The sequence below is a fragment of the Micropterus salmoides genome, unplaced genomic scaffold, assembly GCF_014851395.1.
Source record: "Micropterus salmoides isolate LMB-PRFRI ecotype aquatic unplaced genomic scaffold, ASM1485139v1 Ms_hic_scaffold_14, whole genome shotgun sequence".
NCBI lineage: Eukaryota > Metazoa > Chordata > Actinopteri > Centrarchiformes > Centrarchidae > Micropterus > Micropterus salmoides.
In genome coordinates, this window is record NW_024040485.1 from 13,270,200 (window position 1) to 13,414,378 (window position 144,179).

General features: G+C 39.8%; 6 protein-coding genes and 1 pseudogene across 11 annotated transcripts; 2 read left to right on the top strand and 5 right to left on the bottom strand.

The window, feature by feature from the left end:
- Positions 1-3,034: 3,034 nt before the first annotated feature.
- Positions 3,035-46,671, bottom strand: greb1l (GREB1 like retinoic acid receptor coactivator). 5 transcript variants are annotated; one of them, XM_038717777.1, is made up of 34 exons: positions 31,987-32,193; positions 28,903-29,015; positions 24,845-25,004; positions 24,224-24,397; positions 23,807-23,983; positions 23,429-23,605; positions 23,181-23,303; positions 21,877-21,999; positions 20,664-20,801; positions 20,420-20,545; positions 19,878-20,015; positions 19,314-19,499; positions 18,761-19,060; positions 18,525-18,653; positions 17,747-17,881; positions 17,232-17,432; positions 16,884-17,064; positions 16,059-16,248; positions 14,991-15,127; positions 14,508-14,850; positions 13,915-14,030; positions 13,282-13,514; positions 12,331-12,896; positions 11,968-12,076; positions 11,692-11,838; positions 11,395-11,534; positions 11,023-11,184; positions 10,644-10,848; positions 9,949-10,111; positions 8,730-8,951; positions 8,493-8,634; positions 8,173-8,373; positions 7,405-7,543; positions 3,035-5,533 (listed from the first exon to the last, which is right to left on the bottom strand). In XM_038717777.1, exons 3-34 carry the CDS (start codon positions 24,999-25,001, stop codon positions 5,370-5,372), a joined length of 5,844 nt encoding a protein of 1,947 aa, XP_038573705.1. In that variant the 5' UTR covers positions 25,002-25,004; positions 28,903-29,015; positions 31,987-32,193; the 3' UTR covers positions 3,035-5,369. The 5 variants fall into 5 exon arrangements, with proteins under 5 accessions (XP_038573705.1, XP_038573704.1, XP_038573709.1 ...); XM_038717776.1 differs by lacking the exon at positions 31,987-32,193 and adding an exon at positions 46,520-46,671 and having other exon boundaries at positions 5,370-5,533; XM_038717781.1 differs by having other exon boundaries at positions 5,370-5,533; positions 14,991-15,124; positions 17,232-17,429; positions 31,987-32,194.
- Positions 46,672-48,606: 1,935 nt separating this feature from the next.
- Positions 48,607-78,121, top strand: rock1 (Rho-associated, coiled-coil containing protein kinase 1). Of its 2 annotated transcripts, none has more exons than XM_038717782.1 (33): positions 48,607-49,460; positions 57,908-57,989; positions 60,407-60,507; positions 60,634-60,771; positions 60,974-61,149; positions 62,183-62,267; positions 62,418-62,562; positions 62,730-62,868; positions 63,117-63,208; positions 64,057-64,216; positions 64,563-64,638; positions 64,773-64,861; positions 65,254-65,302; positions 65,583-65,718; positions 66,315-66,406; positions 66,521-66,767; positions 67,234-67,340; positions 67,463-67,613; positions 68,432-68,592; positions 68,716-68,900; positions 69,410-69,479; positions 69,571-69,674; positions 69,889-70,054; positions 70,184-70,277; positions 70,373-70,461; positions 70,559-70,750; positions 70,845-71,010; positions 73,006-73,076; positions 73,201-73,289; positions 73,438-73,516; positions 73,677-73,938; positions 75,671-75,878; positions 76,084-78,121. In XM_038717782.1, the coding sequence occupies exons 1-33, from the start codon at positions 49,368-49,370 to the stop codon at positions 76,133-76,135; spliced, it is 4,146 nt and encodes a 1,381-aa protein (XP_038573710.1). In that variant the 5' UTR covers positions 48,607-49,367; the 3' UTR covers positions 76,136-78,121. The 2 variants fall into 2 exon arrangements, with proteins under 2 accessions (XP_038573710.1, XP_038573711.1); XM_038717783.1 differs by having other exon boundaries at positions 76,565-78,121.
- Positions 78,122-79,014: 893 nt separating this feature from the next.
- Positions 79,015-86,910, top strand: usp14 (ubiquitin specific peptidase 14 (tRNA-guanine transglycosylase)). Its single transcript, XM_038717790.1, has 16 exons — positions 79,015-79,030; positions 79,953-80,098; positions 80,669-80,701; positions 80,813-80,917; positions 82,333-82,436; positions 82,634-82,692; positions 82,797-82,927; positions 83,075-83,155; positions 83,271-83,353; positions 83,541-83,655; positions 83,942-84,007; positions 84,136-84,228; positions 84,330-84,458; positions 84,545-84,605; positions 85,602-85,709; positions 85,854-86,910. The coding sequence occupies exons 1-16, from the start codon at positions 79,015-79,017 to the stop codon at positions 85,997-85,999; spliced, it is 1,476 nt and encodes a 491-aa protein (XP_038573718.1). The 3' UTR covers positions 86,000-86,910.
- A 43-nt stretch (positions 86,911-86,953) lies between these two features.
- On the bottom strand, positions 86,954-93,252 carry thoc1 (THO complex 1). The gene is made up of 21 exons (XM_038717784.1): positions 93,152-93,252; positions 92,861-92,934; positions 92,698-92,758; positions 92,524-92,593; positions 91,335-91,453; positions 91,193-91,241; positions 91,013-91,108; positions 90,789-90,871; positions 90,623-90,696; positions 90,395-90,503; positions 90,128-90,262; positions 89,893-89,993; positions 89,734-89,800; positions 88,983-89,033; positions 88,785-88,855; positions 88,542-88,637; positions 88,278-88,343; positions 88,093-88,176; positions 87,815-87,962; positions 87,632-87,716; positions 86,954-87,394 (listed from the first exon to the last, which is right to left on the bottom strand). Exons 1-21 carry the CDS (start codon positions 93,197-93,199, stop codon positions 87,117-87,119), a joined length of 1,965 nt encoding a protein of 654 aa, XP_038573712.1. The 5' UTR covers positions 93,200-93,252; the 3' UTR covers positions 86,954-87,116.
- A 3,322-nt stretch (positions 93,253-96,574) lies between these two features.
- Positions 96,575-98,826, bottom strand: LOC119901982 (aquaporin-1-like). Its single transcript, XM_038717802.1, has 4 exons — positions 98,378-98,826; positions 98,061-98,222; positions 97,135-97,215; positions 96,575-96,964 (listed from the first exon to the last, which is right to left on the bottom strand). The coding sequence occupies exons 1-4, from the start codon at positions 98,798-98,800 to the stop codon at positions 96,770-96,772; spliced, it is 861 nt and encodes a 286-aa protein (XP_038573730.1). The 5' UTR covers positions 98,801-98,826; the 3' UTR covers positions 96,575-96,769.
- An 87-nt stretch (positions 98,827-98,913) lies between these two features.
- LOC119902972 lies at positions 98,914-100,402 on the bottom strand (annotated as a pseudogene).
- A 7,949-nt stretch (positions 100,403-108,351) lies between these two features.
- On the bottom strand, positions 108,352-110,797 carry LOC119901983 (aquaporin FA-CHIP-like). Its single transcript, XM_038717803.1, has 4 exons — positions 110,382-110,797; positions 109,527-109,688; positions 109,216-109,296; positions 108,352-108,920 (listed from the first exon to the last, which is right to left on the bottom strand). The coding sequence occupies exons 1-4, from the start codon at positions 110,733-110,735 to the stop codon at positions 108,741-108,743; spliced, it is 777 nt and encodes a 258-aa protein (XP_038573731.1). The 5' UTR covers positions 110,736-110,797; the 3' UTR covers positions 108,352-108,740.
- Between the last annotated feature and the right edge of the window lie 33,382 nt (positions 110,798-144,179).

Here is a 144,179-nt window from a genome sequence, read left to right on the forward strand (position 1 = left end):
TTATTTAACCTTTATTTCACCAGGGGAAAAGATCCATTGAGATAAAATCTCTTTTTCAAGGACATTCTGGCCAAGAAAGGGAGCAGGACAGAAAGTCAGACAATACAAACATAAAACAATACAAAATACAATCAAAACATGTAACCTTTTACCTATATACAAATGCAACAGTCGCAACCCAATATCTCACCAGTATATTAGCACTTCATTGAGCAGTTAAAATACATCAATATAATGCCAGCTTATTCAAAAACAGTTACATTCATCTTTAAAAACCTCTGTAATGAAGGATTTGAACTTCCCAAGAGGTACCAGTACCTCAAGCCATAGGGTCCTTTGCAAGGAGTTCCAAGTTAATGGTGCATAGCATGAGAAGGCAGTCTTTCCCAACACCAAGGTCACCCTGAGAACTTTTAAAAGCAGCAGCCTTCTGGATCGGGTATGATGACTACTGACCGTAAAGCTGAGCAGGCTAAATGTAATGTGGTAATTTGCAAACAAGTGCTTTATGAATAAAAATACACAAATGTAGTTGTCTCCGCATAGCTAAAGATGGCCAATCCACCATATCATATAATCTGCAGTGAGGTGTGCGCGATTTAGCAAGTGTAATAAAACGCAACGTGGTATGCAGAACCAAGTTTCTTTAACAATATACAGTAGGTCCCCGTAGTCAAGTACCAACAAAAAGGTAGACTGGACAAGTTTCTTGCTCGTTTCACAGGGGAAACAACACTTCGAAAACAGTGGCGGTTCTAGACCAATTTTATTGATGGGGCCAGGCTGGGACCAGTTTGTTTTGTTGAGGGGCACATTCAATCTGGGACAAAAGAGACAAAGGCAATGTTCAAGCTTTCAAAATGTCTTGTTTAGTATATAATGTAATGTTTTAGTAATTTACAGTTATTTGTTTCAGTAACAGGATCTTTTCAGTAACTTAGTTATAGTTTTATTAAATTACATTATACAAAAAAATGCTCGTTACAGTAGTCTTTGATGCAACACTTCTTTGTAAGGCTTAATGAACAGTATAAGCTCTGGTGTACTAGACATTCTCTGGATCCCAGTTTATATTTTCTATCCAACTATAACTTTTGCTAGGAAACAACAAACTTCTCCACATTCGTCGAGACGTGTTCTCACAAGTTGGGATCATTAGCTAAAATGTGCAGCTAAAACGCTAGTGCTGACGGAAATCGTATTTGTTTTAATTCTCCGTTTTTAAACTAAAACGGAGTAGTGTGGATGGGGCCTTAGTGTGCAAAGGCTAAGGTTCTCCTGAGAGTAAATGTAGTAAATGTCATGAACTTGTTTTTTGGGGTATTTTGAGGTTGTGCAATGAGAACTGCAATGCAGAGAACGCAACCTGAAGCTCTGTGAAAGCCTGAGCCTGGGTGGGAGCACATGTATATATAACTGTGTCATCTGCATAGATGCCAAATTTTGTCCCTCCCTTTATAAAAATAAAGACATTCCCACCATAAATTGATGCAGAAAATGTCTCCAATATTCAGGAAATTAAGTGTTTAATGCTCAAAATCATCTGGGGGAGGACCCTCACCTCCCCCACTGAATATTTTGTCAATTAATAATTCTTAATTGAATTCACATTAGTTAAGCTAAATTATCATTGAGGTGAAAAGGTGCCATATGCACATTTAAAAAGACTTTAGGCTACTTCAGGCATGCCTGCATGTATGTAGACTCAGCCGGGATTAAATTTAATGAGAAAAGTTGATCTACAGGAGAAACATATCTGACAGCAATAAAGAATGCCTGACAGCCTTACTGCATTATATTACACTATATTCTTCTTACTTTTAATTGTCACCTGAGACATTTCCTCAATAAATTGGTGCAAATAAATTCACCAGAATGCAGAAAATTAAGTGTTTAAAGCCCAAATTTTTCAGGGGGAGGACCCCCAGACTCCTCCAATTTAACATTATCAGTGTTAATTATTATTAGTAGTAATTTTAAAATTCATAATAAATGTAGTCTACATATATAATTTACTGTTGCTTTATAGACATACTTTGGGTAGGTGGCAATGGGTGGGTGGGGGGTTAAAACATGAAAGATTTCTGTGCTGGGCTAAGCCCCCAATGTTTCAAGAGCCTAGAAACGCTCCTGGCCTGCCTTACAAAGTGGAGGCGTTGAGTTTTATAGAACTGGGCAGCAGGGAGTTCTGACAAAAGACACAGTCAAGTTGCATTATGGGAAATGTAGGATCATCAGCAATTTTTTAAGCTTGAGTTATGCTAGAGACCAAAATTGAGGCTATTCTCTGCGTCTGCCACTTCGATTTTGACCATTTATTTTTGATGGCCTTTAACCCATTTTGAGGCTCTGGGGCAACCTGGGGCAAACCATACTCATGTTTTCTGGAGTTGCACTCAACTACAACTTTTCAGGTGACTGTCAATGCATCCATAAAATACGTATGGTAGATGCCATTCCAAACTCTGTGCTGTGATATACATGGGAAACAAAAATACTATAATTACAAATATGTATAATGTTGATACTCACATTGTCATGTTCAAGAAATTTCAGGAAAAGATATTAATGGTTCAGTAAATGTATTTAATGGAAAAGTTGATCTTTTAAAAATCAGAGGAAATAATCTTGACTAAATTGACTATTTTCCTTTAAGCTGCTTCAAAGTTGTTAAAATCCCCTTATTCCACTATATTTTATATCATTCTGTATCGGCTTGTTCCAAGTCTTTATTTAAGCTATACAATGTTTATGCAGAGGGAAATATTCAAACCCAAGATGGATTTTTCTGACTGCACTATTTAATCAAATGGATTCCAGTCTTGTGCATCATTTTAAGCACATTTCCCCAAAATGTATACATTTTAGCGTCGCATTTTAATCATATTTGGTATCGGGAAACACAAGAATCTTGTTAAATAATCTTTATCCTCCTATCCTATACCTTATACTGTGCTACTGTCATGTTTTGTTTTCCAAAGATCCAGAAGAAAACCATATAAAAGATTTAAACATAATTTAAAATACACGCAAATGATTTTAGAAGTCATTTTATTACATTCAAAAATTTTCAACAACAATAGCATGGCTCTATGTCATACGGTCACAGCCCACAACCACAATGGTAAACAAGAGGTAGATCACCCAGACACCTAAGCTACCATTGGGCTGCACATAATTATCAAACACATTCAGTGAAGATTGTGAGAGCAAGTTGCATATTAAGTGTTAAATTATTAAAAAGAAAGACACATTCTATGGACCATTGGAGTTTAAGTTAAAGTTCTGATCACCAGTCTTATATTTGGACACATTTTTGGGTTCATTTAATAGTGGGAAATATTTTTTTTCTGCTGGCAACTTGTATAGTGCAAGTTCACATTTCCTACCCCAATGACATTCAGTAGATCTAAGAATCATTCGTTTGGGTCTTGTGCAAAGCCTTCGTGGATGGTTTTGAGGAGGACACACTCCCTTAGTTTAAGCGAGCTTAGCATGCAAGCAAATATTACATTTCAATATGATTATCAGTCCAAAATGCTTTTCAAATAAATAAGAATACCTCATGGACCTGATTTTCATTTTCAATAAAAATCCAACACAATAACAGGAAGGGATACAGACATTATGGTTAAGGACACATCTAGGTAGATTCTTCTTGTCTTTGTAACATAATATAAAATGCGGAAAGACATTATGACCAAAATATAATGGAAAAAGGTACACAAGACTAAAAAACATCAGGAACCCTCAGTGGTTAAGGGGGTGATATAATATATTAATAATGTAAACAAAGCTTTAAACAGTACAGTAGTCCAAAATCCAATTATTTAATCTTGCTTTACTCAGACTAACAACACTTCTTCGTCTCACAGTTAAATGATCATTCTCATTGGTCTGAAAAATGAGGGACTTGAGCAGTGACTGTATGAAACGTCAATTAAGGCATATTATTTGGACAACCCTGTGCAGAAACATATAAAAAACATTCAACTTTCAAGTATATGAAATGTACTCTGGTGAGCTGCTTTGGACAGTGTGGAACCTGTTCTTTGAATACTCTTTGTTTTGGGGGCAAAAGATGACAGACTGTGAGTTTGATGTGTGGATGGTAGCCGAGACCATCGATGTACAATCAGCCTCCGAACATTACAGCAGGAAGTGAAAATCCTAGGCACAATCAGTTGCAGGATATTTGGCAGTGAAGAGGCTTGCTTATTATATCACATTTACTGACGTAATGTGATTATGCTTAAAATACCCAGCATTTAAGTCAGTAAATGCCAAAACATATGTGATTTAGAACAACCTAGTAAACTAGTCTTACTTCTATGCTGCTCCGTCTGATTGGCATTACACACTAACAGATGAGTTGTGAAAGTAAAACCCTGTGGAAATTCAGATATGTTGCTTCATGGTTGTATATTCAAGCCATAATAGAATCCTACATTCTTGAAAGAACACAACGTGCACTTCTTTAGTTGTGATTTAAGTCTTTGGATAAATGAATGCGTAATTCATATGGAAATTAAAACCACACTCACACAGCTCCTCGTCAGAGGGATTATCAATGACACATAAATATTTAGAGGCAGAAGAGAAAAGGATTCTCCACTTGCAGTTTCAATGTGCTTGCTCAATTAGTTGCTTTTTGTTTGAAACCCAATTGCGTCACAGTAGAATTTGATACTCTTCATTATAGAAATGTAGTGAGCTGACTTTTTGTAGCCAATGACCGTTGTGGAGTTCGAGAGGCCGAGCAGGCAAGAAGGAAAAGTGAAGGGAAAAAGGCAAGGGGCAGATAAGGATGTCTTTGGTGCCAACATAAATTAATGCCAAAAATCCATGGTGAATTTGGAGGAAAGCTTTACCCCTTTAAGCGGGCTCCCTTCGATCTCCCTTTAAAACCCTGAGAAAAACACGTATGTACAGAATGGGACATACTGTAGTCAACGTCCATGTACACATACAATCTTCAAATAGTCACATCGTTGATCGGAGAGTGTCTATTTCAATACAACAACAAAACAAATACAGTTCAGTTTCAGCTGTGCTTTTTTTCCACAGTAAAAGTATTTTTCAGTAGAACGCAAGCTCAAGTAGAGACAATCCCAGCTATAAGCAAGAGTTAAAACATGCGCTGACCCTCTTCAGAGCCAGGCATAGTGCACTGTGGTAGTACAGATGTAGGGAAAGCCATATTAGGTATCCACTTGTGGGGCACTTCAGATCTTGTGCTCCCGCATATCCCTTCTGACCTTCCATTGGAATTGCAAGAAATTGTGATTGCTGGCTGGTTTGGAATCAAATCTCTCCTCATTTCTGATTGTGTTAATGCAGTGGCGCATTAGACCCAGGATGTTTCATGTTCAAACATGGCGGCCTGTCAAAAAGTAGAGGGGCCGGTCCTCACTGCAGTTGGCTGTCTGAAACTCATCCCGCAGACGGAACTGCCACTCATCCTCCAGCTCCAGGCGGACGATGGTCTGACGCAGGGAACTTCGGTCCTGGCAGATCACACAGAGAGTGGCACCTATGGACACGATAATGGGAAAATAAAATCAGAACTTAAGGACTAGTCCACTAGTGTCCACAAACACGCATAATTACAGCCCAAGTATTTAATTGTACTTACCACATCCATGTAGACCACATATAGATTTTTATGAGATTGCTTTTCTCCAATAGAGAAACATGTCTTTGATTTGTTTGTCATTACGGGGTTAACAGTCTTCCTCCTCTAGTGAAAAAACCTAATCTGATAATCTACTCTATGCAGAATGTGTAATACATATTGGTGGTCTATGCACAATGTTTCTACCATTTACCAGTTTAATCCCACCAGTCACATTTGTGACCGTGTTTTTTTATGCTATTTCTGAAGCTAAAACTGATATCATGTGACTAGTGTGAAAGGTCACATGACCAGATTAGTTTACTTCCTGCTTGCACACCTGGAAGAAGATGTCTTCCTGCAAAAAGTAGTAAGTAAAACAACTTAATTAACAGATAGAATTGTCATATTTTGTACATATATTCTTTTAAGGGTCTACTACTGATATGTTTTGAGAATTATACTCCTGCATATATATTTTGCTCGTAAGAGGTGTAAATCTGTTAGCGGTCACAATTGTGACCAGTAGTATAACACAGTGCTTCAATTGAAAACAGGTTTTGGCTGTGATCCTAGTTATCATCTGTTTATTTTCACACATTTTGAAACTATCAGATGTGTTGGACCTCCTAGACATACGAGAACCCCCAAGTGCTGTGTGCAGCATCATGGTCATTTCTACATTTGAAAAAGTAGGATTTGAAAGTGACAGTGATGGCTCAGATAGGTAGACTATTGAATGGCAATATCTGGAGGATGTTCATGAGAACCAATTGGTTTGAGATGTCAATAGAGGGGTGGTGACGGAGCAGTGGCTAAGGCACATGCCTGTGGTGTGAGATATTTACGCTATGATACATCCACCAATGTGTCGCTGAGCAAGACACTTAACCACTGTCCAGTTGCTCCAGAGGTGTGTGACCGCTGACATATATAGCAATTGAAAGTAGTTTTGGATAAAAGTGTCAGCTAATTAAATAATAATTATTAATAATGTCAAATACCTATATAGTTCAAACCAATCTGAACATAGAGAAGTTGCTGAGTTTCTATAGGGTTCTTCTCACATCTTCTCACATCACTTGTCTTGGTCATATAACTGTGATATCTACAATGCAGCAAGGCCTACAGGTCTTTGAGGGGTGAAAGACTGATTGGTATGTTAGATTGGTAGATGTTTTATTACAGAAAGCGTATGAAACCCATGACCTAAATAGTAATTATGTTACATATGGATGGAATTATAGTGAAAAAAAAAACTATTCCCCTTTTTGCTGAGGACCCCTGGACTTTAAGAACCACTGTTCTAAGGCACAGTTTATGTCTGCCTGCTCTGACCTGCTGAATGTTTCTGAAATGAAAATGTGTTTTTTAATGTTTATTTTTTATTGCTTTAACTTGCTTGGTCTAATTGAAGAATTTGGGTGAATTTTGACTATGCCGTTTCTCACCGGTCACTATTGTGTATAAAACCTAATATTTCACTAACTTAACCAACATAAAATCAAAAAGGGCATAAAGTTTGTGTGTTAGGGAGGTCTAAGGAGTAAAATGCATCTACTCAAATTGCTAGGATTAATTGTTCTTGACCTATGGATTTAACAAGAATGTGTTAACACGCACAGAAAGACACAGGAGTGTATGCATAGGTATGCCCCCAATGGCAAAACACAATAGTATCACATGCCATGTGTACCCCCGTGGAGTAAATAACTTCAAGTAGGTGATATAGCAACAGAGACGATAACAACAGAAGCGGTAACAATAGCTTTGACTACACTGATGATCACCTTTGAGGAAGTGGAATTTCTTGAGGAACCCAGAGACGACGAAGGAGTCACAGAGGTAAAGCAGCAGGCCACTGAACAGCAAGCCCTGATGGTTCAGGTTGGTGGAGTGTGGACGAGAGTTGATGTAGCACACAGAAATCTGCAACAAAACATATGAAAAGATACAGCAAACTAGAGGAGACATGAAGTTCACATCTTGTAGGCTAAATCATTATGAATAATCCCTGCGGGAAAACAGGAATCTTTACAAGCAAATTTATTTCTCATAGTCTGTCATCTTTGCAAGATTTATTTCCAGTAGAAGAGAAAACAGAAACAAAAGAAATGTGTCTAGGTATGCATAAAATAAGTTGTGCAGAATCAGTGGACAGTTATAACCTCATATGCAAGTGGGCAGTACAAATATGCATTGATATGCATTGTTATCATTCGCTGATTGTGCACGTCCGTAGATGCAGGTCAGGATGTTCCAAGCAAAACAGATGGTGAAATCGTGCAACATGTTTGTGTGTGGGTTAAGACAATTCTACAAAACTTAGACTAAAAAATTTGAAATAAACTCGGTCAGCAGGTTTTGTCTTATTTTTGTAACAGTTAACACCTTAGAGATTCCCCTGAAACAGTAGAACATTATGTTCAGCATGTGTGGGGCACAACAGCACTTGACTCCCATCCCAAACAGGTTTTCAAACCTGTTGGTTTAAGTTGAAGGGATGATGCTATGGTCTCCTCTACTGCTTTCGACTGCAACCTCCTGGTAGCTCTTACCTCCGGGCTGATGTTGAGGTAGCTGTCGATGGACAGAACTGGGTTGTTTCTGTTCTGAACAGCCTTGGGAAACAGTCTGTGGCTGCAGCTTTGCAGGAACTTTTCAAGCAAGAACTGGGCCGGGGCATCCAGGAGCGTCTGCTCGCTGTCTGGGGCGCAAACATACTGTGACGGGCTGATTGGGGCGGGGTTTTCGATTTCCTGGAGAGAGAAGGAAGCAGTTTAGTGTTAGATGGGGTTTCATACTGAAAGATGACAAAATACATTCACTAGAAAACTGACTTACAAATGGGCATACATTGTATGAACATGACACCCACCATGAGTTTAGGTTTGACCAGGAAGTCTTTGTTTCCCCCAACTGGAATATGTTTCTTCATGAAGCTGAAGTAGTTGAAGCGACACAGCAGCAGCCCACTGCTGTTCACCCTTAGATTAAAGTCCACCTCCTCACAGCTATACCTGCACATAGGAACACAACAGCAATGCAATAACGTTAAAACACTGAACAAATCACCAAATGTGTGACTGATTGAATCCATCCTCTGCTAACGTACCGATAAAGGTCATATTGAACATTCTGTGTCAGGTCCACATTAAGCATGACAAAGTCGTGGAGGTGACACCGACTGAAGGGGCGGCTGGGAGACTTGCGAGCCAGTTTGCTGCTCCACTTGCGTGTACCGCACATTGAGTACAGGGAGATTTTCGGAGTGGTTTCCATATGCTGCAGCACCGTCTTCAGAGACACATTGGTTAAGCTTCCATCTGATGTCTCACTGAGAGACAGAGAAAAAGGAAGACAGGGTCCAAAAATTAAATTGTAAATTGTTACATGTTTTATGTTCATGTTATATTATGTATATTATGTACATGTACATTCTGGTTAAATAAAAGGTAAAAAAAAAAAAAAAAACGTATTTAAAATTAATTTATGAAATGATGGGGGAATACAAACCATAATTTTGCTTTAACGGGGGTCTTTAAATATTGTAATATACACATTTTCAGCATAGTAATAGGGGTAACTGAAGCTAGAAGTTAGCTAAAAGTGAAAAATACTCTATGTAGATAATTATATCGTTAAAAAGTCAGCAACTCCCCCTCTCTTTTTTATTTTTTTATTTAACCTTCATATAACCAGGAAGTCCCTTGAGATTGAAATCTCTTTTCCGAGGGATACCTGGCCAAGACGGCACACCGGTTACAATTTAAATAGAAATACAGCGTAGTCAAAACAAACAAACAAGCGTCACACATAAAGGAAAGGAACAGGTCACATGTGACAGTTAAATTTTTGAGTTACATGGCATTTTAACATGGCCTTAAATTCATTTAATGGGACTAGATCATTTAGATGTAGCAAGTTTTGTAAGTTATTCCAAGACCAGGGAGCAAAGTAAGAGAAGGCTTTTTTTCCCCAGCTCAGTAAAAACCCTTGGAACCTGGTAAGAGAGCCACCTGGTGGAACGGAGATGAAAACTGTTGGAATAGTGACGGCCAGGCTACCAGTTCATAAAGCATACAATGATGAGTGTGGGAATCAGTGTTAGTTAAAAAGGCGCAGAGCACTATGGTACACAGAATCTTAAAGGTGGAGAGTACTAGAGGCATGTACACAACATCACCATAGTTTTCTGGCTATCATGTTAAAACAAGGCTTATTTCTAAAGTAAAACCCCAGCCTTAGTTTCAGCTTTTTTACAAGCTTTTCAACATGTTCTTTGAAAGAAAGTTTATCGTCCACAAATTTTACAAATCAGAAACAATTACTACCTGCTGTCTGCTGGCTGGTGGATGTTCCACAGCACGCAGGAGTCATCCATCATGACAATGAAAGGCCATACATCTTGCCTCTTAACACCTTGCTCCTCCAGTCGGTTTCTCTCCAGTTCCAGGTTATGGTATGACAGCTCTTTGATCATGAAGCGGGCTGCACCTTCAATAGACAGGAGCAGCATGTGTCAGTTTTCTATTTATACTTTCTCCAAACTCTTACACCTACAATGCCCTCCTCCTTCAACCAAACCACAGCGCTGCAGGATGTAATAAGCAGTGCAAAAATTACATCCTGAACAGAAATATTAGCAGACTGCTATGTTGACACTCAAAGGGTCACAATGTGACAAAATCGGTAAAAGCGTAAATGGTTTTTGCCGTCTATTTGAGAGCAATTTAGTTTAGTTACAACCATTTCAGTCAGGCCAAACACCTGTTTGATTTACTTACAAATCCGACTACTGTGTTATTTTATTAATAATGGCTCTCTCAAATTGGTTAAGACAACCTTTTACCTGCTCTACATAAATGTGACTGACTGTAATAAATATATGACCAGGGTGGCTCACTGACTGTAATAAATCCCTAATTGTCAGCAGAGAGATAAGTTGATTAGTAGATTAGTATTCCAAAAATCCACTTTGCAAGACATCTAAGACGTCTCAGTTTAATTAAGCCAATAAACTGCTCACCAACTCCCGCGTTGTTAAACATCGCCGGCAGGACGAGCAGGATGTGGTTGGGCCAGTACTTCCTGTAGTGGGGCATCTCAAATTGCTTGACCACCAGAATGTGCAGATGAGGGACGCCCTCCATGGCGTGGAAAATGTTGAGCAGGCCGTGCTCTTGGCGTCCTGTAGTCGGGGTGAAGATTGGACTCTTTATCAGATCAGGGCCCTAGAGACAGATACGGAGAGAGGAAACAGATGAGTAAAGTTGTGACATGTTGATTTGTGATGCCTCAGTTTTCAACTTTAGCAGGCGAGTTGGGCAAGCCCACCCTATACAGATATATACTGTACATACCTACACACAAACACAAATACTCTGACATGTACACAGTAAACTAACCTTGGTGGAGACCAGAGGCAGGCGCATGCTCTCCAAGTGGCTGCCCTGCTGACTGAAAACAAAGTGCTGCTCCTTGGTTTTAGGAATGACAAACTGGAGCTGGACCTCCTCCCCCAGCATGGACGAGCAGAAGCTGAAAGCGTGGAAGGTGCACTCCGACAGCTACAACACGCACATGCACACACACATGCATCATTAACACAGGGAGATCAGCCTTAACCATCACTACAGTGAGTAAGTAAGTGTTAGGCGACAGGTTGGGATACATGTCTGTGCACCAGTAAGTGAGCAATGTTTGAAGTTAGACAAGCCCAGACAAGGCAGCAGATTAGAGTCATAGATGTTTTATGTTTGCCTGTATACTGCACTCACCTGTGTGGCAGGGCCTGCTTCACAGTAGTGGTGACACTGTTCACAGTGATGAAAGGCATTGTGGGCGGCAAACCTGCTCAGACGTATGGACTTGGTCACTCGTTCGGCTGGTGTTTGGCTGTCTCCTTTTTGCTTCACATCTGCAGATGGCAGAAATCAAACATGTTCATGCTCCTACTTTATAATAAGCTTGTTTAAGCTGATATTAAATTAACATCCATGTTGTTTGTACAATGGCAGATTAAAATGTTGAACTCAAACACCGCCTCTGTTGTGTGTTTGCATATTTCTGCTGACCTTTTAAGCACTTTGGCATCCTGTCAGAATAAACAGGGCTGACCCTCCTGAACTTAGGGTCCCGGGGGTAGGTGTCAAAGGGCAGCTTTCGAACATCCTCAATGTCAGGCCACTGGGTATTTACTGGAGTTGTAACCTCTGATGTTTCTGGAGATGAAAAGAGCATGACAAGGTGAGAACAAAAACTGACCACCAGGAAAAAGACATTCAGTTCTTCATTCTATGGTGTATTTTTTTAAAAAGAGGTCAGAATAAATGAGTGAGTATGATCTTCACCTTCTTCCTCCTCCTCTTCATCGTCATCATACACATCTACCTCCAACAGTCTGATGAGCATTCGAAACAGGATACGAAGAAACTGCAGATAGGCACCGGTTTTTCCCACCTAGCAAAGGACAAATCTTACAATGACACTTAAATCCAGATGAAAAATTTTCCTTTCACAGTTTAAAACAGAAAATGTGTGAGCAATAATACTCTGGCATTTGTTTCATTTACAAAGTCAGCTACAGTTAAAAATAATCAGGATTTAAATATAAAACCTGCAAAAACAGAATATCAGGTTTGCTGTTTTGAAATAAAACCCTTACTTATCTCAGTTCGTCATTCATTTCTATTTGTAAATATGTTGATTGATACCTGTGGGGGTCCACTGAGTAGCAAGCGTCGTGGGTGTGTCACAGGTGGAGATTCATAATCAGCATGATGCTGCCTGGCGATGGTCCACTGGCGGTAGTGCATGCTCTGCTCTGCCCCCTGCAGGTTGGGACTGATAAGGGGCCTCAGCGGGCTGCTCCAGGCAACATCTGCATGAGGCAGCAGGGAGAAGGAGCTCAGCTGACTCCCAGACTCCACCGCCAGCAGGTTGTACGCCGCCCGTGACATGATGACTGTCCGCGGTGACACCCGAGCGGGCTTGGAGTCTCGACCGAACTGTGTGGACTGGCTGGGCCTCTGGGTGGAGGAAGAAGATGGGGAGAGGGAGGAAGAGGAGGAACTGGAGTAAAGGGAGGGAGAGGCCTTGGAAGGTTTGGAGGGGTTGGAGGAGAACTGGCTTCCCAGGGAGTCGCACTCCTGCTTGAACACTTGTGGCACTGTGCCCACGTCTGAGGTGACTGGACCTTCAGGTGGGCACGTGGAGGTGGAGGGCTTCTGTAATGAGTCTGCGACGTCAGATGAACTGACACCGTTTTCTGCCAAAGAGCCTGAGTGGAGACATGAGGGGTAAAATGTGAGATAAATACATTGTCACAGTACTTAGAACAGCCTCTAATTTAGCCAATAACAAAATGATACCTTGGTATAACTACTTTAAACAACAGCTGAGACTCCACAAGCTGCTTTTTACTACTATTACTGCTAAAAGGATGACATTCATAACAGCTCTTAAAGGCAAATTTTATTTGCGATTAAGCAAGGTAAAGGGAACAGTTGTAACATTTCAAATTAAATTAAGTTGTGACTCATTTTAAATGAGTTTATCTTCCATTGTTTTGCTGTCTAAACACTCCAGTATATTTCCTAGTTGCATATGATGTAAAATGCTAACTTCTTGACAGTTAAGGTGTCCCAGTGAGGTCAGGGACTCACCAGAGGCTCTAGTTGCAGCACTGCCGTTGCTCTGAGGTCTTTCCAGCTCATCTCCATCATTCAAGATGGTGGCGGCCTTCTCTCCGTCTGATTCCCGTGGGGCCATGGTCTTCTTGGGCTCGTGGACCACACCCACGGACACATAAGTGCAGGCCAGACCCACCTCCTGTTCCAGGGCTGTACGAGTCAGGTAGCTGGAGTCTATCAGACGCAGGTCACTGTATTTCAGAGACCTAGAGGGGTAAAAGTGTGAAGAAGATTGTTGCTTAAAAAAGGTCATACATTTCTATATACATTACACAATCAGATTGCCCAAATTGTTTTGCATATTGTATTAAGTCACTAAGTTTAATACTTGTGCTACAAACCTAACATAGTTTACTGATGCTGACACAACACGGATACACAACCCAGGACTGACGAAAACGTAACTGGACCGCTCTTGTAAAGAAGACAACACACACTGTGTGAATGTAGACGTGTAAAACAACACTTGGAGGATGAATAAAAGACTAAGAAATGGCACACCAAGAAGAATCACGGATGAGCTAAAAGGAAGCATATTATACTTTTCCATGAAGAATTCTGATAGACTATGAAGTTTTATGAGCGATGTGTGACGTATGAACTCACCTGGGAAAGGTTTCTCCAAGAGGGTCCTTCCCTGTAAGGATGACAATGCAGGGAAGCCCCTCCAAATCCTCATAAGTGTGCGGCACCCAGTCTTCATTCTCACAGCCTCTCCACGCCTACAGCAAAACACGAAACATAATAATTACATAATCTTTTACTGTTTAGTTATGTTTATATGATTTAGAACTGGATCAATAATGCATGTTGGACTGAAACTGGACTTAGATATCAAACATCTAAAGAAGAGGTTTTCTTTTCCTTTATTGCAGATATTAGCTACAAATTTCATTAAATACAAAAGTTAAGCTAGAGCTCTAAACCAGAGTGTCAATACTCCAATACTCTATACTCTAGAGTCAATACTCTAAGCCTGAGAAATAAGTGAATACTGAAAACAAAGTCAATTCCTTCTCTGTAAAACCCAGTTGAACTCAAACCCGGATATCTATTCAAACATTGATGAACTGAGTGTTTCACGTGTGGGTCTGATTTCAGTAACACAGTACTGAAACAGTAACTTTGTACAAATATTTAACATGTTCCATAGAAAACACACTAAAACTAATGGGACACTGGTTTCACGTCAATCTCACCCTGAGCCGGCTGCTGAAGTTTCTGTGCAGGTTGAGTTCGGAGGCAGGGCTTGCCAGCAGCACAGCGAAGCACAACTGGAGCCCCAATTTGTCCCTCACGTCCTCTAGTCTCTCCCGGGCCAGCATTGCCAGCTGTAGTGAGGGGACTCGAACTAGAAGCATGTGGCCCCGGCCCTGGGAGCCTTCTCTGCTTGGGGCATTGATAAGGTCCTCCACCATGGCCAGGGTCTCTGGGGTTATGTGGTCTCTCAGGGACGGGGAAGAGGTCAGGGCCATCATGGCCTCAGTGTACTGCTGAATCAGCAGGTAGCTGCGGATCACCATGCTGTGAAGGTGTGGATGTCTGGGATCCAAATACATAATATATATCTAATTATGATGTCTCTTATCAACGCAGACAGAAAACACACATGTATAAGATTTGACATTGAATGACAACAGCCCTCTGTGTTAATGATTTCTCAGCAATGACGCCATACTGACCTCTCCAGCAGTGTGTGGACCATCTTCTCAAATGCATCATCACAGCGCAGAATGGGGCTGGCCACGCCCCACTGCAGAGAGCTGCTGTAGTCCCTCAGACCAAAGTAGACCAACTCATGAGGAGATTGCTCCCCCTGCTGGACGAAAATTATACCTGACTGAGTGTTGACGGGGAATTGTTGCACTGGGTAAGAACATCACATACTCTCTTAAATGTCAATCATTTTGAGCCATCATTGCATGAGGCTTGATCTGAAAATTGAGTGAATGCTTTCACTTCATTATTATTTGTCATTTAAAATTAAGCAAGTAAAACAAACAAATTATTTTAGTAATCTTTCATAGGCCTGAATTTAATGCAGTAATTCACAAGGAAAAAATATTAACAGAATCTGTGAAAAATGTATTTAACCACTGCCATCAGCTCAATCTTATGATGAGAATAACTTTACAGTATGGCCATAACACCCCGCTCTGCTCCTGGACAAATCAAATGTTCTGCGTACGATTAAGCATTTAAATAATAACAGTACAATCTATTAGGACTAAACTAAACCAAACCAAACACAAAATGACCTGAAATCAGAGTAAATATCTTTTTGAGGACCCAGTAGAACCATGGTTATAATGTAACAGATGTGTTACAAGCAGAAATGTGTTTTAAAGGAAGATTTATTTTCCCTTTTCTCTCTTACCATCAAATTAAGTGCAAAAGTGCCAAACAATAAGATATCTCATTTAATATCCCAAAAGTATAAAAAGATCAAGTTTCCTCTCCTCTTAGTGTAAGTGCAGATTCCAGTCCACCAGGTGGAGTAGCTAAACCACGACTGGGACAAACTGGCCTCTGCATGCTGCCATAAAGCTGAAATTTAACAAAATTTCAAAATGAATTCGCTCAGATGTCAAAATATCTCCCTATGACTTTCACAAAACTATTCCTCTTTACAGTTGTGTGTTGATTGATTTTCAATATCACGGTATTATATGACCTTTAATAATGACTGGCAGGGCTTTTCTCATACATGCAGAATACTTTGGGGCTTTGAGTGTCAAATTAATACTCACCAGACTTTCGTTAGAGGGCCAGTGAACTTCGTTGTGGATGCTGATGCGGGACTGGCGGGTCTGCAGTGTGTACGGGAAGCAACTGACCTGTAGGACCAGGAGGTTCATGGCATCTAGGACTTCCGGGCAGTTCACCACGCGGTCAGCCAAACCCTGCAGCTCCCCGTGGCACACAGAGCCTGACAGAGCACTGGAGAGGGAGTAGGGCAAAGTGTTTGAAACCTGTGATAGATATTCTAGACTGCTGCACAAATCATACCATAGCTGTTAGTAACATTTAACATGGACTCAAATAACAACTCGATTAGGGACATGGTTCATGAAGGCTTTTACATTTGTTGGGCTAATTGCCCAGTGTCTTGTAGGTCATTCCCAAGAAAAATCCTCTGGAAAACAGGAAGTGATCTTTATGTTTCTGGCAGTCAAGACAGCAGTTGGCAGCAGCAGTAACCAACTCTGAACAGAACCAGGAAATGCCTAAAAACTGCATCAACACAAAATCCAGCAAAAAATGTTTATCAAATATCACTTAGAACCAAATATGTCTAAAGATAATAAAGACCTAAACAGGGATCTCAAATTATCTGACCTACATTATCTAAAATTCAAGGTTATAGATACTGTGAGCTGTATTTGTTTTCACTTGCTTGCAGCTGTTCTCCTCTCTCCACTTTAATCAGTGTAAGCTATATAAAAAGGACACGGCTAGATTTGCAGCCATAACAACTCATCTTTTCATTCAGCATTAGATTACCAACAGTGTGAAATAATGTCAGTTCTCACAATGGTCAACTGGACCTTCCTGTGTTTCTGGAGTCCTCTTACCTTGTGAGGTCAACATGCGAGTTGTCGTGAATGAGGACAAACAGGGTGTAGGGGTTCTGTTTGACTTTCCTCATGAAGGCTTCCATCTTGGTGTGAACGTCACCGTCCAGGCGCACCACGTACTTGTCCGATTTCTGGTGGGCTGAGGGGGCGTCCTCGATTCCCAGGTCAACGAGCACTCCTTAGCAAAACAAACAAGAAATGTTTAATATTAGCTTGTAGTCACAGTTTAGTGATAACAAAACTGCTTGAACATTAAGTCTCTGGCATGGAAAGTTCTTAAAAGTTTAAGCAAGTGGGAAAGTTATGCTAGAGTCTTAATTAGTGACATTGCCGTTTTATGCAAACCTGATTGTCGGATGCGCTGTGCCGTCTGGTGTACCAGAATGTGAGATGGAGGGACCAGAACAAGAAAGTCCACTTTACAAAAACGCCCTAAGTCGAGGTTCTGGGTTCCTGAGTCAGCAATAGAGCAGACTTGAGAGAGTAGGCTCCGAGCCACACTCAGCTGGGTTGGATGGATCTGAAAGACCTTGTTGATCAGCTCTGCTACAGGAAAATAAAAAGACAGCCAAGAATATATTAATATAATAATTAATTTTATTAATATACAGACATTTCAATGTACAACAAAATAATCTGGTAATTTGCTGCTTAACGTTACTTACAGTCTCACTCACACTCACATGTGACTGGGATTCCAGTAAAATTAGGAGAACAGGTAAATCACCACAGGGCTAAGCCACATCTGGATTTACAGTATATGTAGAAGATATTTTGTTTGCTTTGGTTGGTTAATAACTGCCCCTAGCAGGCGAGCCAAGCAGTTAGGTTTAGATAGTGAGCACAAAGAGCAGTCTAACCTCTGTCTGAGGGTGGTGACATGCTGGCAGCCTCCTGGGAGTGGATATAGTCAATGACATCGCCCTGAAAGGGCTGGATGACCTGTCCCTTCCGTCTGCGCTGGTATCGCACCAGCTGCTTGTCCAGATTGTCCCCTAAAAAACAACCAGTTACCATAATCACACCAAGACACAGAGCCAGGCAAACAAGCTGCTACAACACAAATAGTTTATTTGATATACAGTACATTCACTGTAAAATATAGACACAAAGATTTGAGGTTATAAGTCATCTGAAACTGATGTGTGACACAGTATTTACATCGTAAATTACTGTTTTGCAGCCAGTACAAACGAAAACGTCTACAATGTCAATTAAATGACATGAAAACATACAAAATAATTCAGGAAACAGGAAGTCACACAATTATCAAATTATCACACTTAAAATGTTAGGTGGATGGTAGAAACAGATATGCCAACCATTATGCCATTACATAACTATTCACCCGAACTAAATGTTGAAATAATTTGATTGGTAGATGACAGCCTGAAACTATCCATAATCATGAAATATATAACATTGGCTGAGAGAAAAAGCCTCAGCTTGTTTTCCTTGAAGTGTAATATTTTATTCCATATAAATATAATGGAGATGGCCGACCATCATAAAACACCGTGGGAAACATTCAGCTAATCTCGCTTCTTCCAAATTAAGATTTCTTAAAATTCTCTTGGAATGCCTCCTTCAGATCTCACCTAAAACAATAATCACATATTGTGTGGACGCAGCACTCACCCAGTGACGTGGTTTTAAAGTGAGAAGCCAAAATGCTGACTTTGCCTGTGATGAGTTCATAACTGATTTCCTTCAGAAACTCATTGGTTGTAAGCATGCCCTCAGCTAAGGCCCGGGCTTGGTACTTTCCTGTGTCCAACACATTAAGTTAAGATTAGATTATTATAATTTTAACATAGGCACAGATTGGTCAAGGTAATAAGGTGACAACCAGGTTAAATAATTTTAACACTCACCCAAAACAAGCACACAGAACTCGTTGCCGCTCATTTTCGAGGCACATATAATAACTACGTAGGTGGGCAGGCACTGCTGGTGGGGAGGACCCTCAGTAAGAGAACGAAGTGACTCAGAGATGCCCTCTCCCAAAGAGTTATGGGTAACCATGACTTGGACGCTTCCCCCAGAGACACTGGCTTCCAGCCGAGCCAGCCAGGGCAGCTGGGACGGGGAAATGGCAGGAACCCCGGGACAGCACAGCATGGCCTTCAAAACAATCTGCTCCAGCTCCTCCCTCATAGGAATCTGCTCCGAGCCTGCAAGAACAATTTCAATATGAAAAATCAAAACCACTGATGAGTCATTTCCTAGGAAGGTGCACCATGTAACAAAAAAGTTAGATATTTATTTAACCAGGAACGTTTCTATTTAAATAAGACACCAGCACCTCCCGCTCATCCACCCCACTACCCCTGTGTGTTTTGTTAATAGCAAACATGCTACATGTCAGTAAAAAGTGAGCAACAGTGAGGGTTTTTTGTGATGTGTGAGGTCATGTTTGCTTCTTACCTAAACGTGCAAGATACTGTAAAGTGAGCAGAATCATTGCCTCCACGCAGAGAAGCTGGCTGCTGTTGAGGCCCAAAGTTTCCAGGTGTTCCTCTGTCAGCTGGCTGCCCTTATAGCAGCTGACCAGGAGGGGACTCACCACTATATCCCCAACATTCCCGTAGAAATAAGGCAAGGTGCCATGCCCTGAAAAGAAAGGTTATCATTAGATAAAACTGAAATATATAGTAAGCTAGAAATATGAGACAACAACAAGTAAAAACAACTTCATATTTTTTCAAAACTTATACACAGTAAAACAGTTATTATGAATATTAGCTTGCTTTTTAGACACTTACTATTCCACTACAGGCACTAAAGAAATGAACTTGATTTAAACCTTTTACAGTTGAAACATTAAAATCATACTTTTGGTGGTTGGTTTCCTGCTAATCACTACCCAAATAATTGAACATTTTCTACCAACTTTGTTCCACTTAGTGGTAAAACAGGCTCTGGTTCTATTTTTCTGACAGTGAAAGGTTTTGATATTAATTTTCAGTATAACTGAAATAAAGCTTGTACCGATGAGTATGACAGGGCGGACTCCTGAACAGTTGAGCAGGTTGTCTGGGACAATGACCGTCTCTCCAGCTGTGACAGGTTGGGGCTGAATCACTCCTGCTACTGGTGGCTGAGGAGAGGGCACTCCTAACAGAGAACCTGGAGGGAAATTAAGAAATTACTGAACATGTCAATACTAGGAATAGTCATGTCCTGCTAAGTTGCGGAATAGGTTAACATATTGGTGTTTTACATGAGCCTGAAAACACTGCTGTAATATTTCGGGCTGTTGTACTGTGATCACAGAAATGTTAGTAAGGAAAAATCAGTGGAGACAATTTATTTGAAATGATGGTAGTATATATAACCACAATTGTGGCTGAAATCTTCCTCAATCATGTAATTTAAAAAAAATCATTTCTGCAACGAACACTCCAGCTCTATCTCCATGGAGATGCTTAGTGAATCATCCCTAACAACCAGATAACGTCAGGGATGTGGCATACTCATCCCCAAACCAAAGGGAGGGGAGGTGGTTTTCTTGAATGGGTTCAGAAACTGACCTGGAGAAGAAACTATTGGGCGGATGGCTGGCACAGGGATGGCTGTCGGCGGGACGGGTACCAACGCGTTCGGATGCCAGCTCCGGTGGCGCTTCTTTGGAGGACCCGAGTTCATGACAGAGGATACTGAACATCAAAAGGAGATGCAACAAAATAGAGGAAAAACAAATTAATTATGAATGTAAAACATATTGTGCTTCTAAAAATATGTGACTTTATTTTCTCTTCAGAGAGAAAGACCTACCTGGACTGTCTCCTAAGTCAGCAGTGCGATACCCCTGACCTTGAGGCCCTAAAGAGACCTGGGAGGGGCTCAGTAAAGGAGGACGTCCATCAGCACCCAGACCATTAGTCTGCCCGTTCACCCTCAGAGCTGTGGGTACTGAAGACAGACACGCATGCAAATAAATATAAACATACATGATGTTTAGCAGGTATTATGTTAACCATGTTCACCATCTAAGTGTAGAGTGTTAAAATGCTAACATTAACTATTTAGAGAATGGAATTACTTTTGCAGGTATTTGGACTTGAACCAAACTGAAAATTTGACCTGATGATGGCGCTAGAGGCAAAGTCAATTAGATCACCACATAAATAGGATTCATCCGCTGGGCATTACTAACGTCTCTAAAAAATGCCAAATGCCAGCAATCTATCCAGTAGTTGTTATATATTTATGATATGTAAAGTATATACTTCAGACTGGACCAAAGTGATGGACCGACTGCATCATTGTCCCTCTCCCCATCCCTGCAGCAATGGCACTAGCATGGTTCAAAAATAATTTGCGGCTAAGAAATAAATAAATGTAAACATAAAAATAGTTTCATAACTGTAGCTATCTACAGAGGCTGAGTAATACATGAAAATGAGTCAGTACTTCCAGTGGCTTATTGATTTCCTATACATCTTCCTATACAACATCTATTGCCAATGACCGGATTGGACATTTTCCAATCTCAGATTCACTGTGTTTGCAATATGCTAAAACATTGATTGGTATTTGTAGCATTTACTTGTCAATAGCATAGCCTTGTAAAGGGGCTAATGGATAGCAAGGCCTTAAAAAGTCATTACAGCATTCCTTCCTTCAGTATTGATCAGTGTGGGCATACAAGTGCACACACATGCATGTGTTTGTGTGTACATGTTATGTGTGTTTGTTTGTATGAGTGTATTTGTATAGCCTGTCATAGAAGATTAACATCTACCATGACATGCCGCCATGGCCCCATCTGCCTTATGCTGAACCACTTATAAAAAAAACGTAGCTAAGCAATCATTTTGTTTGTGTCAAAGTCTGAATACAACAGGGAATGTTTTATGTTATTGTGTGTGTCTTGTATCATATTTCTGGGATGATTAATAATCCAGCCAAAGTAAAGCATAATACAGAGGAGGAATAAATTGATTAAACAACAAAAAATTACAGGTGTACTGGTAAAGAGCTTCACCTATTGGTAGAGTCTTGTTTCCAGGTGTGGATGCCAGAGGCTTGAGGAAACTGCAGTCTCTGCCGAGGTCCTGACTCCCAAAAAAGAGAGAGGTTGCTTGCGTCGTTCTGGTGGGTGGAGAATCTGGAGGGATAAACAAAAGATAACCATTCAGGAATGTATCATTAAAATACATATAACACTGACTAACTCATTGTCATGCTGGTGACTGATGTTCTCTTGGCCACCGACTGGCTACAAATCTATGGGATAGCACAAAACTCAAACTGCAGCCTTAAACGCCCACTGCTCCCCTGATTAGCCATTTGGTTGACTTTGGCCTTCATGTGTCAAACAAATGCTAACAGACTTCTTTGTATGTATCCAATGTCTGTTGCACAATACAAACAAACCATAACTCTTTTTCATTAATCATTTCATTAGTCATCTGGAGCATGTTACGGTGTCTAACCTCTTGACTTTCTAAACAAGTGTCAGCGACCTCTTTGGGAGCAGGGTGTACCTGGAGGTTGCAGTCAGGAGATTATGGCAAGAGTTATGACAACAACGCGCCCTACAGCTCAGCTGTCCAACACATTAATGTGTGAGATCTCTGCTGACAGGCAGCTTCAAGGTTCAGAACAAATCAATACCATAAGCCCAGGAGCTTTTTCAATCCAAGAGGGAGCAGGCGCTCTTATTGTGAGAGGTCAGAGAAGGACAACATCTCCTTAAAGAGAAGCAAAATCTGTCTCACAATAATATGGCAGTTAGCTATTGGTTTACCTGAAGAAATTATTCTTAGGCTACAGTACATAAAATTATTATTTTTTTAATTTAATAAAAATTTTACTTGGCATGACCTCATATGACAAAACGTGACAGAATTATATGCCCCTCAAATGTAGAAAATGTATTTTTTACCTGGTGGCAACTGATATCAGATACTGCAACAACCACTGCTAATAACTATAATACCTATAAATCAAAAAATATACTGGAAAGGGTATTTGCGAGAAAAAGGACCAACAATGCCTCTTCTTTGTCACCATCTGACTTATAAATATCTGAATGCAGTTTAGTGGTTCAAGCATCAGACTATGCTCACCTAACCCACTTCAGGGCTTAGCCACCACCATCTGTCTCTATGGCAACATAAACCTACATCTACATAGCTTTAGACACCTTTCAGTTTTTATTCAAACAACTGTTTAATCAGTATAATCAGTGTAGTATAATCATCTTGCATAGGAGTTAATCCATGTCAGCCTGAAGCGAATTGCTAAATCTAGCAATGCATGCATCTGTGCTGCATGCGGTCTCACCGGAGAGGGAAAAGGGAGAGGAGCTGTGTCCACTGGTGCCTCCGTTTTCTTTACTGCTGAGAGAGGAGGCTGAGCTGGGTTTGGACGTTGATGCACTGTTGGAGAACTGACGGGTTTTACAGTCTGAAAAAGGTGCAGAGAGGAATGGCAAAAACTGGGACATACGGTACGTAACAGCACAGCATCACAGAATACATTGGTACACTACGAGACAATGACTGAATAGCTGCATTAAGAGTGTTTTTTACCTTTCCAGCAGATGAGGGGTCCTTTGCACAGAGCACCCTGAGAATTCTTCACCAGGTAGTATTTTAAGTGCTTCTGCTTTTTGGGCTGGGTGGATAACTTCAGGTTGATGTGGTTCGAAAACTCAGTGAAGTATCTGAAACCCTTTTCCCCACAGCCCACACAGTTTCCTGAAAAACCTGGAGACAATGTAACAGAAATGTAATTATTGTATTGCATTATTTTACAAACCCTTTAAAATTACAATCCATTCAAGTGTATGACACTGAAACACAGGCTAACAACAGTGCTTATTCATTCTTATTCTATCGGTAATAAAATCCTACTGATAGCTATCTGTCTCCTTCATTCCTATCTCAAGACCATGGGAACAGACTGACCTAAAAGTGCATTTTTCCCATTCTCGTCAGGCAAAAAGCGGCGGTCCACGGCACACACAAGGATGTGCTCAGGGGCGCCGGGGGACTTGGCGCCGACCAGCTCGAAGCCTGCTGGGACTTCGAGGGACTCTGTTGCTAGGGAGACCACTCGGAGGTCCTTGCCGGCCTGACAGAATCCTGAGGGGGAAGGATTTTTTCAGTCAGAGGATGTGATAGATGACAGATGTGATATTTGAGGAAAGAAAGAAGGACTTAGATTTTATTTATATATTGAGTGATTAAAACAAAAACACCAAACTCATATCTACTATAATTCTCATCATCTTTAACAACAAGATTGATGTAGGAAGTTTTTGTACTTCAATATCAATATGAACAGTCAGTCGAAATAAAGGCTTTTTGAGGTATGAGACTTACCGTCCAGTGTGCAGCAGCCGTCGGGTGCAGGGGCTTGTAGGTAGGGAAGTGGAGGGCTGCTGCTGTCTGAGTCATCATCATCCTCCAGCTCCTCCAGATCGTTGGAAGAGTGGCCATTCATAAGCTCGTGGCCTGGCGGCTCCCCACCATGGAGGTCAGCTTTTGTTTTTATGTCTGATGGACATTTCAAATCAAATTATTTTCACTAGAGCTGGATTAGAATTTTAGGTAACACTGTTTTTCACAGGTCCACAAATTCTTAATTTAATTTAATTTTTTTATGTAGTTTAGTGGAACAAACTATGTAATCTGACACTAACTGCAGGGAATTATAGTGAATGGTTATCTCTATTTTAGTCTGTGTAAAAAAATTACTGTCCAAAGGTAAGAATCCAATTGCACATAAATAAAACATAAATTAATATTTATCTGGGTTTCAAAAGAGCTGTTCTTTCTCTCACTTAATTTTCCTACAGCCTTTAACTACAGGAAAGACAATATTTAAAGATTTAGTGAACCTGAAAATTCGGGTATTTGTGTAAAGACTAGGGAAATCTTTCCTACAATCCTAATTCAGTTTAAAACCACATCCTGTTTTGCTGTTTCCTGTGAGGTTCCTACCTTCCATGTTACCAGGATAAGGCTCTGGCTCAAGGTAGAGCTGTGTGAAGATGGGCTGTGGATCTCCACTGCTAGAGCGCAGTGATGCCTCTATAGAGTTATGGAGAGCCTCTTCAAATTGAGCAGACTTCAGCTGCCCGGCGTATGAATTCCCCATTATCTGTGGAAGCAACGAGAAATGAGCTGGATGCTGAACAAAGATGCATAGCCATCATAAGGTTTATTTCATCAATTCATTGATTAGTTTCTTACGTAAAACTAGCAAAACAGCCGACCAGCAACAGGTGTCTCACACAAATGCATTCATGTTTTCAAATAAACACAGCTGCATCATTCTGAGGGTTAGGTCGGTGTAGGTCAATTGGCTTTTTAGTTAAAATTAGACATTAATCAGTGTATGATAAAAAATTGTTCGATTACTGTTAAACAATCAGTTTAGTAAGGCTTGTCTATTAGAAGTCCTTCAGCCATATATGCTGAGAGCATTATGCTTTATGCATCAAGCTGTAGATGCCTCCAGCCTTTAGTTCAGTATCAGGTTTAACTAATTGTCGTAGCTCCAGCGCAGCACTAGATTAATGTGTTTTGCATTAGCAGGCTGAGCCGTACATTTAAACCTGAGTTAATTGTGTTTTATGCCTTTTAAGAGAGTGGCAGGCACAGCGAGGACAGATTTTACAATGATAATGGCTTTGATAGATCACAAAATGCAATGCATTAGCCCAAGCTTACCAATGACACTAATTGTGGTCTGTAATAAACAGCAAAGTTCTATTATATAGTAAGTGTGCATCAGCTATGTCGACAACGATGTATTCAATGTATAATTGTATGTATCTTAAGTGTGCAGACCTGGAAGAATTGGTCATTAATCACTCTATTTATCAATGTAAAATTTTCAAGAAAAATGCTAAAACTTGAGATTCTCAAACATTTCTTTAAATGGAACACCTTAAGGTTCTGGACTGCTGATCGGACAAAACAAACAATAAATTAAATTAATTGAAGATGTCACATTGTGCTCTGGGTAATTGTGGTTGTGAATATTCTTTTTGACCAAACTACTGACCAATCTTTTTAACAGGTTAACAAAGAAAATATTTGTTGGTCTCTATTGCTGCCCTGTACATGTTTAAATGTGTCTGGTTTACCAGAAGTGCTTGCAAATAATAACAGAAGCTACTGTTATAATAGCACACATGCAGTCAGCATGTTTGTATGCTTGCACACACACACACACAGTTTCTCTATGTCAGCCCAAACATAATGGCCAGGGCCAATGGCTTTTTCCTCTGTTTTTTTTGGCTCTTTCGCCTTCTGTCTTTGGTGTCACTCTGCCTGCGCTGCCCCCTTGCCCCCTCCACCCCAGTGTCCACTCTAAGACATCTGCCGGAGTCGGCTTTGTGGACCTGAGGTTGGCTGCCTCTCTGGTGGCAGGTGGCAGCTGGACAGAGGGCTAAGCTCAAAGAAGAGAGAACAAGAAAGAGACAGAAGGGGGACATAAAAGAGAGAAAGAAAGAAAGTCCAAATGTGGTGAAAAGGCAGCACTGACCAGTGGCTGTGCTACACCACTGTGTCCAATCATAACACAATGGAGCTTCCTACTCAAACTCCCATTTTTCCGTTTGTCATAACATTTCACTAGATCTGCTTTTAATGCGAAGCCAGTAATGAAGGGTGTCCAATCTGTGTGGGAAGGAAAGTTGTAAAACAAAATAAAGGGAGTTTTGGCTGCTTTCCTGATGCTAGGGGTTTGGCCTAACATGCCTTCCATGTTTGTCCTTGGACTACATTTGACTGGTGCAGACCAGTGTTGTGGTTCATCAACACTACAGCAGCCAAGTGGGGGCCCAGATTGAAGACTTCAGCTATTTGGCATAAGCTCAAACTTCATGTCTAACAAAAATCCTGCACAGCTGTTGAAGCACTTACAGGGTTGTGTGTTGCATGAAGCAGGCAAAGGCAAAGAATTACAAATTAGTAGCCACAGCACTTTTGCAAAATGAAAACATAAGTCACCATAAGGCGTGACCATTTTTTTAATGAATAATCAATCATGTTAGATTTGTAGATTAGTTAATGACAACCACTTTTTACTATATTTAAATGTATTGTTTAGTAGGACCAATAGTCGAAAATATTCTATCCTATATGACAAAGACCAGCAGCAAAGCTTTACATTTTTGAAGCTAGAACCAGTGAATATTTGGCATTTTTGCTCAGAAAATGGCTGCAATTCTTGTCAATATAGCTGTCCATTGACTAATCAATCTACAGACTTCTCATTTCATCTCTACAATTCATGAACATATTTTAAAATCTGAGTCTATTAGTAATGTGAAAGTAATCAAGAAAACATTTCATGCACTTTGCAGCAATCAGATCATTGATTTCTAGGTTAGTTGCACTGTTTGTCTGTACCATACAGCGAATATGTCGGTGAATCAATATCTACTATATATACAGTGCCTTTTGGCCACACAGACACCCTGGACCTTTTTTTATTTTGTCAGTAATGGGCAGGGAGGGAATCAAGTTGGAGCTGCTTTTCTCCATCAAGGTCTCATTTTGCCCACGCCTGGACAGGTTCCAGACCCTGTGTTTACCTAACAACATTCCAGGGGAGGAATCTGACCAACCCAGACAAAAGACAAGATTAAAAGTGCCTGTCCATGCTGTCAGAGAGATAAGAAGCTTAACAGAATAAAGCTACAGTATTTCTTGCTTAACTGATGGAGGAAGGTGGCTGCACAGAGAAGCAAAGACAGAGGGGGTTAAAAAAAAAAGACAGAAGAAAAGAAAATGAGCGCCTGAGGGTGTTTTTAAGAAGCCGCTGCCTGTTCAATTGTAAAGTCAAAAGAGGCTCCGGAAGTCTCTATGGCCGGCTGACCCTCAAGCCTCAGTGGACATTTGTCATTAACCTTGTGCAGGCCGGAGGTGAACACAGAATGACCTTTTATCACCTGTGCAACTTCACAGTCAAAGCATTACTGTGGCAGAGGTTGCTTAACAATTGTTAGGGAGTGACTCTGGTAGTTGCTGAGGTCACTTGTGGTGGCAGGGCGGTATTTCAGGTGAGTCAGGCCCCATCAACACTACTGCGTTTTCGTTTTAAAACGGAGACCTTTTGCTATGTTTGCCTTGTTTCCCGTCCAGATTAAAGTGGCGAAAACGAAGAACGGAGAGGTTTGAAAATGCTGCAAACCCCGTTTTTCATTTTGAAACTCCGGAGAGTGTTTTAGTGAAGACGGGCAAAAACAGAGGACTTTAGAAACGATGACGCAGACGGTTACGTTTGGCTCTCTGATTGAGTCTCATAAGTCATGCAAAGCAGAAACACGATGCTGCTGACAGAGTTTTTGATTTGGTATTTTTATTAAAATATTTTGTACCGCGCAAATAACACTTAGGCTATAGCCTACACTTGTAGGCTACTACTGTGTATGCCACCGCAATTACTTTGTGACGACTTCCAGTCTGTTTTCCACCGCCACAGTCGCTTTTAACTCCTGTGTTACATTCAGTAACCGTCCCAGCTTTCGCCAAATCTTCTATAACTATGGAAGAGAGAGACCGTCTGCTTCATGTTTACACCGGCACGCGTATTCCCAGTGTACGTGAACGGCCACTAGATGTGCGTTTTCAGTTGTTTTAATGACGGAGATCAACTCTAAAATGCAGCTAATACGCAGGTGTGAACGGAGATCATATTTGTTTCAAAAGTAGTGTGGATGGGGCCTCTGTGGCTGCAGTCTGCTTGATGGATGGTCAGACATAATGAGTGGACTCTACGGGGGAGATGCAGTTTAATGTTCAGAGGCTAATGGCTGGTTAGTGGTGACTCTAAAACTGCCTCTCAGCCAGTCAGATGGTCAGTCAAGGCCATTCCTCAGCTCCTGGGTGGCATCAACAGATTGCATGAATGTGACCCCAGGTCAAAATAAGCTAGTCTAATCTTCAGTCAGTGGGTTTGAGAGGACAGAGAAACTATGAGGACACAGAAGCTAAATATCTTACAGATATCACCTGAGCAGTGCATTAAAAACAAGGTTACTTACGTTGTTGGATTGTTCCCAGGCGTGAAGGGACTTGTTCACCTCTGCTACATGCTGGATCACTAGCACTAAGTGGAAAGTTTCAGCAAAGACATTTCACTCAGTGCTTTGAAGACCTGGGGTAGAGCAAGGAGATCTCATATTAGCTAGTGTCACTGTCAACGATACAATGAAACACAAATGAAACATTTATCCATTCTGAAAAATATGCTGTAGTTTTCTCTAAGTAGCCAGTATAATACATTCTATGATTATGTTAATCTAAGCTCATTCAAAACACAACAAAACGCAACAAACAAGGTCCATGGAACCAATTTGAGCAATTTTTATGACTTATTTTTCCTAAAACTTATTAGCCGAATTCTATGTGCCCCCACCGCATGAATGCACTGAATTGTCTTGACGGCCCTCTCAAAACATGATTGATGAACAGATTAAGGCGGATTGCTGCAGAATATCTCAAGAAAATTGAAATTTATTCTGAAATATCATCATCAAAAGTTTGACAAACAGCTGAAATAATCATGTTTAATTTTTCACTTGTATCAAGAAAATAAGATTGTAGGATTCCAAGATAAAAAAGCAATGTTGATGTCTGCTACAGATAGACAGGTCACCACAGTCCAGAGAACATGCCCATTCATGAAATGAATGGGCAAAGAGTGGGCATTTCACTCTTGCCACCCAAACCTTAAGAAGTGTCTTTTGAAGTGTCTCAAAACATGACATTGTGTACTCACTATTCCAAGGCTAAGAAGAGTGTTATGTGAGACAGAGGGCCTGGGGCTATTTTCACAAAACACAATTGGGTGTTTTAGTTTGTAGCTACACTCACTACACACAGTCACTCTACTCTGAATGGATTTGCCAGTTACTTTGACCCTTTGACAAAGTATTGTTTAGCCACTCAGTGTCTGATATAGCATAAGCAAAGTTCCCTTCAAAACACACTGACAATCTACCCTATCAACACTTCTGACTATGTGGTGCTATTCTGTAAGCTGGTCTGGGGTCCAAGTCCTTCAAATAGCAAGTGTACACAAGCTGGTTCAACTTGCATTTACTAACCACAATGGAACTTATTTTGTAAATGATTAACCAGCTTGATACAGCTATTCAAAGTAAAGAGTTACAAATGTCAATATGTCATACGCCTTTACCTTCTGGACAACTGAATTGCTTACTGAAATGTTTGTTTAAGATAGAGTTTCAGAATTCAATGTAGCATTGATCCTGTGATATGTACTATTCTGGCTAAAGTATCATAACACAAGTTCATGCTTTACCCTCCACTGGGTGTTCTCACAAAGGATATGAATATCAACCAAAGTCTTACTCATTACCCAGGCAGCAGAGTATTGAAATATGTTGATGCTTCATGAAGCGACACAGAAGGAGATGCAGATGGCTGCTAAGATGAAGCCACCAACTAAAACTAGATACCAAAACAACCCCAGCCCGAGGTGCTTAACAAGCTCCTGTTTTACCAGTAATGACATTTGAGGGAATGTTTACACTGACACACTGGTTCAGTTTCTTACCGGGCTGGATTCTGTGGAGTCAGATCAGTCCCAATATTAATGACGGATTAACAAATGTATTTGTACATAAATGACTCTCTCCACAAACATATTTGTCAATGCATTTAAAATGCATTTAAAATATGTATTGTTGTATATAAATGTAAAACAAATCCACAAATAAAAAAATCTGAATATATAAAAAAAAATTATATACAAACTGCTGAACCTACATTTACAAACTGCTTGTGATGTACGACATGTCACTTATGTCACACATTTCCCACACACCACTTTGAAATGCAAGTGCAACTACATGTGCATGCATACATACACATACATACAGAAATACACACACACACACACACACGTACACACACATACACTCAACAGTAAGTCATACATTCATATGACTCCCACTAATTTATATACTACAAAATGTAGAAAGATATTTTGAATTGCAGAAAATAGACTGCGCTACTGGGATTGTGATAATATCACAGTTAAACAATATCTCATTTGATTAGATTTAAAATGTTCCATTAACTTTGTTTTTAACAAATGCAACCATAAAATTGCATAAACCATTAATCTCCATCTGTGCTGGTGTTATTGCTTAGATTTTACATTAAAGACTGTAAAAATTGTGTTTTCTCTGTATATCATCCCTTTGTTGCAAAAAATACTTGGAATGGAAAGAAAAAAATACTTAGGAGTGTTGTAGGTAAGAATACATTTTGATCGCTCCTACTGTTAAATAAATATCCTAAAATAAATCTCATAACAGGCATTTATCCTGAACATTTTTTACATCATTTAACTCTTACTTACTTTTAACCCTGCCTTTTCTTTCTCTCCAGTCCTTCTTTTGTTTATCCCTCAACCGCATGATTACATTACAGTGTTTACAATAGAGGGAGAGAGGCAAGATTAAACATACTCCCCATCTTAACTTGGTTTGATCAAATTCTGACTCAGCAAATCCTTCAAGTCACAGCCAACATATTTCTACATAAATGTGAAGAAATACTTCTACTGTTTTTACATTTTATATAAATTTCTGAGAAAGAGATAGGTGATGTTGATACTATCCATCCGGTAAGCTTTGCACAGATTACTGTTTAAAATATACTAATTAAACAACTACAGGCAACTAAAAAAGTGTTAATCCAGCATTTAAAGATTAGAGAATTAAAACTACCAATTGACTAAATTAGTTTTTTTTTTTTCATCTCAGTTGTGAAAAATAGCTGTAGATAAAATGTTGATGAAAATCTGATAAATATCTAAACTGTTTGTACCTCATTGTTATGCTTTAACATTTTGAGATCCATACCAATAGCTGAAATGTGGGAAAGAGCTCAGCACACTCTTAGCATGAGAAAAGCTGTGGTGAAAAGACACTGCCCATCAGAGAGAAAGGGGGGTGGGGTAAGAAATGAGGAGGGAAAAAAAGACAAACATCTCTCTATGTTCTCTAAATTAGGTGCTAAAAGCCCATCTCATTAATGCTACATCAGGGCCACATGTGACACACAGCAAGTGGTTTAGAAAGCTTCTCCTGTACCTTCCATGACTACACGGCCGGATGAACCCTTCAAATCCAAATCAAATGCAGTAAATCCCAAATGTGAAGGCAGTTTTCAGTTATAGTCCATTTTAGATATAAAATCCTCGCTGAAAGAATTTGTCGATATCCAGGCAGCATATGGAGTTTCACTCTTCCCTTGTGTGTCTCAGGCCACCTTTGTCATGATACTCTATAGACAGAAATGGGAATCCCACTCTTTCCCTCAGTACAGCAGAAACCCTCCCTCTTTCTCTCTCTCTCTCACGCCCTCTCTCTCACTCACATGCAAACAAACACATACACACAAACCCCTCCCCCTAGTCCCCTATGCCCTGCTCTGTCCTGTGCCATTTGCCAAGGAGGGAAGGAATCCACTGGGGGCTCATTCATCTTGGCCCTGCTGACCTCCTGTGGTGACAGATGCTCTTGGAGGCCTGCAGAGCTGTAGGGGGAAACAAAGAAGAGGGCCCAAATTTCCCTGCAGCCACACAGCCACAGCACCCTGCCACGTGTGACCCCCAGCACGCCAAGACATCCGCTGTGGGTACTGTGTCGGGTGGAAGTGTTCATTTTCTGGAAAGATGAGGGGCGTGGATTGATCTTCAGAGTGAAATCTAACTTCCACTCTCAAGCTCAGCTCAGTCTCTTGCTGCCACACTCAACTTTTTTTTATTGGGGGGCCAATTCAGAGACAGGAGAATCCATCCTCAGCAAAATGGGGACAAGAATGTCAGGTCAGCTTGAGCATTTTGTCTCCATAGCCTTGCCCAGGATTGACCCCACACTGGGCTTTTACTCCCGTAATAAATACCAGGGGCTCATCTGGTCAAAATAAATAAACAGAAAAGCACCACAAATCAACAGATGTCAGATGTCATTATAACCTAGTGATCAGTGTCAGTACCTATCATACGTATAATGATATTACTAAATGGAGAGGTTACTCATTTCCAGGAAATCACCAAGGGGCTCGAGCGTGATCACACTGTATTTAAGTGAAGTTAGGTATGTGTCACATCATTGCTAAAACATGCACATGTAAGAAATCGGAGCAAAATGGCAAACTTACTTCAAAATATAAGACTAATTAAATCACTCCTCCCTTTAGTCCAGTTTCCTCATAGTGTGCGCAATATGCTAACATTATTTTATGGATTTACAATCCAGTATCAACAATTACATTTTAATTCTTCAGTCTTTTTCCATCCAGGGTGCGTTGATTAACACACTCAACTATCTCCTGACTTCAAATGGTAAACACAACCTGTTGTCAGATTGCCAAGTCTAAATGCACTTCCAGGACATTGTTTAGACTGCCATACAGTTTTATATGAATCAATTACTGTGGCCTTACACTTTTTTACAATTTATCGGCACCCCAAGGCTTCTGTGCCTGTTTTCCTGCCGACTAATTAATGTCAAGTAAAGTCTGCAAGAATTTGTCAGGTAAACAGAAGGTCTGAGTAAACTCACATCTACTTGGTGGCAGGGAAGATGCACTCACTGTTTACCATGACACACAGTATTTTGGTCTCTCTTTAATACCAATATTTCCCCACAGATTAATTAATTAGATTCATTAATAGTTAAAATTGCTTTCATTGAGATGAAAGAACAAAGACTGCTAATGTATATATTGGAGATTTACCTTAAAACACAAAATAATAACAGCAATGTTTGCAATAAACTCTTGCATCAGATGTTAAGTTTCTATTTTCATAAATTCTCCCATTATCTCCCCTTACTGGCCCAGGTGTCTTGCTTCACTGAGCCATGTCACTGATCTTCCAGTTCATTACCGCAGACACAGTCAACAGTTGTTTTAATCAAGTTGTGTGCAGCTCTTCTCACCTCCTCTCCAATGGTTATATTAGGGCACATTCAGTGTGAGGGCTGCTGTAAACATCCACACGAGCCAATCGGGGCCTCTATTAGACCTTACGGGGCTTTCATGCACTCATTTTTCTCAATCACCCACCTTTGCCTAAACATTGGGCTTGAGTTTGACTGTGAAATTTGTCCAGCTATTGCTGATTTAGACCACACATCATGTGTAACAAAAGTGAAATTGCTACGATGATCCATCTGACACCAGCATAGCCAGCAAGTTCAACTGGGGGAAAAGAGCTGTCAGCGTGATTTATCTCTAAGCCCCTGACTTTGACATGGCCTGCCTTAAATAGCCCATTTGGAATGGAGATAATGAGTAAACCCAGCATTTTCTTTGGCCTCAAAAGACACTGCGCAAAAAAACAAAAGAGTGTGGATTGAAAGCTTGCCCGCCCCCAAGCCCATCCTTCACCGCTGCACTGAGCTCCTGCTAAAGTCCCCGACAAAGGGGAAGTATAATTGCCACAGCCACCTGAGGAAAGACGAGTCACATTATCAGCTCTGGTGGGTTCTGTGAGATCTTGGGCTTCGGCTTAAATGTGGAGGGGGCAGGGGAGAGGGGTTCTTCCAATTCCCAGAGGAGCTCCACAGCTTTGCTTATCTTACTCAGCACTTGCCAAACACATGATGGTTGTTTGGAGTAGGTAACATACCTAACCTAGCACATTAGGATGGCTTTTATTGAGTACATGGCAGGTTGAGGCTCTCATACTGTAGGGAAAATAAAATGTCCTCTGCAGATGATTCAACCGACAAATCAAGAGAAGAGGGATAAGTATCAGGTGGGCAGGAAGTACAGCAACCAAGGTGCTAATTAGCACGTCTGACTCTTATAACAAGAAAACAATCCCGCAGCTCAACTGTCAAAAAACAAAACAAGAAAATGAAACTGCCACCCTGTGAAAATTCCCGCAAGAGAATTCCCTTTCCTACCTGCTTCACGTGGGCTACCTGACGCCAAGTGTGTGCGAAGTCGCACCATTATTTACTATCTGGGTGGCAGTCCACAGCTCTAATTTCCTTATAAAAGCCCCACAATCTTCTTCGAAACCCCCTCCCCCGGCTCCTTGGGACTACCTGCTGGGCCCTGAAGTGCAAATCGCTGCTAGTGAGGATAGCAGATGAGCTAAGGTCATTCATTGCTTTCCAGTGGGCCACACAAACAAAGGCAAACATTCCAGCTGAATGCCATTGCTGAAGTCGGCAGCAACAGAGAGAAAGAGAGATAGAAGGAGACAGAGCAGGGCTCAGTGGAGATAATAGCCAGAGGGTGTGAGTGTGTGTGTGTGTGTGTGTGTGTGTGTGTGTGTTCTAGGGGATTATCTGTGGAACTATAAAGTGGGGTGAAACAGGGTTTAAGGCCTGGTGTGACCAGAGGGAACGGGGGCAGGGACCAGGGTCTGAGGATGGGTGGACAAAAGGAGCATTTGGGCAGATGAAGAAGTCATCATCATTAAGCCACTGGAAGTTTACTGTCCAGTTATAAAACTCATTTCAAAATTAGGGCCTAGGGGTCCGTGTGAAAGGACATAGAGGCTGGGAAGGCCTGCAAGGGGCTGGAGGGTGCTGAAGTGACTCGCTGAGGAACTGTAGTGCTAATTCATTAGGAGACAAGCAGGCTTTGTGTTAACACTAGGTTGATTGGAGTGGTGACCTTGCCACACACTCTGGCCCAGTGGATGAGTTTAAGGGCAAGGCATTTAACCTTAAACTAAATCTCAGCCATGGACAAAGGCCAGCATCAGTTAATGGCAGAGGCCCATGAAACACACACCTGATGCAGTGCAAATGGAACAAAGCCTTATTAAAAGTAGCCAATTCATGGACAACAATGTAGACTATACTTGTTTAAAGAAAAATGATATTATATATTATAACTTATATTAAAATATATGACTTTTTACTGAATATATAGCAATCATCTAATTGTGTGTATTTATTCATGGAGTTTCAATGATAAAAAACATAAATATATACTTTTTTAATGTCTAACCAACTGTTCAAAACCCAGTTCAGTTTACTAACATATATGATGACATAAAAAAGCAGAAAATATTCATCTTTGAAAAGCCAGAACCAGATAATATTTGGCATTTTCGCTTACTGGAATGATTAATCAGTTAGCAAATTAGTCAACCGACTAATCAATCAATCAACTAGTTGTTTCAGCTCCACTCAAAATAACATCCTCCCAAAAGTTTTTGATATGGCTGACCAAAACAACGCAATCGGACAATGGCTAGTTACACAGTTTTGTGTTTTCACTGTGATTCTTAATCTACATGTTCTCCCTATTTTACTCTTTGCAAAGGTAAACATATATTATTAAATGCCAAATCTAAACTGGGCAAACCCCATCATTTCTCCTTCTATCTATGTTACAGAATGTAAGAAATTGTAAAAAGGTCATATTTGACCGTGTCTTGCCAGAAATGTTCTTTGATAATGTGATCGGGAGGCAGAGAGATCGGTTCTCATGGCTGTTATCCCTGATAGAAGAAGTGAATGAAAGTGAAGGACGAGTGACAATTTACAATGCTGTTCGTGACTGTGTAATAAAATGGAAGGCCTGTCAGTGAACCCAATCTGCATTTTACAACGCTGCCGGGTTGAACGCCAGTTCACCTAGTCAGAACAAGAGGGAGAGACATAGGACCCTAATGCATTTATGGACTTATTCAGGCAAGCCATATTGAATAAGACAACAATGAGTTCTATTTCATACTGTAAAGCTGTCACTAGCAGTGGTCAAACGCTGGTCAATGGTAAAGGGCAAGTGGAGGGAAGAAAAAAAACTTGATAAAAATGAGCAGTTGCAAGATTTTAATAGATCAAAGTACCTTCTCTAAAGATTTACATTTTTATTTTAAGACTGGAAAAATCATCCCTTTGTATGAGGTAAAATTAAGTTTACATAATTTAACTTATTCCAGTTCCTTGATTCTAGCCTGTATTTTATAATATTCTGAGATAGAAACTGATTTTCCACCATCACCACAGCTTTTTCCTAACATCTGGTCCACTCCTAATGGCTCATCTCAGAGCAGATCTTTGATGATGGTTGGCCAGGCCTTGTCCTGGCCATAAACTGTTGTTTAGACAGCCCTATTTGTTATGGGGCGTAAAAGGAGAGCCATGGATCACGTTGAGAGGGCCAACACTATCAAAACATTGGCTCTTATCAGATGACAGAGCTACCAAAGGGGTCAGGTTCCGTTTTCATGAGCTGCACTTCGCCCTGCCTCTACATCAAACTAAGGTGCTAAGGATGCGTTAATAATGGGGGATTTTGGAGATTTCCCCATGTCTGCTATCCTTTCAAATACATTAGAAGGGCATGGTATTGTTTGACATTTTTCAAGATCGGTGTCAATAGGAGTTGACCGGTTTTGGTACCAATAGAAAAACATCTCAATTTGAGACCCCTTATTAGCTTTCTCTGAGCTTTCAATCGCATTTGCCTTCATCAGCAATTGGAACTGACTCAGGCATCCTCACGTGACATACAGTAAGTGTGGAATGCTGTTCACATAATAACAAGCAACATGTTTTTTGGAAACTGTAATTTCTGAATATTTTCCTGATATTTTACAAGAAATTTGTAATTTAGTAACTAACTACAGGGAAAATGGAATTTCCTTGAAAGAAAACCTCATTGATCATTGATTATTGAGAACTTTGTTCTCTATATTTGTTAAATTGTATGCTTGCCTGTAAACAAAACAGTTAGATTTCCTTAATGAAGAAAGAAAATTATTCTCTAAATGAGGAAATATCTTGTAAATTCAGTGCCTGTCCCATCGGGCTTTAGAAAACTAACATGGAAACTGTTCACTTTTTTAGACTTTGACTTTAATTGAGGGGGGAAAAAGCAGATTAATTAATTATGAATATAGCCATTAGTTGCAGCCCTGTCCTGCTCTACTCACTAGAAATGTTGAATAATCTGCTAAGAATAAAGACATTTGTGTCAAAAGATCTTCACTAAACATTTTGGATACTTTAACCCCCCCCCCCCATCTCACCCCCCTCCAAATAACAGAATCTACATAAAAGGCACAGATTCAAAAGACAGGCAATCCACTCAAAGTTCAGTCAAAGCATTTCCCTGAAAAGTTCCCACAACTGACACACTAACTCAATTTAGCCATGCAGGAGTACTGAGTACTCATAGAGAGACATAAGAATGAGGTCTGTTGTGTTTATCAGGCATCCAGAGAGAGACCCACCTCTCACAATAGGACCTCTCCTTTCTTTTCCTCCCTAAAAAAAGTCTTAGCCACCTTGAATCCATTTGATTGACACCGTGACAAAGAGGTTTCTTAATGTCCCGGCGAAGGAGCCTCCTCCTTTTTCCCCTTAAAACTTCCTCACTGGGCGATCAGCTGTATCCATCATGTCTCTCTTCCTGACCCCAGGCAGCACTGCTGTATCAGCAGCACCCCGCCCCCATCACCCTCCTCACTCTCCAGCCACATTTCCTCCGTTACCCCTCACCCTCCCGATTAATAAACACCAGGTTGCCATCGGTGACAGGGCCCACGCTTCAGTCCCATCAGTCCTTCTTACTGCAGATAGCACGGCATCAGCGGGACTCTTTTTTGTCTTAATGGGACAATGGAAGCAGAGCAGTCCTTTGTTGAGGGTTTGACCCCCAACACAAACCTTGCTGATGAGAAAAACTGACAGTAAACCTATTCAGGCTACCCTGCACTGATTCCTCTGAGAAATGGGATACCTCGGCCAATGTGGTGTGCAGAAATAACAGTTAATACGGCATTCAGGTGCAAAGTGAATAATTTGTTCCTTCTTTCTTTCCAGCCATGTTTCTTTAAAACATCCAGGGTGCTGATGTAAATGGTGGGCCGTTTGAAAGTTAAGTTCAAAATGTTCCTGATTATCAGTTTGGGGTTATTTTGATTTAATAGTATCATTTTCATACCTAAACACAGAGCACGTTCATCCAAACCAAGTTATTTTTGTAAGCCTGATCATCAGAGGTTGCATTCTCGGCTGCGAGTAATACATGGGCTTCAGTTTCCCAACTTCACTCTCTCATCTTCATCAGCAACATAATCATACAATTGTGAAATTATTCCAACTAAAATATATATAATGCAACACAGGTATTATGGTGCAACATAAAGGAGTATGTAAACTTAAAGGAATAGTTTGATATTTTGGAAAGTATGCTTATTCACACAAGATCAATACCACTCCCATATATGGCCACGAAATATAAGACTACAGCCGATTAACTTAGTTTCGCACAAAGACCGGAAACAGGGTGAAACAGCTAGCCTGGCTCTGTCCAAAGGTAACAAAAATTCACCTACGAGCACCTCCAAAGCTATCCAATTCACATGTTACACCTTGTTTTTTTTTATCTGTATTTGTAATTGTAAAAATAAGTGTAATTTAAGCATTCTGCCATGCTGCTCTCATAATAGCGGAAAAAGTAAGAGAGATAGATAGATAGAGAGAGAGAGAGACTCTTTGCAGGTAAATATCTACTCAAGTATTTTAAATTTTCCTTTCCTTATAAAAGCATGAAGTTGCAGTGAGGAAAACTGATAATATATAGTATGACATTGTAAGGAACTGACTGACTGTAAATAAAAGACTGTTACAGACATGTCATGTTTTTTCTGGTTGTGCTTGAGTTGCAAATGTGCACACAGAGATAATGACAAGAGAGAGGGAGGGAGAGAGAGAGAGAGAGAGAGAAAGAGAGAGAGAGAGAGAGAGAGAGAGAGAGAAAGAGAGAGAGAGAGAGAGAGAAAATGACCTCCCCTGCCACAGAGGAACGCTGAGTTCTCGCAGCAGAGGGCTGGGTCTTGGTCACCGTAGCCTTGGACAATCTATGACAGCCTATGGAAAAGCCGTCTGCTACAGAGCCCTCTCCCCCACAAACCCTGGCAGCATCAACATGACCTTGTGTTTCAATAAGAGAAGAGGGAGTTAGAGGGAGAGAGAGAGTGAATGTGCTCTTTGGGATTGTGTTTGTGCATCTGTGTGTTCATCCATGTGTATGTTCGTCCGTGTGTGTGTGTGTGTGTGTTTAGGCACAGATATTTTTGGGACAATGTGAATGATGTGAATAAATGAGTGTGAACTAATGAGTGTGAACTAATAAATGAGTGTGAACTAATTTAATCATCACCAATATGTGACATGTGTAAAATCTACTATGGATGATGCTATAGGTTGCTCATAAAACAGTTTAAAACAGAAGACATTACAAACCTACAACACCACACAGCTTAAAAAGAGCAGGAAAGAAAGGCAGGGGCATTATATAAAGAACTATCCCAGTATACCACAAGATGACCGGCACAAGTTCAGGTATTTAATCAGTGACAGAGGATTTCTGTGTTGCAACTGGCACAGATTAAAAGCACCATGAAAGCAAAATGATAAATACAGAGGATGTTTACCAGTGTGGCTAACTGCCATGTCAGTAGATGGAAACCCCATTCCGTGATGAATCATTCAAACGTTGTTCATCGTTGCAAAGAAATCTGACCCAAAACAATGTAATTCAACTAGAAAAAAACCCATTAACTTTACTCCAGACTACTGCACTATGATGTAGCCTGTTGCACAGCACACACTGTACTCTTTAAAAAGAACATGTACACTGCGAGTAGTAATTTCTGCCCGCAGGTACTGTTCTGCTGGGGTTGGCATCTGTGCACGTGGTGGGGAAATATAGCAGTACACCCTGTTAGAACACACTGTTCCACAACAGTACTGTGCGGGAAGGGATTCTCAGCACGGTGCTTTCCAGGTTTCAATGGCAAGAATGAGGATATAGTATTACTAAGTGCTCTCCATGCACACTTTGCTCTTCGTGAGCTCACATTGATGTAATGGAGCCCAGAAAAAAAATCAAGAGATTGATCTAAAAAAACAAACAACAAAAACGAAAAAAGGAGGAACACTGTAGACATGAGATAAGTGCTTCATTCCACAGCCCTGCTGTGATGCAATGCAAGATGCAAGGACTCGGGTGTCAGGGTTATTAACCTCATTTGTTTATTACGGCTGCAAATGAAAGAGTTCAACTCAAGGAACAAAAGACTGAAATTCCTCCTTCACCTTGACTTGCCATCACTCCCCTGCGAACACACAAATGCACTCGCGCTTGATGGCGACCCTTTGACTTTGCTCCCGACAAGCTTCCTGACAAACGACTTAGGGCCACGTCCAGATAAGTTCCATTCATTTTGGTCAGGGACCCATTTCAACTTTGATCTGTGCGTGGGAGAACAGAGAAAAGGAAATACAAATTTGGAGCTTTTAACTTCTTACAACTAAATTAGCTTTGTATTTAGATGCCTTTACAAAATACTTTGTAACAGTGCCATGAAACAGTTTTATGAATTGGAATATGTATTATTACTGTTGCAGAGACAGAGGGCTTAAAGAAACTAAGGTTGGGTTTACTGAGTCATTCGGTTATTTAACCAGGAGATCCAGCAGTGACAGATAAGAACCTGGGATGCATGTCAGAATCAGAGATAACTAGCAGGACAACAGGAAGTGCCATCTAGCGGGGTCGTGTTCCACTCATGCATAAATGTACACACAATTAGCATCCAAACCTCCCTTGCAACAAAAAGCAGGATGTTCTGGCCAGTCTTTTTGGCTGTACTCTTACATACTGCACGTCCTACCTTCTTGACTGTAAGTTCCTTTCATATGCCACTAAAAGAAAGAAAGGCATTTTTTTTAGCTGAGAGGAATTCATCCTCCCAACCATTCCCTTTCCCCTTCACTCCTGAGCAGGCCATAAACACTGAGGCGTGAAGTAGACTCACACCCAACAGCACAAATTCATGGTCAGACATTTAGGGAAGAAAAGTTTGTTCTAAGAATTAAGCTTAGCAGTTAATGAATTGCTACAGAGTCTTAGAGACAGTATGTTACAGTAATGTACCTCAGCAGAGCTATCAAGATGGCAAGTATGGGTTAAATGCAACGTCTGAGCTACTATAAAAAGGACAAAGAGCAGTGGGACTTAAATGTTAAATGTGTAGATTTTGTGATTTTTCTTTTGGCGTTTTAGCTTAGAAAATTACTTGAATGATTAATCTGTTCGTTGCTATCCAATAAATTTCCTTGATTGACTAACTGATTTGTTGACTTGTTAAACTGTTTCACCTCCAAACAGCAGCCCACATTAAAAAAAATCAAGTGAATTTAGACAGTATACTGACTAATTTTTGTTTACTTCTGACTTTTCCAGTGTGAAGGCACTAAAGCCTCAATAGTTAGTATGCCGTATGGCATTAGAACACAGCTGCACAGCTAGATTTAAACATTACATCATAATAAAGTAAATAGAATAAAACAAAAAAACTATAGAGGTTAATTAATTAATAGTTCCGCTTCCAGCAGGTGAAACTAAGATATAACAGCTGATAGTGGAGGGCTTTGAGGAGGAAGCCCCACCCCCACAAGAAGGATCAATGCACATAAATGGAAGAGGTCACAGACCTTTGACATCTCCTTTCAGCCGGGGGAAGGGCACAGGTCTTTGTGAGATTGGCTTTAATGATCCAATTGTCAGCTATGTCACGCACCTTCATACAGTACATACAGTTTGTCTCACATTTTGCTCCAACCTGTGCACAAACCACCCTTACTCTGTGTCCTTTCGCTAAACCGCCCAGCCGTAAGTGTGAGGTCTGGATAAAAAGTATTGCCCTGTATCTCACTTGCTGTCTGCATCCAGCTGCCTTGTTTTGCTCTTCATCACTCCCACATCTGTTTTAACCTCCTCTCCCATCTCTCCCCCTGCTCAGACTCCCCAGCTCCTCTCCAGACCTTATCTGTGCTTTTCCTCCCTCCTCTTTCATGCTGTATTTTTAGAGGGATTTGGTCACTTAAAAGACTTTCTAAGATACTTTGATACATTTCACTCCTTGTAAATCACTGGTTTTTTTTGCAAGACGCAAAACATTACATCAATCTAATATTCAGATTCTGGATGAATGAGTTCAAGATACACACTCAGTCACAGAAAACTATTGAAATGACTGATTTAGAGCGAATCTAATTTATCCATGTGTAAATCTGACTTCCTGCTACAGAATGACACTGGCTTTACAGTCTGTGAATATTTTTCTTTCTGTTATTGAGACTCAGACACGACTAGTGAGCACGGTGTTCCTGGCATTCTTGACCCTCAATAAAAAGGACAGGTTAAAACTTTACAAGCATCCATGCGGAACACATCTGGCTCTGCAGATCAGCAGCGAGATGCTGGTTTAATTTTCAGCTTTCTCGAAAATGGCCATTGAACAGTTCAGCTCATATCTGATCTACAACGACCTTGCTGTGGTCATTAGCTAAATCTATCTATTCTCTTCAGATTCTAAGCAGCCTTATATTAGAAACTGTTACTGCTAAAGCAATAAAAATATCTTACTAAGAATCATTAAATATCTTGCTAGGTAGTGAAAAGAATACACATAAACATATGACACAATGAGATGGATTTCTATTATTGATTTTTCTATTGCTGATAATATGTCGTTTTGGTTAAGATAGTAAGTAACTAGTTTTAAAACAGGACTGTAACACTGTTGCATTGCTACTTTTTAAAATATCCAAACACTTCTTCCCCCACTGGTGTTTAATTATCTATTTCCAGATCATGGAGTGCGTTTTACCGATGATCATCTGTCCATGTCACCACAAGCATGTGGCACAAGGAAACATTTGGAAAAGATGGCCCTGAGTCCTGCCTCGGCAGTTTGATGAATGCTGTTTTGAGGACCACCTGTTTTCTGGGTCCTCTCACAACGTGCTCAAAAAAGTGTCAAACAAAAGCCGTGATCTCTCTAGCAGAGATTTCATCCCTTGGACCATCTGTACTCAGGATCAGAGAGGCCCACAATGACTAAGAAGCACCTCTGAAAGGATCAAGAGAAGCTAATGCATTTCTGTCCTGGTGATGTTTTTGTGATGTAAGATGGCAATGCGAATGATCTGTGAGGGTGTTTCATGTGAAATATTTTGCCTCATTGATGAATATTTAAAATGTTTTTGGAGTTAGCTGAAACCAAAGCAGAAACTGAAACCTCTTCATTATTGACTGGATTGATTATCAGTGGTTATGAATGCCGTTTTGTTATGACACCGAACGCGAACCTGAGTTATCTATCACAAACTAGTTTGACAGACACAAATATTAAAAAACGTGTGAATGAAAAACACTGTGTTTCAAATGAACATGCATTCCTTCTATTTCCCCCCCAGAAAAAAATAGAAACACTGAGGGCCATCTGAGCAAACACACAGCATAAACAGCAAAAGGCGAATCGTGATGTGCTCAAAATGATTGTGAGGGAATAATGAGAGGAAATAAATCAATCTGTTACCCTGGTGACAACTGCCCTATGTGCAAATGGACGTGAAATAGTCATTTATCCGCAGCTTGGTCAAGCTTTTTCACATGTGAAATGACATGTTGCATTTTTAGAAAACCTCTTTCCCTCACAGCAGGTCTTCTTCACCATAAAACAACTTTGACCGAGAGCTCGGGATAAAAACAGAGAGGGAACCATTATCATAACAAGATGAAAGGATGACAAAGGTATTTTGAATTATTGTTTAAAATGGTTTACTATTTAAAAGAGGGCGCCTCTTAATTCATTTTTAATTATGTATATTTCATTTTGGTTCAATGGTTTTCCTAAAAGTGTACTTTTATGTGCCCCACGAGTTCATTATTTATCAAAAACATGCAGATGGAATTTATCCAGCTCACTTGACGTAAACCCTGAGCCACTTTACTAATCATGTTTGAGAAATAAAAGGTTAAGGTGCCACAATCACACAAAGAGAATGCCCACTGCCAAACCCCAACAACTCAAGGCCTTCACAAGGCAACATGAGAAGGAGATGTCTCATTCAAGGCTAAAGAGGGAAACCTGTCCGAGCGCAGGAGTGGTGTCACGGGGGCCTTACTTATCTCCTCCCAGATTAAGTCCCAATTGTTCACCGGGAACAAAGGCAGCCAGTGAGGAAACCAGCCCCCCAAGGGCCAGATGGTCAGCGTTCAGAGCCCCCTGACCCCTCCAGCCCTTGCCCTCTCTGACAGGGCTGCACGTGCTCTAGGCAAGACGGGCCACCCAGCAAATTCCCAATCCACACTGCTCGTATAGAACATGTACTCACATGATACTGTGCTACCTACCTGACTTAAAGTGATGTTTCTCTTTAGTAGATAGTTATCTTTCCATAGAATGTGTAGTTGCAGAAGACAACCACGAATGTCAAATATTGCAAATCTGTGCTTAATGGCAACAATCAGGCTTCTAGGTAATATTTCTCATCATGTATTCAAATATTTTAAAGCTCATAAATGTAAATTTCTACAGGTCTGGGCTAGAAATTGCTAGATAAGACAAGAAAATGCTGCATTAATAAAAAAAGTGTATGTTGGGCATTTGACATTACAGTTGCTGCATCGTCAGTGCCCCTCTGCGTCTGGTAAAAAACATATCTACTTTGCTTTAGGACCTTGTAATGTGCATGTTGTTCTCATTAGCTCTAATGACATTTTGAAAGTACAAGAAGAGGGGGTAGTGGAGACATGAGGAATGTAACCTTTGGGACATGAAACATGACAAATGGCAGATTAGATGTGGTCAAGACAGACTGGTTTGCCTGTAATTACAATGACAAACCACCAAATACATCTCCTGGTCGCTCTTATCTGATATGACTATCTAAGCTGCTGAAGCCTGTTTCCAGACAGAGCCTTAGGCAACTGTAACAGTCTCCAACAGACAAACATGTAAATTAGTGGCTTGGTTCCAGATATAGCCTACTTGACATAACTTTGTCAACTGTTATTGATTTGCAGGAGTGACATTTATAAAAATTTAATAAAATGTATTATCTGCATTTTGAGGCGAAACAGATGGATTTACAACTAGATAGCCTATGTTATTTGACAGCTGATCTAAATTATGTGTTCATTGGCAATTTCTTTTCTGCCACAGGTTAAACAAAAGTTCCACAATGACACTCATATCACATTGCCACATAGAACTAATTAGGTGCGCCAACACTGTAGCCGAGCATCACTGACAGCCATGACATGACCTTCGGCATGGCTTCATTTGTGCAAATATAAAGGAGCAAATAAAAGAAGACAATGAAAAAACTTTTTTTTAAAAGTGTTATTCATGCAGTATTTCCGAGCATTCAAACGGGCTTACAGAGCTGACAGATTACACCTTATTGCCTCTCTTCATACTTTGTCATACTAATTAGGCTACCCCTTCCTATAAAACAGCCCAGAGGTAGTTTCAATGCCATATGAAATTCACCGGTGAAACAAACTTCAAACATCTGTTTCAGCCTCGTTGACGCACCGACGCCACCAGACTGCAGGGAGACCGTCCTCCGGAGAGCGTTCCCAGCCAAATCATTTTTATAAACGGTTACATGCTTTTTTATACGACATGTGTTTTTTAAGCAAGTGTGAGGATGCAGAAAAAAGGCAACAGCGTGCACTCCTTCTGTGCAAAAGCGGCTCTGAACTGATCATGCTCATAATAGAGTTGTCCAGCCCAAACCACTGCGTACTAGAGTTCCCTATCCTCACACCCAGGCCTACCTTTATCCACACGGAAACGGGTCTGTGGGTAAATTCGCGTCCGGCTGGCTCCAACAGCACCAACACCGCTGCTGCTGCTGCTGCTTCGACCTGCTCTGCTCTGCAACAGCTGATCTATGCGCAGCGAGGGAGCCGCCAAGTGACGTCAGGAACTTACTGTACGTACCGTTTGGTTCAGTGCAGCGAGGCAAAGTTCAGTGCAGCTTGTTGGAGGATAAAAACAGGACATCACAAACATTTTTATCCATCCGTCTATCCGTGACATTGTCATGTGGCTAGTTTGTTGTTCTTATGAAACCGCTAACGATAATTAACCGGTTAAATGAACCAAAAGTAACTTTTTGAAAGTAGGCTACAGTAAAGAGGAGAACCCAGAGAGAGACGGTGTTATAGACAGGCTATAGACAGCAAAAATGACTGAATCAAACAGGATAATAAAGTAATTAACAAAATGAATGAAACAAACGTGCAAACAAAGCTAAGGGAACATATTAATCATCCATTCACTGACACATCTAGGCATACCTAGCCTACATATCTACATACATTCTACATGTAAGATAGCCTACTGTAGCCTAGCCTAGATATATCAAAAAGTTATAATTCGCTTACCTGTAGGCAATATTTTATTTTCAAACGGCAGGACACAACTCATATGTACAGAACGGGTTGGGTTTCTAAAGTTTAATTTAAACATCTCCCTCTGCTGGTAGACATACAGAACTGATGCATTTATTTAGGCTGCACTGTAAATGACTTCGTATTGCATGTGTTGTACAGAAATCATCTTAAAATGAAGGCAACATCTTCAGCCTATAGCGTTGAATATAAATATAAAGTGAGCACGTGGCAGTATGTGCCACAAAAGTCAAGATCATGGACTTCAAGCTTCTGAACACAAGGGCTCGTAATCAATTGTAAAACACCGCCCCCTGTTGACATGACAAATCTGCCCTGGTTACAGTTATCAATGGTATGTTAATATTACTATTAAAGGATTACATTAAATGTTGTTAAACAACTGGTATTAAGTAACAAACGTGTTTATTCTGTATTAGAAAGGGCAAACATTTATTTTAAATAAGTGCAGCATTTGCATCAAACAAATAAATTAATAAAGACCAGCTGCCATTCTCCAGGGAGCAATATTGACAGCAGGTCCTAGAAGCATTTCCTATACACGCGCGCGCACACACACACACACACACACACACACACACACACATATATATATATATATATATATGTGTGTGTGTATATATGAGGAGCTTTTGAAGCTAACTGATCCTGTAATCTGATGGTCATGGTTGCTAACTTTGAACTCAGCTAAGGATATTAAAGCATTACAGCATGACCTTTCAAACGAAAACGCAGGTATGCTGGTGCTTTCTAGATATCAGTGAGAGCCATCTGACCTTTTATAACTCACAGGGGCGAGAGGGACATTTATCAATGAACTGAATGGTGCTGGGAAAAATACAATAGCATAGAAAAGAGTAGAGTAGAATAGATTAGAATAGACTATTTACTATAAGGTATGGTTCTGAACCAAAATCATCTCTAACCCATTTGGAAAGTTTGCATTACTCAATAGAACAGAATAAGTAATTCATTCATGTAACCTCTATGCATACTTTACATCACTGAACTTAACAGAATGAAATAGAAAAGGCAATTTATTTAAGGCTCCCGCCCAAACCAGTAATTCACATGAAAAACTTTGATTACTCAATAGTAAGCGATTTGATTATAATCCAGAAACAAGTACACCTGTAGTCTTTGTGACAGTTTTCATTGCTGAATAGAATAGAATAGAACCGAATAGAGCAGAATATTATGGTACAGAACCAAAAGCAGCTGTTAGTAACCCATGTGGATAATTTCAGTAACTGAATAAAACAGAACAGAAATAGAATAGAAATGAACATTTAAACTTTTTGACAGCAAAACAATACATATAGGTAGCTTTTCAGTAGCATCCTTTACATTTCATCCAGCGGAAACAGCAACATGTTGCCATTATCAGACTGAACGTTTTGAATGCGCCTCGAGAGGGTGCATGCGCAGTACATGACGTTTTGAAGTTGCTTCTCCGGGGTGTTTGAACAGGAAGGCGGACATGTTGGTCAGGCTCAGAAAATCGGGCATCGTCTGCTGTTTTTCTGCGAAAACGAACACACGTCTAAACCCGATTTCTAAGTCTTCGATCTGAGAGATAAGACAGTTTGGACTCGGAACAGACGACGGTCAAAGACAGTGCACGGGATGCGGCGGAAGGACTGCCGTTAAACGTTGTAACGACGCGTTTAAACCTGATCGAAATTTGGAAGAAGCAGAAGTTTTTCCCCCACCACTTCTACTTTTGAGCTGTCAGATTCTATTGTCGTTTTCTGCAAGGGCCTGGCACAGATACGGGAACGGGCCTGGACTAACCTTCCCACGAACTGTGCATTCCAAAAAGACATTACATTTACGTTTTAATTGCCTTTTGTTTGGATGCACCAACGTTTTAAGCCCTTATCCTGGTGTCCTGCGGAGGCTGACTAATCTGTCGCCGCATTTATCTTTGCCACTGAAGTTGTTTGCCACTCATACTGGGAAAACATCTTTCCGCTCTGAAAATGTGGCTTTTGTATATTCAATATAAATATAAACTTTTCATCGTCTGTGAAAGCTCGAGGAGAACGATGTATTTTCTTTGAAGTGAGGTGTAAAGTTCACACGAAGAAAGGGACATTTGGCTAGCTAGCTACCGCTGGCTGCTAAAGCTAGCTAGCCAGCCTTCTGCCTCGCCAGTGAGCTGTTTTTGTTCATAACCCAACCAACATCGGGGAGTTCAACAGCAAAAATGTCTGCTCAGGAAAGTTTGGAGGCTCGATTTGAAAAAATCGACGCCATGTTGAAGGACCCAAAGTCAGAAGTAAACACGGATTGTCTTCTGGTAAGTTTGTAGCTTGTTAGCTGGCTAGGCAGCTAAGCAAAGAAAGCCAACCATCCGGGGTCAGTCTACTGCTTGGAGCAGAAATTCTTTCCGAGTCCAACAAGTAGCCTCAATTGTCACTTAAGGATTGTGCTGCTATTGACGCCGACTGGCCAGTTTGACTGGCACACTTCATCTAACAGTAACCTACGTGCGATCGTACGTTATGTGTATTAAGGATTTGCAAAACGAAAAATCCGCAGTTTGAGCGTCTGGTATCCTACAATCAAATACTGGATAAACTCGCCGCCGAAAACTATTAAGCTAATTGCCAGGAGTAGCATTGAAGTTGTCAGATTATTTTATATTAACGTTAGTTAAGCCAGTTCAAACAAATCGTACTATTAATTGTTTAGATTTAATTATCTAAGCTTTATTTGAAGTGAGGCTGCCTGTTGAAACCTGCAGGCCTCCAGCTGCATCAGTACACCTGTTGGCTGGAGTTTGCCCTGGCTGCTTCCTGTCTATGGGCGATAAACTTATGAAGTGACACTCCTCACGTCTGAGGAAAGCAGGCTGCTGCTGCCACGTGCTATACCCCAAAGCAACACCTTCATAGGTTTTTAATACATGCGGCAATCCCAGGAACTGACTCACCATGGAGTGGGTGCCAATGGGATGTTGTTGTGTCAAGTGTTTGTTGATATGAGGAGCCATTCAGTTTGGTTGGCAGTGGCACTCAGTGTTTTCACAAGGATTTGGCTCTTAGTGACTCATGGGAGCGCCCAATGTAGTGGGATGAAACCAAAATTCACATGGCTAACTGGACGGAACATTTTGGCATGAGTTAGCAGGGACTCACATTGGCACCTATGTTTTGTGGTTGCAGGTATAACCTAAGTTTTGAGCAAGGAATGGCTGTTCTGGTTCCCAGTATACAGTAGTTTCATTGTCACTCATTCAGGTGTTGGGCACATAAAGTCATACTCTGTGATTAATGATGCCTTCATGTTGATTGCGTGATATAGGACGTATTAGCAGACAAACTGACTTATCAAGCAAAAGAACATCATAGAAGCAGCCTGTTTTGGGACGGGGGCTTGTCCTAAAAACCCTACCCACACACGCAACTTGGAGTGTTTGTGTATAGGCTGCTGTAGATAGCTGTCTTTTGAAAAGAAAACATGCTTAGTCTGTATGATCTCCCATCCTGTTGCAGAAAGAGGCAATTAAACTCACCTAAAAGTGCACACAGTCTGCATTTTTAATGGCAAAAAGCTGTGGGGACTGTTCCTGCTGGCAGCCACACACACAAGGGTGTTGTTCCTCCTTTTTCCCCTTTTCTGCAATCTCGCCTGATCAGTGAATGGAGGCCTTTTGCTGGGACTCTCTCTGCCACCATGCAACTCCACCCACAGCTTAATAAAATTCCATGCTAATCAAATAACCTCTTGTCTTTGACTGGCCTGGTGTTCCCTGTGTGTCCCAAAGCCATTCTGCACGTCTGGAGAGAGTTGAGAGCAGGCAGGGAGCTCTGAGGTAGCTGGGTGTGGGCTCTGCTCTCTACCCATAAACCAAAATTATGTGGACTGAAGACTCATGTTTCTGAACGCCGTGAATCAGGACATTTAACTCATAAAGCAGCCAGCATGCTTGGCTATGAGTAATAGGTTCCATCAGATTGTACAATGCAAGCCTTTTACTGGCCATGTTTCTATACCTGGGTCTTGAGCTGGCATTGCTTTCTGCCTGAAGTATAGCACTGTTGGGATTATACATTTTTCCCATAGAAGCCTGGTCTGTGTTACATGATGGTGACATTTGTCTTGCACCTTACCACTCAGCCCTGGCCTGGCCAATTGAGCAACATATTTGAACCCTGTTGCCCTTATCTTCACCCCCTAAATAAATCCTGCTTGGAGAGAAGAGCGCAGTTATCTGGATGGGCTGCCCCCTCCTCAATCACTGTGCTGTAGGCAGGCCTCTAAGCACCAATCTGAACAGACAGAATTCCTGACATTGTGATGTGAACTGATATTAACGGTCGGAGCATTGCCCATATGTTTTTCTGTCTGCAACAATTAATGTCTTGCATCACATAATTTTATCAAAAGATATATATTAGGATTGGACATCCTCACCTTAGTTGAAATTAAGCGGTAGGATCTGTTCATCATTTGGTAAATTAGAATGGTTAGAACTTGTTTTGCACAGGCCTTTCCTCTATTTCTGACTAAGGCCTCCTCCCGACACAGTCTTTGTTCTTATTTTGACACTTGGCGTGCATTAGTTTCTCTGTGTTTTGATCCCTCCTTCATCTGTTATTTGGACTCTAAATCTGTAATAAGAGTAATTACAGGAAACTTCCAGGCGAGTAAACCAGACTCGCCGACATGACTTGATTGACTGTGTGAATGCTGCATGTACATGTTGGGGTGGATGCTCTTATTTCTAAGTCATTAAGCATAGAAATAGCTAAATCAACAACACTCTACATTGTATAGTTCATGTGGTAGGTCGCTGTGATACAAACAGGCATATTGAGCTTTGTGGTAATTCATATATGCTTTTAAATTTTAACTTATCAAAGCATAGTTATGAGCTAATTTACAGATGAACAGACACCTACTTTACATGAATTAGATAAATAACTTGTCAAAATCATATTTGCAGGTTAACGCCTGCCAGGGTTTGCCACTCAAATTAGATTTTGTACCACAGCAATTTCTGTGTTGACTAATTGAAGGAGGTGCTTATGTCATTGTTAATGATGCTGTGTGGTAAAGAAGCTATGGAATAAAAATCACTATAGCAATACCTGCAAAACCAGTGTCTAACAATGCTGGTCATGGAGAGCTTCATACACACAGAAGGACAGTTTTCAGTCAGCCAAGTCAAGACTATTGTTGTGTTGCCTATGTAGAGTTCCTGCCCTTGTTCTGGCGACCTTTGCCTTCAATGGCCAAACCTTACCTGCAAGGTGTTGCCGGCACTGATAATGCAGCAGTTCTGTATTTGGTTCCACACTTAGCGAAAGAGCAGCATAGTTTCGACACAAGGTGATGATGGTCAGTCAAGAGTATGTCCAGTAAGATTTAGTAAAATTGAATTATTCAACCTCCTTTTCTTTAAGCTATTGATTTGAAGCAATGCATGAGATCCATTATCATTCTTTGAAGCACCATACTAAAGGTTTTTAGTGTTTAAACCTTTTTGCGTACAATTTGCTTGTACATTAGTTGTTTCCATTTTATAAAGCATGCCATAAGATTTTAGGTTGATCTACTGTCCAGTCAGCCATTGTTGTCAGATTATGCCAGTGCAGTTCAATCACTGCTCCTACTTAGTTCTGTCATTGTTCTACATATTTATTCATAATAGCGTGTACAGCATGATGACCTTTAATGCTAAATTAAGGTTTAGTATATGTAGCGTTTATTAATAGACTCCTTTATAATAATTGAGGGCATATGTAATTGTGATATTGCCATTGCCAGGAGACACTAAATAATTGGAAACTCATACTGGGATCTTGGATCTTGACTGTCCTGCCATTTTTTGCAAAATGGTTGCTGCTCACAGATACTTCGTCAAAAAGTCAAAGTGACAACATTTTCATTGTGGTTAATTACCCACTTCAAGTGCGTTTCAATTCCCTGCAAGTTGATTTTCATTTTGTGCAGCCTGTAAGCAACAAAAGCACTTTAATAACCTGTGGTATAAACAGTAATTATATGTGAACTATAACTAATTTGTAGTTAATTGGCTAAAATATGGAAGACTACTATTTTGGCCCTTTTTTATGATAAATTACACATCCTTGAGTTGAAAAACATGTATATGTGTTAACGGTTATAGTCAGCATTTGATCCATCCCTATTGTCAGAAAGGTTCAGGGTTGCCAGTGGCAAACTGCTCTCCTCAGCTATTCAGCTATGGGAACAACAACTGCCTGAGCTATTTGTAGTTCTGCATTCCCTTGACTGACTGATTATGTGCAGGAATGCATCCTAAAATGATCCAGTCTTTTAATAATGGAATGCTCTTACCTTTCATTCACCCATTGAATTTTACAGCCTCCTGCTTTCCTTTGATCTTATTTCTTACAGGCTACAGTCCCAGTTAGTTTGTCCCACTTACAAAGGACTCTGTGGCCCCTGTCCAGTGAAGATGGTCGAGGTGAACTGGGTTGATGTTTAGTAAGATGGTTATTTGCTGGGGTGAGGTCAGAAATCTTGGGCAGCGCAGGCAGAACAGCAGAGCCTTGCTTGAGAATCCAGAGCCCGGTCAGTGGAAACTCGTGAGTGCTCTCCACTGTCGGAATAACTCAATTATATTTTGACATGAAAGCATTTGTGACAGTGATTCTCGCTCACTGGGACCTCATAAGGAAATGGAATGCCCTTGTTTTGCCACCCCTGGGTTCAGTGTCATTGCCGTTTATCCAGTGGAGTTGTTAGATATGCAGTCTTTCTAGGTAAGTGGGATTTCCTGTCAGTAGATGTTATGTACTGCAGCAGGGCACAAAAGGAGTTTGGGCCAAGTGCTTAGTTAAAACAACTTCAGTTACTCTCTTGGTGGTGGATTTACCTCATTGATAAATCCCAAAGCAGAGGGATATATATTCCCTTTAGCTTACTGCCTGTACCTGAAAGTTATATGGTATTTCATGCTTTGAATGGCATCACTGGATTGTATGATCACACATTTGTGTTTATACAGGCAACAGCCCACGATGGAACTGCCTTTTATTTGCATGGCAAACTGAATGGCTGTCTGCGCAATTGCTCACATGTGGAAAGCATATTGTCTCGAAGAGGTGGCAGAAAAGGAAGTGAGAAGCAGGGCTCGATTCAGGCCAGTCCACATGCCTTGTGCTGGCATGCAGAAAGGGATGATGTGGCTGAGTCTCCCATGGAAATTTTAACTCAGACTTTAATGTCTGGAAAAGAACTTGTGTGTGTGTGTGTGTGGATTTCTCGCCACTAAAGCTTAAAGAAATAATTGCCATATGTAATGTCAACCACTGGCTTCTTCATTTTGTCTAACTATACATTTTTTAAAAGAGAATTACCACATTTCATTAATAGGGTGATGACTTGGGTTTTCATATTATTATTTAGTAATCCCAGGCATGTGTCACCCTCTGGCTGAAGCAGCATCAGCAGAAATAGGATAACATGGAGTCCTGCAAGCTCTGGTTGGTTTTCCCACTGATTTGCCACAAAATTAAACCTGTGCAGTTAAATTTCAATGCATGGTTTTGGATTAATATTGGCATATGCTCTTGCCTTGTTGATTGAGAGCTATCCCTACAGCGGATGAGGATGTCTCAGAAGCGGAAGGCTACACACATTCAGACATTCAGAAATTAGACCTTTTTAATCATTGATGCCTTGTTCCTTTTGCTTGCCTGAAAAGCAGACAGACTCCTGAGATCTTGGATATTTCAGAGCCTCTGGAAGAGCAGTTGGCGTGCTATCTAGGAACAGTTTCAACTCTGGAAATTACTCTGAATTACTTGCTAAGAAAGAGCTTTGTCGGTTATCCTGGACCATCAGCCTCATATTTGTTAGCGTAGCCTGGAGCTGATTTTGGGCTGAGCCATGTTTGGTGCTACTGGCTGCTCCATCTGGTCCGGTGGTCTGATAGCTAAAGACAGATAGTGACAGATGATGTTTGGTTACTAACCCTCAACCTTGATGGTTACAAACCAGTCAGCAGAGGTTACATATGTTTTATCTTTATATATTGAACTTGATTAACCCTGCCCTGTGTGTGTGTGTGTGTGTGTGTGTGTGTGTGTGTGTGTGTGTCCGCACGTGTGTGTAGTGTTTTTAAAAAAAAATACACGTGTGTTAAGAAACAGAGGCTGCTTGGTACTGCAGATAAAAATATGGTAATAAATTAATGGTTTTTATATGATTTTCACATCAGTGTCAGGTCTAAAATATGCTGCAGTAAGCCTACAATTTCTTTAGAGTTTCCGGAAAATATACTGTATCACTGTATATTGATATCGGCAGAGACGCAGATTCAAACCTGGAACAGTTGTTGCTCACACACCCAGCACTATGCACTCACACTGCTTCAAAGTGCTAATATAATATTGCACAGTTTGTTTCTTAAATCCACTTTGTTCTCAGCAATTCAGTTCTTGGTTCATCATCTTCTTCACTCCCTAAACCTTGCTCTTTTGTCACACTGGTGTTTCAGTAGAAGACTCTTAGGCATGGCCGATTTGTCGTTGTTTTTTCCTTCATTTGTTCTTCTATTGGACTAGCCAGGCCCACATGCGCCAGCCCTCCACTCCCTCCTCCTTTCCGTCATAGTGTAAAGCATGATTGAAAATAAAGCTCACTATGTGACTCTGTACTTGGGATGAATTTTTTCCCTCCCTTCCTTCACTTTTTGTTGAGAACTTGTTTGGCCACATACCTAAAATAGCTCTCTGACGTGTACAGTCCCGTTAAGGAATGTTACTGTGGCTGTCCGGAGTTCTCTGCGGCAGGAAGTTATGCAAACGTGCATTGCTGAGCACAGAGCCTTGTGATTAGGGTCCTGAAGGACTCAGTTCTTCAGCCTTTTTTCCAGTGCAGGCTAGATGGATACTGTATGGCCAACAAGGCCCCCTTTCTCTCCCACCCTATGGCCTGTCTTGTGTAAATTCTCCTTCCTGAAAGTTTTCTTTAAAGCTGAGCAGATGATAGCTCTCAGTGCAGCCATGTGTGCTGAATACAACCTACCCTCTCATTAATTTCCCACATTATGTCCCTGTGGATGTCTATGTTGCTTTTGTTCTTCCCACCAGCCATTCTTCACCTCCCATTTTTCCTTTCCCCCTCCCATTCTGCCTTTTCCCTGCTTCCACCCATCCCGCAGGGAGCTTGATTGTTTTATGTCTCATAGAAGGGGGGTATGGCCCTGACCTCCACTGCTGAGCAGAAGCAGCAGAGTTACTTAAGAGGATTCCTCGCCTTGTCTGAGCTGCTGATTCACCATGTGTCATCATTGTTTTGCTCAGAGGTGCAAAAAAATATATGTCACTCTTTAACATAAGATCATTATACAGGAATGTCAAGATTCTTGCATTAAGCGAGTTCAGAGATGATGTATGTCAGCAAGTGATATTACGTTTATTTTATAGTTTATAAACAGATTGGCTCTGACTTTTCTAAGAAAGATCATATAGGGTAGTTGACCAGTGACAAAGTGTCAGAAGATACTCAGTTTCAACATCTGGCTAACACCCGCTAGAGGTATAACATTATGTCATGTTGAAGTGCTTTGTGTGACTGTCTTCTTTCAGGCATTCTGGATTATGGAAGATTAGATTAAATCCCGCCAGTAGCACTTATGCTCCTGTCTAGCCTGAGACAATCAAGCTAGTACTGTTTGTTTTGAGCTCTTTCAAGTATTCCAATATTGTAGCTGTCACATCATAATTTGAAATGGGTATTTATGCACGGTCCTTTTCAATTTTATTTATTGACACCATCATTCTTTACCCTGTTACAGCTAACAGGAACAATGCTTTTCAAATTATCATAATAGGGCTTCTTACTAGGGTCCGAAGCTGTTGAGGTGGGAGCAAATCAAAATGCATCTCCACAAACCTCGTGAAAATGGTCACTCCGATTATTGGAATGGGGTGGGAGTAGGGCTGTGCAATAAAACAATAATGATAATTATTGCAATATAATTTTCCTCAATAACAATATAACAAATGTTCAGTATATCGTCAATAAATGTTTGATTAATTTGTATGAATCACGAATGAATTAACACTTCTATTATCTTCTATTAAGATTTATTTTGTTGAGGGAAAAAGGATTTATCAGAATTGTTTTGAATGTTCTACCTCGGATTTGTTAAGTGATCCACTGTTTGGATCTGTAATTAACTATCTGGTTTCTTCAACTTTCACTAAGGAGCGAAAATCAGCCTTTAAACTTAGGACCATCAGTAGCATAACTGACATAAATAAAACCAGACAAGTTTCCTTAGTTCTTTTGGCATTTGGCTTTGTTACAGTAGCTAATGCTGCATCCTCTTATTGAAAGACCCATAACTTTGAGCTATTCAAACAAAGCAGAAATGCTTTGTAAAGATTTTTGGCAAGGGGTTAATAACAATGATGTTCTGAGGTACCATTTATTAAACAACTTTCCTTTGAGTTCCTTCAGTGGATCTGTTATCAATCACTTGATTAAACTGTGACTGTTTACAGTAGCACTGAAATCCGGATATTTGTAATAGGCTAAAACCCTCCTAGACATTATTAATGTAATCCATGCTGGAGTCCCACTGCTAGCTTTATGCAGAAGTCTGTTCAGAGCTGTTCTACAGAGACAGACAGCTTGATGAGACACTGTGTTTGCTTTTTACTTGTTGTCTGTGATGTTTCTGGAGTAGTAGACACTGTAGCTTTGTCTGTCTGCTTAATAACCCTTCTCCTCTCTCCTCAGGATGGCTTGGACGCACTGGTGTATGACCTTGACTTTCCTGCCCTGAGGAAAAACAAGAGCATTGACAACTTTTTGAATAGATGTAAGTAGCTCACATCATGCATTTCACTTATGTCCTCCTTTAACGTTGATTTGTCCATGTCTTTCACTTGAACCACTGGTGTTTGCAGACCCTGTTACAAATGGGTATAAGCCTGGGCTCGGAAAAGAAAGGTGTTTTTGGGTCACCGCCTCCTATGTAGGCTTGGACACAATAGGTGTCTGCTGCTGAGTGTCCCCAACAAAGGGGCTTTCATAAATGGCTGGTGACCCACATGATGCCCATCGTGTTGGCTTCTCGTTTTTACAGTGCCCTCAGACCAGGGAACATCCATAGCTATGTTTAGAGAAAATAAAAAATTCCAATCCAAGGCTGATTGTGAGGCTAAATATATCTTTCCTTCAAGTTAGGTTGGGTAACATTTGAAACAATAGTAAGAGGCAGATAGACTTTGAAACTGAAAAAATCGCAACCCCTCCCTTCTGGCCTCCCACCAAAGCCACTCCCCCAAAACAAAATTTCATGCCCAATGAGTGCACGGGCAGGTAGGTAGACTATGCAGCTAGGTCAGTCAATCATTTCATTTGTTTAATCCAGTCCTGCAACAGCCACAGATACTGGATTGATTTCATTCTTGTGTCTGAGCATTTGATTGATTGCTGTCGGGATGTAAAGAGAGTTTCAACAAATATAAAATACATTGCCTTCCCTAGCTTTAACAGATCTAGTATATTCCTGTTCTTGGCATTTTATCAGAAATATTGCATATTATTGAGTATTTAACAGAGCTTGTTCTCCTAAAGCCATAAATGTCTGAGGCAGAGTTATATCTTGGGGATGAACGTCTTTAATTTCCTGAATTACATATTGACAAATGCATAATTTAACTAAACCTATAGCTAAACTAAATAACATAAACTGTTATGTAGCCTTAACTTTTTATTTTTCTTGGCTTGTGAATTCTACACAATCTATAGAGCTCTGTATTCATGTGCAGTGTTCATCAGGTAGTGACGGCATCCATATGGAAACGCTTGCTGCTCTGTTTGCACTGTCTGCTTAACACTGTGGATTGTTGCCTGTAACCTCCTCTCAATAGGTCCGCAACAGAAGTAAATGTAATTGCTCCATAATTGTATATCGCCTTTCTAGTCTTTGCGACCACTCTAAGCGCTTTTACACTACATTGCATTCACCATTCACACACATTCATACACTGAGCCTAAGCGCTCACACAGAAACTAACATTCATACACATTCATTTACTGGTGGAACAGCCACCAGGGGGAATTTGGGGTTCAGTGTCTTGCTCAAGGACACTTCAACATGCAGCCTGTAGCCGGGGATTGAACCAACACTCTTCCAATTAACGGGCGCTAAATTAGCGAGGGGAAGCGTGCCCTTCATAACACAAGGCTGGGGAGGAAATACAAAAGGCTTAACAGCTTATTTTTGTCCATGTAGTGAATTCTCTTGCAGTCTTTAGGGCTTGTAAAAATTTTTCTATTAGTTTGAAGAAAACTAAAACTCAGTTTTTCATATTTGATAACAACTCCAGCTACTGTAAACCCCAAGGCTAAAACTGCCATTAGACATCTCCTCAATTACTCCTGGTACAGTACTTCTGTGTATAGCAGCCAAGTGTTGGAAATGCATTGATAGATATGGACTAATGGACTAGCTGTCTTGTGAGCCACTGTTCCTCAGTAGCATGCTTTGCCTGAAGGGCTCTTAACTCTGAATTCTCTTCTCCATGCATTGTGCTTTGCACCCCGATCACCCCAGCTGGTTGCTCTACTGTATGTATGCTGAAACCCACTGGAAATAATCCCCCACCCCCCTCCAACACAGTGTATCTCTATAACAGCAACATAAAATCCTATTTGTACCTTGTCTAAACATGGTTTATATCTCTTGTTAGTCCTCTGGGATTTTTCAAGTAGGGATCATGATCTCGGGAACCGATACTCTTGAGTGGAAATGACTCACTCTTAAATGATCTTATTCTAATAACTCGGGCCTTTGCATTCTATTTTTAGAAAAATTGAACTTGGGTCCCCCCACACCCTCCTTTTCTGAAGCGTTCCCGTGCCAGTTGTGACCCATGTGATTTTAATATTATTCCCCTAGTTCAGCTATGACCAAATTTGGTTTAACAGTGAATACTCCCCTGAGGGAACTAGTATTGTTACATCAGGGAGAGGCCAATTCTCAGACTTTGCCTAAACGGCATCTCACAGCTGTGCAGAAGCGCTGTCAGCTTTCTCTACTCTTTTTGCCAACAGGCTGGAGAGTCAACCTGTGATATATGTAGACATTATGTGTCCCCTAAATGATGTATATAATGAGATAGTAGAACCGGGATAGCAGTGAGCTCATCTTCCGAATAGCAAACAATAGTTCTCAGTATAACTTCTGTTTTGTGTTAACATCTTCGCTTGTTTTTGTTTTTTTTCCAGACAAGGAAACCATTAGTAAAATCCGTGATCTACGCATGAAAGCGGTAGACTATGAGGTGGTTAAAGTTATTGGAAGGGGGGCATTTGGAGAGGTGCAACTGGTAAGAATGTCTATGTGTTTCTTGTGTTGTGAAAGACACTTGTCTGTAAGTCCCCCCCCCCCCAAAAGCTGCAGTGCTACAACTGACTTAGGCCTAACTGGATTGTCACCTCTTTGCCTTTTCCAGGTAAGACACAAAGCCACAAGCAAGGTATACGCCATGAAGCTGCTGAGCAAGTTTGAGATGATCAAGAGGTCGGACTCTGCTTTCTTTTGGGAGGAGAGGGACATTATGGCCTTTGCCAACAGCTCATGGGTGGTGCAGGTATGATGTGATAGAAAGAAAAGCCTACAAAACCTTACTTAACCTAATGATATTATTAAATGCAGACCACACGCACATAAACACAGCCTTATGTGTGAGTCTCAAATGAATTAGTAAGAGATTAGTTACTTATTTTTCTTTTTTAGTAATTGTTGCAATTATTTATTATTATTTATTATTTCTTCTATTTTCTATCCTGCAGCTCTTTTTTGCATTCCAAGATGACCGCTACCTCTACATGGTGATGGAATACATGCCCGGTGGCGACTTGGTAAACTTGATGAGCAACTATGACGTCCCAGAGAAGTGGGCCCGCTTTTACACAGCTGAGGTGGTGCTGGCTCTGGATGGAATCCACGCCATGGGCTTCATTCACAGGTAACAATAAAAAGTCTACTTCTCCCTCCTCCTTTTGGTTTGTTTGTTGGTTTGTTTTTCAAATTGGCTGCAGTCAAACACATTGATTTATTTGTAATGGTAAACGCTGTTTCTTACCTCTGCGAGTCGTTAAGGTTTTATACTCTGTTTGGAAGTGCTGTTGAAACCTCACCCAGAGGAGTAAAGTCATTTATTTTTTTTATGGTTCTTGACAACTGTGAGGTATGCAGTAGGATCTAGAAGATGTGGGGGTAACCTATGATCTAATTAGGGCTTTGTAATAAGCAGGCACTTAAGTAGTAGAAGTACTGTTTTTAGCAGAAATGCTAGTTACTTTCTTTTGGCTCCATTTACTTGAACACCAAACAAACCACACTTTATGTCATATCATCTTTCTTCCCCAGAATAAAGTCTAGCTTCACGCTCTGTATCACAACCCAGTAATAGGTTTTTAAATGAGTTGTAGTTGCTGTCATTGTTGTCTCATTTCTGTTGTGTTCTGTTGTAGTAATATCTCAGAGTTGTAGGGTAATTAATCTCTCTGCACTGGACCTGTGCCACATTTAGATGAGATATAACTTTTATACACAACAGCCCTGAAATAGTTTTTTCCTTTTTATAAAATGGTTATAAATGTATTATTATTGTATATTATATTACTCTGCACACTAAGCTCTGTGCACAGCAATGGTGGAAAATCCACAGTGTGACAGTGGTATTAAATTGTTCTCCACTGTTTTCCCATTAGCTAGCTGGAAGTTGCAGTGAACGGAAATTTCAAGAAAACATAAATTCTGCTCTCTCAGCTCCCAGCCTCCTTCATACCTCATTGCATCTGACCTATCGCTGTGGTACCAGACAGTTCTGAATTAGAGAGCTATTTTTCCAAGTTCCTACATCAAGCAGCTCTAACCTTAACAGTTCACATACGCAAGTGCAAACTGCTTCACTTTTCTTGTTATATGCTTTAGTTTGATGTACTGTTTGTGTGTCGCATATGTGTTTTGATATCACTTTATTTTTGCCTTCTCAGGGACGTGAAGCCTGATAACATGTTGCTAGACAAAGCAGGCCACTTAAAACTGGCAGACTTTGGGACCTGCATGAAAATGAATAAGGTATCATATCCAGTTTTTCTTTAGGAAAGTCTATGAAAAACACTCTAGACTTTTGACAGAAAATTCTAGACTTTTGACAGAAAATTCTTTTGACAGATAAGTTATAAGTATTGAAAGTGAGATGATTTTCCAAATGTCTTTCCTCTTCAGGATGGTATGGTACGATGCGACACAGCGGTGGGAACTCCAGATTACATTTCGCCTGAGGTACTGAAATCCCAAGGAGGAGATGGCTATTATGGCAGAGAGTGTGACTGGTGGTCAGTGGGAGTATTCCTGTACGAAATGCTAGTTGGTGAGTTTTTGGCAAAGGGTTTGCTTAAAATGCTTATAAGTAAAATGACATTTACCTGGATCATTTTTATTATTTCAAAGTATAAATTTAAAAAAAAATGTTTTTATTGTTCTTACAGTGAACATATCAGTAACCCATGGCTTTTGTTTGTCTTGCGTTGTGCACAGGTGACACTCCTTTCTACGCGGACTCCCTGGTGGGGACCTACAGCAAAATTATGAACCACAAGAACGCCCTGACCTTCCCTGACGACAGTGAAATCTCCAATGACGCCAAGAATCTCATCTGTGCTTTCCTAACTGACAGGTTAGATAGTGTCAGACTAAGCTCTGGATTTTGAAGAGGGTTCCTATCCTTGATAAAACCCTTTCCCAGTTGAGTCATTGGTTGTTTTCCAGCTTAGAGGACTCTCAAGTAGAAAGAATCTTGATTGAATTTTCCAACATAATAACACAGAAGATGTGCCTCACTGCTTTGAGATATTTTAAGAATCTGCATCCAAATGTTGAAATGATCATTGATCAAACCAAGCATGTCCTCCCTGGCCCCCACAGGGAAGTTCGACTTGGCCGTAATGGTGTAGATGAGATCAAGAGGCACCCTTTCTTCAAGAATGACCAGTGGACATGGGAGAATATCAGAGAGAGTAAGACAATTTCCTCCGTTGACTGTTCACTGTTATTGCAGTTGAGTAGCCAGCGATCGTGTTTTCCATTTGACCTACTACAGACAGTTGCAGGAAATTCTTGCAGACGAGCCATTCATTCAGTATCCTTTCCAAGGCTAAACGTGATTCCTGCTCAGAGTAATAATTGGCAGCACAGCGTTTTTGAGGCAGGGAAGCAGTCCATCGCCAATGTTAATGCACCGGGATTGACACTGGAGCGGAGAGAGAGATTAGAGATGTAGGCCTAAATCCAGGAGCTATAGAAAGTTCTTTAGTGGCTTTATATTGAATACTTTAGTAGGCTGAGGTCAGCACTTTGGTGTTTGCCACCCCTGTCGTTCCACTGATTGACAAGCTCTGCTAGCTGGCTGGTTTTGCCTTGTTTTAAAGAGGGTTTGAAAAGAGATTTGTGATCCAGAAAAACTTTGTCTAGAGGAAACAGAAACATGTGTTTCTGCCTCTTATGTGGAAGGTAATCCACCACAGAATACAGTTCTGACAGAAAAAAGAAAATATTACAATATTTATTATGTATAAGAATAGAATGATCTGAAAACTCAGATTCAGATCTGAATTTACATTATAGGCCTATTTTGCTGTGTTTACTTATCAGTATCAGAGAACATTATGAACATAGATGGTTAGTCTCTATACTCAATGACTTGCCTTTCATTTCGGGAGTGTGTTTTGAAACCTGTGTTTTAAATTCTGCTTGCATCATGGACTGTGCCTTCAACACTTAGTAACTCATTATAGGTAATGATTATTTGTTACATATATTTATCTTGTATCATCATGAGTCTTACACCTTTTTGTGCTCTGTGTAGCGGCTGCCCCAGTAGTGCCTGAACTGAGCAGCGACATTGATACTAGTAACTTTGATGACATCGAGGAGGATCGGGGGGAGGAGGAGACCTTCCCCATACCAAAGGCCTTTGTGGGCAACCAGCTGCCCTTCGTAGGCTTCACTTACTACAGCAATCAGCAGTAAGTCTGCAGGACCGGGCTCCATACCGTGTTCATAATCAACGTGCAGAATTGTTGGTTTGAATCCTCGTAACGCTAAATTGTCTACATTATTGCACATATCTGCAAATGTAGGACTTTTGCAGTGATGTATCTATGACGTGATGCACTGTTTAAAGTTTCACGTCTTAAAATGACTTGTGACAATAGCAATCCATAGAGCGCATGGTAGAATTCTATTTGTGATAATAGACTTATTTCTTCTGTGAAGAAATGGTGATAGTTGTTAGTTTTCACTTTGAGCAGAGGTTGTAATGGAAGTGTTGCGATTATATATCAATAATAAAAACACGTGTCCCGTTTGCAGCCTTTTGCGCAGGTCCACCAGCACCACGAAGGCCAGTGACAAACGTAGCAGCTCCACAAAAGAAGACAAGAGTCATGTGAGTAGACGGCTGCATTTTTTTAAAAGAAGAAAGTCTTGTAGAATATCTGCCATCTGTTCCATCTCCTCTCATGACGTACTTCTTCTGTGTATATGGAGATCTAAGATTGTTCATTGTATGTTTCTGTTTAGCTGGAGAACCTGCAAAAAAGGATCTACCAGCTGGAGGAGCAGCTCCACAGTGAGATGCAGCTGAAGGATGAGTTGGAGCAGAAATGCAGGTACGGAACAGGATGTTTATGCATACAATAAAAGGTTGCTAAGCTGCTTATGCAGTCAAAGCACAGACATGATGCAAATTCTTTGGTGTCATCGACAGGCCGCGAAACAGACACCAGCATTACAGAGGGAGTTTTAGTGAGAATCTGTACATATTTACTTCTAAAAAATGTAAATGTTTTCTTTCCAGTTAAATTGTGATATTTCTAAATGCAAACCGGCCCATAGTTAATATGACAGACACAGTGCCACTGCCCACTGGCTACATGTGCGTTCTTGATTGTTTATAAGTTTATCAGACTTTTGTACACAGTAATGTACATGGGATTTTTATTTAACTGGTTATTATCAGAGGCAATGAAGTAAAGTATTTTTTTTCGAATTCTGTTCCCAGGACATCAAACACCAAGATTGAAAAGATCATGAAAGAACTGGATGAAGAGGTTATATGCTGACACTTCTGTTCTTATGGACAAATTAGAAATTCATGATGTTTGCTGCTTTGCAATTATGATTTAATTTAAATATTTGCAATGGTATAATTGCAATTACTGTATACCAATAAAAAGAATCCTAATCTGCATCTACAGCTTTTGTTTAGGTAATACATTCAAAAAGTGATAAATTCAAATGATGGAGTTGAATCAATGACTGTTTAAAATGTAGATGAAGGATTGGTTTCTTCCTGCCGCATCACAGCTACTCTGTTGTTCCTTGCCACAGGTGAACCTGAGGAGGAGCGCAGAGACCAGCATGTCTGTGCTGGAGAAGGACAAGATCATGCTGCAGCACAGATTCACAGAGTACCAAAGAAAAGCTGACCAGGAGGCAGAGAAGAGGCGCAATTTGGAGAACGAGGGTAAAGATAATGAGGGTCTGCTAGCGTATGATTCAGATACGTTGCAATTGTAGTATAATTACAGAGTGAAGCAGGGAGTCAGTATTTGAATATAGGTTTGATGCATGTTAATGCTCTCATCCTCTCAGTGTCATTTGATCTGGTTAAGACATATGCCCCAATTGGATTACCTTGTATCCTGCTGTGACCATCATCATGCTCACTGCTAAATACAGACCTGGTTAACTGTTAAACCATGCACGTCTCTCTTGACTTTTCCCGTTGAAGCTGTTAGAATTGAGGATATTCTGTGCATGTATTGAAAACATGATTTTAATTAGGAAATTGTGGATGGCATTTCATTTGGGGTTGAAATCAAGCCCACAGGAAGTGCGCAGGGCTTTGAAGCCAATTTCACATAGTGGACAAACAGTGGAATTACAACTTCCTGGTTGATCGCATCATGCTTCATGGGCCATTGAGCAGCTTTCATAGGAATGAACGGAGCCTGGCCTCCAATGCTGTGTCTATCCCCTTTATCCAGCCATGATTGAAATAAGAACTCAGATTGAAGCCCTCTCTAATTTAGTTCCCTTCTCTTTTTTTTTTTCTTCTAGTGTCAACTTTAAAAGAGCAGCTTGAAGATATGAGGAAGATCAGCCAGAACTCTCAGGCCTCAAATGACAAGATTGTCCAGCTACAAAAGCAGGTATACAGTGTACACACACACACACACACACACACACACACACAATCTGGACAAGTGGAGGACAATGCGTTAAACGTTATTTTCCCTTCTGGTCCCCTCTGTTTTGATTGACAGCTGGAAGAGGCCAATGACCTCCTGCGAGCCGAGTCGGACACCGCGGCAAGACTGAGGAAGAGCCACACAGAGATGGCCAAGTCAGTGAGCCAGTTGGAGAGCTTGAACCGTGAGCTGCAAGAGAGAAGCCGCGCAGCAGACGGGGAGAAGGCCCAGCTGGAAAAGGAACTCCTGCTCCTTCAGAGCACCCTGGACTCAGAGAGGAGGAACTACAGCCAGGACTCCGAGGAGATCAGGGAGCTCGGAGGTGACCCGCTGACACACAAATGATGACACTGACAAATGCAAATCCAACAGCAAAATCCCTAACACCATGACCAAATCACAGTTTACAGTGTTAATATTTTTTTTATCTGGTTTGTAATGCATCAGTGAAGAATTTGCTTTAGAGGGAAGAATTTGAATAAAGTGTGGTTCCAAATAACCAAGATATATATAAATAACCAATAACTCAGACACCAATCAGTCTGATTTACCAGTCAGACAGTTATCTTTTAATTGGATCAAGCTTATGAAAGTCATATAATAAGTGGTGATGGAGGGACATGGAAGTCCTTTTCTGAAAGTCAGACTGTATGAGGTGGGGTTTTTAATGTGGTCCAAGATAGTTGATCATTTTTAAAGTCTATCTAAATGGCTGTAATAATGAGGGTTTTGAAATCATATCATAAACACAGCAATGGTGACTATTTGTGTTTATCGTCCCTTCTCAGCGAGGATGGCAGGCCTGCAAGAGGACAACAAAAGCTTGAAGCTCAGCCTCTCCAAAGTGGAAGCTGAACGCAAACAGGCCCAGGAGAGGAGCAATAACCTGGAGAAGGTGAACACAAGAAGTAGTAGTGTTTTAAGAATGGCTGTTCTTTTGAGTATTTCTAATGAGATAATAGGACAGTGTTCAGCTTGCTTCACATTGTTTGTCTGGTCATTACTCCCTCCCCGCAGGAGAAGAACAATCTGGAGATAGACCTGAACTACAAACTGAAGACCTTGCAGCAGCGTCTGGAGCAGGAACAGACTGAGCATAGGGTGACGCGGGCCCAGCTTACTGACAAATATGAGTCTATTGAAGAAGCCAAGTCAGCTGCCATGAATGGTATGCCAGTACAATGTCAGAGCATGCCCTTCTCTACCATTTTTCGCTCTGCTTTTTCTATTTGGTTACTTTGTTTTTCTAGAATCCTTCTTGAACTTAATTTGTCTGTCCCTCTCTACCTTTATTTTATTCAACTTCTTTCTGAAACCACCTTCCTTCCTCTTCCCGTCTCGTCTTTCTTGTCTACCATCAGATCAGACTCACCTGCAGGGGATGTTTGGGTGGGAGGAATTCAAGGAGTGTTTAGCCAGTCAGCATGTCAGGACATCGCCTCATTGCGTATTAAAGCTGGACTCTAAAGCAGTTTTTTTCAGACTCCAGCCTCTTCTTGGCAAGTTTCTTCCATGACAAAGTTCATCACTACAGCAATAATTAAGGCTCATCATCATTTCTTTGATCAAAAATTATTTTTCGAAAATGTTTAAAGGCATTTTTTTCATCTGAATTTTATGCCCCCATGCATTCACACGTTGAGTTTCCAGTTCTAAGAAAACACTGTTCACTGATTTTAAAGAAATATAAAAATGGAAGAGAAAAATGATGGCAGGTGATAAAATTATTTTTGTGTTGATCCAGATTCTGTCACATATGTTCAACTCATACTTATACAAACACAACACATAGTATTTGCATTGTTTCTGTTCCTTCGTATCGGTATTGAATAAAGGAAGGGGAAAACTGGCACATATCGGACAGATGGATTGTTCAGGGTGCCAGCACACTGAAATGATCATGCAAGGTTTTCAATTTGCTTGAATGTCTGTCAGTTGGCAATAAAACAAGGAATTGACTATCTTTCTGTCATTGTGCTACTCCAGCTGTTCAGCAGAAGATGTCTGAGGAGAATGGGGCGAGGATGCGAGCAGAGAGCCGGGTAGTGGAAGTTGAGAAGCAGTGCTCAATGTTGGAGTTCGACCTCAAGCAGTCTGTGCAGAAGATGGAGCAGCTGATGAAGCAAAAGGAAAGGCTGGAAGATGAGGTAAGGAATCCCTCTCCGTTTTGCTGGGCAGTCCTTTTTAATGTTCAGCTGGATCAAAGAAACCATTGCGTTTGTGTGCCTTTATATGTGACATCTCACCTCTCGAATGACTTCCTTCCCCAGGTGAAGAATCTGCAGATACAGGTAGAACAGGAGTCAAGCAAGCGCGTGCTGGCTCAGAACGAGCTGAAGAGCCGCACGCAGGAGGTGGACCGTCTGCGGTGTTCAGAGAAGCAGGTCAAACAGGAGATTAACACAGCACTAGAGAGTAAACGATCGCTGGAGTTCCAGCTGGCACAGCTGACCAAGTGAGTGGCCTTCCTGCATGAGAATTAAAAAATCTGCTGTGCCTTCTTATTTTTTTTTTCTCATGTTGCTTATGTTGTGTGTCCGTTGTCTGCATGTAATGTGCATAATAAATATTATATACAAATAAATGATAAATAGAATAAACACTTAAACAGGAACATTTGAGGTTACTTACGCCATTTTTAATTCGTTAATATTGGTGTGGAACTAACTGGCCAGGAGTGTGTTATTAGTGCGCCGGCCAGTAATGCTCTTTGGAAGTCAAGGCGTAAATTGCCCTACAATTGCCTGCTATTTTCAAATAAGTGCAGCTATTCCAGCTTAGAGGGTGACTGGGCCAAAGCTGTAAACCTAATCCTTTGATGTAAACACCGAGTCCAGCTCATTCCACCCCATTGCTAATCCTTTGGCTTGTGCCACAGCCAGTGCTGCTAGATGTGGTGCTAATAACATTTTACTACAGAGGCTGGCTCTGTTTGCCTAATGTATTTTGTTGATGTGTTAACAGACAATACAGAGGCAACGAGGGACAGATGAGGGAACTTCAGGACCAGCTTGAGGCCGAACAGTATTTTTCTGTAAGTATATTTCTCAGTTTCCCCAATGTATCTGTCCTCTGTCATTTAGTTCAAAAGCCACTGGCTAAGCTATATGTCTGTCCTCCCTCAGACACTTTACAAAACTCAGGTCAAGGAACTAAAGGAGGAGATTGAGGAAAAGAACCGGCAGGTACAAGACACCCATAAAAAGGTGCAGGAGTTGTGCAGTGAAAGGTAAGAGACGAAATTCTATTCACAGAATGCCTTTACAACCATCACTTTATTGATTTAACCACCCAAATATAACATTTTTATCAACTAATGGTTTCTATGTTCTTTTGGTTTGTTAAGTTTTTATTGTGGTCTGGTGATTTTAAATAGCAAAACAACTATAAAGCTGAAGAGACAAGGTTATAAAACTTACTAAATTTGTTGTATCCTGGAAAAGGGACTCCCTCTCTGCCCAGCTGGATCTGACAGTGACCAAGGCCGAGTCAGAGCAGCTTGCCCGGGCTCTTCAGGAGGAAGAGTACTTTGAGCTCAGCCAAGAGAACAAAAAGGCAGCAACTAGACATAAGCAGGAGGTCGGGGAAAAGGAGGCTACTATTGCACGGGTGAGCAAAACCTAAATTGTCTCCTCAACACCTGTGTATTATCTTGTACATTTAGTAAGATGCACCTTTATTTATTGTGTCAAGTGTGAGTATAAAAATATAATATATATAATATTGACATTTCTGCAGCTTGAGGAATCCAATAAAACTCTGACCAAAGATGTGGAGAACCTCAGCAAAGAGAAGGCAGAGTTAAATGAGAAGCTTCGTACTCTGGACGGAGGTAAGGTCCCTTTTCTTTGATCTTGTATGCCTTTTTGCTATATTATATTTACGTTGTTTTATGTAGTGTATTGTTGCGTCTCTTTTTCTTGACAGTGTATGCAGCTGAGAAGGAGGATCTTACAAATGCAATCAAGGCCAACTATGAGAAGGTCCTCAACACAGAGCGCACACTGAAGACTCAGGTAAATATGCACCTATTTAGTCAGAGGGTAACACGAATATGCAAGTGGAGCATGGTAGCTGATGCTTTCCAACTATTTACCTTCTTAAATTCATCAGGCGGTAAACAAGCTGGCAGAGATTATGAACCGCAAGGACATGAAGCTGGACCAGAAGAAGAAGGGCAGTACTGCCGACCTGCGGAAGAAGGAGAAGGAGAACCGCAAGCTTCAGCTGGAGCTTAACCAGGAGAAGGAGAAGTTCAACCACATGGCCATCAAGTATCAGAAGGAGTTGAGCGAAATGCAGGCAGTAAGTTTAAAAGAAGTCTCAGGATACTAGATTCCAGTAATATTGAAAATGTTCCTTGTTTTTAACCCAGACCTCATTGCATTTCAACAAACAGCAACTGGCAGAGGAATGCACATATCGCAATGAGCTGCAAATGCAGCTGGACAGCAAGGAGAGCGACATCGAGCAGCTTCGGGAGAAGCTGAACGACCTGCAACAGCGCATGGATAACTCTAGTGTCACCAGCTTGCAGACCGATGAGACAGACAGCAACATCGCAGGTAGGGTCACCACAGGGCCTAACTAGACATTGCTGCTGCTACTTTTACTATGCATGAGAAATTCAAGACCCAGATGCAGGATTCCTCTGTGACTATGAAGTCTGGAAGAGAGCTTCTAAGTAGTCTGAGAATTGCATAGAAAGGAAGGAGTAGAAAGAGAGGAGTTCAAAACAACAGCAAAAATGTTGAAACTGTTTTGAGATATCTTGCACCTTGTGGATGCAAAAAGGAAGCCGTGAGCCATATTTGAATCTTGTGGCCATTAGAAAGAAAGATGTGTTTGATTGATAATGTGTGCAGCCACTATTCACACATTTGAATGCCATAATTTACCCTCATCTCATTTTGTTTTCTTATAGTAACATGTTATATGTTAAGATTTCTACAAATCTTAACCCACTGTAACTAAACACTACCTTACAGGAACGTGACATTTTTTAATATCTTACTAACAGAAAGTTGTAGAGTTGCAATTGTTTGGCAGATGCTACCTTTTGGTAGTTCTACTTTACTTTCTTCTGTCCTTGTTAAAATTAGTCTGTTACTTTTTGTGTGGAGTGTTCAGTCTTATGCTTTTAGGTTGGTTAAATTAACGTTTCAGTGTTAGCCACCGTGTGTATATTTTAGACTAAATAGCAGGTGTTCTTTTTAACAGACTGCTCAACAGGTGCCTGTGGTCTTGGGTTCAGTACATTAAGGGACTGAATGTTGAGGCAGTGTTTCAGTTTGTGTTTTTGAAGTCATGCTGCCATACTTACTGCTGTGCAATGATTAACAGTTGTTCAACATTCATGTTGTAAACTCCTCTAACACATTATTTACAAATATGTCTTGTTCTAGGTTTTTTTTTTTTTTTTTGTAAATGCTGGTGTCTGTGGTTAAATCATTCTCTTTTTATTTCCCTCATGTCCAGCTGGTTCTCCTTGCTCTTATCTTTATAACTTCTATTCCTTTCCCTCTGTGAGTAACTGAGTGGACGTGCCCCTCTTGCCTGGCCTGTGCTGTAGCTGTTGTGTGTTTGTGATTTTTTTTTTTTTTGGGCCCCTGATATTTCTTAAGTATATTTCTCACAGAGGTGAGAAAGCCATCTCTGTTGGGGGGAATTCAACAACACTTTTGAAAGAAGCCTAATGGAGTGGAGAGAAAAATATCATTCCAAATTGTCATAACTGTCTGATCAACAAAATTTACAAGACCAACTTCAAAGTAACATTAAGCAAAGATGCTTAAGGCGAATTTGCAACAAGGTCAACCCCAACGGTAACGTAACCACATCATACGAGACTATAACCTGTGTGAGGTTTTCTGCCTCACTCTTTCAAAACATGTCTTGAAACTGAAAAGGCTGTTTTTTAAATCATGGCACTGTGTCCTTCAAACACTTAACACTCTCTTCTTGTTTTTTCTGTTGCCGGCATGTTCACCCAGAAGTACTGCCCGTTTGGACACGAGGACCTCCCTCACAATGTCGCACTCAGTAGACAAGCCCCTCTTAGTTCACTGTTCCCGTTTAACCGTTCTGTTTCAGCTGCATGCACTTGAAATTTGAATTTTAACACCAAATAATGTATATAGCCTGTGATGCACATGGTTGTTTCTATGAAAGGAGTGAGTGATCAAGCTAATTGAGAGAAAATGAAGCAGCTTTAAACTTGTCTATATTTTAACACAAGTTGAAATTATACATTTTTACATGCTGAAAGAAGGACTTACCAATATCTAATGTTTTCCTCCTGCATGGGGAGTGTCGTAGCAGCATGGGATACTGAAACTCATCTCTTATCACCTACTCCAATGCAGTTACCTCTTAACACTGGCAGAATTCCTTTATGGGTTCACCTAGTGTTTTGAAACAGATATGACCTTTGCCACTTAACTTTTCATCCCCCCAACTTTTCTAGTTGAGTGTAGATTTAAACACTGCATGGCCTTTTTCCACAGTGCATTTAATTCACTGCATAGATTTGTAAGTTGTGTTTCTGGGCTGCTTTTCAGAATCCAGATTGGAGGGTTGGCTGTCCATTCCTAACCGTGCTAATATCAAGCGATACGGATGGAAGAAGCAGGTATCTTGTGTTTCCTCTGTGCGCCTGCATTGTGTTGAAGTCTGTTATGGTTTGTTGAGAATGCTGCCAAACCCTTGACTGCATTATCAGTCTTCCTCTCATTGTCCTTTTTAAATATTTGCAGTATGTGGTGGTGAGCAGTAAGAAGATTCTGTTCTACAATGATGAGCAGGATAAGGAACAGTCCAACCCCTCAATGGTACTAGATATCGAGTAAGTCATTTTATGGTCCTGTCTTCTGCTCTTTTTTGACAGTTATAGATTGATCCACAGAGGTCATGCCGCAGGGGTGGTATTACATGTTAGTAAAGGAAACAGTGTTATGGATATGTAATTGCTAATTTTGTGTCCTCTTGTGTAGTAAATTGTTTCACGTGAGACCAGTCACACAAGGAGACGTGTACCGAGCGGAGACAGAAGAGATTCCAAGGATATTCCAGGTTTTGAGACTTCTTCTTGTCTTTTAAGATTGCTCTAGATTTTCATATTTGCATTCAGCCTGGACCTCTGATGTCAGATTCTGTGAAGCTCTGCTCTGCCTCAGAAGTTTTTATTTTAGTGCAGGTTTATTTTTTGACGTGGCCCTCGCTCTGCTTTCAGATTCTGTATGCCAATGAGGGAGAATGCAGGAAGGAGGCGGACATGGAGACGGTCCCTCAGGGCGACAAGACCAACTGTCTCCCACACAAAGGCCACGAGTTCATCCCCACGTTGTATCACTTCCCTTCCAACTGCGAGGCCTGCTCCAAGCCTCTGTGGCACGTCTTCAAGCCGCCTCCAGCCCTGGAGTGTCGCCGCTGCCACGTCAAGTGCCACAAGGACCACCTCGACAAAAAGGAGGACGTTATTGCTCCTTGCAAAGGTAAAGTCTTGTTGTAAGCTGTTAGATGAACAGACTTATATTAATATAGCTTGTTTTTCAAGAAGATGAGCTCTCATCTGCTGTAAATGTTTTAAAGGTGCCGTAGAATACTTACTTTCAGGTTCATACTTGTATTTAGGGTTTCTACTAGAAAATGTATTACATGCTGTAATGTTCAAAAAACTCATATTTTTAAAACTGTCCACTGCTTCAGTTCCTCTTTTCATCCTCCTTCTGAACACTCTGTTTTAGCTACTGTCACTTCAAGTCCACCCTTCCTAAAAGCCCACTTGCTTCTGATTGGCTAACTTTCAAGCACAGAAGTCGGGAGGGGCTTAGCGGCAACATTCTAAATCAAGTGCGAGACTAGGACTCTCTGATTACTGTTCAAAAACACAACTTTATTCTCTGGTTTTACTGAAACTTTATCAGATTTGATGGAGAAAATATTGTCTGGTTTTCCCTCTGATGTCCTCAGGCTGCTCTGCCTTCACTTTTGCTGATTAATGGAAATTAATGGAGTGGTATTACTACAGAAACTCTGCACGGCGGTTTGTAACCTGTAGCATTAGCAAAAAGTAAATCTGTCCATCAGGAAACTTCATAAATTATGAGTTACGGCAGAGCAGCCAGAGGACATCAGAAGGAAAACCTGAAAATATTTCCCTTTCCTTCGTAAGTATAAAAGCACTTTCTGTTGGACATACTGCACTGCACAACATACAGCTCTAGCTCTATGAGGTCGTATGACCACTGTCTCAGGAAAGATGGCTGGTCTATGTAACTTTTGGGGCGTAAACATTTTTTCGGGGGTATTTTGGGTGCGTGAGATTTACATATGATGGAGGAAACAATGGAGATTGAGGCTCACGGTATGTCAGTTACATGCAATGAGCTCTTTTTATTCAACTATGCCAAGGGAAAAAACCTTTAAGGTACTTTTCAGCTGATGAGGACCTAATCTAGAAATGACTGTATAAGCATGGGTGATAACTCGCAGTGGCTCTTTAAGAGTTTTGAGTTAAATGTGGAAAATGGGTTACTTGTAGCTTCCATATCTTAAAGGTGGAGTATTTGTGTAAGCAAATAAAAAAATGTTAAAATTCAGTGTTACTCACCAAAATGCAAATATTTTGAATGCAGTGCCTTCCTCATGAAATACTAGCAAAGCTGTTATTAAATCCATGTTTGCTAGCTAGAACTCTTGTTCCACCCTTCCTTTGTTGTCGAATTTCAGCACATCTTGGTGTGTTCCCGCCACCTGTTGATCAGTGGAAACATGCGATACAATTGGCAGGAAGGTGTACTGCATTGCTGTGGCGTGCGTGCGTGCGTGAGAAAAACAAAACTGGGTCGTACTCATGGACTGTTCCATAGAGCTACTAGAGGTCAAAAACTCCTGGCAACCCTAACTATTATAAAACACTATATAGTCAGTCGATTATATATTTAAGTTGAGTGACAGAAAATGAATGGCCAACTATTTTGAGAAGTGATTGTTGGTCTTTTTTTCTTTTCTTTTTTTACAAAATGCAATAAAATGTACTAGTTCCACCTCCCTGTTTTTTTTATGATAGTAAACTGAATATTTATGGGTTTTGGACTGTTAGTTGGGCAAACCAAGTAATTTTTTTTATGCTTTAGGGGCAAGCCTTGAGATGCAGGCTTGTTTTGAGGTCATATTTGTCAGAATTGGGTCTTGATCTGCAATACATTCTGCCACCCCTTACAGTAAACTACGATGTGACCTCTGCCCGGGACATGCTCCTGCTGGCCCTGACCCAAGATGAGCAGAAGAAATGGATTGGCCACCTTGGAAAGAAGATTCCCAAGACCCCACCATCCACATTTTCAAGGGCCTCACCTCGTTCTATGTCCACTCGCTCGGGACCAAACCAGTCCTTCCGCAAGAACCCTAAAAGCAATACAGGAAAGCTGAGGTAACTTGAGAATTTAGTCACTGATGTCTTTCCTTTTAAGGTGTCTTTAATTAGATATTTGCACGACATACAATAAATCACTGCAATATTGTTTTAGGCAGTAAGTGGGGTGTGCTGCAGTCACAAGTATTATTTTATCCCATCTAGTGGACTGAGATGTAGTCAAGTAAGTCCCGTGACCTGCTGTTTGTCTCCTGTGTTGTAGCAGAGCGCAGTCCAGCCTCCAAGCAGCAGACACAACTTCCAGCACTTGTTGACAGGAACTTCTTCAGAAAGTGTTGATGTTTTTTGTTTTTTTTAGACTTTTCTCTGCAGCTTTAAACTTGTCTATTTATTAATTGTGTTACTTGGTGTTTCTAACACGAGACACTTCCTGGTTGGTTGCTTGCTTGTTTGGTTGTCTGCTGGGCTCTTTCCAGTTGACACTTGGGATTTTTCTAATTGGCACTTATGTGTTGTTGGTGGGTTCAGTAACTAACTTTTAGACTTACTGTACAACTCTTGTTAGAATGGTCCACGTAAAGTATTTTTACATTACCTGTCAAACATGCTGCAAAGGTGTAAATGGTGTTGGAGTGTCTGTAAACCAGCTTTACTGTTGTACGGTGACTTAGATTGGGTTACTAACCAAGGTAAAGATATTGTCTTTCTTTTACTGGACACCCTTTCTCTGTTCTTTCTTTCAGCTAACCATCTGAACCGTTTGGATTTTTTTCTGGACTCTAAACTCTCCCTCCTTCCACATCCTCAAAAAAAAACAAAAAAAACTGAGAAACCTGTATTACATAGAAAATTCATTAAAAATATATCGATAAATGACCAGTGCTGGAAACTTGCAACACATGTCAGACACAAGGCATCACGGACATTAAGGGGCCTGATACCCTCCTCCGCCACCTTTCCACATTCAAGAGATAACCCTCATCCAACTCAACAAACTTGCAGCTCTTCACTTCTACCAGAAGATGGCACACTTGTCTTGAACTGACAATGGACATTGGAGCAATAGAAGGACTCATGTCATGGAGACATTCTTTGTTTCATATTATATGGCAGTTATGATGGAAATGGAAAGGTAAATGGGGGTTTTGCTGGGACTCCTGCTAGTATGTGTTCAGTTTACGGTACTGCCATACAGGGATTGCAGATCTGCAGTGAGTGGTTGTGGCTCAGGGGTGGAAAATGAATATCTATTTTGTAACCCACCCCCCTTCCACCTGACAGATACTCGAGCTAAATGCAAGCATACTTCTGTTTCCAGCTTAAAAAATGACTGATGCCTTCATCTGCTATCTCTGGCCTTTTTGCCTTTATTCTTATCACTCTGCAAGTCACTTATCAGGTTTGGGACAGCGTATTGGGACATAAGTATTAGATGTTTTGAGTATTGAGTGAGGAGCATGCAAGATCATCATTTAAATCTATGCATTATTTTTTATTATTATTTTTATTGCTCCAAGCCATAAGTAAAATTCCATTGAGATGGCATATAGGAGTTCTAAAACTTAATTGATTTTTTTCTGTTTATTTGGTACATTGTCTCTGTAATATTTTTTTGTAATGTATTGCCTTACATTGATTCATAGATAAATGGTTCAAAAGGAAAACATTAAGTTAACAAATGTAAAACTGCACTGTTTGAATTGTAAATTATTTGTAGAAGACTAAACAGGTGTAGCATTTGGCCCACCTAGTGCCTTAACGTTTGGATATTGATTTTACTGCCATATCTGTTATATATTTTTTTTTTCTCCAAAACAAGACAAATCTTAACTCTTCCATCATTTATTTTTTAAGAAATTGCCGCATATTTGTGGTTTTATTGTAACTTCTTTTCTCTGGATTGAGTATATAAAATATATATATTAGATTACCTCTTTATAGACACATTGCAATAGAGTTAGCGTGTCAAAAGAAGTCCCCCAGACTCAGTTCATATCGTGACAAATTTTGGGATGGTGTACCTAAAGCGAGCCTACCTGTGTCAGTGATGGTCCTCGTTAACAATTACAAGTTGTTTCTCTAACTCGGTAATGTCCCGTTAATGCAAACCCCCCACAGTGTATATAATGAGAGAGACATAAGGATTATGGAATACCTCCGCAATCTTTGTATTTGTAACTTTTTGTTCAGTTAAAAAAGCACTGGAACTATGATCTACTCTTGTCTTGGATAATTTGCATGGTTAATTGCATTGGAGTCCGCACTGATGGATATGTCAATAAACATATCTTTATCATTCATTGTATACCAGTTTTCACTACAGATACACATGACACGTTTCAGTAGTTTGTTATAAGGCTATACATGAGGCCATCCCAAGGCTGGATTACCAAGTGGGCAACAGCCCCAAGGGCTCCAAAAGGTCCAGGCTTACTGTTTGCCAACTGGTTTGTGTTAATTAAGAATTTGTTTATAAATATGCAGTGCAGAAGCACAATATCATCAACTGACATGATGATAGGTCCTGTTTTATTTTCCAATCTTAGTTCCTAGATACTTTTTCAAATTAGTGCTTACATGTTATATATATATATATACTACACAAATTGGTATTTTAATGAAATTACCACACAGTTATTGTTGATCAGGTCAGTTTAATGTATATAGCCCAATATCACAAATTTGCTTCAAGGGGTTTTAAGTGGGCCAAGTAGTGTTACATTGTAGACAAACTGTACATAATACATAGGAGGAATAGGGACCTTAATGGGGGCCCAGCAGCTAATTTTTGCCCTGAGGCTCTTCAGGTGGTTAATCCAGCCATGATGTAGTAAGTAGGTCGATTTATTTTGTCACAGTATAACAGGTTATAGAGTGAAATTGAGTTTGTAACACATGTTCAGGGAAGTTTTAATAGTGGGAAAACTATAACCTGCAGTGACAACAACCTAGACAACTCATAAATACTGTAATAAATGTGGCAGAAAGATCTCGGAAACGATCGTCTGGGTATATTGCCTGCGTCAGGATGGCCAGCAGATGCTGGAACGCATCGATAAGTTCCCAGCGTGTTGTTGCAGCGTCATTCTGTTTGAATGAAGTTCAGACTGAGAACTAGCTAAGTCTTCATTCGCGCCCCGGTGGATTGAAACAGGAAAAAATAAAGAGTTGAGGAAGTAAAAGGTTGCCAAATATGCCGGTGTTTACAGGTATGATGTTTTTAATACAACGCATTAATTGACATTGAAAATAACCATACAAACTCGAACCCTTACACGTGTTTTGTGCAGTAACGTAACTTACATTTAGCATACTAGCTTAGCTAGCTTTAGCATGATATGCAGTTAACATGCTAACGGTTGTCGGCAGTCTGTTAGCATTGCTAGGCCACTGGGGTCATTATTAAAAATATATATATATTTCGAGACAGGAGAATGTACTAAATTGTTAGACTGGTGTAACTGTTTGCTAATTGAGTTTACAGAATGTATTTGGGAAGCCGGCTACGCTAATTGGCATCTGACACAAAACAGAAAGCAGCTAGCTAACTTACTGCCGCTAAGTGTCAGCTCATTAGGTTAGCCAAGCAACAGCCAACGTTAACGCAGGTTAAACGAGTTAACGTTATATAAATACATTGAGCCACTTTATTTGTATTCTTGTCAGTTAAAGCCATGACCATATCTAGTTTTGTATCGGTATGAAATTAATAGAAGCACGCCTTTATATTAGCAAAGGTAGCCTTGCTAACCAAGTTAGCCAAATCACGAGAGTAACGTTACACTTTATAACATTAACGTTAAGCTTTTCACTGCAGTTGCGGCTTGTTGGAAAACATTAACACCTGTAGAACACAAGGCCGTTTTAACATAACAGTACATTTATACGAGTTTTCAGCTGTTTTGTCATTAAATTGGCAGCCAAACAGCTAAACATCAGCGTTCACTCCGTGCTCTTAGCCCGTTAGTCAGTTGGACTGTAACGTTAGCTGTCTGATTCCATGATGCACTTTACTGTTGCTAACTATATGCTGTGTCATACATGGCAGCAGTTTGACAACGTTAGCGCGCTTTCCAACACTCACCCTGGGTCGCTAATGTGTGTGTATTTACTATTCCTCTATTCTTTCAGTAAATGTGAAGTGGGGCAAAGAGAAGTTTGATGCAGTAGAGCTGAACACTGAGGAACCACCCATGGTATTCAAGGCGCAGCTCTTTGCCCTGACAGGAGTCCAGCCAGACAGACAGAAGGTCATGGTGAAGGGAGGCACTCTTAAGGTACTGATATTAACAACAGTCTAGCATCTGGATCTGAGGTGCATGTAAAAAAATAAATATATATATATATAGTGCTGCCAGTTTGCTTTTGTTAAAGGAATAGGCAGTTTTCTATATTTTCTCTTGTTCTCAACAAATCCCATGAAAAGACCAAAACCACCAACATTTTATTGATCCTTCTAACAAGTTGCCTGTCTAGCCACTTTTTACAGTGTTAAAGATGTTACAGACAAATTGAAACACACCAATGAGCCACAAAATTGCATGCAGTGATGTGTTCTTTCATTATGTTGAACAAATGCTGTTGTAAATATTCATTAGAGCACCAAATGTGCATTAATCCACAGCTGAAAATGGTATCCAGCAAATGCACTGTTGACTGCTCTTGGAGTAGTGTTTGTTAAAAAGAAAGTATATGACTTAAGTTTCAGTAGGGCACGAATGGGCTCTGTACAAGTATTGAGAGACGTACTAACACATTATTGGTTTTGGTCTTTTCGTAAGATGTTTTTGACGGCAGCCCTACCCATTAACTGTTTTTTAAGAAGCTAACCAATGTCTTGTCCTTAGGATGATGAGTGGGGGAACATTAAACTGAAAAATGTGAGTATTTAAGCTATGTTGGAATGCATATAACAAGCATTTAGAGCTATACTAGCAAATGTATTCGAACAAGAAAGTTTTATTGAATTTTAGTGTATTTCTATTTTATAGGGAATGACTCTGCTGATGATGGGCTCAGCAGATGCCCTGCCTGAGGAACCTGCTGTCCGGCCCATGTTTGTAGAGGACATGACTGAGGAGCAGCTGGCCTCAGCGGTGAGTAAGCCTGAAAATGACCAGTACGCCTAAAACAATTATGGTGGTTGCTGTTTTCCTCACTGGCGTGGGCAGGTAACATGTTTTCCTAAATGTGATGTTTGCCAAGTAGAGAACATAATAAACTAAATATACAGTATATGCTCCTTTCTGGGAGATCTGCTTCCGAAAGTTCGGCATTTGGGTTGATCTGAGAGAAATGTACTGTTAACAAATTAATCTTCAGTCAGCAAGGTTTTTCGTTATTGTCATGAATTTATGCCAGTGTTTACCAAACATTTCTATTGAGGAGGAATTGTGCACTGAACACTAAATGCATGTGAACTCTAAACCACTGTCACTTGATACTATCCTGCTGTTTGGCGTGCAGTCTCATCTCAGCTAAGGAATCATCAGTAGCTCATAGCAAAGAGTCATGTTTCAAAAGGAAAGAGAGTTGCTTATTTGATGGTCTGTGACGATGCCAGCTCTCCTTTGAAATCCACACAAATGTAATGATTTCATGTGTTAGCAGGTCCGTACAGCAGGATGGCTCAATATAACTACTCCGCACTCGAGGGAACTCTAGGAGGCCGTGATTAAGGGCCCGTGTCCACCAAAGTGTTTTTTACCAGCTGAAAACACCTAGCTGGGAGCGCTAGGGTGCGTTTTGAAGGCGCAGTGGTTGCTATGAAACACAGTGTCTTTGGAGGTGATGTGCTGCAAGTAGGGTAGGCTACTTAATTTTACTGAATGTAAAAATGTCACCACAAAGTACGTACGCCTGCTTGCTCTGGCCTTTGCTCTGCATGAAGAGAAGGCTGAAACATGAGCGCAGACTCTCCGTACGTGGATTCATGAGATTTTGCGGGCAAAGAAACACCTCAGCGAGTATGCACATCGTTTCGTTCAAGATCAGATGTGCTCGGTGTGGTGTTTGTCCCGCCCCTCCTGCACTGTGATTGGAGGGCTGGTTAAAAAGTGACGGTGATGAGTGCAGCATTTTTCCCAAAGTTGAACATTTTTCAACTCTCGTTGATCGGGAAAAGACGCCCAGCGCCTCATCACGCTCCTGGCGTTTTTAGCAGCTTGGAAAAACATGATGCTCCCATTGGAATGAATTGGAAAAAAAGACGCTTTGGACACGGGCCCTAAGCCTTTAAATTAGAAATTAATTTGAACAGTACTTTTAAATGAAAACACAAAATGTGGGAGAAAGAACAGCATGTTTTGCAAACATGAAATGACGGGCCAACACTTTAAGATGAAATCAGCTCAAATATAAACAGCGTGACATGTTGGTCTACTTTTATTATCTCAGGAAACACTGGCATGAGGAAGCTAAATGGAAGACAGAGTCCTTCATTTTTAAAATTTTAAAACTATTCTACGTTGATAACTGTGGAGGAATTTATCCCAATTTCTGTCATTTTCAGATGGAGCTGCCTTGTGGGCTGACAAACTTGGGCAACACCTGTTACATGAATGCAACAGTGCAGTGCCTGCGCTCTGTGCCAGAGCTCAAAAATGCACTCAGAAAGTGGGTTCTGCTATTATTGGGTTATTACTTAAACTATATTCAGAAGTTTAAGATATTTAATACATAGAGATACTATGTTTATGTGGTCTAGATGTACTGAAATTAGATTTTTGTCTTTCACCTAAAGTGTTTTTATCCTTTCCCCGGGTCTTGTTCTTTTGGTTTTGCTGTTGCTGAAATCATCTTGTTTCCTCTAGGTATTCAGGTGCTCTGCGATCTTCAGGGGCAAATGCACCATCACAATACATCACAGCAGGTATGAGGCATAGTGAATTGTTAATCTTGTGAAACTCAACCATATGTTAGTGTCTTTACATGTACTAATGCATATAAAATGAATGTTTATCTTTGCATCCCCAGCCCTTCGTGACTTGTATGAGACCATGGACAAGACCTCATCTAGCCTCCCACCCATAATTTTGCTGCAGTTCCTTCACATGGCCTTTCCGCAGTTTGCTGAGAAAGGGGACCAGGGACAGTACCTCCAGCAGGTGAGAAACTCCCACCACAGTTACTAGGACTGAAATTGATACAGCCATGCCGTGCATCTTGTACCTGCATTCTTATAAAAAGATTTTAATGAAAATATCAGGGCACGGTCTCACTTGTTGGCATTGTGTTGTGTTTTGTTATCTCAGGATGCCAATGAATGCTGGCTGCAGATGATGAGAGTGCTTCAGCAAAAGTTGGAGCCATTAGAGCCAGAGACTCCCATGGAGGTAAAACCTAATGTTTTTTTTTTAACCTTATGTTTTATGAAGAAAACATGTAATTGACAAGTTAGTTGAGGACAAATAACATGTTTTATTAATGCGTTTGTCTTTCAATCTGTAGACCGACTCTGAGAGCGCTGCTGCCTCTGCCTCTGCGAAGAAGAACTTCATTGACCAGTATTTTGGCGTAGAATTCGAAACTACGTATCCTTGCTGCATGCTTTCTTGTTGATCTCATCTTTTTACATTTTAGTAGTATGGTTTGACTCTGAAGGTTTGGGACATAGAGTGGTGTGTAGTGTCATTGTTGTGTTGAAGGTAAGGCCCAGCAAACACGTCCCAGCTATGACATTACTCTGCTAGGCTTTTTCTTAACTCTCCTGTATGTAAGTATGAAATGCACAGAGTCTGAGGAGGAGCAGCCAATCAAGGGCAAGGAGAGCCAGCTCCAGCTCAGTTGCTTCATCAACCAAGAAGTTAAATACCTTGCAACAGGACTAAGGCTGGTACGTGTCAGACAGCAAAAAAGGGCAGCTGAATACTTTTTAGAAATGTACTGAAATGGAGCATGTTTTCTTCATGAGAGAAGTGTCGTCTTCAGAAGCTGTCCCCGTGTCTAGTAGTAGTAAGATGTGCACGTTGGGTAGCTTTGCTTTTTAAAACTATGCTTGGATGTTTTATATTTGTCCAGGTCCAATCAGATTGATAGAAATGAATACGACAAACTGGCACACAATTTGTCTCCAGAGTAACATGGTTCAAATCATGTTTCTGCCCGTTTTATCTCTCCAGAGACTGCAGGAAGAAATCACAAAAATGTCTCCATCCTTGGAAAGAAATGCCCTGTATATAAAATCTGTAAGTTTTTCCTTTTCCCTGTAATTTTCCTTGGACATTTGAAAGAAATAGTCTTGTCTACAGCTATGTTTTGTAAACTTAAATTTGAAATGTTTGTACCTTCTTAAACCATTCTGTCAATCCTCTAGTCAAAACTCAGCCGTCTCCCTGCCTACTTGACTATTCAAATGGTCCGATTTTTCTACAAAGAGAAGGAGTCTGTCAATGCAAAAGTCCTTAAGGTTTGTCCTGAGCCACCGGTCTCTTGATTTATAACAGGACTCAATAAAATTGGTCATATAATTTCTGAGTCTAAAATAGTGTCTTCAAATATTCTTTGAAGGATGTCAAGTTCCCGCTCATGCTGGATGTCTATGAGTTGTGCACCTCAGAGCTCCAGGAGAAAATGCTGCCAATCAGGTCAAAGTTTAAGGAGGTTGAGGACAAGAAGCTAGAGAAACAGCAGCAAAAGGTAAGACTATTCTATGCCTATCTCTTTATTTGAATAGTCTTCAATCCTACATGCTTAACTTTAGTGTTGTCTTTTTTTTGCATTAGTTGGTGAAGAAGCCAGACACAGTGAAAGCAGTGAAATATGAGCCTTTCTCAGACTCTGACGGTATGTTGGAACTTGACATCAACACCCTCTGTTTTAAAGGGGGGATGAACACTAAAACACTGCAATTTTTCATAGGGCTGGACGATATGGTCAAATGTTATCGCAATAAGTTTCTATCTTTCTATACCAATTATCACGATATGTTTCAAATCGTTATCTTTCTAGTTTAAAGGCAGATTTTTGCTCCTGAGTGAAAGTTAAAGAAACCTGATGGTTAGTTGTGGTTTAAATGTTTCTCTGTAGTCAACACTAGATGCCAAACAGTGAATCACTTCACAAATCTGAGGTAGAACATTCAAAACAATTATAAAAAAATCTTTGTCAACAAATATGCATGAGTAAAATGAAGTAAAAGCTTTTTTCAGTCCTTTTTCTTCAACAAAATAAACATCTTCATAAAAAAACTTAAGTCCTAATTCGTGGATGATTCGAGAGAATAAAATCAAACCGTTACTGAATATGTATTGAACATTTTTTTTATATTGTTGAAAAAGTTTTTATTACAATAATTGTTGTCCAGCCCTAATTTTTCATGATGCATATTTGGTGAAATATAGGCTATTTCAACACATAGGAGGAAAAGTATGTAGACCTTTATCTTTGGATGGGGTGGTATTAAATAAATTGATTCCAGCCACTCAAGTGGATGCTTATTAATACAAATACTGTGATAATGAGTTTATTCATTATAAAAATCCACCAACACATATAGGCAGCTGAAACATTAATCAGGTTTTGAGAATGATGTTTAGATTTTACACCAATTTCAGCAGTAAAACTGTTAGAAATGCAGCTGTGTTTTCTCCTTCTGTGCTATTACCACAGCTTGTTGCACTAAGACTTACCAAAGGTCATGACTAAATGGCAAATCTCAAAAGTTTTGAGTCCCTGCAAAACATCATTGCCCTACAATGCCTAGCAGTGTAATGACATTTGAAGGTGGACTTCCCTCTTAAGGTAGGAGGAAATTGTAATATCCTGCTGTTTCTCCTGCAGACGTCGGTTCCAACAATAGCGGTTATTACGACCTGCAGGCTGTGCTGACACACCAAGGCCGCTCTAGTTCATCAGGTCACTACGTGGGATGGGTCAAGAGGAAAGAAGGTAACCAAAGATGATTGACGCTGCACTGTATTCAGCATGTGTCATGACTTATGTCAGTTTCTAATTATAAAAGCACACATGTACCTAATCTTACGTGTACGCAGATGTACAGATGAACTTATTGTTATCCTTGGTCTGTGTCAGATGAGTGGGTCAAGTTTGACGATGACAAGGTGAGTTTGGTGTCTCCAGAGGATATCTTACGACTGTCTGGTGGCGGAGACTGGCATATAGCATACGTTCTACTGTACGGCCCCCGGCGGCTGGAAATACTTGAAGAGGAACAGTAGCTGTGGAAGATTTCCTAGAAGACAAAGACAACATCCAACACACGTACAAATTGCCATTTTCAAGCACTGTCTGCATTGATGTGCAGTAAAACTGGTGTCTTTAAAGATTTGATGACCTTAATTTTTTTTGTTTGTTTTTTGTAACCAACACAGATTCTTGTAAAACAAATTCTGTCAAATGGTGTTAAATATTCAACCGGAGTGGGCTTTGAAAATGGAGATCTGACGAGAGGCAATCTCTGGACTGAATCCTTGAAAGAGGTTAAGTCTAGCTCTGCAGTTTCATTAAATGTTTTATACACATTGTATATTTTTTAAAGCCTTTGATAAGGTGCTCATATCATAAAAGCAAAATATTTCTCTTGTCATTTAATCAACCAAGCTGTTGTCCTCGACATTCTGGCTTGTATCCTCTCAGATGTATTATGGAGGTTCACGTTAACACTGTAAAGGAATTGCCCTTGTTGACCAGTTGGCCCTCTGGAAAGTGTGGGTTCAATCTCAGGTCTTTTCTTAAGTGCTTGGCTCGCATCATCTCCTGGGATTGTTCTCAAATGTATTGACAGATGAGGTTCTTTCTGCCAAATCTTTACTAATGCTTTTTTTTGGGGGGGGGGGGGGCAGTGGAGAGAATGTGGGGAACTGGTCAGAACAGCTTGCCCTTGTGGTGACCTGTGTGCGGTTAAATAAAGACTTGAGATTCAACCATGATGGTTTACTCCACAAGCCTTGAACATTGTTCTTGCTCCCAGATTTCAGACACCTACACTGTTGCTATGCTTCACTCGGTTCCTCTTCGCAGGTTTCTGATCACTCTGCCACAATGTGTAAGACCTAAACATTACCACTCTGTAATAAGTTATTGAATGATTGCTTTTCATAGGTGGTGAAAATAAACTGTTATACCAAAATGTGCGATTCTTAATGTGATCATAATGAAAAGTCTAACAGATGTTTATTAGAAAACATTTGATTTATTGAACACTACTACAGTGAAAAAACAAGTTTCAACCTATACTACATACAAAAATTTTAGTCTCAAACTGTTCTTGGTATGAAAAGTGATGCAACAATTGAAATGGAAGTACTGATTATTTAAGGTCAAGAATAATGTACTTTAAGCCTCATTGAGGCTGTCCGCAATCTGGGAGAATCCTGCAGCATTAAGCGCTGTGACCAGGTTCTCCACAGTAGCTTGTGTTCCCTCTCTGTCCTGCCAGGCTACAAGCAGCAGTTTAGCCTGCATGTCAACATCTTCACTGTCTGTCTCAATCTCCCGCAACTCTGCCGCCTTCATCTCCAAATGAGAAGCCAACGTCTTCCACTGAGCGCCCAGTTTGGCTGCTATGTCATCCATCTGCTGGTTTGTCACCATCTTGCTCTGTATGCTTGGACCTGAAAAAATGGGGAGGATTTAAAAAAAAAAAAAAAAAAAAAGACTTGATCTAAAAAAGGATGGAAATGAGCAGAGACGTGGAAGATGAGGTGATTTAATCATCTTAACTACGACCTAAAAAGTACAGATCAAGCTGGGGGATGGATACACCCAAGTTTTTTCACTTTTAGTTGCAGATGCATGTTGGGATGTAAATAGACGCTCCATATACTCGTCGAGCAACTATTCAAACTCACTGTCATTGCTGTCTTTGAGAAGATTATCTCCATTATCGTCGTCATCCTCTTCTCCTGTCTTGATCTCTTCAGAAGGGATATCCTTCTGCATGTATGGAATGAAAATCCCATTATCAGCATTTATCCAAAGTTTTTCCTTTTTATAATGATGAATGCGTTTTTTTAAGTAACAAAAATCCTCACCGGCAGCTCTTTAGCCAGTTTGCTAACCATGCTGTCTAAGTAATCTGCCAGGCTCTTGAACTTCTGGTTAGTTGGTTGAAAGAAGTGTGGACTTCTCCTGGACAGCAGCCTCAAAGCGCGCCAGCCGTAGTTTGGGTTCCGCACCACCCTGCATTCATTTACAGGAAGAAAAGGAAGTCTCACACAAAGGCGTACAACTTTTGGACTTCTTAAAGGATTTCGTCCTTGCAAACTGGCTTTCAAAAGTTCTAAGAAGACATGTCACAAGGCAAACTCACTTGTACTCTTCCTCCACCATGTTAGAAGGGTCAGCCTGTTCAATGGCCTCCGCAAAGAATTCATCCAGTGATGGCATGAACTCCCTGAATAAAAGACATCAGATATTGAAAAAAAGAAAAAAAAAAAAAAATGCATTTTTCTGATGCATGCATAAAAAGGTAAGTGTGATTTTAGAACCACTGACCTGTTGTCTGACTTGCAGGCCTCCATGTTGTCTTGGTTCAGGTTCCACAGTCGAGTTAGCTCATCGCTAACAAAACAGAACAGCTTGAATTATGTACACTCATAATAATAATGATTCATTCCACTTCAACTCTGGTCATGATTATTAAAGTTTTTTATTTTTAAAGTTTTTTATTTGTCTTTTTTATTTATCTGCACAGAGCAAGCCGCCTCAAAGACATTTTGACTATAAGACTAAATATTTAAATTGTATTACATCACATACTTTCCCATGAAAATCTTGCGGTCCGGCCCTTTTCCAAGGAAGTCTTCTGGAGCTTGTCTTTTTCTGGTGGGTCTTTTGGGTTTGTCGTCTACTGTCCTGTTAAAGAGGAAATAATTGGTCATTTTGGCATGGTAGCCCATGCTCCCACAACATTCTTTTGTTATAAAAATGTATTAATTCATGTAAAAATCAACCAAATAAAATTATCTGCCACAACTCTATTGTAACACAGCGTTTCAGTACCTTTCTTTCACAAAGCTCGAGCATCCCTCATTTTTCCAGACATTCCAGTTCTCCTCTGTGTTTAGGATATGCTGTCAAAGATGAGACATTTCTAGTGTCACTAGTGTACAGAGAACTCAACAAACTTGGTAGAACGTGAGCATGTACAGGGAAGCACCATTTCAAATTTTATATCAGTATTACCAAGGCATGGCTTACCTCAACCATGGTGGCAAACTTGTCTCCATCAGGGGGGATCTCTCTCAGCAGCTACAAGACAACAGTCACATACATTTGCTTTTCTCTCTCTGGCATGCAAATAAAAAAACGAGAACTGTCTAAATGGCGCATCTCTCAGAACCTTACCAAATCAAACTAAAGTTATCAGCATGCCTCGATATTGCTGATGGTAAGTAGAATAATGTTTTTCCTGATATTAGTTTGCTGAAGGATCATTTCAGTATTTTTAAACATGGGCCCTATTTTCAAATTTTGGGTTCAAAATCCCTGCAGGAGATGGCTTCAGCTAGCACCTGCAAACCGGCGGCAACATATTCACTGGGAGTCACTTTCTACCTTTCCATGATGTTGTCAGACAGCTGGTATAACAGTCTGAGCTTGTCAGTGGCAAAAAGAAGCACTTTCTGTGGACTTATTTTGACAGGTGTAATTGCCTTGAAGGAATACGTTGCAGCCACTGCAGCCAGCTCGCAGCTGAAGCCATCTACAGCATGGATTCTAAAACATTTTGTACCTACCAGTCATTTCGACACCAAATATGTGAAAATAGGTCCCAAGTTTAAAAATACCAAAATTATCCTTTTAAGTACCTACTGCAAATTTATAATGATCGAGGTAAATCTTAACATAAAAAAATGTAAGATAATGGGGAAACAGTCAAGCACATTTATTTACGGCTTACAGAAGCTACTAGTATGTATGATCTATGTCAGTGTGACTTAGGACTGACCTGATAAACAAGTTTAGTAGTCTCTTCTATCCACGTAGTCTGGTCATCATTCAGAACACAGCTGGAGCTGTACAAGAAATGCATACAAAATATGAACTCCCAGCTACTTGATGACTGTTTTTTTTTCTCCACACAAACTAAGGGAGGGACATGCTTTACCTTTTAAACTTGACCTGACCCTTCAGGTACTGGAAGAGGATGAGGTACTGCAGCAGAATGTGCCGCCTGAAGTTGCCGTCACTGAGCTGCAAATCCATCAGCTGGAGATGAAAAAAAGAAAGTTATTGTTTACCAAGTGGAACTTAATATCTCATCCAGCCTTTAAAGAGTCTTAAAGCTGAATAGAAATATATGAACTGCCAATTACTCCTGGAGTATAAAAGAGCTTTCTCACCTTCTCACTTGTTAGGAACTTGGCAAAGTAGACATGCTCTCCTCCCGATGCTCTCAGCTCCTCCAGCTTTCTCTTAGAGGCCTGCATGTCGTCCAACTTGTAGCTCTTGAACACTGCCAATGTCTCGTCTGAGTACTGTGCGGGACAGAGAGGTATTCGGCAGTGAGTCATTATTTTTTAACATCTACTTTGTTATGTATGTTATGATCTGACAAACGGAGCGCAAGGGAACTAAATTTTCTCTGCTTTTGCGGTCAGGTGCATTACCTTAAGGAATGTCATCCAAGAGAATTTATCGTAACACTGCACAGGGTTTCGGAAGTAGTCCTGAAGCGTCCAGAACTTTCTGTACAAGTTGTAGTCAATTGGAATGGAACTGAAAGGAAAATTTGACTCCGTCTTCATAAACTTCAAAAACCGTAACAAGCAAAAGTGTCATTTAAAAAATATAAAAAATAAAAACGTTGTGTATTGTAGAGCATGACCTTCACTTACCATGGTGCAGGAGCATCATCCTCTCCCATTTCTCCTTCTTCCACCTCCATACCATCCTCCTTTTCTTCTGTGTGCTATAAACATGGAACCATAAAATAAGCCTAAACTGAAGTTTTCAGATTATATCTTCAATTTTCACAATCGTTATCAAGTGTCGGCACTTCACCTTCTGGCCGAGGGTGCTTTCTTGTTCATTTTTGTTGAACACTGTTATGTTGTCCAGATTAAACTGGCTCTGTAGATTAAGACCTGGAATATAAATGGCAGTACATACAAAAGTGCAATTAGACAAGGCTGAAGATTATACAGTAACTATTATTCATTATATCCACGAGAGGTTGATGTTGTCTTATTCATTTAAAGACAATTCACACAAATATCTGTTCTTACCTGATTTTTCAGACAGAGGAAAGAGACGTGCCAGGAAAAGTTGGATTCGCCCACAGAAGACAGTATTCTGAGATTTGGACAGCCTCCTTAAAAGATCTACAAAGATTGAAAGGTGTGTTACAAAAAAAAAGCCCTTTAAAAAGTCTCCTTCAACAACACAAATTAAAATAAAAGGCTTACCATTACACATCCTCAACAAGTAGTTTTTCCCGGCAGTGTAAAACGAGTTCTAGGAAAAGGGAGGGGTGCAGACATAGCGATTATCTAAATTATACTGGAGAAATATCCAGGTGCCTTTACTGAGAGGCTGCAGCTTATTTACCGATTTCCAGGTGGAAACATTCTCCTCGACAAAAGAGAATATTTTGTCACATTGGTCAAGAGGAAGGCAGTCCAGTACATCTCCCAGCAGAATGAAAGGCGTTGTTGCAGAACAGATACCTACATGAAGAGAGTGAAACAAGACAGAAGAAGCGTGATCACCACAGTCTTAAGATCGGTTTGAGGTGAGAGAAAGCTTGCTCCAAAGACTTTCACATGAGTGGTTTTGTCAGGTCAACGCTTTACAATTGTATTGTTTTTGTATTATTGTCTTTTGGGTATTATTGTCTTTACACTTGTTAAAGCACTTTGTAATTTGTTTTTGAAAAGTGCTCTACAAATAAAGATTATTATTATTACAAACACTCAATAACAAAGCAGTTTTTCCTGGGGGTGAGCTGAAAAACCCTACAAATGTCCACCAGTACTAGGTTTCTGCCAGTGTCATTTGTTCTTACTAAGCTGTGGTACAGTTTGTGTGTAGTAAGAACACATTCTGTACTGATGCGCAAGTCATAGCAACGACGGTGATATTAATGTAGGCATTAGTAGCAGATGACAGATAAAAAAAAAAAAAAGTACTACAATAAAATGGAGGTTGGCAACTAGGGCAAACAGGAGCACTTTGATGACACATACTATGGATAATAGTAAATAGCAAAGTGTAAAATTAGAGCAGCAGTGTATAGGTAAGGAACTATTTAACTTACAAAATAAAACCCAATGTGAAAATATGGACTCAAACAGTCAATAACAGAAGATGGAGCCAGTTTGAGTAAGACCTCAAAAATAAGAACTATAATTCAAACAGTGAAACTTGGTGCAGGGTGAAATGATGTGTGTGGGGATTAATTGACTGATTGCAACTCAAAATACATGGCAGTTGTTTTAAGAGAAAATGTTGTGTTGTTAAAGTTGGCATTTGTGGGTTATGGGTTGTGTATATGCAGCTTTTAATGTTCTGTTTTGAAACTTTTATTTCTACCATTAAGGGAGATTATAGTATGTGTTGTCTTCTTTGGAAGATGAAGTCTAGTATAATATCACGGCAATACAGATATAGATATGTACTATTACTGATTGATATGCAGCACCATGTGGGGTGGCAACTGAAATAATATGACACTAAAACAAGTATTCCTTCAGTTCTGCCGTCTCTCATAAGGCAAACTGTTTGGAGAGTAACATACCTTCTGTAACTGCATCAATACTCAGGTAGATGAGAGACAAGTAGTCATCACAGCTCGCCTTCTGCTCAAGCTGCAGAGACACAAGCATTCAATTTAAGGCTTTAACATACAGTCCGGTTAATTTAATGAGGTTTGTAGAAATAATTTAGAGTAGGCCGCCGCTAATTTACTTACAATCTGATCACCAAGAACACCCTTAAGTGCCTGATCGAGTGTGGTCTTCTTTTCTGTCTCACTGTAACACACGAGACATATATGTGAAACGACTTTCTGCTAAACCAACCTTGTTGATGTGTAACTTCATAACTTGTGCAGAGGCCAAATTAACACTACTTACTTCCCAGGGATCTGGTTGAACGCATTTACCAAATGTTTTCCGGCTTTACCAGTAAGGGCATTTCTGACAGACGTCTGTAGGTGTGTGAGAGAAAGAAAGAATATTTATTAGAGAAAATGCATCACGTTTTTGATAGCTTAGCTAGCATTTGCTATCTGCTAACACTAACAGAACTAGGACTAGCAGCAACTTTTAGTAGCACACCTGCTACCTAGATATGGTTTTAATGACGGCATATTGTATATAATGGCACGCGTCTTAATACATCAATGCAACTTTAATATTTCTCACCGTAAATTTGTTTTTAGCGTCGACAAAATTAAATAAAGACGGCGACATCTTTCCACTTCTGCAACCGGAACTGCCGCTAAACGTCTTCCGGTTTCTTCGGCTGTGTGGTGCATTCAGGGGCTCTCTGATCCGGAACCATTTCTCACGCTTAATATCGTTAAAAAAATTACAATACATTATTATCTGCAAAATTGTTCCTGCCACTTTGTCTGTGGCAATGGCGATACTTTGTGCATGTATAATGTGCATTTTGTAAATGTCTTTTTATTGTTTTATATCACAACTCAGTTGTAACATTAAACAATGCTAATATTTAATCTGTCTAAACCAGGTGGAGACATTAATGTGCTCATGAACTACGTCATCTTTAATTGTCATTTTGTTTTGCCTTATGGTTAAAACAGATTGAAGTTTAAGGAGTTGTAACTGCATTTAATTATTGTTAAGGACAAATTTTGTTGGTAATGAAAAAGGCTATTTTTGTATATTTACATGTATTTATTTGTTTCTAGAATTATTAATTATTCTGTATTTCTACATTTATTCATGTCTGTCTGTATGTGAAGTAAGTTGATTGTGTCAACATTAGTCTCAGGCAGGACTGGTTATATACATATTAATATGTTGAATAATTTATATTATTGTTTTTTATATTAATGTTTTATATTTATTTTTTGTCCTTATATGTGACCTTATATATGACCATAAACATCCAAGCCTAAATCCAATTTAGACCAGAGGGCGGTAGTGTTGCTCACCATATTTGTTAGCTATGGTGGAAGCTGTCAGGTCATACACTGACACACATAAAATAATAAGTGGTCCCTGTGTGTGTGTGTGTGTGTGTGTGTGTGTGTGTGTGTGTGTGTGTGTGTGTGTGTGTGTGTGTGTGTGTGTGTGTGTGTGTGTGCAAGTTCTGTAACCATGATCGGATAAACTTGAAACCACCCTTTCCTGATGATGATCACAAAGGTGCCAGCAGTTACATTTGTATGTTTTTTTGCACATGTGTGTATTTGTTAATGTACACTTCCATGTGTTATGTGCATAAAATTACCGCTACTGCGCTGCAGGGCCTGAATTTCTTAAAAGGATTTACTGCCAACAATGTTACGCAGCACGTTAAGCCAGCAGGGCATTACACTGTAATGTCAGTCATCAAAGACCCATCCATGATTTTTTAGTTTTGTATTCACGCACACAACTGATTTTATTACCATTTTGTAGGTTGACAAAATAAGTCAGTTTTGTTAAAATCAGATAAGACATTGTTCATTAAATACATGGGTAAAAAGGATTTTGTATGCTGTACACAAACATTATTGATGTAAACAAACATTAATAACCTGGATATGGCTGTTACCAAGGGTTAGCCTGTGAAACACTTGTTAATCAATTTGATATCAGGTTTCATTCCCTTGTTTTGAATTTTGTGGTGGGGTGACCCTTTGGTTTACATATCAATCACTGGCCCGGCCTTTAACTTTGACAGAACCAATGTGAACACTGTGGCCTGTTGTGATCTGTTTACCAAGCAGTTTCACGGGTCAGGACCTCTGGAGTAGCTTGTAGTAGTGGGACCATTCATCTTCTGCACCCTCTGACAAGTGTTTATAGCTCAGCAGTTACATAGACTGTTAACTGAACCTTAAGGTGTTGTGCTGATGTTTGGAGAAAAGCATTAAAACTGTGAAAATGTAGGCAAGTAGAATCATGTAGAAAGAGCTGAGATCATTTTCATGGCATCTGTGTGTTCTCAATATTCATAAAAAGGGGAAGTAAGAACTGTTTTACTCTGCAGTTTTGATTAGCAACTTGACAATCCAACGCAGAATTCTGCGCACAACACCTTCCTTTTTGACACTGCGTTTATTGAACCTTTGCCAAAAACTGATGAAAAGCAGAAAGGGAGTGAGCATGGTATGTAACTCTTGGGTTGCAGATAGGGGCCCAGCACCAGTCATGTGGAGACAGGGTTAAGGGGGCTAGTGAGCGGTCAAGGTTAAAGTTAAAGGGGAAGTACTCCTCAAGTTGTAGACGTTACTGTACATGTTCTGCTGGGTTCTAAGGAAGCCATAGTATGTCCCTGTGAACATAGCTGTTTCTCTATATTTTTCTTTCCTATCAAAAGACCAAATCCTACAATGTGTTTCTTTCCCCCATGTTTCCTCTTACTCTGAAATCTACGAGCCCATATGTAACCCCATACCGTTATATTTCTTATCTAGTGTGCACAGGTTATTATCTTGTGCACACAAGATAATTGTGCACACAAGTTATTTGTCTTGTGGGAACAACTTATTATAATTACATTTTAAAAAATCTTTAGGGGCTGTGCAGAAATCAGTTTAAATCAGGTGAAGTCTTCATTCCCAATTGTTTATTTTGTCTAAATAAAGATAATGAGAGGACCACTGAACACTTTCCCATGCCAAGTCATGGAATAATCAAGCCCAACATGAGAGCCAAATAATTTGATGAAGGACAGTCTCAGACAAAATGACTGAGGGGCAACAAAAAGAGCATTGTCCATGTTGTTGAGGACAGACTTCAAAACAAGAGGCTAAACACAATGCCCTGACCTCCGAGGTTAAGCACACAAAGGAAAGAGATTTTAGATTGGCCGCTGTCACATGACTGTCCTCTAAAATTCCACCATAAAAAAATCATGTGAAAAAATGCCTTGTCATATAAGTGAGATGAACCAATCATCATGGCTTTCCTTCACTGATCAATTTCAAAGCAGTGCACGTAGCAGCTTGATGACGAACCAAACTGATGATCATCTCACACAGAGCAGAATAATAGGAATGCTCAAAAAGTTGATGTGCATCCACCATGGTGGTTATCCTGCCCCCGATTGGCGATTTAGCCAACAATAACTTGCATCTATTTAAACCCGTGGCTGGATTGCCCTCTGACGGCAGGGTTCCTGATGAGAAATATTTGGTTGTGGAGTTTAAAGTCACTTGATGATAATTCAATATTTAGCCCAGGGCGTGGGAGATAATCAAATACCTACAAGCAGGAAATAAAATAATAAGGGATATGAGAGAGGCCGCGTGCGTAGATGGAGAAAGGACATTCTTGTGACACAGCCAAACAGGAAATCTCCACGATGGCCACATCTTGTCTAATCATACTTTTTCTCATATAGAATCAAAGTGCTTGTATGCGCAATTACTTGATTCACATCCTTGTGTTGTTTTACCACAGACAGATTTTTGGGACTGTCGCCAAACACCTTGAAAAGAATAATACTGTATACATTATGTGGTCCATTATGAAGAAGCTAATGTTAAGGTCAAGCAGATCTAAATATACATTATGTTGTTCTGGTAACTGCATAATGTAAATAAGGATATCTTGACCTTACTTTGAACTTTGCAAATTAGAAAATAGTTTGAGATGAAAACACTGAAACTGAATGAAAACACATCTTTATTATAATATATTCACTGGTTAAAAAAATACACACATGATGTGATTACAAGGCCACTTGCTGCAGAAATGAAAATAAAATTGAAAGCCACATTCAAAGAAAACCTGTAAATCATATGTTGTTTATAGACATGCTGACAGACACATTGTTGACAAGAGCTAACATATGCATGGTGTTCAGTGTTTGGGCCACTGACTTGGCCCTGGGGTGCTGTTGCCTTCTTCAGGTATTTCAACTGCATCGTTTTCACCTTCTGGACCATAAAGCAGGACATGCCTCCGCACACTGAAGGTTTGTGCTCGTGGATACAGAAGGAAATCATAGATAAGAGCTGCTGCGATGCCGCCACACATGGGCCCCAGCCAGTACACCTGGAATGAAATCAGACATCAGCTACATTTGTCTCTGACAAAATAAAATGGATAATATTGGCTTTTAGAGGAAACCGTGACCCTGTACCCACAGGTTGATGATGACTGAGTTAGTGAGTGAGTGAGTGAATAAGTGAGAGGAGAAGCCTCAAACTGTTAGCAGACATTACCCAGTGGTTCTCCATTTCACTACGTGTCACGGCTGGTCCAAAGGAGCGAGCAGGATTGATCCCACATCCAGTGAAACTTATCTGTAAATGGCAAATTCAGTTATTGAACAAATTACATTCATGGAATTCATGCCAGTTTGGAATATGTGGTTAACTTGCACATTATTGTGTGTGCATGCCAATTACAAGGTAAACCTGTTGACATGCCTCATTAGTTTCTTTTAGTGTTGATTGACCAAAAAAAATTAATGTTTTAATCGTTTATTTATCCATTTTTTAAGTTGATTGTGGTGAGGGCCTAATTGTAACCGCTGTTCTTTATAATGCAGTTTCCCTGTGTTTTAGCATATGCCGTAATGATTTTTGGAACTTTTAACATTATATAAGAACATTTTAGCACCAGCGATATAGGCTGTGACCCCTTCGTACCTTTGCAAGTTGTCTTATGCTGCTAGGAAAATACACTAAAGTGTTTTTAAAATGTTAATTTGACACACTGCTAATATATGTTCAACTTAATATGACCCTTGTGTACATGTCATTGCAATTGTGATTTACTGCACCCGCTTCCTGAAGTGCTGGGACATCAGCTACACAACAACGCATGGCGGAAAAGTCTTATCATGACAATTCTTGCCAAACAAAGAAAAACTATACTGAAAACGAGGAACAGTGTTCTCAAGTAGACCCTTACCAACACTGACTTAACAGGATATTTGCTTCACAGCACTGCAAATGGCCTCAAAAATAAGCAAAAAGAACCTCTGACAGTCTTAACAAAAATCTATCTTAGCTGAAGTGGTAACCTCCCTTAAGAGTCTCCTCTACCACATACATTTGTCTCCGGAAATTATTTTAGTCTACTTTTGATCTTGTCAAAATTGCTGTAAAATCCAAACACAGATTTAGGATTGTGATTTACTTACTGCTGCAAAGTGCCCGAGCCCCACTGACAGCCCAATAGCCAGCGGTGCAGTACCTTTAACATCACTCCGTCTCTTATCAGTCACTGCTATCACACACAGAACCAGCTGAAGGGTGGCAAGGAACTCGATGATGAAGCCTTGTCCTGCAGTCACTCCATTTAGCTGCAAAAGACAAACAACAAATGCAGCTAAATGAAAAAAAGTTACACTTTATTATTGGAATTAATGCAGTGGTTTATTAGATAAAAGGTATTTTGAAATCAAAATAATTGTCCTGTCAAATGAAAGTAAAAAAAAGCTCAGGATCACCACCTTACCTTGTTAACACCAAGGGATTCGCTGCGTCTAAATCCGTTCACAATAGCACTAGCTGCAATGGCCCCAAGCATCTGAGCCAGGATGTAGCAAACACATCTGACAGCGCTGATCTGGCAGCTGACCAGCAGGCCCAAAGTGACTGCAGGGTTCAAGTGCGCTCCACTGATGTGCCCTAAACTCTGGGCCAGTGTGGCGATGGCCAGCGCAAAGGCAAGCGAGACCTTCAGCTCCTGCGCAACCATCTCCTGCTTATCATTATTCTCGACTTTTCCAATGATAGCAGATATACCAACAAATATGAACAGTAACATACCGACAAATTCTGCAGCCACAGCCCTCCAAAACACCCAGCGTTTTATTTCTATCATCTCTCCTTCAAATGTGTCTACCGTGTTAAAACCAACATGTGGGTGCTTCAGCATTTATACTGAAGAGGCTTGTGTGCAGAGGGGAGGAGAAACAGGAAAGAAGATGCACTGCCAAGGTTTTAGGTCACACATCTGTGCACTAGAGAAGATTATTAAACTAATTTAAATTTTAATATTTTATTTGTCACAAATCAGCAGTATACAGTATCAATTTTCACTCACAGACTATCTCCTTTGACAATTATAGACATCTTTAACACCCTCCAGAAGGGGCTCACGTCATGTCCTTTTCTGGTGTTGAGTCACAGCAGAACAGGGTGCCAACAGATAATTATACAGGAGAGCTGCCACCACACCGGCACTCTTCGGTTCTGCCCAGTACACCTGAAAACAAAACAGGATAGACACGTCCCCGTTTCAAAAGGGAATGATTCCATGAGTCCAACACGTTCAAAGTATCTCATTTATAGCTCCACAATACACCCAATGATCATCAAAAGACTTCTGTTTAATTGCAGGCCCAAACGATCAAGCTGGGTTGATACCATATCCTGTGTAGCTGATTTGTGAACCATATCAGAGGAAAACACCACTTGCCTCTCTGGCTGTGCATCAGCAGATTGCATGCAAACCTGATTTACAGCCAGTTCATTCCATGAGAATCCATTGTATCGGGCCAACACAAGATGGAGAAGCCATCTATCCAATTAATGAGGAGAGGAAATGTTTTGATACATTCACTTCACCAAGGTATCCCAGCCCAAGAGACAATCCAAACGCCAGAGGTGCGAATCCACTGACATCACGTTTTTGACTGCAAGCAGGAGCAGCTCAAAACCTTGACGTGGGCTGATTTAGCTGCAATGAAGGAGAAAACACTTAAGTATGCACTCTGCCTCTTCTGTCTCCAGATAAACAGTAAATTATGATTAGGGGATTCTTTCACCTCCACTTCTTAAACTCTGAAAAAGCACTTAACTAACTAAGCATGCTGCCAAACACCGGACCATGCTTTATTTAGTTGCCTGACTGATTCAGTCCTTAACAAATTACTGCGAGGACAGTACAAGCTTTCATCTTATAAACACTCCCTGATGAGAGGCCTGCCTTTGTCGCATTGCAGCGATAAACCAGGAGTAATAATTAAAATTTGGCATTTAAGTTAAACAACTTCTCACCAGCAGTAAGAAAATGTGGAAGTCTAGAGATTAGAACACAACACTTAAAACAATGAGTGTCTGGCTTTCACAAGGAAACTAGCTCAGGCTGGAGGCAATTCCCCAAATGCCACTCAATCGGAGCACTACACGTCATTCATTAAGCGGAGCATTACTCAGGGAAATTGGAGGCACAAGGATTCCACCTTACCTTGTTAACACCAAGTGAGTGTGTGGTTGCTGGCCTAATACCATACACAAAGGCACTGCCAGCCACTGCTCCCAAAATCTGAGCTATTATGTAGAAAAAGGCTTTGAGGACACTCATCTGACAGCTGGCCAGGAGCCCCAGGGTGATGGAAGGATTCAGGTGGGCACCTCTAATGTAACCTATACACTGAACTAATATGGCAATGGCTAAGCCAAAGGCAAATTCCATTTTTATCTCCTGGTCACGGGAAGAATTATTTAAGTTCCCTGTTGAAACTGACAAAGATGATCATTCTCAACCAAAACTGCCCTCCAAAATGTCCACGTTTTAATTTCTGTCAACTGCATGCTGACAAACAGGTTTGAGGCAGAATTTGAGTGATACACCACGGCTGTGGTAGAGGCAAAGATTTGGTTCCACCACCAGCAGCCCAACTGAAAACATCATGAGTGAAGTTCACCAGCTTTAAAAAAAATCTGGCCTAATTAGAAACAGCTGAGAGATATGCATTTCAACCAGTGAGAATGACCTCCATGTCTCCTGTTCGGTTCAGTACTTTTCCAGTTTAACAGAAGGCGGTGCTGCTTTTACTGGTAGTCAACCAAACTATTACATTGTGTGTGATAAAGTGCTAACTGAATGATATAGAAAACCTGTTCAGATGAAAAATATATTAAATTAGCTAAATGTTCTGGGTTTTTTTAAATAAAAAGGAAAAGAGCATGGTTTAGTGAATTATAGCACAAAATAACACATTCAGCAATTGAATCCGTGCTTAGGACAACTGTAAATTTGCATTTTTATAACTAACATAAAATGACCCAGGAATTTAAAAAATGCAGTACATCTCAACATTATGGAAGAAATGATTAATAATTTGGCTTAATTCGAGTCACATTAGATGTTCAATGTGTGAAGGACATGCATCAGATGTGTGAAGGACACTCCCTGCCCTTTTACTATTAGCAAGTCTTTGTAACTGGTATCAATCTACTTATTCTATTTTGGGCATGTGTCATGCAGGGCCGGCTGCACTGAAGTTAAGTCAAATCAGTCACATGCCACTGTGAAGGAAATGGGACCTTTGGAATTCACGACAAGGAAACTGTTCTGATTTTCAAAGGGTCACGCTGCTTCTTGTCTTCTTCTCAGTAGAATTTAAAAGCATCACCTTTGACATGGGCAACAATAGTCCACCCAAAAAGAAGAACACATCCCCATTTTCCTATATCAAAGAAATGTAGTTTTATGTGCACATTTTTGCTAAATATTTCGTGATGTCATTAATTCAGTTACTTTCAAAGCTCAAATCGAATAGTTGATTCCAGCTTCTGTGTGAGATTTGTTTACAACCACACAACAGATTTGTTGCAATTTTAACCATATATCATTTGCAGACAGATATGATAACATAATTAGGAGAATGTAGGATTTATTACTCGAGAAGAGCAGGGTGAAAGAGGAGTGTAGTAATGAACTACACATTATAAAGTAAATATGATAGGAGAGTGGAGGGATAATTGTGGAGAACTGACAAAGACTGACAAAGGCAAAGGTCTGCTTTCTAACCCTGTTAGCTCTATGGGCATGCCAACTCCCCAGAAAACTGTTTAATTGATTGAAAAGGGACATTTTTCTTTTGGGATATGCATGTCTGTTACAGTACTACTACTCTACTGCATTCCATTTCAAAAGCTAGCCTCCCACCTATTCATTCACCCGCAAGCTTTGAGTCTAAAATGATTCACCTATGGAAATGCATTTAAATTGTAACCTTAGTTATTGTACACATTATACTGTATATATGGGTTACTTAAGTTTATCTTACTAATTTGTTTCTTAGAAAACTGTACAGTATACTGTGGTAAGATATATGTTTCAGTAGGAGAAATTCCACAATATTGGTTGGACTAGCAGAATTAAGTTTATCATTACATACAGTAATTATTTCTTAACCATTTATAGCACTTTACTGATATATTATCCATTAATTTATATGTGTATCATTCAACTTGCTATTTAACTTCCCTGCTGGCTCAGATCAGGCAAATGTTTGGTTCCTACCTGCCATTGTTTCTGGGGGACAGGAAAGTGTGTTACAGAGAGGAGAGTAACGTGTAAAAAGAGTGGAGCTGGGTGTGTACCGTCTTGCCATCTTGTTGTAGAATTAAAGAAGAATATTCAAGAAAATTTTTTAGCTACAAGCATTAGGGTCACAAATACCATACCAATAAAATGTAAAATAACACTTGAGTTCAAGGGGTTAACCTCTATTCCAAATTAATTAGCAAAAGATATGAAGGCTATTGACATAAGCCAGGACATCCTCATGTTTAGGCTTACGATATGATACAAATAAACAATAATCGCATGCAAATGATATTTGGGCCTTTCACTGTTTTATCAATGGTCCTCACTGGACATGAGATATCTTTGTTACATGGCTATTTTTTTATTTATTGTGTGGCTTTTAGGTGTTAATTGATAATAGTGAAACTATCTGGAAAAATGTTGTCGAAAAAGTGCTTAAATTGAAACGGCATAAAGTAGAAATATATTAACAGTTGCTAAAACATCTGTGGTATCCACCTGTCAAGCGGACACAACTTATTTCTGTCAAGTTTATTGGTCAGAGACTCTCAAGTGACCAGTGTTTTCTGTTTTTTCTGATTTAAGAATCAGTTTTGATTCAGTGGCAGTGGGAACACCTCATCACGTGTGCCCTTCACTCACCCATGATGTTCAAACCCCTGGCTTTCAGGTGTAAATTAAACACACCCACCAATCTAGTCTTCCAGAGGCAGAAATAACATTCATTCAGGTGGTCTGATGAACCACTGAGGAAATGTATAACTGCGGTCTGTCATGAGGGGTGGACCTCAACCTTACTCAGAGATAGGATAAACACAGAGAACTCAATCATGCAGAAATGGAAGCAAGTCAAGTATATAATTAAGTATTCTGGTCTGTTGAGCAGAGTAACATGGTACTTACAACGTCAAAGGTTTTCCCTCCTAACAAGTGTAACCACAGAAAAACAGTGGTTAAAAAATGTATTTAACTCTAAATAGTGATGAATGAGTTTCTAGTGTTCAGTGTCCAGTTTGGATTTGTCTGTTAATCTCCAACAGTTTATCCAGAGTCCAGGTCATAGCTTGAAATGAGATTCCAGTCCAAGAAGCAGTTGTCCATCTAGTCTGCTGAGGAAAAGGGCTACTAGTGAGCCTTGGTGGATTGCCTTAAATAAGGCTGTTAATCCCATCTTATTTCCCTAATACATTTTCTGCAGAAACTGTTCATGCTCTGTCCCCTCCCAGAATGACATCATCTGTTGTTGTAAAGGAAAGCACAAAAAACTTACATGTGAAGACAGAACAGATTTCATAAGTACAGCTACAGTACTATGTACAGTATATTGTATTTATAAGAAGAGGTGTAATGCACATGTATATAATAATTTGACATTAATATAGTACTTATAATATAATAATATCTTGTGACCTAACAGGCACATGGCAGAGAACAGGAGTGGAAGCAAACCATTAAAAATAGGGAACTAGAATTCTTAGAAAGCAGATGCTTCTTGGAAAACAGGTTGTGTGCCAATGCAATCTGTTAAAGGCCCCTTAAAATTGGGACTTGAGATTCAAAGAAAACGGTTGGTTCCTGGAAAACGTCAGTGTTGATCTCCCTCAGGATTGGCAGGTTGGCAACTAATAAAGTGATCACACATTTTTGAACAATCTTACACTTCTGTTCTTCCTAGCAAATCAAACCGTCTGTCTGCCAAAATTATACTCCATTGGTTTACATACTGGAATGACCCTTCACTGTTTATATTCTGCCCCACTATTCTGTTTCAACAGCAAAAACATCATTTAAAAAAAAGGAAGTTGTGGTTTTGTGCTACAAAGCAGTTATGATAGAAAGGCAGAAGGAAAGGAGAGCTAGACTTGTGAGGGAAGTGCAGTGGACACACACTGACTGACTGACAAAAAAACAACAAGACAAGAGTAAGTGACAAATGTATACGTATTAATGGTGGAAAGCTCTGTCTAGCCTGTGTCTTCTGGCAAGCCTGTGCAATGCTTTATTCACCAGTCTTTGGCATTCAGGGCCAAATCCATCAATTGATAGTTCAGAACATCAGAGTATCAGGCCTATAGTACTGCTTATCTGAGAGAGGCCCCAGAAATCTGCAGGACCTGACAAAGATGAAGCACTGTCATTTATTTTCACCTACTATGGCCCCCTTTTCATTTTGGAACTACCAGAATAACTGCCACTCTAGCTTTATTCTTGCCAAAAAGATGGAGGTTTCGGCTTTATGCTAAAAGAAGGGCCCATCTCTACAGGTTCTCTATGGCCTTAGTGCCATGGATGGACCTGAGTCCATCCCCTACCCCAATAATGTAGGCTTATTTTATTGGCTGCCGCAGTGCTCTGTCACATGAAGTTGTGTTGCAGTCCTGCAAAACTTGAGCCGGGTTCAACTTTTTTAGCTGAATGACCCTGCGTTTTATTTTTCAATTTTTGTTTTTTACTGCAGCCCAGTGCATTGGCACCCCCACTAAGTTGGCTGGCTTCACCAAAGGCTGAAAGTGGACTTGATACATACTGACCAACTGACCATACTGTAAGTTCTGTATTCTGTAGGATTGATGGTCTCTTTATTATCTTGGCCAAGATGCTCTTGTTATAGAGGTTTTTTTTAGAGACTTTTCCTGGTTAAATAAAGGTTGTAGTAATAATAATATATATTTTTCTATATATTTTTCCCCTTCCATTGTGCTTATGTGTTTTAAAGCCTACTGCGTAATTTTATCACAAAAACCCACTTTGACTTTCTGACTTTATTTGGCTCCCACCAGCGGTTCGGCTTTGGGTGACCAATAGGGAAATTTGTCTCTGAGAACAGAATCGAAGCCTAAAACCAGCATACTCTGTGTCAAAAGATGAGCAAAAAGCTGCCCTGTGGGCATTTTTTCTTGGCTGCTGAGGAGAAACTCTCACCAATCTGGCAACCTGCCATTGGATGCTTCACCTGTTGAAAACACGATGAGAGAAGCTACTCATCAATCAGCAACCACCAGCTGGGCGGAGCAAAAAGAAAACACAAGAAAATAGAAAAAAATGCTGAGTGCCCAGGGTGAAAATTTAGGCTAATATTCCTCACTAGCTAAGTATTCAGATGGTGTCATAGAGTTGACCATGTTTTTAGTCTCTTCTCAACTTGAAGTGAGCCCTGAGTTCTTTGTAAGTACATAGGCTGGATGAGTAGAATTGTCAGTTACAGTTCATGCTGATCAAGCCCAGATCAGTAAGTTCTGCCATATGAGTTACTGGTATATTATATAAGAGCATGACCTAATGAAAATAAACATGTTCAATATTTATATCCTTTAAACTGATCAAACTTGAAAAACCAAGCCTGTTGTAGACTATAGTGCTGTACTCCTGTGTTTTCCCACACACATAAACCATGAGATTACGCTAACAACTCAGATTTATCATTGCATGTGGATTTTAAATAAATCTGGGTGTGAGAGCAGGCTCCGGTCCCATGTTTTAATTTTCTTAGTAGGGTGACCTTTTGTTTACATTTGAATTACAGCTAATGTGTTTGAGTTTTCAGTCAATCACTGATGTGTGCTGTTGTTTCTTGAGATTTACACACTTAACATTACATTCACATTCCAGTGAAGAAGCTCCGCTGAGTTCCGCTGAGTTCCGCTCTCACCTTTTTCTCTCCTGCACAGCTTTGCCTTTTGGTTATTTTTTCCCCTGTGGTTTGGTTGTGTCTGGTTTTTGTCTTTGTTAGTGCATCATGCTTACTTTGATCAGAATTTATCTTTCACGTATGACACTTTACTGAATACAACTTATTTTTACAGCTTATTTTGTTGAATTGTCCTGGCGAGAAATATAAAGGCTGAAACATATTATTTGGCTCAAGTTATTCAGGAACTGATTTCTTATGAGATAATTCCAAGACAGGATTACCAACTGGGAAAACCTCAGTCTAAGGGATCCAAAACCCACAGGTTCACTGCATATCCAGGAGTTTTTAGTTATTTGATTATTTGCAAATTTGACAGGAAATGTTCACCACAAAAGTACAATATCAACTGTTGGGAAATAAAATGGTTTCCAGGGGCACCAAATTGTGTGCAATCAATTAAATTTGAAAAATAATTATCAAAGATAATAATAAATAATGACTTATAAAGTTCCTTAGGGCACCACCCTTAAAGATGGAAAACGATAGCCAGTTAATTGATTCAGTGTCATAAAATACACTAACCTATCAATGTGGATTAATAATTAAATTGACAACTATTATCAAAATGGCCATCAATAGCTAGTAAGTTTTGGACTTCTACACAGAAGAGGTTAACAACATTCGCTTAGCATGTATATCCAGAAGCATTTATTAAAAATATAGTAATGCAAAGCACACCATATATGTATAATCTAACTAACCGCACCGCACCAAAATCTAAAGAACAAAACGGGTGTCTGCTTGTGTGTGTGAAAAGGAGAGTGTGTGTGTGTGTGTGTGTGTGTGTGTGCGCGCGCGCACATGTCTGGGCGTGCGCCAGAAAGAATGTTTCTTTGTCCTGCGTGCACAAGCGTGAACACACATGGTCAACAAAGAAAACATGTAAAGTGGGAACTTTAAAATTCCTTTCCGCATTGGTTGTGTTTAAGGCCAAACAAACAATACGTTCTCACTCCCAAGTCGTCACATATGGATGCATGGTCAAGACCCCTTGGTGTCAGTTTGTAACGCACTGGGAAGCGATAGTGTCATAGTTCAGAGCACCGGGGGGAAGCCCTGTAGCTTCATTTATGAATGAAAAGCAGGGGTAAGTTCAATCTCAAAACGTTTTGCACCGGTTTTTGCTGGTTTCTGGATAGAATTAAATGTTTCCTTGAATCAGTGTGCAACGTAGTGCAACAGGCTTTGAAGTATGTTTCCCATTTTGCGGGTGTGTCAGAAGTGTTACAGCAAGCAATATTTATATTAAAATATTTAAAAGTGCAATGCCCTGCCATTACGTAGCTCATGTAGCTTAAGTAACCTACGTAAGTTATGTCAGTAACATAAGTAACAGTTATTTTAACCCAAACCATGATGTTTTCCTAAACCTAACCAAGTATGTTTGTTGCCTAAAACTAAAAAAAGTAGTTTTGGTGTCTAAACCTAACCAAATTCCGACATTTGACAAAGTTAACCACGTGCCATTTCACAACGTTAACCACTTTTATTTTGAAACGTAGCATATTTATTGTTGCTAGCTTTACTGCGGAGCCCTTCAAAAAGCGACACCAGGGGTTTTTGACCATGTGTCCATAACTGACAAGTTGGGAGTGAGAATGTATTGCATCAAAGTTTATGTATGTGATCCGTAAGCTAACAGAGCCAATTTAAGAGAGTTAAAAAGTTAAAAGAAATGTGCTGTGTAGTGTCCACCTTGTAGATTTGAGGAAACCGGTTCATTCTGTCTTTTGTTCTCCGCAGAGTTAGTTTGCGCTAACTTGCTTAGTTGCTTGTTAAAGTTAGCTGGCAGACTTTGTGTCGTAGCTGCTGGTGCTAACTAAGCTTTGTTGCAGAAGACTTCCACAGGATCTCTTTTCAAAATTCTACTTTTAATACCTTTATTATTTTAGTTTAGGTTGTGCTTACATAGTGTATTTTCATAAAAGAGCTTTTGTTTATTAATCATGAAATTACACACAGTAAACCATAAGTCATGAATGGTGTGCTGTGTGCACTGTATTTTGATGTGAGCTTGTCGGCAACAGGGCACATACACAAGACACAGAGGACTGGAGGTGGAGGAGGGGGGGTTTAGATGCGACAGGGGGCAGAAGAGTCCCAACAGCAAATGTTTGCCCTGGGGCCTCTGAAAAGGTTAATCTGGTCATGGATGAATGTATATATTTTCATGTAGAAATATTCTGGATAAGATAATAACAAGTACCTCCATTCCAATGTACTGTACTTTAATTTCTTTTGGTGGAATATATTTTACATTGTAATAGGCTTTTTTTTCTCTTTTTAACAAATAAGTAAGTACTTTTTTTCTATATTCATAGTCCTGTTTTTAATATAATGTATGCCTGATTTGCATGTGCTGATTTGCACAGAGAAGATCTAATCTATATCTCAGATACCATACGTGTATCTATATTTGGTATCTATATCACAAGAAAGCACATAGAGTAACAACTCATAACAACAAGTGTTTTATTTACTTAAAAAAGTGAGAGATATTTCATGAGTGCACACACAATACATTATCAATCAGAAATAAAAAGTGATACAGGCACATAAAGTATACAAAAAATGGCTCATTGTAGAATACTGATATGGGAAAAAATTCTGCACACTGCTGTGTCAAGATTATCACAACCTCGACTTGTATGCTTGAGCGGCAGTTTGGAGAAAAATTGTGGTGGGGTCCACCAAAGGAGTAAATTAGAAGGAGACACTAACTGACCCGTTACCACAATCTTCATTGGTATTTCAAAATAGCACAAAACACTGACTAAATTTTAGAGCTTTTTTACAGGAATATAGACATGTACAATGAAACTAAGCGATTGTGACTGTACGGGGCTATTTTGACGTCATTTCCACAGTTGTACCGTCATTGCCTCCGTTGACGTCATAGTCACCCACTGGGCCGCTGACCAAGACCTTCATGCGCTCGGGGAAGTCATCAAATTTGGGGGACAGCAGGAAATCATACATGAGAGCCGCTGCTACTCCACCACACATTGGCCCCACCCAGTACACCTGTAATAGATTACTTTGATCAATCTATGGCTTGCCATGTGCAAACCATCGTTATCACAGAAAGAAATATAACACAAAACTTCCAGTGAAGTTCAAAAGGTTTACTTTTGTCGATATCTCAGCCAGGCTACAATAAGAAGGTTATAACTGATTAACTGGTGAAGGAGGATTCATGAATAACAGAGTCATCTGTCTGTTATGGAGTTATTGAGTTATTTAAGCTAGACATGTAGTAGGCATGCAGAAAATTGTGAGGCATGCATAAAGAACTTGTGTGCTTCCCTCTCCGACTTACCCAGTGGTCCGTGAAATCGTTCAGGATCAAAGCAGGACCAAACGAGCGAGCAGGATTGATGCCACAGCCTGTGTAGCTGATCTGTAATCACCAATAAAGACAACATAAGAGGATATCTTCAGAGTTATGGTCTGGAGGTATAATAGAGTCTGGCAGGGATGAGGTGTATTAGCTAAAATAATAAAAATGCATGCAATTCTTACGCCCTTTAGAGCACTATCATGTCCATTGCTTGTTTACATGGCTCACATATACCGTGCATTATCTTAGATAAACACTGTTGTGGGTATGTTTGAATAGGTGCAACTTACAGCTGCCAAGTGTCCCAGGCAGACCGAGAGGCCAATGGCTAAGGGTGCTGAGCCGGTGACATCACGCCGTCTTTTATCAGTGACTGCAATGACACACAGCACCAGCTGGAAGGTTGCCAAAAGCTCTATGCCCACGCCTTGGCTGGGAGTGACACCGCTGAGCTGCGAGAGTCAGGGAGGAATCCAAAACAACAACAGTTTGTCAGTCCATGTCAACTGGAAAGTTTCCCATCATGACCACTTCCCATATAACATCCGCTGGCATTGCCCTGGAAGTCTGATGACAATTTGGCAGAGAGTCCAAAGCGCCGCAGTGCTTATTCATTTTGTATTTGTGGGAAAACCTGTTCATTGTTATTCATTGTAATCTTCCTGTGGTGCACCATGTATGGGGCAGTCTCTCCAATGAGCAGACATCATGCCTTAACACTTATAAGCTTTTTGGTAAGAACACAGCTGATGTTTACAGGTGATTAAAAAAAAGTGCAGCATTTTATCATGCAAAACCCTGAATTTACTAAAACAGCGGAGGAGAAATGTTAAAGATTTTCTGTAATTGCATTTTATTAATTTTCAGATTTTTTTCAGCTGTTGCAGTGTAGTGTGCTTTAATCATGTGTCATCACTATTCAATAATAAGCAATGACAGAATGTTCAAAGAACAACACAAACAGTGCCAATGTAAGTGCCTACATCCTTACAAAGTCTCAGTTTTCACTACAGTGGCACTTTCAATGCATCGTATTGAAGTGCATCCCATTTCTTAATAGTGTGGGATGTTTTAGTGTCACCCTTTTTAAATCACATACTGTCACCTGTTCTGTCAACAACAGTAATATGAAATGTTTTACTTACAGAGTTGAGCCCCAGTGCATTAGTGGTACTTGGACGTGCTCCATACACAATGCCACTGGCCAGGGCTGAACCCAGCATCTGGGCCACAATGTACATGACCGCCTTGAACACGCTGATCTGGCAGCTGGCAAGCATCCCAAGGGTAACTGCAGGATTCAGGTGGGCTCCGCTGATGTGGCCTAAACTCTGAGCCAGTGTGGCGATGGCCAGACCGAATGCCAGTGACACCTTCAGCTCCTGGTTTGGGTTGCTGTTCCCAATAGCTGTGGAGATACTGAGGTAAATGAAAAGGGTCATGCCAACCAGTTCGGCCAGGACGGCCCTCCAGAATTCCTTGCTCTTGAACTCTCTCATGGTGGTGGCAGTGTGGCTGTCTGGCTGTGGGTCTGAGCTCTGTAAAGTGTGTGTACTCACAAACAAGAGCAACGGGCTGCATATATAAGCCCTGGGCTGATAATGGTCAGTGGGCGGGCTTCAAAAAAACTGAAAGAAAGGGCCACATTGAATTAATGAGAAATCCAAAAGACTGGTCTCTTACTTCCCTCCCTCTACTCCCTCACCCTCCCTCCCTCCTCCTCTCTCTGTCCTCCGGCCCCTCTCCCAGTACCTCCCTGTGCACCACTTTCTGGTCTTTGGACTTTTGAAAGTTATCAAACTGGGTCCTGAAATTGTTGTATCCAACAGTGCATTTTCCACTCGTACAAGCATTTACAGTTTTACTGCAGAGCTTCTGATTGTGAATTATCAGTTGGAAAAAAATAAATCCTCTTTAAATCCAGTTGAATGATAAACATTTTAGACTTAATCTGTCCCATTTATGTTTGTGCTTTAGCTGCAAAACATTGCAATGTTGCTTAATTGTGTCTTGTGTTCCTGCGAACTTAATCATGATGACATGGTGACAGTACATGAAGGAGAGCCGGAAAGAAGGCAGACAACTCCTAAATTGTCATTTCAGGTCACACCCTTTCCCCCACAGACAAGGTTTTCAAGCTTTTACAAGACCACCCAAATTTCCACATGCCAGCTCTGAGACATATTTTGAGACAAAGACAAAGAAAGAGAGTAAAATAAAAGTGAGAGAATAAAAAACAAACAAATCTCAAATTGCCTAGATTGGCAAAGATTTGCAGCAACATAAACAAGCAAATAAAAAATTGCATGTGGAGAGAAAGTTCAGTTTTGGAAAAAGGTATAGATGAAGCAACTATAACTCATTAACTGGAAGGATGTTTGCTAAACAATTATTAGATATATCGTGGGGCAAAATCTTGGAGCAGGGTAAAACATTATCTTTGAGAGATTAGCTGTTTTTTGCATCTGGCTCCCAATTCAAGGAGGGTGTGATAGCACCAGACAGCAGCCATGCTTCCGTAAAATATGTCATGGAATTTACTTTGTTACTACTGTGGGTATGTCTCTGTGTGAGCTGGCTCTTGGGTTATACTTTTGTTTTTCTGAGGATGTTAAGTGTCTGATTCAAATGAAACAAATTGAAATGTTGCCAAAACACATAATTTCCACTGATTCAATGAACATTCAATGCAACTACAACATTATGAAGCTCATAATGTGATATAATAAATATAATTTTGTCATTGCAGCACAAGATTAAGCCACATCAAAGGCAGATGAGGGAAAGTGTTGTGTCCTTAAACAAATATGGGACTTTTAATTATTAACTGTGCCAGCTTGTTACAAGCTCAGTGGACTCATATTTGGCATATTCCTCATGGTGAGAGTGACGGAGACCAGTGAAAGAGCCAAACGGCAAAACAATTGCTGAAAAGGTACAATGTGTAAAATTTGACCATAAACTGACTTGATCAACAGAGGGAGAAGAAGTAACAGCTCTGACATCATTTCAAAGGTGGTGATGTATTACGTACTTATTCCACATATTTGTCAGTTGTGTCTAAGAAGAGTCACAGAGAGGAGCAGACACTCACTGGCAGGAGAGAAGCCCCTGCCAGAAGATCATCACACAAGGCGATGGCTCTTTTAACTTCCTTGTTGCAGAAGAAGCCAAGCCCGCTAATCTAGGAACACATAAAAAGCTTAATTTGTGAGGTTATGATAAAGATTAAAAAAGAGCAGAAGGAGGAGAAGGTGAAATGCTGCCCCCTACTTGTTTGGAACATGTGGCCAGGAATTACACATTGTACCTTTAAGAACATCTTGTTGTACCATTAAAAATGCTTTTGAACCATAAAGACTGATGCTTGGAGGGATAATCTACTTAGCCCAGTGTTGTGTCATCAGTTGGTTGAGTAAATATGTCAGTCACTGTTGGTTGCCCTGGCTATGTGGCTATGTGGCACTTATTTCAGAATAAAACAGAATTTGAGTCTTTCAGTTGATCTCATTCAAGCATTATTATTAATTTGTAATCTATAACAGAACCTGATACTGTCAGTCACTTCCACCCGCTAGATGAATATAAGTTAAGCATTTAGTGTGTGGCAGTATAAGTATATTCAGTATGAGAGCAGTCATTTAACTTTTTACATTTATACATCATTTTACATTTTGTTTGAGAGCAGACGAGAAACAGGTTGTACATATAAAACCACCTGTTTTTATTATTTAAATACAGGGGAGAGTGGGGTATGTTGTCAAACTTTTCACACCATCTAATATTTACTGAGCCTTACATCACAATGGTACAAATGTCAAACCAAATGAAAGAATGAAGTCTTGGGCAGAAGTTTTGTATTCATTACATCTTCATATCTTATCTCATTATGGAGCTGTAGACTGTTCAGTAGAGAGTGTGACAATTTGCCCCATCGGCAGGTAAGTTGTCACACTTCACTGGGTAAGTTGTCACACTGGATTATCAAACAGTTAGAACACTTAATTGTGAATATTGATTTCAATTTCAAATTGTAAACAGAACCAAAAGTAAAATCAATCACCAATCAAGCCTAGAGAATTTGGAAAATAAATAATTTAATTCAAAACAAAAATGTTGGCAGAGCACACATTAAGTGGGACAACCTCTTTCTTTGAACTTTAAAATATGCTGATACTTGCTTAAATGTATAACTTCTTAACTAAACAGATGTGGTGTTTAAACACACTAATGCAACAATGTGAATTTTGTGTACGACCTACATATGTATCTGACTAATCAGGCCTGTAACAAAGAACCTTGGTGTTTGGTTTGGTAGTAATTTAAATTTCGAACAGCACACCACAAAGCTTGTTCAATCATGTTTTTATCAACTTAGAAATATAGCAAAAATTCGATCTATGTTAACTTTTAAGGACACCGAGACCATTTTACACGCCTTCATCTCATCGCAACAGCCTTTTCACCTGTTTAACCCAAAAATCTATTGATCGACTCCAGACTGTCCAGAACTCAGCTGCCAGGTTTTTAACCAGAACAAAGAAATATGACCACATTACTCCTATTTTAGCTTCATTACACTGGCTCCCAGTATGTTTTAGAATTGACTTTAAAATTGTATTGATCACTTTTAAAGCTCTTCATGGCCTCTCGCCTTGTTATATTTCTGAACTTTTAGTCCCATACACACCAGCACGTACCTTGAGATCCTCGGGCAGAGGTCTGTTGTCTGTTTCAGAGTCTCAAATGAAAACTAAAGGGGACTTCTTAAAACATACTTTTATAGGAGAGCCTTTCCCGATCTCATTTGACTTTATTTTATCCCTTTTATTTTATTCTATTTTACTAATTTTATATTTATCTTAAATGTGTATTTTAGTCTTTTATTTTCTTTATCTTGTATTGTTTTTGTATTATTGTTTTTTGGGTATTATTGTCTTTACACTTGTTAAAGCACTTTGTAACTTGTTTTTGAAAAGTGCTCTACAAATAAAGATTATTATTATTATTATTATTATTATTATTATTATCAGTCTGCTACCCTTGTTGTCTAACTAAATTAATAACTGGATCATGTAGTGTGTGTGTGTGTTTGTATCTACTAACATACTACATGCCTACGGTATAAGACCGTATATAGTCATGAATTCAGTCTTGTCCAGGCATATGGCTGCTGTAAACTACAGTGTGTAAGATTCTATTTACAGTATCATTTAATACTTTTGTCAGAGGTTATTACACAATTTCACATAGTTTTTTGAGCGTGTTCTATGTGTTTATTTGTACTGGGGCAAGTAATCACGTGTGACGACTTGCCCCAAAGTCATTGAGACAACTTGCCCCAAACTAACATGTGTCCTAATGTTGGCTGAATCTCAAGGTTAGCTTAACATAGCACTTCAGCTGAAGTATCAAAAGACACGTTATTGTCTCCTCTACTTTGTGCAAAGTTATCATTTTGAACATTCATACCTAATAAGGTTGGAATACATAAAATGTAAAGTGCAAATGTTCTACTTTTGAAGCAAAAAAATAATAAAATTGTGCTCACCTCAGATTAGAGTGACCTTGAAGAAGTCACACAAAATGGCTATTTGATTTTTGACATAGAGCCTCTTGTGTTGGAGTTATGAGCAGTGTGACAACTTACCCCGCTCTCCCCTACTTTTTGTCCCATACACACCTACAGCTCAGTTTCATTGTGTCTTCCTGGACTGTGCATTGCTGCCCAGGGACAGGAGGTAGATAAGCATAATTTGTCCGTAGGGAATGATGACATATCGTCTTTAGACCTGCACACAACACCGTTTGATTTTGACATATGTAAAATATACTGCTCAGTGATTAGCAATCACACTATATACAGTCACAGGAAAAAGTATGTGAACCTTTTAGAATTACCTTAATTGCATCATTTGTTCATAAAATGTGATCTGATCTTCACCTTCACAAGTCTTTATAAGTCACAACCATAGACAAACACAGTCTGCTTAAACTAATACTACATAAACAATTACATGTTTTCATTTTTTATTGAACATGCCGTGTAAACATTCACATTCACATTCAGTTGCATGCCTCTGGAGCAAGATGTAACAGTGTTTGAAGGGTGGACCCACAAGAAGGAAGAGGTAAGGTGAAGTTAAAGAGGCTTTATTAAAAACAAACAAACTTGCGGGATGAGATGAAATGGAGAGGATGGATGGCGATGGCAGAGGGATGAGGAGAGAGGGTGGATGGCGTGAGCAGGCTGGAATTGCACAAGGGTATCAGACAAGGCAGGCAGATGAGGAGGAGGAGTGATGCACTGTAGCAGAGACCATGATCTGGCAACGAGTGGGAGTTAAGCCAGGGTAGATGTTCTGCTGAGGTGATGAGCTGATGGACTGCAGGTCCGTGTAGGCTTAGAGGTAGCTGATAGCAGACAGGTGTGCAGGAGGACTTGAGCCGGGAGCCAGGAGGAGAGACCGCGCGTGCACACACACACACACACAAGGGATAAACACTGGAGGCATGGCATGGCCATGACAGAAGAAGTGGGAAGACATAAATATAGTCAATGCATTCATATGTGAATAATCAGCAGAAACATGGTTGATGGTTTGAGACTTTTGTATAATCGTGCAAAATCACGTATTGCATATATATTTTTTTGCTGTAATATGGTATTAGGTTATAATGGTTAGTTTGCTGTCTATGCAGGGTGACATAATGTCTATGTGTTGTTTATACACTCTGATAATGTTAATCCGACACATCTTTGTAGTGGCGTCCATGTTGTTTCCGCATTTTCGAATTAAAAGCACATGAATGCACAAAGTCTACCTGACTGAACCTATGCTGAGCTTTGTTTCAAGCTCAGTTTGAAAGGTTTGCTTTAAGCCATTGTTGGAAGAAGAATTTGGATACAATACTACAATGTAAAATACTGAAATAAAAGTGCAGAATTATCATCATTATTATTATTATATTTTTGGGATATTATTTTTAATGCATGATCCTCTACCAAGCATTCAAATGTTGTATTTGGTCAAGGTGGAGCTGATTTTATTATCTTACATACTGTTGAGCAGTTTCGTCTATTTTGTATATACAATCTCAACCTGCAAAGTAACAAATATAGTTGTCAAACAAATATATTGGAGTGAAAAAATACAATATGTCCCTGTAAAATCTAGAGGAGTTGAAGTATAAAGAAGCAGAAAGAGGAACGTAAAGAATTAGTACCACAAGATTGTACTTAAGTAAGTAGTAGTTGTTAAGTAGTGTATTACTGTTCTAAGCAGTTCTTTAGCTGTTTATCAGCCTACACTTTGAGATAGTATCAATATTAATGCAATGTTAGAAAAGTTATCGCTAACATGTTGACATCCATGTAGTGCTATCAGTAGCATGTCAATAATATCAGACAAAAGTACAACTGAGCCTGATGAACAGCAGAAGAATGTAACAATGCACAGCTGAGGTTGTTAATGAATATACAGTATGTGTGGTTTCTGTGTGCTAATAGTCTCACTTAACTGCGCACATAGTGTTCAGTTCCTCTCGTCCCTAAGTTGACCTGATTTGTTTGATAATTGAGTTAATGTCAGGAAGGATGTATTGTGGCCAATGGGAAGCAATTTATTAGGATTTTTAAATAGGAGAAGGAAAAGTTTACTTAATTTTTGGCATTGATCACTTAAATTTTCCTCCAATGTTAGCAAAAACATTTTGTAAAAAACAACAACAATAAACAAAAAATTTGCCTCCATATAATAATGGTTATGGTTACCCTGTTTTTATTTTAACCTTAATTAAATAACTCGATTGAGGTGTTAGCATGAAATGAGAGCACTGCCTTAATCTAGTAACTAACTACACTAATGTGTAAGTGAGGACTGATGCACTGATGACCACCTGCCTCTAATCTGTTACATCCTGTGATACATTTAAACTGGAGACATGGACATTCATTTTAAAGTGAGACCCTAAACTGAAGTGATAGATTGATGGTTGGATGGAGGAACAGAGAGCAGTTCTCAAGGTGGAATTGTTCTGGGCACATTTTGTCTGCTCTTGCATACCTGATGCAATTAAGTGCTGTGTCCATAACTCCTTGATCACCGTGAGCCACTGTGAGACACCGTGAAGCTGGTTGTTGCTTGTTCGCTTTAGTTTTAATGCGCTTGTAGTCTTTAGTTTTACATTTTTTAATGAGTACAGAATAATTTGTAGCAACTCCATCAACAATTTCCATCAACTCTCCCAACCCGGTCTCTTCCATCTGTGTACAAATAACATGACTTTACACTTCAAATTGCTTGCAGTACATACGCACAAGTCCAATTTTGCGTGCAGGTGATACACTAATCCTTCCCATTACTTTCTTTGGAGAGCAAATGTGTCCATGTGTTGTTTAGCTTTAGGAACAAGATCATGGTTTTAGTTAGGTTTCCACACAAAAACTACTTGGTTAGGTTTAGGAAAAGATTTTGTTTTGGGCTGAAATATGTACATTACGTGACGGTGGATGGGTTATATTGGAGTTACTTGAAAGCCCAGTGCGTACAGACACAGAAGGATTTGACAGGCTTTCTCAGTGTGTCTGTATTATAAAATACACTATGTATTACCAAAAAATCTTTTGTGGTGCTCAACACTCATACAGAGGATGAGCACCAACCATCAGGTATTTTGACATTACTGTAAGTGCAAAACTGTTGCGGTACACAAATATTTCACAGTTTACAGTATGATACATATCTTATCAAGGTTTCAGAATACTCCAGCTTTGCCTTTGCTTATATTTTCTCCAAAACATACCTTTCCTGGAACGGATTGTTATAACAACAGCAGACAGTATGCCATGGGGAGGTCAAGGTCATAGTGGGCTTGATTGTCACATGAGTTTGTTTGGCATTTTGGTTGGACGCATACCTCAAACCGATGTTGGTGCTAGTATGCCATAATAATCCAGCCATGCATGCAGATTATACATACATTCATAAATAACTGAACAAACTGAAATTAAAGTTTGTAGATTGATCTGAAAGATAGTAAAGATCTAGTGAAACCCTCTATGACTTGTGTGAAAATCACACAGAAAAGTGAGGTGCATTCAGTATGAAAATGGTTGTATAAAAATTGTGCTGTTTAATGTAATTTTGCTGTTCACTTCAATACTACAATCTGCATCTATATGAATCTGCAGCTAGCTGATAGCAGCTGAAATTTACTGTTGGGTGGATGTAAAAGGATGGAGCTCCGTTCTTTTCTTTTATAAAAATACTTGCAATAGTGTAACAGTTCATTTCCAAATGCTTACTTATCTGTATCATTACAATAGTATTATTCTTGCAAGAAATGAAAGTGAAAACAGAAAAAAACATTAAAAAGTGTGCTAAAGATGTTTAAACACTATCAAAATGAGAGGAGAAAATTTAATTGTTCCCTTCTCCCTTGTGACTGAAAGCAGTATATAATGGATGAATTGTGGTTCGGGAAATGCCATTCCAAATATTAGATCTGCTTAAAGACCTTTTTCATGGATGTAAATGTCAGACCACAACGAATAACAAAACTAATTTAGTAAAGCTTGACAGAAAAGAGTCATCATGGTTTTGTCCACTTCATCACTCTCAGATGTCAGTCTCCCTTTCTTGCCTCACTGTTTATCCCAAAACAATTCAAAATGCCATAGTATAATGCGCTGGGAATAAAACTACTCAGAATACGAAGGGAAGGATGGAATCAAACCATAAACATGCTCCAAGTGTGTGTTGGGAATACTGTGGGTTGGTGGTTGAACAAACACACTGATGGTTGAGCATCATGGACAACACAGAAATCCAGTGACCTGCAAAACCGCCTGTGACAGTTAGGACCTCATTTTACTAATTGCTCAATCTTATCTAATTACAGCTTGATCACAAGGTATTTTGTGTGCAAAGGGAATAAAATCTTCACAGCAAAACAAATAAGAACACATTCGTATCATTGCTTATATCCTTTTCTCTGGAAAAAGAAAATTAAACCTTTTGTTAAGGCTAATACAAACAAAAAAGCGATCATCGACCATCAATTGGTGGCAAGGTTTTTAAATTCACAGATGTTAACAGATGTGTGATTGCCGGGATAAAAAGAGGTTCTTCTTCCTTCGCAATGACCTCACACTGACAGAGAAGGAATTTAGCTACAAGTGTGTGAAAGCGTTTATTGTCATGATGTGTTGCCCTGAAAACATCCTAACACACAGTCTCACACCCCTCAGCACCCTCTGAAATGAACAGCTTCCTTCAAAGGCTTCTATTCATCCCCAGGAGACAGTAGCATTAGTTAGCAAATCACAATCATGAGACTGCTGCTGCTTAGCAAGTTCGGGTCAGTGCGCTCGAGCTCTGCCCCAGACTGGACTGTCAGTTATGTAACTAATATGCACCATCTTAAAATAAAGAGGGCCGGCCAAAATTAGCGTACTCTCTCATTATTGTCATTGTTGGGGTTTTAAATATCTGAATCACCAGAAAAGGATACAAAAACATAAACAAATCCCTGTGGGTTCTCAGGCAAGTTGCATTCATGGGCCATTTTTTAATTAGCACACTCAACCGATGCAGCGAAATAGCCTTAAGTCCAGATATTGTTAGAAAAGACAGGTGAATTATGACATCCTAGAAACTTCCTGCTGCCTGTGAGTCATTTTGATTTATTAAATTATTTGTTAATAAAATATCCAAGGGGTAATGTTCGGTGTGGCTGCTCAGAATAGAAAGCATTAGCAGGTCTAATGTCACTTTAATGGTTTTTGGCTTATCTGACTTCCACAGTGGCAATGTAATTAGCGAGTTATAAAACAACCATCATAGGATATCCTCTTATTCTGCATGTGTCTCATGGCAGAAGAACAGCATTGTGTGCCCCTCCACAACATTGATCAGTGATCTTTTGGCAGGACGTCAGCCTGTGAATTCCTTTAGGCCATCTGTACAGATCTGCTGTTTGTTTAAAAAAAAAAAAAAATCGATTTTGGTGAAACAGCAGTGTTTTGCTAGCACCCTACTGTTGCAATAGTCAACAGCCTCAAAGTGTCTTAACTTTAAACATTAACTTATTAGTCTTTTAAGGAATTTTGTACTTGCTAGATGAGATGCAGCTCCCTAAGGTATTTAAATGAGGCAACTGATTTATCTCAGTTGTAACCAACTATTTGTGTTTGGTTACAAGTTTCTTTAAGATTGGGTGCATCAAACCAGCCTCTGCAATTTGGTTCCTTGTGTCTATCTCCAAAGAGATTTGTATTTCCACTCCATGTGTTCTCTTGAGACCGGCAGACTCACAAACATAGGGGGGCCTTTTACTACGGGGATCAGTTCCCCTCAATTGTTACGTGTGAATCCTGGCTCTTTGCCTATTTATTACCATTGTAAAGCCCGTAGCCTGTGTCCCCCACCTCTGAAAAAACCTATACAGAAGTATTTTTCAAAAGCTTGGTCGGGGGTCTTTGATGCCATGAGAACGCCTCCAACATTATAGACTTCTCCCCGCTTTGGAGACCATATCATGCATCTTTGTGGCGAGATCACCAAGGAGACCTTGCTGACTAACCACATTAGGATTCTGGCACAGAGGAACAGTTCAGTGGCTCATCACTGAACATTTATCACTGTGAACAGGAAACTGTGGTGTGAAATTGACCGCACAAAATTGACATCATGAAAGCTGCTAAATTAACCGATAAATTAGTGATGCACATGATACAATATTTGCTCTCAGTTATGGAAAAAATATAAGATTATTTTATGATAATTTCACACGTGGTAGAATAACAATGTTTTATATAGTGTAGCTGTCTCTGAATAAAACCTTTTGTCCCCCACATAACACTAGACCTTTCAGGGCTTAATGGTGAGCTGCCATTCTGAATGCTTTAGGACACACATTAACTTATCTGGCATGAAAACCAGTTTATAAAATAATAAAATGTAGTGTGCCAACTGATAAATATTGACTTCATACTGTCTGCAAGCTCATCTCTGGCTTTAATCCAATATGGATAATGATACACTATTAGCCCTACACTCTCTCACAAGGCCAATTTGATTTGTGTTTATTTTACAGGCCCTGTCGGCTAACAGCTGGAACACAAATTGCTCAGGGAGAGAAGAAACTGTTTTCATTGATTTATAGGTATAGGAATAAGTTAGGTACTGCGTATCCGTCTGCACATCCCTTCAGTTCGAATATCACACTCAAATAGCGAAAGGGAAATATGTGATTCTTTAGCTGCTAAAAGCACCACATGTTTATCAGCCAACTTTGTCTGTCTACCGTTTAGTACTGGGCAGGTAGTATTGAGTGGGTTTATTTCTGCTTCATCTGGAAATGAGACTGATGGGAGCTGTGAGATTGATCCAAAACAATAAAGATAACTAGAGTTTAACATTATCTGTTAGTTTGTCACTACAAGTCACCCCTGTCTCATTACACTACACATAGTAATTTAATCAAATCAACAAAATACTGATGCAACTTCAAAAGAGCATTTAAAAAATACTGTGATGTGCATTCTGTGAACAGAAATATATATCCCTCCTAAAAAAAACAATATTTCATAAACTAAGTTGCTCTGCACTGCTCCACTGCATATAGTTTATTTTTGTTTAACATTTGTATTATAGCTTTTATATTAATGTATATTGTCTGGTATGTAGCAGAAGGGATTTACAAACTTAATTAACTCTGCAACCTGTATTGTGACAGATAAATCTACCTTGTACCTTGCATATTTCTATTCCAAACAGAGCAGCGTTTACAGTTATGTATGACAAAATCCTTACACTTACTGCAAGATGGTTCATTGGCAGAAATACGGTTCACTGGGAGGCAAGACATGCACTGATCTATATGTATAAATTGTGGGAACGTCATAGTGGGCATGTGTTGTAGTGGGATTCTCCATATACCATGCGCAGTAAATCTTAGTATAATCATAACAATAAGTAATTTAAACCATCTCAGCAACTCAGTGCTTGGGATAAGTAACCGGTGGTACCACTGTCTCGAGTTATTTCATACTATTCAGGTAATCAGGAAGAACTAATAAAATAATCAAAAAATATCCAGACTGGGTGCTTCCTCATAAATTTCTTCCTCACGCTCTGCACACTGACGATCCATCCATCCATCCATCCATCCAGAATCGCTTATCCTGCGTACGTAAATATAAAATGAAGTGAATGTAGTGTTCACCTATAAAAGTTAGTGAGTATAAAAGAGTTATCTAAGGGAAGATTTCTTCTCAGTGTTCACTGCTAATATCAAGAATTCTATTTTATTTTCAAATTAGCAACAAAAGGACTTTCACATCCTTGCTGGGAGATGCCAACAGCACATTTTTTTAAGAATCAACATGGTCAACACATTTCTGAGTCCCGTGGAGACAATTAAGTCTATCAAATCAAATTTCAGAAATGTTCACACATGCCAATGCAGAAGAATATCTGATCTGTGCCAAACATCACTAGTATTATCCAAAAATGTTTTGATTCATGCATCCAGCCACAATATAAATCTAGATTGAGTTGAGAAAGGAATATGCTTTTGTACTTTTGTGATAACAACACTTATGTAACCTTATTTTAGTTTGTCTCCACCCATATGGAGGTCAAAGGGTTAGAATGTCAGCAGCAGAGCAGTGTCTCTTGGAAGTGCTAGGGACTCTACACAAGGGTGGATCCTTGCTGTCATTGGAGGTTGACCCTTTGACCTTTGTGGAGGAGACTCCCTTCTTACAAAATCTCCTGCTGCTGAGGCATATAACAAAAATGTCTTATAGGAAATGTCTTGCTGCAGTTGAGTAAAAAGTCATTTGACAAATGCACATGACTGCCTAATGAAATATGTTTACACACATGTAATATAGATTTTATGTCCACATTTCAGACAACTGCAGGTTTATAAAATAAATTGAGAAACAACATATTTGTATGATCACATCTGATAAGCTCTTTCAGTGAAAAGAGACAAATTCAAGCCCTAGTCTGAGTACAGAGTGGTTGCTACGTCCGACCTTATTGTTTATGCAGTGCATCACTTCAGTGGAGAGTGTGTGGATGCACAAGAGAGTAGGTGTGAGTGTGTGTATGGGTGTGTAAGGCCATCTGTTTTCATACTGAGAAGGGAAACAATGAAACCAGATTAGACTATGTCCTAAGAGACGATCAATTGGGGGCCAGATATAATGAGAATTAAACTGACTTTCTTATATACTAAGCTATTTTATACCACACATGCCAATGGGCAAGAAATTGAGTTTGGTGTACAACTCTGTCTTTACATATCGGACCAAGAGTCTATGAGAGAGTAGATTGAAGACGATGCCTAAGAATATGGTCAGCAATGACTTGGATGTGTCCTCAAATATTTTTAATTTCACAGAGTGTCTGAAGCTCAATCTGGGGTCCCACCCAACACAGATGATCCATAAATTTTCCCTCCTTGTGTTTCTCAAGATGAAAACAAAATGTTCTCATCGATCAGGTTAGTATCTGATGAAACTGACATTAAGAAAAAAGAAACAAAACACTGAGCTGTTCTCACTCCTCTGTCCTAATCATTTCATCCTAGATGAGGGAGCATAGGCAAAAATCCTATGGGTTCATTATTTTGTCAATTATGATTTAATATGGCATTTTATAAATTTAAAATTGAACCTTCAATTACTTGTGTGACATTTTAATCAACATTTTTGGCTAAAAACATATAAAACAAGTCAGAAAATAAAGAAATATTAGTACTGGTAAAATGTCCTATGACAAAGACATTTCTGCTGCCTGATCATCACTGCATTCTTCTCTCTGAGCATATCGGAAGTGTTGGGAACATCCACAATTATAACCACATTTAGTGAGGTACAGGATGCTTTTTTGTGTATTTGTTTGAGTGTATTGATGCACAAAGGAGCATTTACTAGAAATTAAGCAAGTCACTTTTTTAAGCCATATTTTTAGATACAGTTGACAGAAGTCATACATTTCTGACACACTTGAAAATGATGCTTCTCAGCGGTCTTACACTGTAAACAACAGAATAGACTTCTGTGTGAATTTAATTGATAGACCTGTGGTATACGTGAAAGCTCCATTACCAGCTGACACAACTTGAGCATACGAGAAACCCTTAACCCAGATGGAGGACATTTGTATGTTTTACATAAAAGTTATGGTTTTGCTACTTTGTGCATTATGTAGGCCTATACTCAATTTATATTTCCATTTCACTGGCGATAAATAAAGTGCTTTATACTATACTTGTGTTTTGGTATGAAACACAATCTGAAGTCACATGAGAGAACAGTATTTGATTAGCTTAACATTTAAACAATTTCTCTTGACCGTCCCTTAATATTACAAACTCAAACATTGCTTCAGAGTGTGTACAATAGATGCTAGCTACAGTTCCTCAGTTTGCATATAAGCTGGCTGTCTTTTTACATGACTTTTGCTACACTTCTGCCTTATATTTGTTGATGACGTAGATGAGATTTGAAAATGTGTGTGGCGATCTGTCTGTATTGTTTTTTGCCCTGAGCAGATGCTCATAGGCTACCAGGCTGACACATCTCGATAAGGAACTTCCACTGCCACGGAGGAGAGACCATAACAACGATGGCAAGGTGCAATGGAGCTGTAAATGGCATTGTACTGTTTCTAACTGCTCTAACAACAAGCAGAATCAGGAGTACAATTTTACAACTTTCTAACAAGTGACTGGTTGCTCTTTAGCATTGCTAGCAGTACAACCTGAGAACCGTCGTTTATCAGGCTTGCTAGGAATTGTAAATACAACCTATGTTTAGTTAACAGACAGAGCAGCAGTGTTTCCCTTGAAACACCTTCAACGGTATGTAAATACTGATGTCATAAATTAAATATTCTCGTTGTTACTAACATTATTCTAATTCATGAGAGCAATTTTAACCTGTATTTTATTGTTGGAGCTTTGCATTAACATTTAGTCTGTTTCTGTAAACAAAATATTAACCCTACCTGCCAGCCCTTTAGCACATCAGGCTTGAGGCCTAATGCATAGCTAGCGAAAGGTACAGATAATACCAGCTCTAAAGCTAGCTAAGGCTACATAAAACACTACAAACGCAACATAAAACAAAAATGAATGCTAATGCTAACTAGCTAAGGCTGGCGCTAATAACACTACAAAAAACAAAAACAAACAAAAATGTTTTTGTTTCACAAGGGAACCGAATGCCGGTCTCTTGAGTGAAAGTCACCTAATTAGTTCATTAATTAATTCTAGCCCTCCACCCAACCCACCAACTCCAAAGTACAAATTCTGTGGTTATTCCCATAGGAAAGCAAAATCCAAGATGAGATCTCATAGTTGTTTCCTTCTTTTCTCCTAGACACAAATGAGCTGCTTTTAATACCAAGGTGAGAACAAAGGCCTTTTCTCTCACTTCTCAAATTCATCTCAGGAGAAACAACCATATAAAATCTCATTTATGTTCAAAACAAGAGATCTCTAACTGATCTTAAATAAGTCTTGTTTAAGTCTCCTGAACATTGGACCATGAGATCAGAGAAAGAGCTCAAAGAAAACTCAGCTATGACTCTTGGGATCTCATGATTCTTCTCAAATATGTCTCAGTTTTCTCATGTTGGCCTCAGGAGCAAAAAACTCATCTCTGTCTTAATCTGATCAAAAGATGAGATCTATCCAGTATCTTAAATAAGTGTAATGTCAGTCCAGAATGTGGATCAGAAAAAAAGCTCCAAGATATTTCTCAGTTTTGTCTTAATGACCCCACTTAGGGGTTATTTTACTCAAGTACTTTACTTACGTCAAATGTTGAGGTTGACTATTTTCTTTTTATGGGGGTTTGTACTTTTACTTCCCTTAATTTCAAATCCTTATTGTATTTATTGTTAATTATCTGTTACAAGTTACTGAGAAAAATAAAATAAATTTTGACATTGAAAATAATGCACTTTTAAATGTCATGTTTTCCAATTTGTTAAGGTAGTCACAGCCAGCATAACTGGAACACCCAATACTTTGACATGATGTTTAGAGATTAATTCATTAAGAACCAAATGCACGCAAGAACTGAGATGTATCTGTCATACAGAATGAGCACTTTTACTTTTGATACTTAAGTACATTCACTATGGAATACTTTTAACTCTTCCTAATACTTTACCTCTTCTAAGTAAAGGAAAAGTGTACTCTATTTAAAGACAATCAGTCCATAACTATTAATTTTCGCCGGATGGCGCAGTAGCAGTGTTGTTGCCCTTTGAACAGCAGGAGTGGGGTACAAATCCAGCTCAGGGCAAGCCTCCAGCATAGTTCTCCAAGCATAAACAGTAATGTAATATGAACATCTCCCCAAAGCTCCCAAAAGCTTTTTAGGAGCAATAAGCAAGACATTAATGAACTCAAAAAGATACAATGATGAGATCTCATCTGTTACTTTCATTTATCCTATTGTTATCTCAATTCAGTGTTCATTTGTCTTACCTAAGTCTCAAAACCTCAATCTCTCTTGATCTCATCCTTTTCTCCTAAGGGGTTTTAGGAGCAACAATTCAGACTGGAGTGATCTCAAAAAGATATATATATATATATACATCTTAGTGTTTTCTCAAGAGTTAAAGAAAAGACTGTTCTGAGGAAAAGATTTTCCCTCTGGGTTATTATCCTACACGTGGTGATTTCCCTGAAATTTTACATGCACTTTGTCATGTGGGGGCAAGAGGTCACTAATAACGTAATACTGCCATTTTTAGCCCTTCAGTTATCGACCAATCTCCTCAACGAACACATCAGATTTAATAATTCTATGAAAAATGGCAGTTAAAGTAATTTTGTTTTTGAGGATGATGGGTACAGGGAGCTTAGAAAGATGAGCAATGTGTTTGTCTGCTGCCATCTGGGCCACAAAGCAAGTTTGACATACCCAGGGTATCTTTTTGTTACCTGGCTTCACTAACCCTAAACATTGCAGTTGGGATAAGGGGTCACACAAAGCTGATTCTCAAATCTGTTTTCCAATCAAGCCATGAGCATGTTCACATAAAAGAGGCAGTGTTAGCAGCAGATGACCAATTGCATGGACAAGTCTTTTGGCGTCAGAGTGGCATATTTTACAAACAAAGAGCGAACTGTAATAATGGACAAATAGACATAGTATAAGTAAGACAGCTGAGGCTGACACATGCAGGAAGACATAAAATCACAGTGTGAAAGCCTAAATGAACAGTTGTAGTCTATTATATGAATATGTTGATTTAATGTGTTCTTATGGCGTGTATGACAATATTAGCCTTCTTCTTTCAGCTTGGCTGTGTGTTGGCATTTCCACATTAAAAGCCTTGGGCACTGAATAAGTACTCGTTCCAACTCACTTTTAAGAACTTCTCTTCGCTTCAGAAATCTGATTAATTTAGTTAACACACTCAAAAGTGTTCCAAACCATTGTTTGAAGTGGTAAAAAATAGGTGCCTCACCCCCCTCTTCTGATATTACACCAGTGTGGTTAAGGTTTGATTGGGGCTAATATTAGTGTATTCATTATAATTTCAAAAAATAGTATTGAGTACTAGTACTATTATAACTTACCACTAGTAGGCTACAATATAAATTCCAGTTGGACAAAACAGCCGTTTAATTTTTGTTGGTTGTTTTCAGTCATAAAATTATGTGCAAGAAAAATGCTCGACATGGTAGTTAGTCTCTGATTTGTCAATGCTAAGTACTAACTGATTGTATGGCTGATTGGGGCGTCACTTTGTGTTGTAAAGTGGTGCGGACAGACTTGGGACAAGAGAACAAGATGAGAAGATATTTTAACAGTATTTTGAATAATAAATATGCTGAAATAATGGGGGTCTGGGGGTCCTCCCCCAGAAGACTTTAAGCATTGAACATGTTATTTCCTGCATTCGAGACATTTTCTGCACCAACTTATTGTAGAAATGTCTTTATTTATATGAAAGGAAACAAAATTAAGGTGGCAGATGACAATTCAAAATCTAAAAATATAACAGAATATAATGCAGCTGCTTGTTCTTTTAGTTTAAATTACTTATTTACTTAAAATACACATTTGGTTACATTTGCTACATTTCAACTGCATTGCATGCATTTCTTATTGTGCATTGTTTCATTTGTTATTTAACATTTCTTGGTGCAAGTTTTTCAGAACATTTTTAACAAAAGCTTTCAAAAAGTGATGGAGACATTATGATTCTGACATAAATGGCAACTATCTGTCAATATTTTTAAATGTCCCGCCCCATCCAGCATGTGATTGGTTGGTTCACGAAAAGGGCCATTGACGAGCTACGTTCTTGCACACAGCTGCATGAAAGGCTTCTCTTCTCCCTGCTCTGTCTCGCCGACAGAGATCAGCAGGCAGGTGAGGACGGGAACAGGTGCACAGAGAACCTGATATGGAGAGGGCAGAGGAGAGTACCGGAAACTTGTGAGAGGTGCCAGTACGCAAGAATATTTCCAGGTACCCCAAAGAGTAAAACGTCAAGGTGCCACCGGTGTGTACTGCCCAATTCAAGCAGTGCTATTAATTATTAATAAAGCAACAAAACAAAAAATCTATTCAAGTCATGAAAGCTGTTCAAATAGTGGTCAAAAGAATTTATCACATTTACTGAAAACATTACCTGTGCCAAATAACAAAAGCTGGGGATCCGGCAGGTTAATCTGGAAAAGCTAGATAAATGGCCATCAATGTTCCAAAACATCTGTTGACAAGAAATCGGAATGATTTTTATCTACAAGTTAACACAGCAAATGATTCAGTATTTGTTGAAAAATGACCACACCTTATTATTACATCAAGTGATTTTTGGCTCAGCCAAGTCAACCAGATGTTTCCACAACCTTAACAAAGTGCTTATTTTTACCCAATGATCTTTCCCTAGACCAAACCAAACCTTAATCATAGCGTTCTCACAAATTAACAGATTTATTGTGCGATTTGTAACAGTTTTGGAAGGCACAGACAAATGACGTGTCCTGCTGATATGGGGCGTCAGATCAGAAAATCAAGGTGTTTCTGTCTTTTCTCACCTTTTCTTTTCCATGTTGAAGTCTGGAGATGTTGGTTGCTTAGTATGCGCCCTCTCTGTGTCGTTCTTTTTTTTAACTTACGTTATTAGGATTCTACTAATGTGTTCTTGGCCATAGGCCAGTATTTCTAGTGGTGTCTGACTGAAAGATATGTAAAATCCCTCAAAGGTAACTGTTTATAAAGGTTTGTATTTTCTTAAAGGTTGGTATTTACCAAATCTCTTTTAAACCCTAAACGACCTGCCAGATGACCACTTGCCGTACCTAAGGAACCATAAAAGGTTGACATATGAGTCATATGTGACAACCTGGACTGGCAACATGAGACAAAGTTTTGCTTTGTCTTATGCAGTACCTAATTACAGTCCACAATATCAGCATTTAAAGCAGAACTGTACTTCAGCAATTGTTGTATCATTTTGTGTATTGGAAGAATCTAGTCTCTGCAGGACTGAACACCAAAAGCCTGACTGGTAATCTGCTTCCTGTTTACACTGGCATGCGCATGCCCAGTGTACGTGAATGGCCACTAAATGTATGTTTTCAGTAGTTTTAATATAGATGGAGATCACTTCTGATATGTAGCTAAAACGCTGTTTGAACTGAGATAGCTTTAAACAAAAACATCGTAGTGTGGATGTAGCCTAAGGCAGAAATGCTCACAAGTGTTTGAGCTAGAGTCCAAGTCAAGTCTCAAGACTCTCGTGGTGATAATGAATGTTGTATCACCATTCAGGCTGCTTATAACACTGCATAGCTATAAGGAATTCTGTAACTGCAACCTGTTTTTCACTTACAGAGCACAACCATGTAATGTGCAATGTGTCTACACCTAATCACAACTTATAAACTACTATAAGTCAACACATCCCTCAGACTCTCAAACCAGTTACACTGTTAGAACTAAATAAAACTGTAATATGATCAACAATAAACCTGTAACCTGTCTGCAGCTAATGTTGATAATTTACATGAAGGCAGCAAGCGGGACGTAATAATTACGTTAATCGACCACTGCAAGTTTGGCAAGTAAACAAATGCTTATTACAGTTGGAATTAACCTCCCATAGGTCGTAGCTAAAGCAAGAAGCAAGCTAACGTTAGATGGCCAATGCTGAGCTAAACATGTTTACTAACCTCAGATTACTAACCTATTTTGTGTTCAGCGATTCTTTGTTCGGGCCTAGTTGTATGAAGTTTTAAAGCCAAAGTTTATGATGAATGGCACAGCAGCTGCCAGTGTTTGTTGTCCTCTCTCACGTGTGGCAGCGCGCAGCTGATACGTGTTACTGGTTTTAGGTAGGGGAATAACAGCAAGCTCCAGCTGATCCAGTCCACAGAGAACCATATTGAGTACTTCTGCATGTCAAAGACATTTCAAGATCACTACAAGATTTAAAGAAAAGAGTGGACGCTAAAAGAGACCACCATGAACTAACTGCAAAAATGAGCATGAAACTGTGAGAACTTCACAATGAGGCAATACAAAAGGCAGAAGTTTAATCTATAGCTTCTGAAACTCCCAGAGATCCAGGCAGATTACAAACTGGCACTCAGCCTCATGTTCCAGTTACATCAGGAGCTATGTGACGAGAAGAACCACCTTAATGCCCTCTAGCAGGATGTAAAGCAGGTTTCGCCTATCAACAAGTACTGGGTACAAGGAAACAACAACAACAGGAGGAATGGCTATCAGCAGAGACCACGCAGAAGATCGAGACACGACAAAAGAAAAAGGAAGCAGTGAACAAACAGTCATGCAAGATCAGTGACAGGAGTCAGCACAGGCAGAGTATACGCGAGCCCATGGGGAGGAAAACTTCTTAGAAGAGAGGGGACGAAAGACACGTCATTGAGAGTTTGGTGGCAGAAGCAGAGGAAGCCACAGTCTGTGGAAACTTGAAAGAGCTATACATGACCAGAGCGCTTGCAGGAAATAAATGCAGACCAGAGAGACAAGTCAAGGATAGATCATTACACTGATAGAGCTGCAGCTAGCCAGATAGGCGCATTATAAAATATAATACTGAAATGAATGAATAAAATGTATTGGTTATAAGACCAGCGACATGCCTTACATAATTTAAAAATAAAGTAAAATGATAGCAGTTGTAGTCTTCATGGAGATTTGAGGCTGCCTGGATTCACTGTAGTTACAATGGATTGCAACACTGACAAGGTGCCATGGTGGAAACAAAGTACCCATACAAATGCTATATTCATTTAGTGAGGCTATGGGTCAGGGACATTTCAAGTGTTGCTTTCAAGTTGCTTCTTATGATTATTCATTGTGTATTAGCTGTAGCACCTAAAATAAGCTTTCATCTGGTGAGCAGGGGGATTTGTAAATACTGGGGAGAAAGCACCACTACATCCATAAAGAGGTCCCAAACAAGATAATCCACTTTCTGCTGGCAAAACCTTTCAAATATGTTACTACAATCTTTCGGTCCATCACCAGGTGAGTGTTTTATACTCAAACGCTAGATTTTTGCACTTTAAGTCATTTTAGTGTGCTGGGATTTGTTCTATGTTAGTTAGTAGATAACACTTAAAGACCTTTCAGGAAATTGTTCTTGTTATTACGGGGCAACATGCAATATCTTTGCTTTGATTGACACACTGGGGTCCATGAATAAATGAATAAGCATCTTGATGCTTTTTTTGGGCTAGAAGAGGAAGTTGGTACAATTTGTTGCCAAGGCACTATAAGGCTCTCTTATCATTGTTAGCCTGTGTATGGAGGTGGTTGGAGTGGACTTCACCCCCCTGACTTAAAGACAATACAAGGAATTGGGATGCAGATGTGCACAATCTGACACGAAATCTTTATGGCAGCAAGAGATCAGATAGTACAATAGAAAGTTACGTCAGAGGTTTGTCCCATGATTGGTTTCTCTTTTTCCTATGATGGGAAAACAGAAGAAGTGAAACGGGGAACTGGATGGTGCTACTTAGTAGTGGGATTTGCAATTCAGGGAAACAAGAAGAATCTAGGAAATCTACAGAAATAACCCAAACAACAGATCTTGATTTTTTAAAAATCAAGATTTGTTGTTTTAAAAAATTGATGTTTTTTCGACACTTTATTTTGAAGGTGCGTGCATCTTTTTTATTTTTTTTTTAAGGATAAAAGCTGCAAAAGGCCAGCTCCTTGCCTCATGGTAGACAAATAGACTGAACAGACAAAATAATGCTATCTGGTGAAAGGAAGAACTGGATAGAGACAGCCAGGATGCACATTAAACTTGGAGACTGTCGATGTTTGGACAGGGCTGTGGTTTCCCCTTTGGACTCACTAATGTAACATTGTGTCAGTCACTTAAAATATGTTCAGCGCTTATGATGATTTATGGTAAAAAATGAGGGGTACTGACTGTCACATAACACTTAGGCTGACCACAGGCTTACCTTAGTGGCTGCTGTCTTTAATCTGTAAAACATGGTAAAAAGAAAATAAGTGCATTATGAATAAGTTTCTTTTATAATTGTTTTGTCTGCATGACTCACTCACTTCTTCCTACCTAAACAGAGACAATTCTGCTGCGATATGAGAAAGCATTCCCATGTCCACTAGCTTCTCCAAGAAATCCTGTCTCTGTGAGAGGCACTGGTGATGGACGCCAAGGTCTTTGATGTGGTAAAAATCAGAGTCTAAAACAATGAGGGGGAATGCTGGCGACTGCTGTGTTGGACAGTGTTCAATGCTGTCTGCCAGTTTCTTGGTAATGATCAATGTCAGTATTGTGAGTAGAAGCTCCTGGGAGAGGAAGAGAGTCACATTAGGGATTCAGGTTCCTCTGAGTGGCCTTGTGGTTGGAGGAACTGTCCTTGGACCACATGGGAAAAGTGGCTAGAGCATCTGTGTTAAAAAGCGTCTGACGTACTGGAGCGGCTTTAAATAAGGCATCACATCCCTGCCAGTCCCTGGCCTGACGTAAGCGCAAAGAAAATTCCCCAAGAGGGAGTGATAAAATATCACAGTAAGATATTATTAACAGTGACTCTATTGTAGTTTTTGATTGTAAAACCACTCACGCGTGTCGTGCCGTACCCCTCCTTAGAGCATTTAAGATCCGGCGGAAGTAGCATATTTAGTGCATACAACAAACTGACCATAGGAATAGACAGCAGAGAAGCAGTTTGAGAAGATTTTATGGACAAAAGTCAATGAGGAAATGTTTTAGATTTTGGAAATAGTATCACTTTAGATTCCTAATGAGCTAATTTTGCATTATCTCTATGATGCTGCTTTAGAAGAAAATATGAAACAAATTGGCCAATACTCCTCAAAATGTTGTGACAGGCTAAAGAATTTTGTCCACATGGCTCTCAATAGTATACTTGAATGTGTTTTTTTAATTTTAACTCTTATGACCATTCCTGATTGCTTAAAAACAGGCAGTAACTCCTCCCACAAACACAGAAAGACAATTATAGTATATCGCATTGCAAGCATTTCCTAGATGCCAGAGTCTTAGTATTAATTCTTACATAAAGCGGTGGAAATCAGTGAGGGGAGATAATCAGTGGGAGGTGGACTGGGACGTGAAGTGGGAGTTCATGGGTGGCAATGGGGCAGGTGTTGGCTCCATATGCACAGGATCTTCTCACACATTGCTGGTCCCTAGAGTGCAAAAAGGACTCTCCTGTCTCCTGTTCTGTAGTAGCAACTGCCTTATCATGGGAAGGAAATAATCTGGGAGCTGCTTCCCTGCATTGTGTCTTGTTGTTCAAACTAGTGAGAAGAGGCTGCATCAGTAAGCAGGAGGCAGATAATGCTTAGGGTTGGCTCAAGGTAAATATGTTTGTTCTCTTGAGGAATATCAGTTGTTTTGAGTCAAGAAACAAACCCCAGAAGTTTGATCTTATAAAGATCCAAAACAGTTTGGAAGTAGAAAAACAGAACTCTAAATACACATAATCAAACTAAATAGGAAATGCATGGATAAGATGTTCAGTTTTCCGTTTCACGTGAATCTTTCTACACCAGTACAAAGTTGCCACATTTGGTGCTCTTAAAAATCCCTTTTCATTCCCCAACTATAAGTGACTGTCTGTCCACCTGAAGTCCATTTAACAGCTGAGTTGTGTTGCTGCATAATAAGAGGCCTGTCCATTCACTTCCATTGGCAAACAACCCTGCCAAAACATACACTATGCCAACTTGGTAGAAGAATAAAGGATGTCCCTTTCCATTACTTGGATGGATAGCAGCACCGTAGGCCTCCACATCATCACCACACTGACACTTAACCGTCTGATCTCTCAAGATGCATTGAGTGGCATGGTCGCGCCGCCATGCCACTTGGTGCATTTTTAAAAGCAAGTGCGAAAACAGATGGATGACTCAGTATCCGGTCTGCACAGTAATGCTTGGAGCTGAGCACTAAACTTGGATGTTAAGAGAGCTGTTAAAAGGTTAACAGTGAAAGCTGTATTCATGTTCTCTGCTTAATGACATCCTGAGTTGCTATTGAGCTTACCAGGCCAAGGGCTTGTTACAAAACAGATTTGTAACTTGACCAACATTTCCCCTTGAAAGCTAGACAGTTTACTCAAACTTGATACATAAATAATATTTGGCCCACCGCCAGATTGATGTGATAACAGCAAAATAAAAAATAAGTAAATTGAATGTGGCTGATGCTGAAATAGATCTCAGTCATGACAGCGAACAGTTACTCAAACAATTTCTTCCTCTTAAGTGATTGTGCCACCAAAATAAATGCACAAGAACATTTTTTGCAGCAATGCTTCATGTTGAGTTTATTGAGAGCTTTTACTTTGAAAAGTTCTGAAGGACATTCAAAAGAGATTCTGCCTTACTTGACACACCTCTGTAAAAGCTGTCAGCAAAGGTGTGATTGGATTCTCCTGAATTTCCTCAAGGAAATGAAAATTAGTGTCCATAGGTTTATGAATGCAGATCAAATGCCTGGATGCACATGCACTGCAGCACATGTTTTATTGCGAGCATGTGAAAAAGTGTCCTTATAGGCTTATCAATTTGTTTAACAAGGGAGAAAAAAAATCTGCCATGTTCAGGGATCGATCATACAACTCCTCCAATTTTACAGCATTCTACCGACTGAGCTAAACGTGCACGAGTATCCATGGGTTTGAAATAATTTGACTGAAATAATGTTCTGTATATCGTGTAGCCATCATGTGAATATTTAAGAATCTTTTACAGGGTTCTTGTTTTAAATCAAATCATCTAGAAACATAAAAAGTCAGTTAGGGGCAGAGATTTTATTCACTTTACGTAGTTCGAGCTTTAGCATTAATGTCTGTTGTTGGAAAACTTGACAGGTGCAATAGTAGGCTAACTATAAAGTATACTGTCTCACCAAAACACTAGCAAACATGGCAGTAAGAGAGCCTCACGTCACACCTCTCCTTCCACAAAAGTAAACATAGTCACAGCTTAGTCTGTGCTCACTGGCTTAATGAGGTTAGAGGGGTGAAGTTTTCAAGCCATTACTTTGAATGTCACATCATTTGATGCAGATCAACCATTTTGAATGTAAAGCCTCTCATGTCACATCACAGCACTAATTTGGGAAATGATATCTGCTAATTTGAAGTTGCAGAGAATGAGGTTACAAAACTGCAATTGGCATGGACCTGAGGACATTAAATAGTCTGACTGCTTCAGTCAACCTTTGCGCTTTACCTATTTGAATGAGAGCAGGTCAGAATATAAATATCACAAAGTGTGATTACAAAATTTGAAAAGGTCACTTCTACTTTTTTATTGAAAGCGCTGAAGGGATGCTGGCTCTTTCTATTGAGCTACACAGCAATGAAAGGATCTGCTGCCGTTTTTAATTCAGTTTCCTACCAAACCCCCCATAGTGAGGAATAAAAGCTATTGAGGCAACTCGGGTGTACGGCCCCTTGAAAAGGGATCAAATGTGTGAGCAGAAGGCTGTTTCAGACCTATATGTTAATGAGAGGGCACTGCCAGGGGGCTGTTACTGCAGCAGCTCAGACTCAGCATGTGAACAAGACTGAAAACTAAGTTGAGCAGATAAACATGAACAACATATGTGCATACAGAATAAATTAGACCGCTTTAATTAAAGCAACGTCCCAGTCAATCAGTTCACTAACAGGTGGTTCGGTTTACTTCATGTTAGACAAAGGCCCTGTAGATCAAGCAGTAGGCTGTGAGAATGTCACTAAATGGCAAAAATCATATGCCTGAAGTCTCCTGATAAATTCTGCATACATGTTGAAGATGTGTGCATGCATGTGCAGTAGTGACATAGGATTTTTTTTTTTTATCATTTTCTTTTCCATAGAGCATTTTGCACACTGGATTACTATAGCAACAGAGCAGATATTGTCTACAAATCAAGGCCTATCAGGCATAGGGCCAATCATTGTGACAGCCCTTTCCCAAGTTCAAAACATGCCTTCCAGACTGTACTGGTTGGCTTATTTTCTTATATTTTTACGGTGAGGGCATTATTCCTGTGGAGAATCCACAAAATGTTTGTAGCCATTTCTGCAAGAAAAAAATCCAACTTATTCAGCTAATGTGGTATCACAAAATCCCTTGAAAACATTTTGAATGCTGAAAACATTTAGGCCTGTAATACAGAGAAATACAATCAAACATTCTTTCGCCATCTATAGGCATTGTGGAACTGATTTCATTCTTTTGTATCCAGGCGACAGATAAAACATTATCATGTTTTCCACCACAACACCATTGCACCGGGCCAACCATAACAGACCCCAAAGAATCCCTTCACATCAGATAATATGGCCATTTTCACAAAGAGAAAGTAATCGTGCTCTAGTTCTGATTATTCTGCTTCCCAAGAACATAAAAAATATTAGGGCTATTGCAAGTAAAAGAATGTTATGAAGCAGGGGAAGGGGGGAAATATTCAGAGAAAGAAACTAAGTATTTCTGAGATTAAAGTTGTAGATTAATGAGAAAAAAACTTCAAAACATTTTGCGAAGATTAAAGTCAGAGATATACTAAAAACAACCTGTGTTATTAAAGCCTCTGTACTTAAAAGCAGGGCAGGCCCACCATTAGGAATTATGGACAGGGGACAACATTTTTCAAACTGGGCCCCTCATCGACACCCACTCCAACACCACCACCGCCCACTAATGCTCAGTTCTAGTACAAACACGAGCAATTTCAAAGAAGCACTTGGCCATGAGCCTTATAGTGATACAGATAGAGTCCCTAACGACCATTTCCAAATTCAGTGTTATAGACTCATCCAGACTGTGCTCGCATTTGTATTATTACTCAATATAATTATAACACACAAAAGTTTTTTTTAACTCTTTCAAATTAGACTGTAACAGTTGTGTTCTTCCTTTAACTTAAAAGACAAGCATGTGACACATGCTTTCAAGTTGCTTTGTTGCAGTCTGTAAGCTCTGCACCGAATCTTGTCTTGTATTGGTAATGATTGAAAAAAGAGTTTTTTTCTCGTTACCACTTTAATCTCAGAGAATCTCTGAGTTTGTTCAATATTATGACTTAAATCTAAGTAGCAATTATATACTCATCTAATAATAACGTTTATATAAGGTGTGGGGAACAGTTCTGTATTACAGAATTCATTTTAACACAAAAAAATTATTGACTTTTGTCAAGTTAAGTGTGAGTGAGTCCACGCCCTTCCTGGTCTCCTTTGCTGTCTCCTTTTTTACTAGTTTCCCTTCAGCCTGTCTAAAGCAATAAATAACAACAATTAACCAACTCTTTGCTCTTGTTCAAGACTTGCACTGCTACTTTTTGCGCTAATGGAAATAATTCCCTCAAAATGGTTCTGTCTGGAACATTGAAGTTCAGATTTGGCCACAAATTTCTGATGATAATGACTATTTGGGGAAAGTAAAATTGGAGCACAGGAAACGTCACTATTGACAAAGCACTTGTACAAATATTAGGATAACACTCTGCTGAACTCAAAATCAGGAAGGCATGTTATTTCAACTCAGTATCCTGTCATTGTAAGATGGGATGGGGAAAAAGCCCCATTAAAATTTATTTTAAAAACGGATTGGTTGGAGTTTATTACTAGTGTTCCTCTATAGAAGGTCACATAGAATAGGGGCATAAAAACTATGGTTTGTGAACTAAACCTCATCACCTTAGCTAATGACATACATCGGATCATTTGAGGAGAAAAAGACATCCTTGTGCTCATTGACAGCTTCGTGTAGATCCAGGCCTAACCCCCCCAGTATCAGCTTTAATTATCTCTAGAGTCATTAAGTGTAAATATATACCATTACATATCAACTATGACATTCTGGAGAGCCTTTATAGGTTGCCTCAGAGGTCAGGATATGCACCTGGAGATCACATTATCTTTGCTGGTATCAGGACATACCTTGCATTCACCAGAGGCCCATTAGGCCACCCACAAAGTTCACATGAATTTTTTTCTGGTTCCTCAATGTGCATGAAGTCATCTGAATGATGTTTATTATTTATTACTGCATTTCACTAATTGGGAATGCTCAGTCGTCGCCTTGTTGTTACTTTCATGACATTCCATTCCATTTTCCTCGCCTCTGTCGCCTTGTGCTTGCTCTTGGTGGGAATTGTTGGGCTTCTGTAAATAACATCACAGAGGCTGGTCTAGACCTGCTCTTTTATGAAAAGCGCTGTGAGATAAATGTGATTTGGCGCTATATAAATAAAATTGAATTGAATTGAACTGAATTCCATGATAAGCTAGGATGTTGCTGAGCAGAGACCAGGTTCAGTGTTCAAAAAGATGTTCTTGTTGTTCTCTTTTAGTTCTGCTCTCTACTGTTGCGCTTGTTTTTTTAATGACAAGGCTCCAGTGATAGAATAGATGATGTCTATGATAGCAGACAACAATGAAACAGCCAACATATTTCGTCATCCCAAGTGCAAATAAAAATGACACTATATTGGAAAGGATTTTCAGTAATAGGAGGAGTTCAACAGAAAAGGATTACAAAGGATTGGAGAAACTGAAATTGCAAGCTTGCTTAAAACATCCTGAGGAAGTTTCATTGTGACAAATATGAGGTTTTATGTATTAACAGTGTTGTTAAGCCTTTGTAGACCTCCTTAATTCCACACATTGCTGGATATGGTCTACCAATCATGGCTCAGTTTAATGGGAGTATAGGTACATGACTATCTAATGAAACAAGCTGGTTATTTATACCTCCAAAGACGCCTCCATGGGGTCAAACACAAAACTCTGAAAATCTCTCTAAGGTGGTCAGAACAACCTGACAACAATGCATGGAAAATTGTTATTTATATCTGGTGGTATGAATTGCTTACGTTGAAATGTTTATACTAAGACTTTTCTCATGCTTTTAGTTGGCATCATCATCATCTGCTAATGCCAGAGAATAGGAGGTGGGGGAAACCTCGTGCTGTGCTTTGTTGCTATCTTGTGGGAGTAGCTGTGTGCTGTATTCTGTCCTGGCTTTCATCTCCCTCTGCCCACATATCTGTTCTTGGTTTTGTATAAAGAAAAGAGTCAAATTATTAGGGAGTGATGCATAAAATACTCTTTTGATTTATTTCTTTCCTCAGCCTAAGGGAAATATACAGTTCCTTGCCCAAACAGTGGGGAGGGGATTCCTCTACCCTCCTACAGATGGTGTAGCCATTGGAGTCCATGGAGGCATTTATAGCAACTAGGTGGGGTCTAACGTGTGACTAATGTGGGAGAGTTTTGGGATACAATACTGCTGATGTCACATACTCACTCCATGTGACAGGTCAGATTGACTCCCATCACCACTGAAATCAACATAATGTCCCAAACAATTTCCCTCTGAATAGATCTTATTGTTTCCTGTGGTGCAAAAACTTTAAATAGCATCGTACTTGAACTTCCTCTGCATTATGTTTTGTGATTGTTTCGGACTTAAAAACATGTCCATGGACATTTCCCAATATGCTTTTCTTCAGTGTGTATGACATAGCAATCACAACACTCCTTGATTTCCATCTGAATTCCGCTCATTCCAGATACAAAATATGCACTATGTTCCAGCAGCATGAGATAAAGGATCCGCACTTGAACTTCTGGGTCACTCCTCTCAATCTCATCTCCTAACCTCACCATTGCCCTCTAGTGAACATGAAATGAGACATTTGATCAATTTCTAGGCTGTTAGTCATGGTGCTTGGGGTTATCCTTTTTGGCTCAAGAAGAAACTGAAAAAAATAACTCTTGGTACAGTTTCATTTCAGCATTCATATTTAATTAACTCTTAACATTTAGGCAAGCAGACAACACATCCCCTCTAGTGCAGACCGCCGTGTTTCAAGGCCTGAAACACTTTTAATTTTTAGTCTAAATCTTCAGATGATTAGTTTTCTAGTTATGCTTATTCTATCTTATTATCTTTATCTTTATATCTTATTAAATCAAAACAAATTAGACCAAATTAAACAGAAACCAAGCAAAACATACAGAAAGAAAAACACCAAATGAAAATATGCATAAACACTTGTGCTTATACTGATTTTATAATTTGACTGTCAGTGCTACTGCTGCCTTGATAACCAGGTACCACATTTCATACATTGCATTGATTTGTTTCTTACCACAAGTGAATAATGATACAATCATCATAACCAGTTCAATAATAGTTACATTCCACCAGAATAAAGATCTTGTTGCCTGTAAATTAAAGGCACAATCAGTAAAATATTTAGCAACAGTTAGTGAGTGCAAGCAACTCCATAAGTAAGTAAGAAACTGAAACAACAAATATAAAATCAGTTCTTGAAGCAACATTATCTAGTAATTGTATTTTGAAACAACAGCTTCAAAATCATTTTGATGCTACACAGTCATCATGCCTCTGTCATTGCTACTCTAGGCTCGCAGTGCCTGCCACTGAAGTAAAAAACCCAGGCATGACAACAGCGTAATGCTTTACAGCACCAACACGACTCTTCAGCAAGCAAGTTAAAAGAAGAAGCAAAAAGTATAATGTACAATATAAGTTAATCGGAAGAAGCTAGCTTGGTATTGTCAGTGTGGATATCATTGCAGAGGTTGTGAAGAGAAAAGAAAACATTGCAGGAGGAAGCGAGGAAGAGAAAAAAAGAGTGACCAATGCAAGAGACTGCTGGAGAGAGAGCTTTGTGAAATAAAAGGCTGCAAGACAGACGCAGAGCTGACATTCGTTCTGTCGGACAAGAAAGTAGTAGTAATAATAATTGTGATTCAAGTGGTTAACTCTGACAGTTCTTTCACCTGAGGCCTCTTTAAACTGGCAAACAGCTCACCAGATATAAGAAATTTGCTAAGTGAAGATAATGCTGCAATGAGCTCATTTGGCAATACATCAACCACAAATATTACCCATCTAGCTTATGTGGCTAATGTTAGTGACAATAAAATGCCAACTCAGCTGTTTAGATATTTTTGTAAACAATCATGCTGCCAATTACTTGACTGCTAACCAGCACTTGAAGCCCTTGTCTAAGCACTTCCTCTGCCTCCCTCTATTGCACTCTTTCCCTGACACGTTTTTACCCCTAATCATATCTTGCCTCAGATCCAGCCTAAACAGTTTAAATATAACTGATTTTATGTTTTATACAATGGGCTAAATAACCAGGGAAAATAATTATCTAATAACCCAACTTTTCACAGCTCTCAATTTGAGTTTCTTCCACTGACGTAAGTTGATTAGATTTCATTTAAATTCATCAAATAAACAGATTGGGACATATTCAATAAAAAAAAATGAAAAAAATAAAAAATATATATGGGGCTTTCAGGTCATTGAGAGTTGAAATGAGACAGAAGTCTGCATGGAAGAAGTGAGATCAGTGATGGAGACAAAATGTCTGTCCCCGAGCTGATTTTGTGATTACTAACAAGTGTTAATTTTTAGATGCATAGTATAGCAGCACACTAACTATTCGCTCACTACCAACCCTGTCAGAGATGTTTGAGTGAAAGAATGCTGCATTTGAAATCCATATCTCTCTGGTGAACACATGAACACAAACACCGACCCGAAGATGAGAGATATAATGAAAGAGTGATGCTTAGAGAGGTGGTAATATGCTTTTTGGCCTTTCCCCTCTCCTTTATTGGGTTATATATCTTTTTTGTGCATGTAACAGGTTTGCAAAGTGAAAAAGTCCAGCCCAAAGGGAGTTCCCATCTCCCACAGAAAGCTCTGCTCTGAACCGTTTGAAAACAGCTCGTTTGTAGTCCAGCCCTTCACTTCCTTTACTTGTGACATCACAATTAAAACGCGTGATAAAGCTTGCCAAGCACGGGCACGCCCTCAAACCAAGCTAGTCTGAGCGGAGGCCCTTTGGCTCGACTCGCCTTTTTCTGGTTTTCCATTGTAGAAATGTCGCACCTGTACCAGCTTCCATGTACTTTTTTTTGTATCACCTTACCTCCTTCCAGGTTCCAAGCGAGCTGAGGGATACTAAAATGTAACATGAAAACACGACAGACTGCTGATTGGTCAGAGAGAATCGTCACTATTCACTGCATCATCATTGCGTGCGCCAGACAGAGGCCAGCAACAGAAAGTTTTATATTTTACAGTTTCCGTATGGAATTTCTTCACTAAATCCAAGTTTTGAGGTGAAATCAGCTGTGTTGATTTCGAATATTGACAGTTTTATGAGAAGAGATCAGGAGCAGGGCCGAGTAGAGTCGAGTCTATTGATTTGCGCTATGTTAGCATTTTTCGGCAAGGCAGCATAGATCATCAGAACACCAGCAACAGTTCAACGTTTAGTCCTAATGGTAAGATGTGGAACAATGATGTTGTGTGGTTGTGGACATGTGAGTAACTTACACCATCTGCTAGGTTACGGTTGCAGTCTGAAGCGGCTTTGATTTGGATCACACTACCTTGTTTCTTGCGACCCACCATTCTCTGCTTCTGATTGGCTAGTAGTCCTTACCTGGGAACTGCATATGTGCAACTCCCAACAAAGATTTTGTACAAGTAAGATGCATCACTCTGTAGCTCAAGAGCAGAGCGTACAACACATAGGGTGAAAAGAGGAGCTGCAGCAATGTGCAGTATGAGAAAAATATGGTGTTTTTTGAAAATTAAACCACGTAAACCTGTTCTGGTACAACCCCTTATTAAGATTTTGAACCTGAAATTGAGCATAATACCACTTCTTTAAAGTGTGCTTCTTTAAAATGGGAGACTGTTGTAATGAAAATAGTGTAGTTTTCATGCAAGCTCTTTTTTAAATTACATAAGCCATTGAATTCTTATCTTTTATATTGGAGTTGTTTAGTTTTTGCTACATTCTTTTGAACTTTTCCTATGCAAATCAACTCCACTTTTTTGGGGACATCAAACAGCACAGGGCACAGTATTGGACTCAAAACAAGTGAGTTTCAACTTTATATTCAGTTTCTGCCTCCCAAGGACTAGCAACACTGCTGAATTGTCTCTTAAAATATAGGCACAGAGGACTTAAACAGATAAAGAGACAGGTGTCATTGAATTAATAGTATTAGTCTCACCTAGTGGAGTAGTTACGGCTAAAGGATGAGAAAAAATCTTCTGCACATTAGGAACAGTTAAGAACTATCTGAAAACCAGCAAATGCATTGAAAATATGTGCAGAAACATTTATAGATATATACAAAATAATTGGGAATACAATCCAAAGGAATGAAGTCAATAATCATAATAAAACAATCATCTAGCAAACTGGAATCTTTGAAAACAAGGGCAGTTTGTTTGACTGTACATCATCTAATAATCAGCAGCTTTCTTGTGATGTATAAATAAAGTGATTGAGAGACTTTTTTTTGTTGCCTTGCACTGAGGATGAGACCATGTCCAGCAGAGGGCA

Bases quoted from the DNA above. Each gene is read 5' to 3' on its own strand.
- rock1 (XM_038717782.1), top strand. From the start codon at position 49,368: ATGTCTGCTCAGGAAAGTTTGGAGGCTCGATTTGAAAAAATCGACGCC. The intron at 60,772-60,973 runs GTATGATGTGAT...TCTATCCTGCAG, and splicing joins ACAGCTCATGGGTGGTGCAG to CTCTTTTTTGCATTCCAAGA. The intron at 64,862-65,253 runs GTACGGAACAGG...TTCTGTTCCCAG, and splicing joins GAGTTGGAGCAGAAATGCAG to GACATCAAACACCAAGATTG.
- LOC119901982 (XM_038717802.1), bottom strand. From the start codon at position 98,800: ATGCTGAAGCACCCACATGTTGGTTTTAACACGGTAGACACATTTGAA. The intron at 97,216-98,060 runs GTAAGTAAATCA...TGCCATTTACAG, and splicing joins GGCTCGGGCACTTTGCAGCA to ATAAGTTTCACTGGATGTGG. The intron at 96,965-97,134 runs GTAATGTCTGCT...ATTTCATTCCAG, and splicing joins GTGAAATGGAGAACCACTGG to GTGTACTGGCTGGGGCCCAT.
- greb1l (XM_038717777.1), bottom strand. From the start codon at position 25,001: ATGGGGAATTCATACGCCGGGCAGCTGAAGTCTGCTCAATTTGAAGAG. The intron at 24,398-24,844 runs GTAGGAACCTCA...AATGTCCATCAG, and splicing joins TTATCCTGGTAACATGGAAG to ACATAAAAACAAAAGCTGAC. The intron at 10,112-10,643 runs GTGAGCAGTTTA...TGTCTATTGAAG, and splicing joins GTTTAACAACGCGGGAGTTG to GTGCAGCCCGCTTCATGATC.
- LOC119901983 (XM_038717803.1), bottom strand. From the start codon at position 110,735: ATGAGAGAGTTCAAGAGCAAGGAATTCTGGAGGGCCGTCCTGGCCGAA. The intron at 109,689-110,381 runs GTAAGTAAAACA...TGACTCTCGCAG, and splicing joins ATGCACTGGGGCTCAACTCT to CTCAGCGGTGTCACTCCCAG. The intron at 108,921-109,215 runs GTAAGTCGGAGA...AATCTATTACAG, and splicing joins ACGATTTCACGGACCACTGG to GTGTACTGGGTGGGGCCAAT.
- usp14 (XM_038717790.1), top strand. The intron at 80,702-80,812 runs GTGAGTATTTAA...TCTATTTTATAG, and splicing joins GGAACATTAAACTGAAAAAT to GGAATGACTCTGCTGATGAT. The intron at 80,918-82,332 runs GTGAGTAAGCCT...TGTCATTTTCAG, and splicing joins AGGAGCAGCTGGCCTCAGCG to ATGGAGCTGCCTTGTGGGCT.
- thoc1 (XM_038717784.1), bottom strand. From the start codon at position 93,199: ATGTCGCCGTCTTTATTTAATTTTGTCGACGCTAAAAACAAATTTACG. The intron at 92,594-92,697 runs GTAAGTAAATTA...GTGTCTCTGCAG, and splicing joins GTGTTCTTGGTGATCAGATT to CTTGAGCAGAAGGCGAGCTG. The intron at 90,872-91,012 runs GTAAGAACAGAT...TTTATATTCCAG, and splicing joins TCCTCTGTCTGAAAAATCAG to GTCTTAATCTACAGAGCCAG.